Source organism: Heloderma suspectum, chromosome 3 (assembly GCF_057233095.1).
Source record: "Heloderma suspectum isolate Gila_16-S chromosome 3, 16-S_ref, whole genome shotgun sequence".
Taxonomy (NCBI): Eukaryota; Metazoa; Chordata; class Lepidosauria; order Squamata; family Helodermatidae; genus Heloderma; species Heloderma suspectum.
Genome location: NC_139460.1, coordinates 287,623,690 through 287,767,868, shown reverse-complemented (window position 1 = coordinate 287,767,868; position 144,179 = coordinate 287,623,690).

Sequence of the window (144,179 nt, the reverse complement as noted above, 5' to 3'; positions counted from 1 at the left end):
CCGGGCCGGACCCGCCGCCGCGAGGGACATTCAGCGAAGGTAAGTCCCGTCCCGGGGGGGCGCGGGGGGCAGGGGGGTTCGGAGGATTTCTCCCCGAAACTTGTTCGGGGGGCCAAACACGTTGGCGCTCGGCCCCCTGAAGTTTCGGGGAGAAATTCTCCGCCAACCCTCATTTAATAGGGGTGTACAAAACCCCGCTTACCTGGCTCCGCCGGGTTCCGCAGGTGGGGGGAGGTGATCCGTTCCTCCCCTCGGAATCCTTGACGGGGGGAGGCGATCCATTCCTCCCCCCCAGAATCCTGCCTGGCTGGCTCCGCTCCACAGCCAGGCCACAGAACCACCGGCCAGGCCAACCCACAGCGGGGCCTCCAGCTGCTGCCGGGCTGGTGCGGACGCAAATGGCATCCTGTGTAGTGGACGCCATTTGCATCCCTATGCCGGCCCGTGACAGGCTATGTAAATATTTACGCAGCCTATCACGGCTAAAGCAGGGACGCAAATGGCATCCCCTATGTCATTTGCGTTCCCCCTTTAGCCGTGATAGGCTACGTAAATATTTACATAGCCTATCACAGCAAAAAAAAAAGGGAACGCAAATGGCGGCGGCTCCGGCTCTGCCATTTGCATTCCCTATTTTAGCTGTGATAGGCTACGTAAATATGTAGCCTATCACAGCCTCCACAGGGATGCAAATGGCATCCCTGCAGTAGCCGTGATAGGCTACATAAGTATTTACGTAGCCTATCACGGCCATTCAAAAGACGCAAATGGCAGCTGCAGATGTGGCTGCCATTCGAGGAGCACCGGAACGGCTGACAAAGGTAGGCTCCATTGTGGGCCCATTTTGCGGGGGGGGGGCAGGGGGCTTCATTCTGCCATGGATTTCGGGGGGCCAAATGTGCTGGCATTCAGCCTCACCGAGATCCGTGGCAGAATTCTCCGCCATGCCTAGCATTTAAATATGAGCACATTCGGGCTAGGAAAGATTGATCTACGCAAAAGCTTGATATGCCACTAATATTGCGTACATGAAGTTTTCCAAGCCCGAATGTGCTCATATTTAAATATGCACATTTTTAATTAGCTCCATTTTTCATGAAAAAAACCTCAGCAAAATGGTGGGGGCTCGTGGACGAGTCCGGGTGAGTGCAGGGAGCATCTGGGTGGGCATGAGTGGGGGTGAGTGAGGCCAGGGGCTCAGCAGGCACAGTCCAGGGGTGCGGGCTGGGGGGGGAGCCCAATGGACTCCCAGACTCAGCAAGCATCCGCACCATCCCTAAGCTCACCCCTCTCAATGGGAAATGTAAGAATGATCACTTTGCTTTGCCTTTTCCAACTGCTCTTCAAGCTAGTGGCTCAGTCAGGTATGTGATTTTCTAGTGCTGTAAAGAAAATCAAAGTGCTTGCACAGGTTTTTTTTTTAAGAAGTCCCATCGAGTCCTAGAAATCGTCACTGTAACATAGGATGACTCCCTCAAGCACATTTATTAGTGTCTTCGGTCTAGATTTCAGAATTCATGGTGGATTGTCTTCCTTTCTTGAAATGGCATTGTTTGTCAAAAGCCCTCCAAGATCAAGTTTACATTTGATCAGGCAACTAGGTATACTTGCTAGCACCAGTTCCATTAAACTGTACACAGAAACAGAACAAGCCCTGGTGAACTTGGACTTCTTGAATGCCAGCTAATTTCCATCTGGCAGTGGCAGGAAGAGGGGAAATGCGGACACTAACATGCCAGCATTTCTTGAGTGGAGCCAGAGAATATATTAGTTTAATTCTGCAAAGTGAAGAGCCAGTTTAGTATTTATAGTAAATCTGATCCTGGCCTATATGAGCTGACATCAGAGATACCAGTTCTTCTACCCCCAATAACTTATTTTTACTTCTATGGGGAAATGAAAATTGTGCTTCCAGACTTTTCATCCAATTCTGAATTGCCCCTATGAACTGAAAAACCATGTAAAGATTAGAAAAGGGAAATATAAAAATCAAGGACCAGTTCTGAAACCAGTCAGTGCAGAACTGATAACCATAGGGAATCAGAGAATCATAGTCCTTCTTCCTTGCCCAAATGACTTAGGGCTGGCACAGCTTTACAGCCATCCTGGGTAGGAATAGGGCATGTGGCCAGTGCATTATATGGATGCATGGTCCATTCTAATTGCTGGGTGGGCTTCGTAAGCCTGTGCCATGCCTAGCCGAGTCCTCTTTGCAGAAAGAGGTCCTAGAACTCCCAGCATGCTGGGAGTTGTAGGACTTTTTGTCTGTTTAAACATGCATAGGATTGCACCCTTCGTGACCAAGTTGGATTGTTTCACCTGTAAACCAGATTGGGACAAGGTGACAGGCGCTTTTTTTGCCTGTTCTGCCCTGTTCACCTGGTGGACTTGTGGGACTTCATTCCTGATGGATGTCAAAATCTTTTAGACAAGTCATTTGGTCACAGTGGCAGTCCTATGCAGGAAAAGAGACAGATAAGAACATACATGAGCACTCTGAGGAACCTTTAAGGTGAATTCCTGAAACTAGCCATTCAGGGTTGTGGGACTTACGGGGCGGGATACATAAGCCCTGTCTCACCCACCCAGGGCTGCTGGACTTGGTGGAGGGAGTGCCTCAGGAAGGATTTCCTTAACACCCAAAGAGGTGTGGGCAGTGAAGAGGGAGAAGCTATCTATCACACAATCTTCAGCTCATGGCCAGCAACAGCTTGCCCATATTCCAGGGAGGATACTTTCTAAGTGGCTCCTGCAATACTAGTATCCTGGCCAGTGCTAAGATGGTTGCAAATTCTATTATACTGAAGTTAAATAAAACTGGCGCATGTGTTACCTCGTTATTCTAGTCACAACGAGGGATGGATGGATGGTCACAACGAGGGATGGATGGATGCACTTGCGCCTGCCAAACATGGGTGCTAGCGAGTCACCGCTGCTCCCCACCCCCACAAGCTGGGTTCCATGAGCTGTGGAGGGCTTGGTAGCAGTCCGGGACACTTCCTCTCTTGTCCCTGCTACTGCGGCTGCGGCAATGATGGGGATGGCTTGGTTGCTTTCTGTAAGTCTCTTACACTTATGTAAAATACCAGCCTGTCGCTGTAACTAGGGATGGGCAGGCACTCCCCTGTCCAGGTTCTCTGGGTGCCTGCCCAGCCCCTGCCCCCACTTAGGGATGTCAGAGAATTCCACCACGGACACCAGTGGGTCCAGAATCTGTGGCGGAACGGCCTCCACCCCCCCCCCGTGGAATCCCCCCGGGATGGAGCTTACCTGGTGGCAGATGCGGTGGTAGCTCCAGCGGCGGCAGCTCCAGCTGGTCTCCCGGCCGGCCACTGCTGGGCTGCTGCGGCCGCATGGCAGCCATTGTAGCAGCTGCCATTTGCATGCTTACAGTCAGCCGTGATAGGCTACATAAGTATTTACATAGCCTATCACGGCAAAAGGCAGGGATACACATGGCAGCCGCTATGCCATTTGCGCACCTGCTCTTTGCTGTGATAGGCTACGTAAATACTTACATGGCCTATCATGGCTGACTGCAAGCACGCAAATGGCAGCCACTATGATGGCCACCATTTGCGACCGTAGCAGCCCGGCCATGACCAGAACTCTGGCTGCGGCCGGCCCCGGCCGCTGTGGAGCGGAGCCAGTCCGGGGAGGATTCCAGGGGGAGGGAAGGAATGCCTCCCCCCTATCGTAGATTGCCTGGCATGGAGCCAGGTAAGACTTTCATACATCCCTACCACCACTCATGCACACCTGGACCCATGCTTGAGCTCCCCACCACTCTTTGAGCCACCTGCACACACCCAGGGGGCCTTATTGAGCTCTGCGATCGTCATTTTTGACAATTAAAAAAGCACTTGCAAAAATGCACATATTATGCACATATAATTGAATATGCACATGTTCACAAGTGCACATAAATGAATATGTGTGAATGTGCATATTTGTGAAAATGTGCATATTCTTGCATATGCAAATATGCGCCTTTTCATGATCGCCATTTTGTTTTTCAAAAAATGGCGATCACAGAGCTTGACGAGGCTGCTTGGGTGGATGGCTCAGTGAGCGCAGATTTCTGCTGGATTTCTGGATGGAATTGGGCACCCACACCTAGGGATGTCAGAGAATTTCTCCACGAATCTCAGGGAGGCCAAATGCCAGCACATTCGGCCCCCCGAAATTGGTTGAGAAACGGTCTGCCCCCCCGCCCCCCCCCCCCCGGGACGGGACTTACCTTGTTTGAATGTCCCTGGCGGCGGTGGCTCCGGCGGTGGTTTGGTGGTGGTTCGGCGGCGGCAGCTGCGGCGGCCGGTCTTCCGACGGCCTGCCGCCGCTGCCATTTCCAAGTAAAAAAAACAAACAAAACAAACAAACGTGATAGGCTACGTAAAGATTTACATAGCCTATCATGGCTAGATATTTAAAAAACACCGTGATAGACTACATAAATGTTTACGTAGCCTATCACGGCTGACTTTGAAAAATAAAAAAAACAGCGCGTACACAAATGAGCAGGGACACAAACGGCGGCCACTACGCCATTTGCATGGCTGTCTTTACCGTGATAGGCTATGTAAATACTTACGTAGCCTATCATGGAAAGAGCAGGGGTGCAAACGGCGTAGCGGCCACCTTTTGTGTCCCTGCTCTTTGCCATGATAGGCTACATAAATACTGACATAGCCTACCATGGCAGCGTGGCAGGACGCAAATGGCGGCCCCTACAACGGCCGCCATTTGGGGCCGAAGCAGCCGGCCGAGAGACCAGCTGCCGCCGCCGCTGCTGGAGCCACCGCCAGAGCCACTGCCACCTCCACACCTGCCCCAGGTAAGCTTCATCCCGGGGGGATTCCGCTTGGTGGCGGGGGTGGGAGGCCATTCCACCATGGGTTTCCTCACTGAAATCCATGACGGAATTCTCCACCATCCCTACCATAATTATTTTTCGGTCTGTGTATTAAGATACAAACAGAAAATACAGGGAATATGTACAGGCAACAGTTAGTATTTAGTGTGACCTCCCTTGGCTCTAAGCACATCTTGAACTCTTTAGGGGAGACTGTCCTGAAGTAGGGATGGGGGAGAATTTCTCCCCGAAACTTCGGGGGCCGAGTGCCAATGTATTCGGCCCCCCAAAGTAGTTTCGGGGAGAAATTCTCCGCCCCCCACCCCCCGCCCCCCCCGGGATGGGACTTACCTTTCCCGAATGTCCCTCCCGGCGGTGGGTCCCGGCGGCGGTTCGGCAGGTCTTCGACAGGGGCAGAGGCGGCAGCTGGTCTTTCGACCGGCTGCCGCCGCCGCCATTCCAATAAAAGTAAAATAAATAAATAACGCCCCCGTGATAGGCTACGTGATGATTAACGTAGCCTATCACAGCTAGATTTGCAAAGTCAGCCATGATAGGCTACGTAAATCGTCACGTGGCCTATCACGGGTGACTTTAAAAAAAAAAAAAAGTGCATACGGCTAATGGCGGCCCCCATAGGGAGCCGCCATTCACGTTCCTTATTTGGTCGCTGTAGTCTACGTAAAGATTTACGTAGACTACAGCGAAAATAAGGGCAACGCTATTTGCCTTGGGAAATAGCGAAAAAGGGAAGCCTCCCCCCCCGGCCTGAACTTTGGGGGGAGCAGCGAAGCGCCTCCCCCCCACCGTGAAGCAAGCTGCGAGACCAGGTAAGTGGTTTTCGTGCACCCCTATCCTGAAGTTTTCTGAAGTAATATTCTGGTATATTATACCAGGCTTCTTTCAGCTCTTCCCAGAGTTCTTCTTTAGATGTAGGTTGTCTTTTATTTCTTTCTTTGTCCAGGTGATCCCCTACTGCCTCTATAATATTCAGGTCTGGACTCTGTGGAGGCCAGTCCATGACTGTGTTTTATCAGCTGTTTTACTCACTAAATATGATTTCACTGCATTAGCAGTGTGCTTGGGATCGTTATCATGCTGAAAAATGAAACCATTCCCAATCAGGCGCTTTCCAGAAGTAATGGCATGATGAATTAAAAACCTGTCTGTACTTTTCATAGGGATGTCAGAGAATTCCACCACGGATCTCGGTGAGGCCGAATGCCAGTGCATTCAGCCCCCAAAATCCATGGCGGAACGAAGCCCCCCGACCCCCCACCCCGCGAAATGGGCCCGGAATGGAGCACCTACCTGCTGCCGTACGCGCTGCATTGCGAATGGTGGCCACGTCTGCGGCCTCCATTCGCTTCTTCCTTTATAACCGTGATAGGCTACATAAATACTTACGTAGCCTATCATAGCTAACGCAGGGATGCCATTTGCATCCCTACGGAAGCCGCGATAGGCTACGTAAGTATTTACGTAGCCTATCATGACAAAACTAAGGGAACGCAAATGGCAGTGGCTACGGTGGCCGCCATTTGCGTTCCTTTTTTTTTTGCCATAATAGGCTACATAAATATTTACGTAGCCTATCACGGCAAAAAAGAAACAAAAGGGAACGTAAATGGCAGCCGCTGTAGCTGCCACCATTTGCGTTCGCTGTTGTTGTTTTGCCATGATAGGCTATGTAAATATTTACGTAGCCTATCACAGCAAAATACAGGGACGCAAATGGCGGCAGCTATGGCAGCCGCCATTTGCATCCCTGTGCAGGCTGCCCAGCGGCCGGATGTCCGGCTGCAGGCTGCCCTGGCTGGCGGCTCCGCAGAATCTCCGTGGAGTGGAGCCGGCCAGAGATAATTTCGGGGGGGGCGGAGCACCTCCCCCTCACCATGAATGTCACCCTTCGAAAAGGTAAGTGACTTTCGTACATCCCTAACTTTTCAGCATTCATGATCCCATCAATACGGACAAGATCGCCAACACCACTGGCAAAAATGCAGCCCCAAACCAGGACAGACCCTCTCCACCATGTTTTACTGAAGACCGCAAGCAGTCATTCGCCCATCTCTCTCCAACTCTTCTTCTCACATAATGTCAACGATTGGACGCCAAAATTTCAAACTTGGATTCATCGCTCCATAATACTCTTTTCCACTGATCCTCATTCCAAACTTTGTGAGTTTTAGCATATCTTAGCCTTTTCACCCTGTTCCCCTTCAGCAAAAGTGGTTTCTTGGCTGCTACACTCCACGAAGACCATTCCTGGCCAGACACCTCTGGTGTAAGAGGAGGTCACACTAAATACTTGCCACTTTAGCCTATGGAAGCTGTTTTTTTCTGATTTTTTCTTCTTTTGTTGATTACTGCTTACAAATTTCCTGTATTTTCTGGCTGTATTCTAATGAAGAGACTGAGAAATAATTATATATGGTCATTATACCATTGCTAAAACAACAAATCTAATGGTGGCCTAAGACTTTTGCACAGTACAGTAAGTCTCTTTCACTTATGTAAAATGAGCAGCCTGTCCCCGCCGCCACTGCCACTGCTGCTGTAACAGGGGTGGGAGGAGAAGGAGAGGAGCTCCATTCTTCCCCTCACATCCGTGCTGTAGTGGCAGCAGCAACAGGGGGTTTGCTGAGGGGCTGTGCGCCCACACGCTTGCCCGACTCAGCACATGCTGAGTCAGGCAAGTGCTGGGCTCCACGGACTGGTGTCTGGGCGGCTGAGCTGGCAATTTCTCACCGGGCTTTGAGCCCCAACCAGATGTCCATGCCATTCCTAGTCACAATAGACCTGTGCTCTAATCAGATCAGGCAACTTTGAGGAGCCTCTGCTCAATGGTAGAGCTCATGATTTGCATCCAGAAGGTCCTAAGTTCAGTCTGTGCTATCTCCAACTAAAAGGATCTCAGGAGAGGGAAAGATCTCAGCCTGCAGCCTTAGAGATCTTGTGCCAATCAGAGTAGATAGCTAGGTGGACAAATGATCCAATTCCGTATAAGGCAGATTCACATGTGTGTAATAGCATTCAAACATATACACTTAACACCCAAGTTTTGGTGGCTATTCTACTTTCATCTACTACTGCTGCAAAACATGCCCTCATGATGCTACTTTGTTTTCTGTTTTATTTATAAATATGTAAGTTGCCTTTTGCCCCAAATAGAGCCCCCAAGGTGATGTAGAATTATTATTTAACAGAGCAGCAAGGAGTTTGCATACAAAACTGGCAGGTATAGTTTGGGTGAAAATTTGCAGGAACAAATATTACATTGTCACTTCTCACATCTGAAATGCTCAGGGAAGTAACATCTGAATTGGTCCTGACCTCTCACAACTTTTTTTAAAAATTAGGGATGGGAGGAGCAGAGGTCTTTGAGCTCACCAAAAGTCACTGAACTTCACGTCGACGTTCGGTTCAGCTCACTCCCATGCTCATCTGTGTCCTGCTCTTTCAGTTTGTATGTTAAAGTATGCGTACACACTTTTAAAAATGGACTCTCTAAAGTGACATTTTTAAATATGCCTTTTAAAAGTGCACGTTTTTCGAATGCCAGTGTAAGTTCAGGGATTTGTGATCATTTTTGGAGAACTTGCACTCCCGTTTGCATTCAGGGTTGTGAACAGAACATTTTCGAGTGATGTACGAACTGAGATGAAATTCTTGTACATCCCTATTAAAAATAGCAAAATTCCTGGAGGTAGGATGGCAGAAGGAAAAGCCATCCAAAACTCAATATCACTCTCCAAAATATGTTGTAACATTTCTGCTTTATTATTGCTTCTCCAGAGCCTCTTGGCAATGGCAGATTCCTTCAAGAAGAGCAGAAAGATCCCCAGCAATTTTCTAAAATATCCCATTGAACATTGATAGCTCAGAGAAAGTTCCTCCAAGCATTTTCATTTTATCATCTAATTTTTTTGCAATTCATGGAGCCTAAGTGTTCAATAGCAAATTCAATAGCAAATTCCTGTTCCGTGAACTTAATAGCACTTAGTAAGGTACTTACGGAAATTTTACAGGTAGAACCAATCTTTGTCATATTCCCCAGGGTAGAAATTACATGAAGTGGGAGAGAATATGAAGCTATGGAGTGAGAACTCCCTGGAGACACCTCCTGTCTCTCTGTGGTGTATTAGCAATCTTGTCTCTAAGAGTGTAGGTATCATTCGAGCTTTACTGACAAATGGCAAGAAAGAAAAGCAACATGCTCCAAAGATCTTACAATGTCAAGGTTATATTCTTCCAATATTCCTGCATATGGTAACATGGTAGCTGCTGATGCATCAGCAAAACAAACAAGAAAGAAATCCAAGAGGAAATGCATCACTAAAAAAAAAAAAAGAGGACAAAAGGCAACACAGATTTGCATAAAATTTGCATATACTAATATGCAAATTTTGCATATTTTTTATAATTTAAATAGAAAAACAAAACATTTCATGATTGTAAGAAAGACTCTGGCTAGGTAACTGGGATGTCTGCTACTCAGTCTGATTTCCAGGTGCTAACTGTTGATGCACAACTTCAAGGGGCCCTGATGGCTCTCCCCTCTTATGGTTCTTTGTCTTTAAACTGGACTTGAACTGGACAGCCCTTCAAATAGAACACTGTCCTCTTTAAAGTACTATTTACTTACTTATTTACTTACTTACTTACTTACTTAAACTACATAACGTGTCTGGAGCTGGTGTTTGGGGAAAAAACACACCCAGATTTACTAATGAATGTAATGGTCTTCCATTGAATACATTCTCATCATCCACATTTTTGTGTGGTGGATGTTTGGGATTGTAATGATGAAACTACAGCTCCTAAACTGGACTTTAATTGAACTGGTGTTTACTAAAATTGGTGTTTAATTGCACTGATTCAGAACTTTCAACTCCACTCATGCAATGAAACTCGACCAAAGAACACATGTGATTTAATCCCAAATCCAATCAGTTCCCATCTGACTGTGATGCTTTTCCAAGGTTGTTATTGAGCCTTCTGGCTGTGTTTTATGATGTGAATAGGGAGGCATATTTGCACACTAAGTCACCAGTTCTTATGGGTGACTAGTTGCCTGCAGCTGCTGTTGCATCAAGCCTTAAACTCTACCAGCAAGTAGGAATGGACAAATCTGCCATTTCATTTTCCCCTGAATTATCATTATTTTTTAATTTCAAGTTCTTTCTGTCCCATACATGAAGAAATGTCCTAATTTAATAAAAAGAAATGCCACAATACCAGCAGCAAATAGCAGCAGCAGCAGAGGGCAGCAGCTTTAAAGACAAGGGGAAGGGGCAAACGTGGACTATCTGCTCCTTCTTAGTTGCTGTTCTCTTTTATCACTTTTATATTCTTTTAAACTGTTGTGTATTTTATATCTTAATATTTTAATATGTGCCTGGGAGGACTATTGGGCAACTCAGGGGGTGGGGGAGGTGCCACCATAACTGTGGTCACGGGCAGGGGGAGGTATGGCGTTGGGGGATTAACAGGCCAGCTGAGGAGAAGAGGGGCTAGACACCTTACAGCTGTCCCCTCTTCTCGTTCTTCCCCCAACCTGATGGTTCCTGGCAGCCTTACCACTCTGCCCTTGGGTCTGGTGGTGCTGCTGCTGAATGCCAGGTCGGCCCAAAATAAGACCTCCCTCATCCATTATTTGATTGTGGATGAGGGGGCTGACCTGGCATGTATTACTGAGACCTGGGTGGGGGAACTGGGAGGGGTCACTCTCTCCCAGCTGTGCCCTCCTGGGTACTTGGTGCAGCACCAACACCGACTTGAGGGTCGGGGAGGGGGGGTTGCCGTGGTCTATAGGAATTCAATCTCCCTCTCCAGGCTTCCTGCTCATTCGAGTGCAGATCTTGAGTGTTTGTACCTTGTGTTGGGTACCCGGGACAGGCGGGTGGCTACTAGGAGGAGGGCTTTTTCTGTTGTGGCACCCCGGCTCTGGAATGAGCTCCCTAGTGAGGTTCGCCTGGCGCCTACATTGTACTCCTTTCGGTGCCAGGTGAAGACCTTTTTATTTTCCCAGGCATTTTAGCTTTCAAAATTTTTATCTCTGCTGTTTTAAATCTGTATTTTAAACTCCTGTACTGCTGCTAGGTTTTATTGTGGTTGTATTGTTATATTGTGGTTTTAATGTTCTATATATTTTAAATTGTTTTATTGTGTGTTGTTTGGTTTTAATTTTTGTGAACCGCCCAGAGAGCTTCGGCTATTGGACGGTATAGAAATAAATAAATAAATAAATAAATAATTCTGGCAAATACTTCTAGAACAAGAACTGAAATGAAATTGTTATCCATCTGCACAGGCCAAATTCAATAGGTACAGCTACTTCTAGCATGGGAATGGCCATGTTGTACCTGCCTGCCACATAACTATTCAAGATGAGGAGTCTGCCCTACAAAAATACAGTGCAGATCACCATAATGGGGAATACAGTGACCAGGGGACTGGTGTGCCTGCTCAGTCTGCTGGCCAGGTGCAAGCTGCTTATAGGTAACCTTTGAGGCACACCTGCTTTCCTTCTTACGGTTCTTTATCTTTAAGTCTTCAAATATTTAACTTCAAATAGAGGTCTGCAAAGTAAGATACATGGCCACCTTAGCCACAGACAAGAACGTGCCTCTCAAAGCAAGAGTCCAGGGCACCATCATTGTACATGTTTGTCCAAATATGACTCATTCTCATCCCCATATCTGCAGGAGAAATGGGTAGGTTCAGTCTGTAGCGATAACAGAACTCCTACCCATGGTTGAGGAAGCCCAACCCTGAAGTGAAATAAAACAGGGAAATACCAAACATGAAACTTAAATATTCTTAAGTAAATACTAGGCAGGCAGGCAGGCAGGCAGGCAAGGCAGGCAGGCAGATAGATCTTGGAGAGGGTTCCTGGAGGATGATTGGGTTCTGTGGATCTCCATCTCTACCAGTGGAGAGGTGATCTGCTACTGGAGGCCTTCTCCTTAGAGCAGCAGAAAGTTCCACCAGCATTGCTGCTTTGACTGTAGTAAAGGGAGTAAATAAGAATGTGTCGGGAGTGGATTGGGGCAGCCTTGGATCCACAGGATCCAAAGTCTTCCTGTTTTCCCAACAAGGCAGAAAATCTATGACAGCCCTGGAACTGGCATAGTTATTTTTCCTCTCATTGAAAGCAATGGAAGAGAAAATAAAGAAGGGTGCCCAGGTGCCAAAAAGTTGTATTTTTCAAGTTGCATTTTATGGTTTTAATTGTGAAATGGCCAGAGAGCCTCAGCTATTGGGCAACTTAAAATTTAATAAATGAAGAAAAGAAAAAAAGCTCCTTTCACCTTTTATGCTAGCCAGCTTGAGCCCAGCAGGACTTACTTAGTGGTAGTCCCTTCACCACAGACTCTCCTCCCAGCCCCATTAAACTCCATAGGATTGCTCTGCATGTGACAGTAATAACACTTCTTAACAATCTGATTGTTATTGCTTTTTACCAGCAAACCTGTGCTCTATATAAGAAAGTACAAACACCATCGGAATCCTTAGGATGCACAGAGCAGCAAAGAAACAGCCTAAATGAAAGGTTTCATATCACAAATGGCTAACAATTCTTTGACTTGATGTTCAGATTGTCCTTTGAAGAATGCAGAGTCTTATTTCTTTCACACTTGAGTCCTGCAAAGAGTTAGAAGCACACAAACCCTGTGCCCCCTTGACCATGCAGAACTAGGACCCCAGCCCACCGTCACCTCCCCCCCACACACACAAATTACATTATATCATAAACTTTCAAGCAATATTATATCACTACAGAGGCTTGAGGTTGCTGTCCATATATGAGGAGGGAGATGTACTGTAAGATTCTGAGGAAGCTTAAACACAACCATTTTGCAGATGGGTTATACAGGATACATGAAGTTTTAGGCAAGATGGTAGAGCCACAATTTCCAACACTTCAGAAAAAAACCAAGTCAGTGCTGTCAAGCCCTGGGCAGATGAACTGAAAACCAATTTTGGTGAAGGGCAGTATAGAAATACTTTAAATAAATGTAAACAATAAAATAAACACAGGGAGCATTCAGGAGGACCAAACAGACTCATTGATATACTATGGGACTCATGACTAACTTTCAATACATCGAGTGCAATTTTAGAAGAGCAGCTTCAAGTTGTTTAAAGATTAGATTCTCTGAACATTTCTGTAAACTAGGGGTGGGGAATCTTGGAGCATTTGCAGGAAGCAGAGTTACAACAGGCGCTGAACCTACAACCTCGCAGACATTTTATTCATGTAGCACAAGGTATTCCAGATCTGCGGGAAGTGATTTTGTGTTCTGTGTCATTCCCAAAGGAAATGCACAAGTGGTGCCAAAAGACCAATTAAGGGCGCAGTCCTATGGGGATACTGCCTATCCAAACCTGGGGGTGACTGCCTATCCAATGCAGGGCAGGAGAAGCACAGAGGGGATCGTTCCCTCCACACTTGTCCTGCCCTGCATTTGCACTAGACAGCCGCTTTCGGCTGTCTAGCTGCAGGAAGGCGGAAGAGGGGAGGAGGCTGCCGGACAACACATAGGATGTGTCATGCTGGCATTTCTGCCTTCCCTGCCCCAGAATGACCCCCCAGAATGCCCCATTTTGGCCACTCTGCTCTCATCTTCCAAGCACAGAGCTCAGGGATGTTCTGCACTTCCTGTGAGGCAGCACAGAAAGGGGGGAAGGTCGGTTCTCTGGGAACCGACCTCGGAACGTGGGCTCTGAGGTCAGTTCCTGGAAAACCAGATATCCTATGGCCATCTAGCCACTGACGAGTGGCCATAGGATTGCTCCCTAAATAATTTTTTTAAAAACCCACCTTCCATATGTCTGCAAGCAGAGCAGTGCATACACATATAGGATTATGCTGTCGATTCTCATTCTCTTTCTATCTTGCACTTCACAAGAAAGTTCTGGAAAGTTAAAATGTTTCAACGCACCGTAACCTTAGCTCATTGAAAGTTTCCTGACAAACGATCAAAGCAAGGGGAGCATAAAAGCTCTGTTGATAAAGCTGAAAAACTGCAGTGACAAAAGGCACGAGAACTGATGAGGCAGTTTGTAATAGGAATAACTTTGACAACTGTCGCATCCATGGAAACAGGACTCCGGGTCTAGTTGGAAGCCAGAGAGCGAATGCCTCAGCAAATGTGTTAGGTGTTCTAAATGTATTCAGAATCTGGAGTCAAGCGATCCTCCTAAATATCAATATTGCCATTGACTTTTTTTAAAGAACAGCTGCTTACTGTTGCAAGATATAGATAACGGGGGGATAGAATTTAACAAAATAGATAGTAATTTAACAAAATGTAAGGATGACACATGAAACACACTGTTCAGCAGAAGGGCTGTGTTACCCCTCTCCCAGCAATACTTGCCTAAAAACTAACTCTTAAAAATGATTGCCTTATAAACAAACATGAGGCCTGCACAGTACTGCCCTGAACAGACATCTGTCACTTAACAGATGTCACCCTAATAACTCATCCATGCAACTCCTCTCTCCAGTAAACAAGAACAATACATCTGACTTGATGGATTTACAGAGTGAAGTCTGGGAAAAGACTTGGTTGCCTAAACTCAGTCTGTTCTGTATAATCACTGTTTAGTTTACAGCATGATTTCCCCTAATAGGCTTCCCCTCTAAGGGCTTGCATATTTATCATACAAAAAAAATCCAATACTTTACCAAACTCACGGTGTTTTTTTTCCCAATTTCCCCCTCTCCCTCTTGAACATCTGCTAGATAAAATAATGTTCTTCCATTTAATTTATTCTTATCAACCACATTTGTGTGTTGTGGATGTTTCGTAATGATGAAACTACAGCTCCTAAACTGATGTTTATTTGTGTTTAATTGCACTGATTCAGAACTTTCAACTACACTCATATCGTAACACTCAAAACAAAGAATACGCATGATTTAATCCCAAATCCAAACAATTTGCATCTGAACTGTGATGCTTTTCTAATTCTTATTGAACCTTCGGGCTGTGGGGATGTATATTTGTATCCTACACCACCTATTTTTATGGATGACTAATTGTCTGCAGCTACAGTTGGATCAGGCCATAAACTCTACTAACAAGAAGTTGTCAGCACAATCCTATACACATTTACTCTGAAGTAGGCCCCACTGTATTCATGGGGTGTTACCTCCTAAGGAAGGGCATTTAGGTTTGCAGCCTTATTCTAAAAAAAGAAAAAAGAAAAGTACATACATATGTGTGTTCTAACACAAAGGATTTGGTTGTTCTGCTATAACATAGTGTTAAACGAGCCAACATACCAACTCAAATATATGGTGGGGAACCCATATAGTTAGCTGCTGCACACCATGGTTTTGTTTGGATTTGAATTGGTTACTGCCATTACAACACTGATATATACACATCACTTGACTTCCAGTAGTAAAATGCACACAGATTATTTCAAGTATCAGTGGGCAGAATCCTGCCCCAGTCTGTAGGCTATGTAGAATCACAATTGAACCTTGCATGAGTCAAGCTCATGCTCTAGTGAGGGTGTGAAGCCCATACTAGGCAGTGTTCAGCTTGTAGGGCTGTATCCCAGGGGCTCAGAGGAGACAGAAAGGAATGGATAAGCTAGCTTCATCATAGCTCTATGGCTCCAGGTACTATTCCCCCAGTTACTAGAAGATGGTATGTGTGCTCCAGGTGAAAGGCCTTACATGTGAGGGAAGATAGAAATCTAGGGATGTATAAATCCCTTGATGTCCACTCGGGGGGGGGGTGCAATGTCTGCAGTGGAAAAATCTGGGCTGCTTGGGGCCCTGCGGATTTCCCCGGAGCCTTACCATGTCTGTCAGATATCACAGGAGGGCTTTCCTCCATTCTAAACAACGCAATCGGTTAATGGTGGCCACCATTAGCCAATCATGGGAAAATACAGCCATAAATTGCATAGTTCATGGCATTTGCAGCCATAAACTTCATTCTATGTAAATTGAGTCTGTTCATGCCACAATTTGCATAGAAGGAAGTGCCTTACAGCCACATATGCCATCAACTACTCAATTTACAGTTGTATTTTTCCTGTGATTGGCTAATGACGGCTACCATTAGCCAACTGCACCATTTAGAATGGAGGAGAGCTGCCTGGTGGGAAATCCAACTAATCTGGAGCTGAGTGGGGTCAGCCTGCTGCGGACTTTGCAGGTCAGATTCTTGAGAATCTGGCTTTATTTGAGCCCACAATGGATTTCTCCACCATCCCTATAGTTGCTACCTCTCTGGAAAGCACAGGTTATCTTACTTTACCATGGCCTGTGGTGCAGAATGCAGCTTACAGATGTAGCAGAGCTTTCCACATGCATAGTACTTCTAAGGGATGGATGTGGGCATAAGTGAGAAGGACCATAGCTCAGTGGCAGAGTGCCTGCTTTGCATGAAGAAGGTCCTAGGTTCAATCCCCAGCATCTCCAGATAGAGCAGAAAAAAATGCTGTCTGAAACCCTCAGGAGCTGCTCCAGGTCAGAGTTTACAATACCGGGCTAGATGGACCAAGGATCTGACTGAGTATAAGGCCGTTTCCTATGTTCTTATATTTGTTCACACACACACACACACACTCCCGATGTGCTTGCACAGCCTTCACAACTCATTTTCCATGAGTGTGGACAGGATGGTGTCCATGATCTTCTTTGATAAGCAGTTGTGCCATGCACACATTTTTAACTGCTACAGTTATTAAGCTGCTACAGGTATTAAAGTGAAGTTCCTTTTTAAATACAGAATCAGGATTTTATAATGCAATTATTAAACAGCATTTGTAGCAATTACAAATGCTTACAGGCATAATGGAAAGGGAAAATCAAGCCTTCCTCTTTAATTTTTCAGTTCTTCTCCATTTTTTTCCATAAAAGAAGTTTCACTATCCACATTTTTTTACCTCAACAATAAGATTTGCAGATTTAATTAATCCTTTTATAATTGTTAAGCTAGTAATCCTATCATCTGTTGGCTAGTAATCCCATCAATTCAACAGAGGAAAGAAAACAAAATCAACAATTCATGTCAGAACAATTAAGGCTAGAGTTATCATGAAGCGCCAGCATTTTGCATTTGCAGAATGTGTATTCAACACACAAAAAATGTGATAAACAAATTGTTCATCTGTTCTCTACCCTTCTGTTATATTTGATGGCCACGGATAGGGTGGCCACTTCCCCATCACCAAAGAAGAGCTGCTGAAGGTGTACAAAAGGGCATTCCAAATTACCAAGAGGCCAGAGCAACTTCCTTTCCCCAGGAGGAAAAGTTACAAAGTTTGGGGGCTTTTTTAACTTAGAAGAAAACTGAGTAATGGGGAACATGATAGAGGTGTATAAAAGTATGATGATATGGAGAAAGTGGACAGGGAGAAGATTTTCTTCCTATCTCATAATACTACAATCCAGGGACATCCAATGAGGATAAACTGTGGGAGATTCAGGAAATATAAAAGGAAATATGTCTGCACATAGTACATACCTAAACAATGGAATTCGCTACCACAGCTTAGAGATATTTTTTTAAAATATATACGTATGGTAAGTGCTATATACATCTATTCAATAAAGAAAGAAATAAAAACTAATGATGGCCACCATCTTGGATGGCCACTTTAAAAGGGGTTAGACCACTTGATCTAGTTAAAGCTATCACTGGCTACTAGTCATAATAACTGTATATTACCTCCAGTATCAGAGGCCAAGTGACCTCTGTGCCTGCTCAGTCCGCAACCCATGTGCTATCTGTTTATGGGCAACTTCAAGGCACCTGCTCTCCTAATATGTATCTTCAAATGGAGGACCGTCCTATGTAAAATAGGGCACATAGTCAGCCAGCCACAGACAAAGACCTATCTCTCCAAGCAAGAGTCTAGCAGCACACAATAACTGTATACATTTAACTGTATATATTTGCCCAATGTAACCCACTCTCATCTTCATACTTGTATGAGAAATGTAGGGATGTCAGATAATTTCGCCACGAATCTCAGGGAGGCCGAATGCCAGCACATTCGGCCCCCTGAAATCGGTGACGAAACGGTCTGCCCCCCCGCGCCCCCCCCCCCCGGGACAGGACTTACCTTGGGCGAGTCTTCCTGGAGGCGGTGGCTCCAGCGGCGGTTCGGCGGTAGTTCGGCGGCGGCAGCGGCCGGTATTCCGACTGGCTGCCACCGCCACCATTTCCAGTTAAAAAAAAACACGTGATAGCCTACGTAAAGATTTACCTAGCCTATCACAGCTAGATTTTTAAAAAATACCGTGATAGGCTACGTAAATGTTTACATAGCCTATCACGGCTGATTTAAAATAAAAAAAACGCACATACGCAAATGGCAGTGCCCATGGGTGCCACCATTTGCGTTCCTTATTTTGACACGTCTTAGTCTACATAAACATTTACGTAGACTAAGATGGCGAAAATAAGGGGAACGCAAATAGCGTAGCGTCTACGCTATTTGCATTCCCCTTATTTTCGCCATCTTAGTCTACGTAAATGTTTACATAGACTAAGACATGTCAAAATAAGGAACGCAAATGGCGGTGCCCATGGGCGCTGCCATTTGCGTATGCGCATTGTTGTTTTTTTCTTTTAAATCTGACTGCAGGGAAGCAAAGGGTGGCGGCTATGGCCACCGCCATTTGCGGACCCAGCAGGCCAGGATTCGGGGGGGGAGGGACGGAGCACCTTCTCCCCCGGCCAGAATTTTTGGGGGGAAGGGACGGAGTACCTCCCCCCACCTCGAATCAATTTCATTAAAAGGTAAGTGACTTTCGTACATCCCTAGAAGTGGGTAGGGATGTAAGAGAATTCCATGATGGATCTCGGTGAGCCTATCATGGCGGGGGGGGGAACCACAGCGTACGCAAATGGTGGCGGCTACCGCCATTTGCATACGCTGGGTTTTTTTTCTCTCTGCCATGATAGGCTATGTAAGTATTTACGTAAGTATTTTTTCCCCCTGCCATGATAGGCTTCGTAAGTATTTATGTTGCGCCGAGCCAGGTAAGGGATTCATACATCCCTAGAAGTGGGTGAGTTCAGGCTGTAGCATTAAGCAGAACTCCCATCCATGGTTTTGGTAGCCCATCCCTGAATTGCAGTGATAAAGAAGAGAGCTGGTGTGGTATAGTGGACTGGGACTCTGGATACTTGGGTCCTAGTCCCCATTCAGCTATGAAGCTCACTGGGTGACTTTGGATGAGCAAGTTTTAGGAAGAGAAGGGGAGAATAATTGCCACACACAGGTAGATAAAGTCATACTAAGGATGTCAGAGAAATCCATTGGGGGGGGGAGTTCGACAAGTTTTCCCAGGCTCAGCACCCCCTCCCCAGACTTTGTTTCAATTCTTGCTGCAGCACCCGACTTGATCTGCAGTGAGTCAAACCACTTCATGGATTTTCTGGGAATTTTACACATTTTGGGGGGAGGGTCTGCAATTTGCAGAAATGTCTGAGCAATCTGCACAAATTGTGGGCAAATTTGCTTAATTTGTGTGAATTTGGCCGTAATTTGTGCAAATTTGGCCACAATTTGTGCAAATTGCTTAGAAATATCTGCAAATTTCAGAACCTTCCCCCCCTTCCCCCAAAATGGGCAGAAAGATCCAGGAGTTTAGGGAACAGCCCATAGCTTGGCTCACAGATACAAAATGAGTCATAATCACAGAACTCCATCGAGCCAAAAAAGAATCAGATTTCCCAGTGATGGACATCCCTAAGTCCTATTGGATTTTTTTTTTCAGTACTGCTACTAACACAAACAATGACAACAGCATGGGTTACACAAGTACCTATGAAAACCATAAATCTTAATCTTATCATCAGGGTTTACTGTCCTGACTGAGCTTGCTCCATTAACAGTGAAGCCTAGTTCAAATACAAGAAACAAGACAGTCTCAGGATAGGATCACAGCCAAGAGTAGAAACATGGAAAGTTCTACACAGAGCATAGGACCTATATTGTTCCAGCAGTAGATAGATCCAAAACTGAAGGTTTACGTAGCCTGGTCTTCAGAGCCCCACCCAGAACCAGTTACAAAGAGTTAACCCTGCTTCTGAGCAGTCCTCTACTTCTGAGAAGCCCTCCTTACTCCTGAGGAGAAGGGTTTCTTAGGCCCTCAATTGTGTGCCGACACTTTCCAGGGCTGGGTGGTCGCTCATCCTCCTCTTCTGACTCCATGGGCAAGGCAACTTCATCAAGAGTGTTGTGGATGCCTGAAGGGCCAGTGATGCCAAAGGTCCTGGTCTGTCCTGTTTAGGAGTGTGAGGGGTGTATGAGAATGCTGGAGTCAGGGGGGGTGGGATCTCTTGGGGTCGTCTGTCTCAGAATCTTCACAAGGAGAGATGTCTAGGTCAGGCATGACATTTCCTCAATTTAATACAGGTGCAGTTGGAAAAAGAAACGAAAGTCACACATATCTTCTTCAGCTGTAGCCATGCTCTCTTTTCCGATCCTGTCTATAGTCATGGCAAGAGGCTGATATGACAGTCCTCCTGTCAAAAACAACAACACAAAAATGAGCATGCACCTAGGATATTTTAGCTTGTGTCTTGCTTGCTGCTTTTTGTAGATTTTATTTCCTTTTGTGAAAAGCTTGTGGATAAATTGTTTGCACCAGATATCCACAAATGTCTGGACGCTTTGCACAGGCCTGTAACTTTAGCAGTGTAATTTCCTCCAAAGTGGCAGAGTAGGAGCATGTCACAATCAGGAGAATCCTGGAGTCCTTTATACGTTCTGAGCAGGTTGGTTCACAAAGGGCCAAGGAGAGAAGAGCTGAAGCAAACTGTGTGCAAAGCTACTGGTCCCAAATCAATTTGGGAAAGATATAACTGCAGGCAGAGTTGGAGCTCATCTCTATAGTAATGTACTGGATGATACTGCTCCATTCCCAAGGCCTTGCTCAAAACCATTCTCCCTTTTTCTGATTGATTGATCGATCGATCAATTCATTGATGGAGTGATGCATTTGGATTAGAGTCATGGAAAAAATGCTGTATGTGCTTTAGATCCTAAAGTTTAAGATAAAAATCCAAACAGGGCAAGATCAAATTCAGCAGCAGGTTTATTTATTTAATAGATTTAAACCTAGCATACTGTAAAACCTAGCAGCAATGCAGAGATTTAACATACAGATTTAAAACAGCAGAGCTAAAAGACTAGAGTGCTAAAATGCTGGGAAAATTTTAAAAAAGTCTTTGTCTGGCACCAAAAAGAGTACAACGTAGGTAGGGATGCCAGAGAATTCCACCACGGACTGAAATGGGATCGAATTCCCTGCAGTTCGTGTCATGGAATCCTCTGCGGAATGCCACCATGAGGTCCTGCGGAGCCAGCAGTCATGCGGCTTTTTTTTTCATCGTCCACAAAGAGTCGTGGAATTTTCGTAAATAAAAACACAGTGTAGTATATTCCGATAATAAATACGTACGTTTTTTTAAAAAATGAATTGTGCTCACTGCCATGTTTGTGGGTGTTCTTTTTAAATTGAAAACTTCCGTCTCCATTTACTTTCAGCCAAAACACTTCCTCTTCCTAGGAAGGACTGGCATGGTCATTTTAAAAGATTTTTTCTTTCTTTAAAACAGCGTTGCTTTAAACAAATAGTTTATCGCTCAGGCATACCTAAGACAGCCTTCTTTTGGAAAGCCCCTAGGAAGAGGAAGTGTTTTGGCTGAAAGTAAACAGAGACTGAGGATTTCAATTAAAAAAAATAAGTAAATATTTATGAAAAATAGCTATTCTTACGGAAGTTATGCAGACTCACGGAGACGGCTGGGCACTGGAATTACAGTTGTCGGTACAGATTTAACTTCGTAATTTTTGGAGCAGAAAAAAAAGAGGAGAATTCCAGGGGCTTGTTAATGGCAGAACAGAGCACCGGCCACAAGCTGCGGAAGTCAAGCGGCACTGAAGGTACACAATTCGTACATCCCTAAATGTAGGTGCCAGACGAACCTCTCCAGGGACCTAATTCCACAACCAGAGTGCCACAGCAGAAAAGGCCCTCTTCCTGGTAGCCACTCACCTCACTTCCTTTGGCAGGGGCTCCTGAAGAAGGACTCTTGAGGATGATCGTAGGGTCTGGGCAGATGCCTATGGGAGGAGGCGATCCTTCAGATAACGTGGCCCCAAGCCGTTTAGGGCTTTGAATATTAATGCCAGTAGGGATGTCAGAGAATTCCGCCACAGATCTCGGTGAGGCCGAATGCTAGTGCATTTGGCCCCCTGAACTCTGTGGTGGAACGGCCTGCCCCCCCCCGCCCCCGCACGGATCTCCCCCGGGACGAGTCTTACCTGGGGCGGATCTTCCGGGCGGCGGCAGCTCCGGCGGTGGCTGCAGCAGCGGCAGTAGGGATGTCAGAAAATTTCTCCACGAATCTCCAGGAGGCCGACTGCCAACGCATTCAGCCCCCCGAAATTGGTGGAGAAACAGTTCACCACCACCCCGGGATGAGACTTACCTTCGGCGAATGTCCCTGGCGGCGGCGGCTCCCGGCGGCAGTTCGGAGGAAGCGGCGGTGGCAGCCGGTCTTCTGACCAGCTGCCGCCGCCGCCATTTCCAAGTAAAAAACAACAACAACAACAAACGTGATAGGCTACATAAAGATTTATGTAGCCTATCACGGCTAGATTTTCAAAAAACACCATGATAGGCTACGTAAATCTTTACGTAGCCTATCACAGCTGACTTTGAAAAAAAAAAAAGCACGTACGCAAATGGCGGCGCCCATGGGAACCGCCATTTGTGTACGCACTTTCTTTTTCAAAGTCAGCCGTGATAGGCTACGTAAAGATTTACGTAGCCTATCATGGCTGACTGCAGGCCAGGGACGCAAACGGCGGCGGCTACAGCTGCTGCCATTTGCGTCCTGGAAGGAGAAGAACTTTCGTGGCTGAAGAGGAAGGGCGCTGACCCCCAGCCAGAATTTTGGCGGGGAGGGATGGGGCGCTTCCCCCCCACCCAGAATTTCAGGGGGAGGGATGGAGTGCCTCCCCCCCACTGCAAAGCAAGCTGCGGGATCGGGTAAGTGACTTTCATCCATCCCTAAGCGGCAGCGGCTGGTCTTCTGACTGGCTGCCATCACTGCCATTTGCAGTCTTGTAAAAAAAAAAAAATGATGTGATAGGCTACGTTAAGATTTACATAGCCTATCATGGCTGGGTTTAAAAAAAACAACCAAACCTTATTATAAATCTTTATGTAGCCTATCATGGCTGGGTTTAAAAAAAAAAAACATGTATGCAAACGGTGGCGGCTACGGTCGCTGCCATTTGCGTTCCTTATTTTTGGCTGTCTTAGTCTACGTAAATATTTACGTAGACTATGACAGCGAAAATAAAGGGGAACGCAAATAGTGTAGCAGGCACTATTTGCGTCCCTGTTTGATTCGCCGTTTTAGCCTACGTAAATATTTACATAGGCTAAAACGGTGAATCAAAAAGGGGCGCAAATAGCGCCCGCTACGCTATTTGCGTTCCCCTTTTTTTTCGCTGTCATAGTCTACGTAAATATTTACGTGGATTAAGACGGCAAAATAAGGAACGGAAATGGCGGCGGCCATAGCCGCTGACATTTGCTTACGCGGTTTCCCTCCCCCAGAGCCCTCCGTGGCCAGAAATCCGGCTGTGGACGGCTTTGGCCTGGCTGGGCCTGGCCAGCTGCTCCGCGGAGCTGCCGCGGAGCACAGCCGGCCACGGACGATTCTGGGGGGGAGGAACGGATCACCTCCCCCCCATCGAGGATTCCGGGGGGAGGGACGGAATGCCTCCCCCCACATCAACATAATCCGCAGAAAGGTAAGTGACTTTCGTACATCCCTAAATGCCAGCACTTTAAATTGGGCTTTGAATATTAATACCAGCACTTTGAATTGGGCCTGAATATAGACTGGCAGCCAGTGCAGCTGGAGAAAATTCAGAAACGATTTCTTTCCTATCAAATTGAACAAGAATTATCAGGAAAATATGGCAGAAAATTTGGGCACAGATGAAAGTAAATTCTATACTTTTCACCCAGTCTCAAAGAATAAAAAATTGGCAATGCACAAAAAGATATGTGCACAATTCATCCTACCAAGCCTAGGTTCAACAAGATACACTTTGTCCTCAATATAAATGCACACCATTGCTATGCCTGGAAGTGACCTCCACCTAGACAAGCAGGCTGTATGCCAGCCTTTTTCCAACCTGGTACCCTCCAGATGTATTGGACTGAATGCTGGCTGAGCATGATGGGAGTTGTATCCCAACATCTAGAAAGCGTCAGATTGGGGAACACTGCTGTATGCTAATGGACAACTATAAGCAAGTTGCTCTTCCTAACTCTTGCTTTCCTTTAACCCTGATGTTCATTCACCATCCCCTTCCTTTACATTTCCAGCATCTAAAATGAGTACTGAGAATGTTTTGATCAAATTATTGTTCTTGATGCTTCCTCTCTGAAGGCCAGAATCACAGACTCTCCAAATAACAATTTTCAGGTAGAGAAACCGCTCCCTGGTAAACACTCGGGTACTCTTTGGAAAGAAATGCAGAGGCTTGTTTATAAATTAAAACAATTCATTTGCAGAGCTATTGAAATTGGATTTCCACCACCACTCCCTCCATGAAAATAGACAAGGAATCCAGTCTTCCAAGAAGCAGATGTTCCCCAAGGTCCCACCATCTTGCAAAACCTTAATTTGTTAAGCTGGCTTCTGTTGGCTATTCATCTTTTGCTGGCACTTACCTTTCCCACATTTTTGCAGGCACAAAGGATAAAAGATAAAAGTAAGGATAACTAATGAATAAGACAGTATGATGGACCATTTTCCTCCTGGACACCATTATTTCCTTGCAATTACTCCTTCAGATTCTTTCACTGTCTTAACTTTAAAATGTTTGGGAAACCACTGTTGAGGAGTCTTTTAAGGAGGATTCTCTCATGGGTTTCACTGAAAGCTCACCAAAAAGTTGCCACAGTTTCCAAATGCTTCAAGTAGTAGCAGGGGAGATGCATGCACCTGACCTGACTATAAGATGAGCTACATGTTGATTGGCACACAACATTGAGATGCCACCAAAGAGAGCTTTTCTTTCCCTCCCCATCATCACATCTTGGCGTACAGTCTTAGCACACTCTGGGCAGAATCCAACCAAAGTCCAACTTAGAGTAGACCCATTGAGATGATTGGGACTTAAGTTAGTAATGACTAATTTAAGTCCCTTTCATTTCAATGGGTCTACTCTATTCTATCCCTGAGTTTACTCATCTCAAATTGATGTCATTAGCAAGATTAGAGAAAGAACCAGCTGGCTCAGTGCTTCCCAAATGAGCATTTTGATGTTCTTAATGAGCCCTGTGACTCTAAAGGAAGTACAAACAGAGGAAAAATCCTGTACCTAAAAAAAATTACATAAATATATATTTGCTGTTATAATTCCAGCTTGAAATAGCCGTCAGAAGTCCCATGAATTTGTGTGTTGTTTAATTTGCTGATTGCAGATGAGCTGTTCTTATTCATTCCTGTGAGTGGAATATAAAAATCAGTTGGCCTCATACAGATCACATACTGAAGTTTTGATCCAGTCATTCTTATCAATGTGGTTGTAGGCTCCCTTGGAGTATTTGCAGTCAAATAAGGTGAATTTGGAAGAAGAGATTTGTGTTGCCACTTATTGGCTTAAACAAAGAGCTGGAACATGCAAATACTTATTCCATTTTGATGCAAGGCTTTCCCTGAGGAGCAGGCAGGAGAGAGACTGCTGCTTTATTCAGAGGCAAACAAATGCCTGCATAAAGGTCATAACACAAAGTGGCAAAAGCAAAGCAATATCACATTAGCATTGTTCATAGTGCCTTCAAACCTATTGGAGGGGGAAGACAGACAAGGAGGGAGTGGAGAGTCAGGAACATCAGTTTATAGTTTTTGCAGCTGACCAGGGAGAACTGATTGGAAATCAAGGGAAAAGCAGATAGGACAAGATCAGAAGGGAGGTGCCAGAGCCCAGTGGCCTGCCCATGCCCACTGCAGAAGGATCCAGGTTCAACGCCTGGCATTTCCAGTTAGTATAGGGATGGGGGAGAAATAGTTCAGTTTGCATGTTAATTCAAACTCACCTAATTTCACACTCTTGAACCAATAGGTGTGTCACGTTTCCCTTGGACCCCTTCTTTCCCGATGCACTCACACGCACAAATAGAGAGGCTTCAGTCTCAGGCCTCTAATTCATTATCAACAGGTTTATTACAGATGCAAATCCTCGAAGACTCTCAGGTTACAAAGGAATGCCTCCAGGGGATTCAAATGGGAATACCAACATTGCCTACAGTTTGAAGTGAGGCTTGCAGGCTAGACTAACTTAGGGAGGGATGTCCCACCCTTCCAGTGATGCTTCCCTATGTTGCCTCTCATGCATCACTAACCGGGTCAACCATCTGAGCTCCGCCCCTGACATTTCTCTCTTAGATCTGCGCTGTAGTCTAGCATCTCTTAGGTCACAGCCCCTGCTCTCCTCCTCCTCCTCCTGGCTTCTCACCGAGGGGGGCAAGCGGGGGGGGGGGGGCTTCAGGCCTGGCCATCTGGTAGTTAGTAACCTGAGAAGCACACCTCCCCATATCTGAACTGGCTTGGGCAAATGCGTCCCCCAGTTCTGGCTGTTCCTCTTCTGAATCTGAGCTGCTAACTATCTCCTTGTGCTCAGAATCAATCCTGACAAGGTGAGGCGAAGCTCAGTTATTCTTAGAAATGTGCACTTCTCTGAATTTTGCAAAGGAGTTCTCCAGTCAAGAACTGCATACAAAAATGTGTACATTAGGAGAAAGTACACACATAAATGTGTATATCTGTGAAAATAATGCTCAAAAAATGCATTACATCCAGCAGAATTGCTTGCAAGATTGTGTACAGTAGGCAAAATTACATATAAAAATACATAGACTGGGAGAAATGCACACAAAACTGTGTATGCATTTTCATGTGAACTTAAAAAAAAAATTGTCCAAGTTGAAGGTGAACTGAGAGTAAGATTTATTTATGAGGCTTTAATATGTTCAATAAATAAATAATAAATAACTAAGCTGGAAAAATGAAAAACTGAGGGAAATGGACAGATTTATCCATCACAAATTAGTAATATAGCAGCTGATGAGAAAGTCCTCTGCCTTTGAGTAAACAATAATGCTAAAAAAAAAAAAATGGCCTAGTTAGATCAGAAATGGGAAATATGTGTCTCGAGGGTAGGGATATCAGAGAAATTCACAACAGAATCAAACGAGTTCACGTTTCTATGAATCCAGCCCACGGATTCCACAGCAGACTGGCTTTTCCCAAGTTGCATGGATTCCACAGACTTGGAGATCTTTTCTTTTTCTTTTTTAACTTTCTGGAATTTTATGCAAAATTAGTTGTAGAAAAATAGGGGGTGCACATTTTGCGGAGATTGGTTTATTTTTGCAAGTGTGAATGTTTGCAACTGTGAATTTTTGCAAATTGGGGAAATCTGTCAATGAGCAGGTGATGGAACAAAAAGCGTCTGACAATCCATAAAACACAGACTGAAAGGATTTTACAAAATCAGCACATCCTTACTTGAGGGCTACATGCAGCCCACCAAGGCTGTTTATGCGCCACCTCCAGTTGCTGCTACCATGCCACCAAAAATCATTGCTGCACTGCCAAAAATTGGCACTGCCATCATGCCAGAGAGATTCTGATGGGAAACAAGGCATGTGGGGAGCATGGGCCTTGTTTCCCAGCAGAACTGCACTCCCAACAACCCACCGAACACCAGTTTGGCAGAACTTGATTCTGCTGGGAAACGAAGGGTGTGGTCCTATGCGCCTCATTTTCTGGCAGAATCACTGGGATTCTGGTGCTGCAGCCACTTCTGGAATCAGTGCAGCTACGTCCAGTGGTGGTGGCAGGGTGCGGTCCCCCAACCCTCCAAAGTGGCCCACCCTTGGGCTAGATGGACAAATAGTTTGGCCTAGTATAAGGCAGCTTCCTATGTTACTGTAGACTAGGAATGTCAGAGAATTTCATCACGAATCTCAGGGAGGCCGAATGCCAGCGCATTCGGCCCCCCGAAATTGGTGGCAAAATGTTCTGCCACCCCCCACCCCCCCCGGGACAGGACTTACCTTGGGCGAATCCTCCTGGTGGCAGCGGTGGCTCCGGCGGTGGTTCGGCGGCGGCGGTGGCTGCAGCGGCCAGTCTTCTGACTGGCTGCCACCGACCCAATTTCCAGTAAAAAAAAAAAAAAAGTGATAGGCTACGTAAAGATTTGCGTAGCCTATCACGGCTAGATTTTAAAAAAAATACCGTGATAGGCTACGTAAATGTTTACGTAGCCTATCACGGCTGAGTAAAAAAACAAACAAACCACACGTATGCAAATGGTGGCGCCCATGGGCCCGCCATTTGCATTCCTTATTTTGGCACGTCTAGTCTATGTAAACATTTACGTAGACTACAGCGAAAATAAGGGGAACGCAAATAGCGTAGCGTCTACGCAAACCGCATTCACGGACGCGCGATTTTTTTGTTTTTTTTTTCGAACAAGTTTCGGGGAGAAATCCTCCTCCCCCCCTGCCCCCCGCCCCTCCCGGGATGGGACTTACCTTCACCAAATGTCCCTCCCGGTGGCTGGTCCGGCCGGCGGTTCGGCAGGTGTTCGAGCAAGGCGGGAGCGGCAGCCGGTCTTTCGACCGGCTGCCGCCGCCGCCATTGCAATGAAAGAAAAAAAGAAAAACGCCCCCTGATAGGCTACGTGACGATTCACGTAGCCTATCACGGCTAGATTTGCAAAGTCAGCCGTGATAGGCTACGTCAATCGTCACGTAGCGTATCACGGGTGACTTAAAAAAAAAAAAAAAGTGTGTACGGATAATGGCGGCCCCCATAGGGAGCCGCCATTCCCGTTCCTTATTTGGTCGCTGTAGTCTATGTAAAGATTTACGTAGACTACGGCGAAAATAAGGGCAACGCTATTTGCGTTGCCCTTATTTTCGCCGTAGTCTACATAAACATTTATGTAGACTACAGTGACTAAATAAGGAACGTGAATGGCGGCTCCCTATGGGGGCCGCCATTAGCGTACGTGCTTTTTTTTTTTTAAAGTCACCCATGATAGGCTACGTGACGATTGACATAGCCTATCACGGCTGACTTTGCAGATCTAGCCGTGATAGGCTACGTCAATCGTCACGTAGCCTATCAGGGGGCGTTTTTTGTTTTTTTTTAACTTTCGCGTTCGCGGCCGGGTGAGGCGAGGCGAGGCGCCTCCTCCCCGGCCTGAATTTCGGCCGGGCGAGGCGGGAAGCCTCCCCCCCCAGCCTGAACTTCGCGGGGGGACCAGCGAAGCACCTCCCCCCCACCGCGAACGTCCTTCGAGGACAGGTAAGTGACTTTCGTCCACCCCTATTTGCGGCCCGGCCGGCCAGGATTCGGGGGTGGAGGGACAGAGCGTCTCCCCCTCAGACAGAATTTCGGGGGGGAGGGACGGAGCACCTCCCCCACACCGCGAATCTAATTTCGTTCAAGGTAATTGACTTTCATACATCCCTACTGTAGACAGGTTAAAAGTCCTTTGTCTAGGGATAAACGAAATCACTTACCGTTTTGCGGATCTGCTTCACTGTGGAGAGGGAGGCGCTCTGTCCTTCCCCCCGGAATCCTTGACAGAGGGGGAGGCGCTCCATCCCTCCCCCTGGAGTTCTGCCCAGCTGGCTCTGCTCCGCAGGGATTCCGCGGAGCCGCCAGCTGGCTTTGCCCGCAGCCAGACATCTGGCCGCTGGGCAGCAGGGACGCAAATGGCAGTGGCCATAGCCACCGCCGTTTGCATCCCTGTACTTAACTGTGATAGGCTACGTAAATATTTTACATAGCCTATCATGGCAAAGTAAAAAAAAAAAAAAGTATGCAAATGGCGGCGGCTACGGTGGTCGCCATTTGCGTTGGCTATTTTTCGCCATTCTAGCCTACGTAAATATTCACGTAGGTTAGAATGGCGAAAAATAGCAAATGCAAATGGCGGCCGCCGTAGCCGCCATTTGCGTATGCTGCACCTGGCCGTGGCCGGCCAGGAGACCAGCCGCCACCACCCCACCACCGCACCCGCCGCCACCGCCAAATCCACTGCCGCCGCACCTGCTGCCGCTGCACCCGCCACCGCCGCTGAATCCGCCACCCCCACCCCAGGTGAGTGCCATCCTGGGGGATTCCGCGGGGAGGTGGGGGGGCAGGAGGCCATTCCACCACGGATTCCGGGGGGCCGGATTCTACAGAATCCGGCCTCACTGGAATCCATGGCGGAATTCTCTGCCATCCCTACCTTTGTCCCAAGCCAGCAAGAGAGATCTCACCATGGATGCAACCTTCCACAGCAGCGACTGAGGCAGCTGCAGATGTACATCTGCATGCATATTTGCATCTGTATCACAGTGCTAATTCAAGCCCTGGTGAACAAGCTGCTCATTTGCCTGTTTCTTTTCAGCCATCTACTGACACAGGTCTCCATTTCAATGTGGCGTTAATATTAGAAGCAACCCTTTAGAGGGAGACTTTAATAGTTACCCTGCTGTGTTTGTAACTTTGAGGTTCTACAAAAAGGTTCAGGTGACAGGCATTCTTCCAGTGGGGGCTGGTGGCTCCTATGTCAGTGGGGCTGTGAAGTGACTCTGGGTTGCAGTCAGAACCAGCCAGAACTCTAAAGGTCCAAGGTCCTGAACCATAACCCCAAAATAGGTTCTGCACCTTGGATAGCTCCATTAGAGTTCTGACTGGTGCTGACTGAAACCTAGAGTGGATCCATTGCCCCACTGACATAGGAACCACCAGCCTCCACTGCATTCTTCTTAGAGAGAAACTCACCCAGGACAGGCATTTCTGTCCACTTTTGGCATCAGTGCAGATGCTTCCAGCAGTGGTGGTATGGGAAGAAGAAGATGATCAGAAGTTGCCTTAGACCAGCTCAGACTATTTGTCCATCTAGCCCAGTATTGTCTACTGCAGTTGACAGGGGTCTTTCACATCACCCAATCCATCATCATCATCATCATCATCATCATCATCATCAGGAGATGCCAGAGACTGAACCTCATATCTCCTGCATGCAAAGGATGTGCTCTACCACTGAGCTATGGTCCTTGCCCTTTGAGAAAGAGTTCTATCAATGGCTTTTAGCTCCCTGCCTCTGATTTCCACATAACAAACAGTAGGGGCACTGTAGGTCATCACTTCCATGCCTTGCTTGTAGGGATGGGGGAGAATTTCTCCCCGAAACTTCGGGGGGCCGAGCACCAATGCATTTGGTCCTCCGAAGGTTGTTTGGGGAGAACTTCTCCACCCCCCTGCCCCTCGCCCCCCCAGGATGGGACTTACCTTTCACGAATGTCCCTCCCAGCGGCGGGTCCCGGCGGCGGTTCGGCAGGTCTTCGTCAGGGGCGGTGGCGGCAGCCGCCATTACAAGGACAGTAAAAAAAAAAACACGTCCCTGTGATAGGCTATGTAATGATTAACGTAGCCTATCACGGCTAGATTTGCAAAGTCAGCCATGATAGGCTACGTTAATCGTCACGTAGCCTATCACGGGTGACTTAAAAAAAAAAAAAGCACGTACGGCTAGTGGCGGCCCCCATAGGGAGCCACCATTCGTGTTCCTTATTTGGTCCCTGTAGTCTACATAAAGATTTACGTAGACTACGGCGAAAATAAGGGCAACGCAAATAGTGTTGCCCTTATTTTCGCCGTAGTCTACGTAAATCTTTACGTAGACTACAGGGACCAAATAAGGAACGCGAATGGCAGCTCACTATGGGGGCCGCCATTTGGGTACACGCTTTTTTTTTCAAAGTCACCTGTGATAGGCTACGTGACGATTAACGTAGCCTATCACGGATGACTTTGCAGATCTATCCGTGATAGGCTATGTTAATCATTACGTTAGGGGTGGACGAAAGTCACTTACCTGTCGTCGAAGCTCCTCCCGTGAAGTTCAGGCCGGGGGGGGAGGCTTCCCGCCTCGCCCCGGCCGAAATTCAGGCAGGGGAGGAGGCTTCCCGCCTCGCCCGGCTGCGAACTCGGAAGTTTGTTTTTTAAAAAAAAAACACGCCCCCGTGATACGCTACGTGACGATTAACGTAGCCTATCACGGCTAGATCTGCAAAGTCAGATACCGTTGCCCTTATTTTCGCCGTAGTCTACGTAAATCTTTACGTAGACTACAGCGACCAAATAAGGAACGTGAATGGCGGCTCCCTATGGGGGCCGCCATTATCCCTCCGCGCTTTTTTTTTTTTTTTAATGTCACCCGTGATAGGCTACGTGACGATTTACGTAGCCTATCATGGCTGACTTCGCAAATCTAGCCGTGATAGGCTACGTTAATCATCACATAGCCTATCACAGGGGTGTTTTTTTTTTCTTTTATTGGAATGGCGGCGGCGGCGGCGGCAGCTGGTCGAAAGACCGGCTGCCGCTCCCGCCCCACACGAACACCCGCCGAACCACCGGCCGGACCCGCCGCCGGGAGGGACATTCGGCAAAGGTAAGTCCCGTCCCGGGGGGGTGCGGGGGGCAGGGGGGTGCAGAAGATTTCTCCCCGAAACTTGTTCGGGGGGCCGAACATGTTGGCGCTCGGCCCCCCGAAGTTTCGGGGAGAAATTCTCCGCCATCCCTACGTTACGTAGTCTATCACAGGGGCGTTTTTTTTTTCTTTTGAAGTTCGCGGCCGGGGAGACAGGGCGCTTCTCCCCGGCCTGAATTTCAGCTGGGTGAGGCGGGAAGCCTCCCCCCCGGCCTGAATTTCAGGGGGAGCAGCGAAGCGCCTCCCCCCCACTGTGAAGCAAGCTGCGAGACCAGGTAAGTGACTTTCGTGCACCCCTACTTGCTTGTGAGGGCCCAGATGCACCTGGCTTTGTAGTGCAGAAACAGGACACAGAACTAGATGGACCTTGGTCTCAACCCTCCGAATGATTCTTATGTTCTCATGGAAAGGGACAGTGATGCAAGCTGTAAGGTCGTGTTTGTTTCTTCCTGGACATCTGGTGTATCAACCCAATGAATTCCTCATAAAACTCAATCCACCAATAGTAGTTCTATTTATAATACACTTTTCAAAAGTACAAGTTTTATGACTGAGTGTGTAGATACCTGAAAAATTGACTGTCATGGGGACAGCCTTAATAGCTGTGTAATAAAATGGAGCACTGCAACAAAACAGCAGGCATCTAAATGGATTCCAGCCATTCTGGGCAACCTGACAGGCTCTACGTTTAATGACATAATGCCATTTTAAGGAGACTATCAAAACTAGTAAGGGATAGAGCTTAACATTAACATTTATGAAGTTCCTATCCTTTTGAAGGCTACATTTCTTCTTTGCAGCCAAGTGACTGGTGATCAAACAATTCCATAGATAAATACGATCAATTCCACACTATTATTATTATTATTATGTACATTTCTATACCGCCCACTAGCCAAAGCTCTCTGGGTGGTTTACAAAGACTGAAAACATTAAAAATACAGTATATGGAGATTAAAAGCCATTTACATAAAAAGCAGACTAACAGACAATATACACCAAAGAACATATATCCAAAACAACTCCAAACAAGCCATCTGAAAGCAAACAGCCAGCACCAAAGACAGCAGTGAGGTTGTCACTTTATTTGTTCATTTCTTTTTGTAGGGGTTACTACTACCCAATGGTGGTGCAGCACCAGCACTACAGACAGCACACTCAGGGAAGACTGCTCGTAAGTATGAGACACAAATCACCCCTTTTCCCCATTGCACTAGCAAGTGCTGTTGATGCTGCCCTATCTTTGGTTTATGCCAGCACAACGTCATTAGTGCTAGTGCTGTTCCACCATTGGACACTACCCTATATATATGTACATGCTGCCTTTTTCCCAATCCCATCATAAATTCAAAGCAGCGTGCATAGGGTTCCCAAATGGCATCCTATCCAGGTATTCAGTTGCTTAAAGGACCCGCTTAGCTTCAACAAGATTGCCACATCATCAGATTGTGACCTGGCTTTGTTTAAAACTGGTTGTGACAAAAGAAAAAAAATGATAAAGGCTCGCCTGGTGCCTAGGGATGGGCGAATCCCCCAAAGCCCGGGGGGGGGGAGTCTGCTGCAGGGCAATTTGGGCTTCTTGAGGCCCCACGGATTTCTCCAGAGCCCTGCCACATCCGCTAGAGTTGGTGGAGTGGCTCTCCAGCTTTATAAAAGATGTGATAAGTGAATGGCAGCTGCCATTAGCCTATTGCAGGAAAATTACAGCCATAAATGGATATTTTATGCCATTTGTGTCTGTAAGGCACTTACTTTTTCATAAATTGCAGCTGTTTCTGGCTGTATTTATGTAAAAGTAAGTGCTTTACGGCTGAAAATGGCATACAATGCACCATTTACAGATGTGATTTTCCTGCTATAAGCTAATGGCAGTTGCCATTAGCCTATCGTGTTTTTTAGAAAGCTGGAGAGCTGCCCCACAGGAACTCTTCCAGACGTGAAGGTGAGTGAGGCCAATCTGCTGCAGACTCCGGAGGTCAGATTCCTTGGAATCCAGCCTCATCTGAGTCCATGGCAGATTTCTCCAGCATCTCTACTGGTGCCTACATTGCATTCTTTTCAGCACCAGGTGAAGACCTTCTTATTTTTGAAGCCATTTTCTTTCTTTCTTTCTTTTTATTTATTTTAGCCTTTCAGTTTCTGTTCTATGTTACCAGCCAATTTATTTATTTATTTATTTTTAGTTTTCCCATTTCTCTAGTTTTAAAGCTGTTGCAGTATTTTAAATCTTTGCATTGCTGCTAGATTTTATTTTTGTTTTATACTGTAGTTAAAACTTTTAATCTTTTATATGGTATTTTATCATGTTGTATTTTATGGTTTTAATTGTTGTGAACTGCAGTATAGAAATGTATAATTTAATAAATAAATAATCTGCCTTTAATAAAATAAACAAAGATTGGGCACAAAAAAATTTATTCCAATTTTTATTATCCCACCAGCCTTTGCTGTTTACTTTAGTATAAAATGAATTGCCTTTGTTAGAGTGGCTAACTGAAATTTCTCAAAATGAATCCATTTTGTAATGAATTCATTCTGAAGTTCAGCCTAATAGTTATTAAAAACAAGCAAACAAACACACCTCTCCTGTTTTCTTATTCACCACCACCACCACCACCATAATGAGACATTGTATTGCCATATGATTGCCTTTTGAATAACAAAATTGTCAGACTTTAAGCCAGGCAGAATATGGATTTCTAAGTCAGCTTCTTCAAGTAAGCCTGAAAATATTATATAGGAAAAGTACCTATTGTTTCTTCATGCATTACTAAAAGGAACACAGCTAGCAACAGAACTGAACATGGAGCCCAAATTTCTATTATGATATGCTGAAATATTGTCCCTCAATACCACTATGGCTTTAGGAAGGATTGTCTCAATTGCATCTCTAACGGTTTTTCTTTCAGGTCTAGAGAATGATGGTCAAGATACTACTCCATCCTAGAGTTATACATTTTCTTGCATTCATGGATACAGCAGAACATATTTCGTTCTACCATACATTTCTTTAAGTCTCTATGGGTAGAATGTGTACAAGTGACTAAAAGTTTGGAAGCCATATTGATTCTGGAAGCCATATTGATTTACGTATAACATACATTTCCAGTATTTCAGGCATGCATGGTGGGTCCCTAACTAGAGCTGAATAGAACTTAAGATAAATAATTTTATCCCAGCTTAACCAGTTCTTTGGAGGAAAAGGCAAAAAGCATCAGATTTCAGAATATTCATGTTCTCCTATGATTTCAAGTCTCTTGCATAATAAGCACAGTGATGTACTAGGGAACACATTAAAGCAGGGAGCACATCATTTTCTAAAAGTGTATGTATGTAACAAGCACATTGGTCCATCTCCCCAAATAACCACTGAGAGATTGGCAGGTGATGGGTCTATGGCAAACAGAGTCCACCAGGGACATACCAAGGTCCACCAGGACTTACTCCATGTGCTGCAGGATCCTTTCTTTCTCCTTATTAAAAAAAAAAAAATATAGCCAGTGGGTGGTTAGCTGAGCATGCACATGGATCCAGATCCTCAAATTATTATTTTTACTTAAAATATATATATTAACCTTTTCTACAACAAAATTGGTACTTATTTTCACATAAATGTGTTTAGCAGCAGAATACAACTCCTTTTTATTCCTGTAGTCATTGTAAGTGAGTTTAAAATGTGAAACTGCACATGTTCTGAGTATTTCTTCATCAGGGTTGGCAAAGAGTAGGTGGTTTTGTTTGTTTTTCGGCTTGAACATATCAAGGATGGAGACGCAGATGTAAAGCACCAAACGGTGGTGGCAGTAGAGGGGAGAAGAGAAATGATAGGTGTGTGCTTCACAAGAACTGAAGATGGTCAGGTTTAAGATAATAAGAGAGCAATCTTATGGCCATTAGTCAGTGGCTAGTTGGCCATAGGATATGTGGTTTTCTGGGAACCAAACTCAGGGACTGCACTCCGAGGTCAGTGCCTGGAGAACCGACCTTCACCCCACTTCTTGCTCTGCTCTCAGAAGAGCACAGAATGGCCAAAATGAGGTGTTCTAGGGGGCATTCCAGGGCAGGGAAGGCGGAAATGCCAGTACAACACATCCTATGTGCCATCCTGCAGCCTCCTCCTCTGCTCTGCTGTGGCTAGACAGCCAAAATCGGCTGTCTAGCTGCAAATGCAGGACAGGAGAAGTGCAGAGGGAATGATCCCCTCCGTGATTCTCCTGCCCTGTGTTGGATAGGCAGTTGCCTCTGAGTTTGGAGGCAGCCACCTATCCATATAGGATTGCACTCTAAATCCCAGGGTCTAAAATTACCTTGTTGAGCCACTGGGCATGCAATATTATGCATGTTTAGACAAAAAAAAGTCTAGGACATGCTGAGAGTTGTGGAACTTTTTTTCTGTCTAAATATACATAGGATTGGACCCTCAGTGAGAATATCTAAAATATAGACTTAACCTGGATTAACAGTCATTCTCTGCTCATAGCAAATCCTGGGTACTGTCATTCAGTAGCTAAGAATCTTTACCAGAGAATTTATATAATCCCTACCAAACCATGTTTTTGAGGGTTCTTTGAGAGATGCCATGACCAATAAACTAGTAGAAAAATGATATAACTTTGTAGTGTAGAGATAGATACCTAATAGGATCTATGTCTTCACTTTTTAGTGGGTGTTTCACAGAGGACTAGGTCTTGATGTAGAAAGGCCTCTAGCACTCTTAAGACCAAGTAATGAGAATTTAAAAGAGGAGTGGGTCTAAATGTTTGGATCACCAGCTCTATTGTTTTTAAATGAAATCAATGCTTTATATCTTCACTCTCTAAATAAAAGCAATTAGAATGGATTGTCTGATAGACAACTAGCTGAAGGCAATTTCATCCTGTCTCTGTATACTAAAAAAAAAGTCCATACTTTGAAATTTATATATATGAGTCAGCAATCTCTTCTGAAAGCAATATGTTTAAATACTAGTTAAAATAGGATGTCCCTATCCCTGAATGCATTTGGTATTTATTACTACCAATGTGGTTTAGAATGTGTAAACCCTTTATTACCAGATTTTTAAAAAATGGCTTGGCAAGGAATAATAATTTAAAAAAGATACTTCTAAGATGTTGCATAATGCTTTATCCCATTAGACTGGAAGTTTATAATATATGAACGTTATAACCTTATAATATGTAGTTTCACTATAACCACAGGACATATGGAAAGTTTCCCCTTCATGGATCAGTGACTTGTTGTGGCAAAGGGGCTTGCATAACTCAGTGAAGCCATAAGCTAGGCCATGCAGGGCCATCCAAGTCGGACAGGTCATGGCAGAGAGTTCTGACAAAATGTGGTCCACTGGAGAAGGAAATGGCAACCCACTCCAGTATTCTTGCCAAGAAAACCCCACGGAAAATATCACAAGGCTGAAAGATATGACGCCAGAAGATGAGCCCCTCAGGTCGGAAGGTGTCCAATATACTACTGGGAAAGTGCAGAGGGAATTTCCAAGTAACGCCAGAAAGAGTGAAGCAGCTGGGCCAAAGCCAAAAGGACACTCAGCTGTGGATGTGTCTGTTGGTGAGAAGAAAATCCAATGCTGTAAAGAACAATATTGTTTAGCAACCTGGAATGTCAGATCAATGAATCAAGGTAAGCTGGAGGTGGTCAAACATGAGATGAACATCGACATTTTGGGAATCGGCAAACGAAAATTAGGGGTGGACGAAAGTCACTTACCTGTCGTCGAAGGCCGTTCTCGGTGGCGGGGAGCGCTTCGCTGCTCCCCCCGCGAAGTTCAGGCTGGGGGGGAGGCTTCCCGCCTCGCCCGGCCGAAATTCAGGCCGGGGGGGGGAGGCTTCCCGCCTCGCCCGGCTGAAATTCAGGCCGGGGAGGAGGCGCCTCGCCTCGCCCGGCCGCGAACGCGAAAGTAAAAAAAAAACAAACGCCCCCTGATAGGCTACGTGACGATTCACGTAGCCTATCACGGCTAGATCTGCAAAGTCAGCCATGATAGGCTATGTGAATCGTCACGCAGCCTATCACCGGTGACTTTAAAAAAAAAAAAGCGCGTACGCAAATGGGGGCCCCCATAGGGAGCCGCCATTCGCGTTCCTTATTTAGTTGCTGTATTCTATGTAAATGTTTACGTAGACTACGGCGAAAATAAGGGCAACACAAATAGCGTTGCCCTTATTTTCGACATAAACATTTACGTAGACTACAGCGACCAAATAAGGAACGGGAATGGCGGCTCCCTATGGGGGCCGCCATTATCCGTACACTCTTTTTTTTTTTAAAGTCACCCGTGATAGGCTACGTGACGATTCACGTAGCCTATCACGGCTGACTTTGCAAATCTAGCCGCGATAGGCTACGTGAATCGTCACGTAGCCTATCAGGGGGTGTTTTTTTTTTTCTTTCATAGCAATGGCGGCGGCGGCAGCCGGTCGAAAGACCGGCTGCCGCTCCCACCTCGCTCAAACACCCGCCGAACCGCCAGCCGGACCAGCCACCGGGAGGGACATTCGGTGAAGGTAAGTCCCGTCCCGGGGGGGTGCGGGGGGCGGGGGGGTGCGGAGGATTTCTCCACGAAACTTGTTTGGGTGGCCGAACATGTTGGCGCTCGGCCCCCTGAAGTTTCGGGGAGAAATTCTCCACCATCCCTAACGAAAATGGAGAAGCTTGGGGAAATTTAATTCAGGTGACCATCATATCTACTACTGTGGGCAAGAATCCCTTAGAAGAAATGGAGTAGCACTCATAGTCAATAAAAGGGTGGGAAAAGCAGTACTGGGGTACAATCTCAAAAATGACAGAATGATCTCAGTACGAATCCATGGCAAACCATTCAACTTCACAGTAATTCAAGTCTATGCCCCAACCACTAAGGCCAAAGAAGCTGAGGTTGATCAGTTCTATGAAGACCTACAACACCTTCTAGAACTAACACCAACAAAAGATGTCCTCTTCATCATGGGGGATTGGAATGCTAAAGTAGGAAGTCAAGAAATCACCGGGATAACAGGCAAGCATGGCCTTGGTGTTAGGGATGTACAAAAGTCACTTACCTTGAACGAAATTTGATTCGCGGTGGGGGGGAGGCGCTCCGTCCCTCCCCCCAAAATTCTGGCAGGGGGGAGGCGCTCCATCCCTCCCCCAAAAAATTCTTGTCGGGGGGGAGGCGCTCCGTCCCTCCACCCCCGAATCCTCTGCCCCACAAATGTTTGCGTCCCTGCAGTCAGCCGTGATAGGCTACGTAAATGTTTACGTAGCCTATCACGACTGACTAAACAAAAAACAAAAAACCCGCATCTACACTATTTGCGTTCCCCTTATTTTCGGCGTAGTCTACGTAAATGTTTATGTAAACTAGACGTGCCAAAATAAGGAACGCAAATGGCGGCACCCATGGGCGCTGCCATTTGCGTATGCGCAGTTGTTGTTGTTTTTTTACTCAGCCGTGATAGGCTACGTAAACATTTACGTAGCCTATCATGGTATTTTTTTTAAATCTAGCTGTGATAGGCTACGTAAATCTTTAGATAGGCTAATAGAGGCTAATAGAGGTTTGCCAAGAGAACACGCTGATCATAGCAAACACTCTTTTCCAACAGCACAAAAGGCGACTCTACACATGGACATCACCAGATGGTCAATATCGAAATCAGATTGATTATGTCCTTTGCAGCCAAAGATGGAGAAGCTCCGTACAGTCAGTAAAAACCAGACCTGGAGCTGACTGTGGCTCAGATCATGAGCTGCTTCTTGCAAAATTTCGGCTTAAATTGAAGAACGTAGGAAAACCACTAAACCATTCAGGTATGACCTAAATCATATCCCTTATGAATATACAGTGGAGGTGAGGAATAGATTTCAGGGATTAGACCTGATAGACAGAGTGCCTGAGGAACTATGCACAGAGGTCCGTAACATTGTTCAGGAGGCAGCAACGAAATCCATCCCAAAGAAAAAGAAATGCAAGAAAGCAAAGTGGCTGTCTGATGAGGCCTTACAAGTAGCTGAGGAAAGAAGGGAAGCGAAAAGCAAGGGAGAAAGGGGAAGATATACCCAACTGAATGCAGAGTTCCAGAGAACAGCAAGGAGAGACAAGAAGGCCTTCTTAAATGAACAGTGCAAAGAAAACGAGGAAAACAATAGAATGGGAAAGACTAGAGATCTCTTCAAGAAATTTGGAGATCTCAAGGGAACGTTTTGTGCAAAGACAGGCATGATAAAGGACAAAGAAGGCAGGGACCTAACAGAAGCAGATGAGATTAAGAAGAGGTGGCAAGAATACACAGAAGAACTATACAGGAAAGATCTGAATGTCCCTGATAGCCATGATAGTGTGGTCACTGAACTTGAGCCAGACACCCTAAAGAGTGAAATCAGGTGGGCCTTAGGAAGCATTAGTAACAACAAAGCTAGCGGAGATGACAGTATGCCATCTGAGCTATTTAAAATCCTAAAAGATGATGCTGTTAAAGTGCTGCATTCAATATGCCAACAAATTTGGAACACTCACCAGTGGCCACAAGACTGGAAAAGGTCAGTTTACATTCCAATTCCAAAGAAGGGCAATACCAAAGAGTGTTCAAACTACTGTACAATCATGCTCATTTCACATGCCAGCAAAGTTATGCTCAAAATCCTACAAGCTAGGCTTCAGCAGCATGTGAACTGAGAACTACTGGAAGTACAAACTGGGTTTCGAAGAGGCAGAGGAACTAGAGATCAAATCGCCAACATTCGCTGCATCATGGAGAAAGCAAGAGAATTCCAGAAAAATGTCTATTTCTGCTTCATTGACTATGCTAAAGCCTTTGATTGTGTGGATCACAACAAACTGTGGCAAATTCTGAAAGAGATGGAAGTACCAGACCACCTGACCTATCTCCTGAGAAACCTGTACGAGGGACAAGAAGCAACAGTAAGAACCGGCCATTGAACAACCGATTGGTTCAAAATTGGGAAAGGAGTACAACAAGGCTGTATATTGTCACCCTGCTTATTTAATTTATATGCAGAGTACATCATGAGAAATGCCGGGCTGGATGAATCACAGGTCGGAATTAAGATTGCCGGGAGAATTATCAACAACCTCAGATATACAGACGATACCACCCTAATGGCAGAAAGTGAAGAGGATCTAAAGAGCCTTTTGTTGAGGGTGAAAGTGGAGAATGCAAAAGCTGGTTTGAAACTCAACATTAAAAAAAACGAAGATCATGGCATCTGGCCCCATCACCTCCTGGCATAGGGAAGGGGAAGAAATGGAAGCAGTGACATTTTATTTTCTTGGGCTCCAGGATCACCACAGATGGTGACTGTAGCCATGAAATTAAAAGATGCTTGCTCCTTGGGAGGAAAGCTATGGCAAACCTAGACAGCATAGTCAGAAGCAGAGACATCACCTTGCCGACAAAGATTCATATAATCAAAGCTATGGTTTTCCCAGTAGCAACATATGGCTGTGAGAGCTGGACTATAAGGAAGGTTGAGCACCGAAGAATCGATGCTTTTGAACTGTGGTGCTGGATAAGACTCTTACGAGTGCCCTGGACTGCAAGGAGGTCCAATCGGTCCATCCTAAAGGAAATCAACCCTGATTGCTCATTGGAAGGACAGATACTGAAGCTGAAGCTCAAATGTTTTGGCCACCTAATGCGAAGACAAAGCTCCCTGGAAAAGACCCTGATGCTGGGAAAAACTGAAGGCAAAAGGAGAAGGGGACGGCAGAGGATGAGATGGCTAGATAGCATCACCGATGCAATGAATATGGATTTGAGCACACTCGGGGAAAGAGCGGAGGACAGGAAGGCCTGGCGTGCTATGGTCTATGGGGTCACAAAGAGTCGGACACGACTTAACGACTGAACAACAACAACAAAATATGGAAAGTTTAGCTGAAAAGGAAGTTCTCTTAAATTTTAGTTATATTGGCTTAACAATATTAAGCTCTTTTGTTGCAGAACCCAGAGTCAGAGAGACCACGGAGTGAAGGAAAAAGAGATTCTTTATTTAACGCGCGGGCTTAAGGCTGGAATCATTTCCAAAGAGCCAGAAGCCCCGATTTAGATTAGCACATTGGTTTTATAGACATTGTGACACATATGAAACGGCTCCTCCTCTCCCTCCCGCATGGGGTTGCAATCCTCAACATTTCTTCTCTTAGCACTATTGTTTATAATACAAGAACTGGGTTATAGGGTAGCCATGATAAGGAGAGAACAGAAGAGAACAGCAGAGAACAAGATATACAATTGTATGACCTTTGACAAGATAAGGAATTCCTGTGTCTCGTCAGCTTACAACAATATATTCAAGGGAGAAAGAGCTCAGCAAGAACATGAAGCATGAGACTGCATGAGGCTACTTAGTCTGACCCCCGATATGGCTGCTACACTTTCATGAAGGCCTCCCCCCCGCTCCAGTCTGATGGAGTTGTGAGAGATTTGGGGCCTAGACTTCTTAGACACAATGTTAAAAAGCAAACAGATTACTCTTAGCTTTTTGCGTGGGGTTCTGTCTTACTTCATCTAACTGTTTGGTCTTGTCCAGAAAAAAAAATACTGTCTAGTTTCTGTTAATGTACTGGAAATGGGGAACACTTCAGTATTCTTCTTATTAACTGGTGAGTGAACCTGGCTTCCCATGAATTGGAATAGCCCTTAGTTTGATAGAACAAAAGCCGCCAAGCAAATCTACACAGCTGTCAAAGCTGGGCACAGTGTGCCTGCTCCTTCTGAGTGAAGCCATGTCTGCTGTCATTGCTAGGCACAGCCCTTGCCATGGTGCACCCCAAAAGCCCTGAGTGAGGGTTTAGCCCACTTCATTCCCTTGAGGGGGTCTGCCCCACAGCAGGGAGAGGGGACGGCCTCTGGCTTCATACTGTATGAACTACAAAGCTACAGCATATGCTGATTATGGAAGTCTGCCCCTAGTGGCTAAAGATGTCACTGCAAGCTTCAATTGCATGGGCACAGTTAGACTAATTACAATTAATGGAGGGAGCAATCCTATGCAGATAGACGGCTGCCTCTGAACTCGGAGGCAACCGCCTATCCAATGCATGGCAGGAGGAGCATGGAGGAGAACCTCTCTTCCGCACTCCAGCTGCCCTGCATTCATGGCTAAATGGTCTAGTTTGGCTGTCTATCCACGGGACATCGGAGCACGGGGTGGGGAGGCTGGATGACACATAGGAAGTGTCATACCGGCACTTACGAACCCCCCTGCACCCCCTGCCCCTGGGAATGCCCCCTTTCCCCCCGCTCTGCACTGCTCTTATGAGCACGGGAGCATGGAGACTATCTGCATTGCCAATGAGGTGGCGGGGGAGGGGGTTGGTTCTCTGGGAACTAACCTTGGAGCACGGGCTCCATGGTCGGTTCTCGGAAACCAACCAATCCTATGGCTATCTAGCTGCCATGGGATTCTGCCTTAATGCATTTTAAAAACAAAATAACCCTGAGACAGACACCCCTTGGGTGCATGCCAAATCTCAGGTGTCTAGGTTGCACAGTCTTGGCACTATGGCGCTTATGTTTGGACAAACAAACACACATCCTCTTTTCTTATCATAGATTTTATTTGTATTAGACCAAGTGGTAGGAAAGGATGTTTCTATTTCTGTAAAATCTAGGGGTGTATGGATTACATACCCCATTCCACTGGGGCCGTCCACTAGGGGGGGAGGCGATCCATCCCTCTCCCCCGGAATCCTCCCCAGCCAGCTCCGCTCTGTGGGGAGCCCACAGAGCCACCGGCTGGGGCTGCCCACAGCCAGACTTCCATCCGCTGCTGGGCTGCGGCCGCAAATTGTGTACCCAAATCAGTACTAAGCTTCATTGCACTGTAAACCCTGGGGGAAAATGAGCACTGCTAAGTCTCCTTGACAGCAATGTGGAATGTACAATATATAAAGACCTAGTAGCTTTGGTTTATTGGCAGCTAAACTGGAAGTCTCTTGCCACTGGGATGATGCAGAATTACCAATGGGTACCCAGTGGTATCAAAGATGATAGTAAGTGTTGCTTAAGGACAAATGTCCGCAGCAGCTGCATGTTCTTAATCCTCTGTCTCAGTCCAATTGTTTCCAGGCCAGCAAGATGGTTCCCATATATATTGCATGCCACCCATATTGTTTTGGTCAAATGTACTTATCACAGAATAACACTGAATATTTTATAGCATTTCCAAGTGTTCAAAGTTGTTTCACATGCATTATCTAGTCAGAATTCTTAAAATAGCGTTGCTATTTAACTTCTTGTAAGAGAAGTTGGTGTCGTTATGCCCCCCCTTGTAGATGGGGGGTGGGATGAGGCACAGAGACCGTTTCTTGCCCAAGACCACCTGATGCAGTGTTCATCCCTGCAAGACCCAAGGGCCACTGCTGGCTCTCGATCAACTCAAGTGGCGCTCTCGCTCATTTGCTCACTTCCTCTCTCTCTCTTTGCAGTTGCTGCTCACTTTCAGAAGGAGATCCCTAGCTTTGTCCTATCATTTGCTTTAGCAGTGGGCTGGTTGCTGGGGCTACCAGGGACAGCTTTGGGGGTGGTGCGTCGGGATCTGCTGCTTCTCAGCAGTAAGATAGCTGGGGTGGCAGGGGGGGGAGAACATAGGAGTAGTCAGCCAATTAGCAGTGGTGGAGGAGGAGCCCAAGAGGCAAAGAGCAACATAATTGGCTAGCTACAGTGGTGCACTGTGCAGCCACTCAAGATGAAACTGAATGCATGGGAGAGAGAGGGCAATGCCAAGAGTGACCTCAGCAGAAGTGCCTTGAACCAAAGTAGTTCCTGCTTTAAAAAACAGTGACGATCACTGACCTAATAAGCTCATGGCAGAGCCGAGAGGTCATAGAATCATAGAATAGCAGGGTTGGAAGGGGCCTACAAGACCATCAGGTCCAACCCCCTGCTCAGTGCAGGTATCCAAGTCAAAGCATCCCTGACAGATGGCTGTCCAGCTTCCTCTTGAATGCTTCCAGTGTGGGAGAGCCCACCACCTTCCTTAGGTAATTGGTTCCATTGTCGTGTTGCTCTAACAGTCAGGAAGTTTCTCCTGATGTTCAGCCAGAACCTGGCTTCCTGTAACTTGAGCCCATTATTCCATGACCTGCGCTCTGGGATGATCAGGAAGCAATCCTGACCTTCCTCTCTGTGACAATCTTTCAAGTACTTGAACAACACTATCATATCTCTAGAGATGCTGTACTAGAGATGCTGGGAAAATCTGTGGACTCCAGTGAGGCAGGATTCCCAAGAACCCAACCTCTGGATTCTGCAGTGGACTGCCCCCCCCCCCGCCCAACCTGCATGTCCTCAGAGTTTGGGCAGGCCACAATTTAAGTAGAAATAAGTGCTTTACAGCCATGAATGACGTAAAATATGCCAATTATGAAAGATAGGCTAATGGCAGCCACTATAAGCTTATCACAACTTTTAGAAAGACAGAGAGGTTCACTGCAATGTCCTGCAAAATCTTCAGGTCCCAAAGTGGCCCAGATTTCCCCACAGCAGACCCCCCACCAAAGTGGACTTTGGGTGGTTTGCCCATACCTAATGTGAACCAGGGACTTCTACTATGGTACAGCAGCTCTCATAATAGCTGTGTTTTGTTCTGAAATTAACTTAAATGTCACTATAAAAATATTCCAAACCTGGCTGCATTAACTATATTCTTTGGTTTTTGTACTAGAGTACTATAACATAGTAAAACAAACCAGAAAATCCCCCAAACGGACATCTATATATAATAAAATGTAAATTCTCTGAGTAAGACACTGATGAATCAGGAAAATGCTGTAGTAATCAGGGTTGTATTGCCTGTCTTCACACATGTCTCTGTTTCTGTCCACAGTTATTGGAAATAATTATGCCTTGTCACTGGAATAAATGCATCTTTAAATGCTTTTTTTTTCTCTTCATAATCATCATTGCCTATTAATGTGCAATTATCTTATCATTCCCTATTGTTTACTCTAGTCAAATTTTCATTACAGCAGACAAACACGTGCAAAAGAGGCCCTTAAGCACAGCCTGGCCCCTCCCTATTTTGTGCTAATTACTGGAGCTCCCCTCATTATCAGCCTGCACTTTAATGACAAAGGACGACAAGTCTAGAGCCTGTTTGGCTTGAGCTAATTACCAGCCATTCCCCATTCAATTTATGCTTGGAGGAGTTCAATAATCATGACACACTATGCAGGTGATGCCTGCTATACATACTTACGAACTGACAGGACTTAGTTTGCTCAAGAATTATATATTTTTCCTAACTTAGAGTGTGAGTTTAATCTAGGGATGGCAGAGAATTCCACCACGGATATCGGTGAGGCTGAATGCCAGTGCATTCGGCCCCCTGAAATCTGTGGCAGAACGGCCTGCCACCCCCCCGCCCCCCACGGATCCCCCCCGGGACAAGACTTACCTGGAGCGGATCTTCCGGGCGGCGGCGGATCTGGCGGCAGCTCTGGCGGCGGCAGCTGCGGCGGCTAGTCTTCCGACCGGCTGCCACCACCGCCATTTGCAGACTTATGGGGTGTTTTTTGCATTCCTTATTTTTGGTGTCTTAGTCTACGTAAATATTTACGTAGACTAAGACAGGGAAAATAAGGGGAACGCAAATAGCGTAGCAGGCGCTATTTGCGTCCCTTTTTAAAATATTTACATAGACTAAGACGGCCAAAAATAAGGAACGCAAATGGTGGCAGCCGAAGCTACCACCATTTGCGTATGCGGTTTTGGTTTTTTTGGTTTTTTACCCAGAGCCCTCCGCGGCTGGAAATCCGGCTGAGGACGGCTCTGGCTTGGCTGGGCCTGGCCAGCTGCTCCACCAAGCCGCTGCGGAGCACAGCCAGCCATCGAGGATTCCGGACGGGAGGAACGGAGCGCCTCCCCCCCCATCGAGGATTCCAGGGGGAGGGACGGAACGCCTCCCCCCCCACCATAAACAGAATCCGCGGAAAGGTAAGTACATTTCGTACATACCTAGTTTAATGTCTAAAGGTATATCTACCACTAGTATTAGCTACATCCAGCAACACCTAGTGCACCATTGCATTTCAGTCTTCCCCCTCTATTTCTGCATATGCCCCAGCTGTCCCTGTTAGACAGGGACTGTCCACATTCTTGCCACTGGGGACCTAAATGCTGGCTAAAATCAGAACCAGCCAAAACTCTAAAGGAACTATCCAAGGTGCTGAACCCCTGGGGGGGGGCAGGGTTCAGCACTTTGATTAGCTCGTTTAGAGTTCTGGCTGGTTGTGACTAAAACACAGAATGTATTCACAGCCCCACTGAAATTGGAGCAATCAGCCTCCCTGGCATCTCCAGGCGAAAGGACAAGGCAAAAGGGTGATTCCTTTCCTGGGCAGAGCCTTCTCTGCCCAAGACCCTAGACAGCTGCTGCCAGTAGGTGTAGATCATAATGGTCTTGATAGCCTGATCTGGTGTAAGTAGTGATGTCCAAGAATTCTGCCACAGACTCCAATGAGGCCAAATTCCAGGTAATTCAGCCTCCAGAGTCTGTGGCAGAACGATCCCACTCACCTCCGCCTCCCGCCAGACCATCGCGGAGCCAAATCCTCCTCACTGGCGGCTCCGTTCTGCAAGCAATACAGCCACCTTTTCCATCCATATCGCTGCTGAGTAGAAACAGGAAGTGATCCGGATGCAAATGGAGTCTGCTACACTGTTTGTGTCCCTGATTTTCCTCGCAATAGGCTACGCATCTGTATTTACATAGATATTTATGTAGCCTATCACATGAAAAAACAGGGACGCAAATGGCATAGTGGATGGATTGTCTCCCCCCCCCCCGTGGACCCCCTTGCAGACTCAAGGTAAGGGGATTCGTACATCCCTAAGTGTAAGGCAGCTTCCTATGTCCCTAATATAGCCAACAGACAGATTAATATAGCCTTTAGTATTGCATATCAGGCTGGGTCACAGTGAGTTTTTGCAGTGTATCCCTATTTTCAGCTGTGAAAAGTTGGAGGAGATGGTGGGGGGCATAATAGTTTGGGAGTGATGAGGATGTAGACAAGATGTTTACAGCGACTTGGCTGACCATGTGACTTCTTGACCCTTGCCTATCTTGGCTAGTTTGAGCAAGCTCCCCCACCCCTACTCCACGCTTGATTGAGTGGGTCCAGGGTGTGGTAAATGCTTCTTCGTGTGATGGAGAAGTGCCTTAAGGAGGTGGTAGTGTGTCCTCTCCTGAAGAATCCCACCCTGCACCCAGGGGTCCGGTAGCAAACACCCCATTTTGGGGTAAGATGCTTGAGAGGGCGCTGGCAGCTCAGCTCCAGGCACTCTTGAAGGAAATAGATTATTGAGACCTATTCCAATCTGGTTTCAGGCCTGGTTTCACAGAATCAGCCTTTGGTCACTCTGATGGATTACATTTATCAAGAGAGGGGAGTACAACTCTTTTGATTCTCCTTGATCTCTTTTGATGCCGTTGACCATGGCATCCTCCTGCACTGGCTCTGTGGGTTGTGGATGGGTGGCACTGTATTGCAGTGGTTATACTTCTACCTGCAGGGCTGGTTTCAGATAGTTGCATTTGGTGGCTCTGTGTTGCCCCCCTTGCATTCGTACTGTGGGGTTCTGCAGGGTACTGTCTTGTCCTCACTGCTGTTCAACATCTATATGAAGCTATTGGAAGCACTCATTAGGAGATTTGGGTCATGATGTCATCAGTATGCTGATGACACCCACCTCTATTTCTATGTGACATCTGATTCAGGTGTGGTTATGCAAGTCCTAAATCAATGTCTGGAAGCAGTGGTGGGCTGGATGAGGGCCAATAAGATGAGGCCAAATCCTGATAAGACAGAGATTTTGTGGGTGGCTGGCTCCCATGTCTGGGAGTTAGCCAGTTTACCTGTTCTGGACAGGTTTGCATTATCCTTGAAGGATCAGATTCATAGTTTGGGGGTGCTACTCAAACCATCTTTGTTGCTGGAGACTCAGGTGAACCTGGTGGACTAGGAGTGTGCCTTTTACCATCTTCAGTTGATATGCTAGCTATGGCCATTCCTGGATAGGGATTGTCTGGCCATAGTGATTCATGCATTGGTAACCTCAAGACTGGATTATTGCTATGCACATTATGTGGGGCTGGTTCCCTTGAGACTAGTCTGCAAACTGTAGCTAGCACGTAATTCGGTGGGTAGGTTGCTACATGGGACCACCCATCACAAGCATGTTACACCCCTGCTCAAAGAACTACACTGGCTGGCAAAATGTTGGCCCTACTGGCTGGAATGATGGTAGCTGCAGTCAAACACATCTAGAGGACACCAGGTTAGAGAAGGCTGCTGATAGATACAAGGCACAAGGGATGAAGGCCAGAAAATGGGTTGAAACTAAGGATGGACGAAAGTCCCTTACCTGGTCCCGCAGCTGTTTTCGGGAGAGGAGGCACTCCAGTTCTCCCCCTGAAATTCTTGGTGGGTGGGGAGGCGCCCCGCCCCTCCCAGCTGAAATTCTAGCCGGGGGAGAGGCGCCCCATCCCTCCCCGCCAAAATTCTGGCCGGAGGGGAGCGCCCCGTCTCCCCGGCCATGAAAGAAAAAAGTAAAGTGTAAAAAAAAAAGAAAAAACGTGATAGGCTATGTAAAGATTTACGTAGCCTATCATGGCTGACTGGAAAAAAAAAAGCGTGTAAGCAAATGGCGGCTCCCATAGGCGCCGCCATTCGCGTTCCTTATTTGGGCATGGGTAGTCTACATAAAGATTTTCGCCGTAGTCTACGTAAATCTTTACGTAGACTACCCATGCCCAAATAAGGAACGCAAATGGCGGCACCCATGGGCACTGCCATTTGCGCATGCGCTTTTTTTTTTTAGTCAGCCGTGATAGGCTACGTAAAGATTTACGTAGCCTATCATGGCTGACTTTGAAAATCTAGCCATGATAGGCTATGTAAATCTTTACGTAGCCTATCACGTTGTTTTGGGGTTTTTTACACTTTACTTGGAAATGGCGGCTGCGGCAGCCGGTCGGAAGACCGGCTGCTGCCACCGCCACCGCTGAAACACCGCCGGGACCCGCCGCCGCAAGGGACATTCGCGCGAGGTAAGTCCCATCCCGGGGGGCCGGGGGGGGTGTCGGAGAATTTCCCCACCAATTTCGGGGGGCCAAATGCGTTGGCATTCGGTCTCCTGGAGATTCGTGGAGAAATTCTCAGACATCCCTAGGAAACCTATGACAGGCCATGAGACTGAACTCCAATGAAAAAGTGATGTGTGAATATTGTTTACAAGAGAATTCCTCACCAGCCATGGGAGTCCTACTTTCACTTCATATGTGAGTTGTCATTCAAACAGCCATTCACCATTCCAGGAAGAAAATTACCATATAGGAGCCTCACCATTGTAAATCTTCCTTTCAATCTTCCTTTCAATCTTTCTTTCAAATCTTCTGTCATGCATTCCTCCATCAATGATGTGACATCTGAAAACCCTTTTCACAGGGTATGTCAAAAACAACTAGGGCTGTGCACCGCTTCAGTCTGAAACCTGAATAACGAGTCAAAGCGGGCTGCTTCGGAGATGCCTCTGTGTTATACAAGGCAGAGCAGAATAGCAACAAGGAACCCCAAACGAAGCAGCTTCTATATGGACTGCCTCGTTTGACTCAGTGATTTGTTCTGAGCAACCCAGACAGCCTGGTTCCAAATGTTTCAACTTGAGAAAGTTCAGTGATGGGTTGAAGAGGAGGGAGAGGGGAGAGGAGGAGGAGGAGGAGGGAGGTTTGGTGAATGGAAACTCTAGTTGCCAAATCAGGGCTGAACGTAACCCAGCAATCTCTGATCAGTGACAGTGGTGGAGGAGGGGGGAAGACTGAATAACTGGAAAAAATTGGCTGCATTTCAGAGACAGAGATCATTCTTGTGGTGTTACCCCAGTCCGGGTTCTCCAGATGCCCACCTCCCCAGCCACTGCTCCTCTCGCCAGTCCCTCCACCTCTGCCATGATTGCCATGTTTCTAACAAACATAACAATTGGAAGTCTATGTGCACATAGACTGATAGGCAAAAAGTGCTGTGAATCTTGAGTATATGGGCGATTCACAGCACTGTTTGTGTATAAGTCTATGTGTGCACATAGACTTATACACAAAAAGCACTGTGCATCACCCCGGCAGGAGGAGAAGGCGCAGTGCATGCCCCTGCCTGTTGCTAGCTGTCCCCTCCTTGTGAGCAGGAGATGGCTAGCAGTCCTTGACAGCCGAGCAGGCAGGAAAAGGAGGCAGCACAGGGCTGAGAGGTATAACTATTTGCTTTGAGATTTTTCATGGAAAAAATCAAATTTCAGCTGCACCTAGTACAAAAAGTATTGGGCCAAACTGTCTGAAATTTGGCAGGTTGGATTCCCCCCCCCCTCTACATTGGCAGAGAGGTCCCCAGGTTTTATGTATTTATCATGAAAACTGAAAAAGTTATGGCCATTTGTGTTTTCCCATGCAAGTCAATGGAAAAATGCCCAAACTGAGTGATCCAGATATCCAAATATCACTTCAGAACCTGAACTGAGTTGAAGCAGAAGGTGTCTGAATCAGTCCAAGACAAAGTGGGGCTGATCTGGAGGGTGTGAAGCACCATCCAAAGCAAAGCGGGGTGTCTGTGCACAGCCCTAAAAACAACCACACAAATTCCCTTGATCAATTACTGAAGAGAGGTTAACTGTAGGGATGTTGGAGAAATCTGCAAAAGAACCAGATGAGTTTGGATTTTGATGAATCCAACCCACGGATTCCACATTGGACTGGCTCCCACCCTATTGGGTGGATTCCGCAGACTTGTGGACCAGTTTTCTAACTTACCAAATTTTGTGCAAATTTTATCACAGAAAAATGTGTCAAAAACATTTAAATGGCCAAAAATGCACATTTCTCCATAGTGTAAAGTGTGAAAATGCACATTTGGGGGGATTTTGCGCTGTTTGGGGAAATTTCCGCATTTTCACTAGGGATGGCGGAGAATTTCTCCCCGAAACTTCGGTGGGCCGAGCGCCAACGTGTTTGGCCCCCCCGAACAAGTTTCAGGGAGAAATCCTCCTCACCCCCCCGCACCCCGCACCCCCCCCCGGGACAGGACTTACCTTCACCGAATGTCCCTCCCGGTGGCTGGTCCGGCCAGCGGTTTGGCAGGTGTTCGAGCGAGGCGGGAATTGCAATGAAAGAAAAAAAAAACGCCCCCTGATAGGCTACGTGACGATTCACATAGCCTCTCACGGCTAGATTTGCAAAGTCAGCCGTGATAGACTATGTAAATCGTCACGTAGCCTATCACAGCTTACTTAAAAAAAAAAAAAAGAGTGTACGGATAATGGCAGCCCCCATAGGGAGCCGCCATTCCCGTTCCTTATTTGGTCACTGTAGTCTACGTAAATGTTTACGTAGGCTACGGCGAAAATAAGGGCAACGCTATTTGTGTTGCCCTTATTTTCGCCGTAGTCTACGTAAACGTTTACGTAGACTACAGCGACTAAATAAGGAACGCAAATGGCGGCTCCCTATGGGGGCCGCCATTCGTGTACGCGCTTTTTTTTTTTTTTAAGTCAGCCGTGATAGGCTACGTGACGATTCACGTAGCCTATCACGGCTGACTTTGCAGATCTAGCCATGATAGGCTACGTGAATCGTCACGTAGCCTATCAGGGGGCGTTTGTTTGTTTGTTTTTTACTTTCGCGTTCGCGGCCGTGTGAGGTGAGGTGCCTCCTCCCCGGCCTGAATTTCGGCCGGGCAAGGCGGGAAGCCTGCCCCCTGGCCTGAATTTTGGCCGGGCGAGGCAGGAAGCCTCCCCCCCCATCCTGAACTTCGCGGGGGGAGCAGCGAAGCGCCTCCCCCCCACCGCGAACGGCCTTCGATGACAGGTAAGTGACTTTCGTCCACCCCTAATTTTCACATGCGTGAATTTCCATAAACATGCATTTCCGCAAATTTGGAAATGGAAAATATCCGATTCTGTCAATAGGCAGATGATGGAACAAAAGGCAGCTGACAATCCATGAGACATAAACGGAATGGATTTTATACAATCCGTACATCCCTAGTTAACTGTAAGCATGGAGGGAGCCAGGGACGTGCACTCTGGCCCCACCCCCTCCACTCCCAACCTCCTTATGTTGATGGGGAAGGTCTGTAACAGATGCTGTAACCATATTCATCTCAACAAGGTTACAGAGCCTCATGTGATAGGAACCATGATAAGCCAGGCTTCCTGCTCATGTTCGACTGAACTTGCTTACAGTGCCCTTGCACATTTTCCCTGTCATGAGTAAGCCATGAATGGAGGGGTCAGGGGAAGAGCATACATTCCTAGCTCCCTCCCTCCTTACCAACTACCACTGTACCTCCATGAGTCTGGCACTGATGTGGATCATAAACACATGATCTGGGTGACCTATACATGCATTGTCTATAGTATTTTTTCTTAATTGTCCCAGATCCCAACAAGACTTCATAGAGCCCTCAGGGGGGGTTCACCAAAATTTTACCACTGTGGCACGGATCCCAATCACATGGAAGAGGTTGTCCAGTGGCTACCTACCATTGGGTATGGGGAATTGTATCTGAACCAACAATAAGGTGTTTCCTTATGTTTATACTAGTCTTACTCTATCCATCTGTTATACAGAACAAAGTGAATTGAATCCATATCAACAGGTCCACATAATAAGATTGTGGAACTTCTATTCATAGCCCCACAACCATGTTATTATTAGGAGCACAGGACATGTGTTTGTGAGGAAGCTTCAGAAACAGTGTTTTATCTGGAAAGTGTTAGAATGGTAATCTGTCCTTTCTTATGGAGGAGTTTAGCAAACCAGAAATTTTCCACCCCATTGGCAATGCAAGTGACAGAGCTCGGAGCTGCTTGGAGTTTACCAGTGATTTTTAATTAACATTTCAGCTGTACTTGAATTTAAAGGGGGGAGAAATGACCTACAACTGAAGAGCTGATTAGCGTTACACAAAATGGATTCACTCATCTGGAAGGAAAGCTTTGTAGTGCTGTTCCTCTTCCACCCCTCTCCTTTTGAATTGATATGCTAAAAGAAAAACTCATTGTCTAGCAAGTTGCAATACAGTACAATTGAAAATTACAGTACCAGCTCCAATAAATTTATATGCTTTGCTTTGGGCATATTAACCAATGTGGATTTTTTTTTCACAATGCCCTTGAATGCCATGGAAGAATTTCAATTAAATTCAGTGCATTTGGACCATATTGTTCAAGATCCTAATAGGTAAGTGTTTGACAGTTACAATGACTTCTTAGCATGAAAAACACAGTGGAGTATATTTCAGGCCAATGATCTATTCATACATTACACTTTCATTTGGGGGGAAAAAAATGAAAGACCGAATTCTATAGGTAAAGAATAGCAAGTTGAGTCACAATTAGGTATGTGTGTACAAGCACAACTCAAGTTCACTGAAGTTCTCCAAAATTCCACCTCAAAGATCATTCCATCTTGTGTCCATATCAGATTGCAGTCCTCTCTCTTTTTTTTGCATGAAAATTCATGTGTATTTTCCACATGTATGTATTAATTGTGCAAATTGAAGGGTACGCATTCTTCTCCCATTTATTAAATCATGTTTGTGCACATTTTTCAAATGTAAACATGCTGTCAAATTCATTTTGGGAGTCCGTGAATCAGATTGCAAGCTGGGAAATGTATGGATTTCAACTGTAAATTGCGTAGGGATGGTGGAGAATTCCGCCACAGATTTCAGTGAGGCGGAATGCACTGGCATTCGGCCCCCTGAAACCCATGGCGGAACGGCCTCCCACCCCCCGCCACCTCACGGAATAGCACCGGAACGAAATGTACCTGGGGCTCCACCGGCGGTGGCTCTGGCAGCGGCTCCGGCGGTGGCTCCGGCGGCGGCAGCCACCATTTGCATCCTGCTCCTTGCCGTGATAGGCTACATAAGTATTTACATAGCCTATCACGGCAAGATAAAAAAAAGGAAGAAACAGCATATGCAAATGGCGGCAGCTTAGGGATGGCAGAGAATTCCGCCACGGATCTCAGTGAGGCTGAATGCCAGTGCATTCAGCCCACCGAACTCTGTGTCAGAATGGCCTGCCACCCCCCCCGCCCCCCCACAGACCCCCCCCTGGGATGAGACTTACCTGGGGCAGATCTTCCAGGCGGCAGCCACCATTTCCAGTGTCAAAAAAAAAAAAAAAGACGTGATAGGCTACGTAAAGATTTACGTAGCCTATCATGGCTAGGTTAAAAAAAACAACAACAATGTGATAGGCTACGTAAATCTTTACGTAGCCTATCACATCTGACTTTTAAAAAAAAGCAACATGCGTACGCAAATGGCGGCGGCTACGGCCACTGCCATTTGCATTCCTTATTTTGGCCCATCTTAGTCTATGTAAATATTTACGTAGACTAAGACGGCCAAAATAAGGGGGAACGCAAATAGCGTCCGCTGCGCTACTTGCGTTCCCCTTATTTTCACCGTCTTAGTCTACATAAATATTTACGTAGACTAAGATGGGCCAAAATAAGGAACGCAAATGACGGCGGCCGTAGCCGCCGCCATTTGCGTAAGCGCATTGGTTTTTTTAAAGTCAGGTGTAGGGATGGCAGAGAATTTCTCCCCAAATCTTCGGGGGGCCGAGTGCCAACGCATTCGGCCCCCCGAAATTGGCGATGAAATTCTCCACACACCCCCGGGATGGGACTTACCTTTGGCGAATGTCCCTCCCGGCAACGGGTCCCGGCGGTGGTTCATCGGCTTTTCGTTGGGGGCGGGGTCGGCAGCCGGTCTTCCGACCGGCTGCCGCCACCACCATTACAAAGTAAAGTTAAAAAAAAACAACTCGTGATAGGCTACGTAACGATTAACATAGCCTATCACGGCTAGATTTCCAAAGTCAGCCATGATAGGCTACATAAATCGTTACCTAGCCTATCACGGGTGACTTTGAAAAAAAAAAGTGCATACGCAAATGGCGGCACCCTATGGGCACCGCCATTTGCATTCCTTATTTGGTCCCGGTAGTCTACGTAAAGATTTACGTAGACTACGGCGAAAATAAGGGCAACGCTATTTGCGTTGCCCTTATTTTTGCTGTAGTCTACGTAAATTTTTATGTAGACTACCGGAACCAAATAAGGAATGCAAATGACGGTGCCCATAGGGCGCCGCCATTTGAGTATGCGCTTTTTTTTTTCAAAGTCACCTGTGATAGGCTACGTAACGATTTACGTACCTATCACAGCTGACTTTTGAAATCTAGCCGTGATAGGCTACGTTAATCGTTACGTAGCCTATCACGGGTTTGGGGTTTTTTTCAACTTTTTCTTTCGTGGCCGGGGAGACGGGGCGCTTCTCCCCGGCCTGAATTTCGGCCAGGCAAGGTGGGGCACCTCCCCCCCGGCCTGAATTTCGGCCGGGTGAGGCAGGGTGCCTCTCCCCCCAGCCTGAATTTCGGGGGGAGAAGCGAAGCGCCTCCCCCCCACCGCAAAGCAAGCTGCGGGACAAGGTATTTATTTATTTATTTATTTATTTATTTATTTCTATACCGCCCAATAGCCGAAGCTCTGTGGGCGGTTCACAAAAACTAAAACCAAACAACACACAATAAAACAATTTAAAATATATAGAACATTAAAACCACAATATAACAATACAACCACAATAAAACCTAGCAGCAGTACAGGAGTTTAAAATACAGATTTAAAACAGCAAAGATAAAAATTTAGAAAGCTAAAATGCCTGGGAAAATAAAAAGGTCTTCACCTGGCGCCGAAAAGAGTACAATGTAGGCGCCAGGCGAACCTCACTAGGGAGCTCATTCCAGAGCCGGGGTAAGTCCCTTTTGTACATCCCTAGTCAGATGTGATAGGCTACGTAAAGATTTGTGTAGCCTATCATGGCTGACTACAGGGATGCAAATGGCGGCGGCTACGGCCACTGCCATTTGTGTCCCTGCTAGCCAGCGGCCGGATGTCCAGCTGCTGGTGGAGCCGGCCGGCAGCTTTGCGGAATCCCCGCGGAGCGGAGCCGGCCGGCCAGGATTCCGGGGGGGAGGCGCAGAGTGCCTCCCCCCCCGGCGAGGATTCCAGGGGGAGGGACAGAGTGCCTCCCCCCCCAGCGGAACCCGGCAGAGACAGGTAAGGGCAATTTCATACATCCCTACAGTGGCTATGGCAGCCGCCATTTGCGTTCCCTTTTTTTCACTGTTTTAGCCTACGTAAATATTTATGTAAGCTATTACAGTGAAAAAAAGGGGAACGCAAATAGCATAGTGGGCGCTATTTGCATTCCTTTTTTTTCGCCGTATTACCTTACGTAAATATTTACGTAGGCTAAAATGGCTAAAAATAGGGAATGCAAATGGCAGCCACAGTAGCCACTGCCATTTATGTATGCTGGGGTTTTTTGGGGGGGCCTGCCGTGATAGGTTACGTAAATGCTTATGTAGCCTATCACGGCAGCTTTGCTGGATGCAAATGGCGGCTGGTAGGGCAGCCACCATTTGCGTCCACAGCAGCCCGTCCACGGCCGGAACTCCAGCTGTGGATGGCCCTGGCCGGCGGCTCCATGGAGCTGCCGTGGAGCGGAGCCAGCCAGGCAGGATTCTGGGGGGAGGGACGGAGTGCCTCCCCCACTGTCGAGGATTTCAAGAAATCCAAAGAATCCAGCCTCCAGAGTCTGTGGCAGAATGGGGCACAATTTTTTTTTAAGTCACCCGTGATAGGCTACGTGATGATTTACGTAGCCTATCACGGCTGACTTTGCAGATCTAGCCATGATAGGCTACGTTAATCGTCACGTAGCCTATCACGGGGGCGTTTTTTTTTTTACTTTTTATTTCGCGGCCGGGCAAGGCAAGGTGCCTCTTCCCCTGCCTAAATTTCGGCCGGGCAAGGCGGGACGCCTCCCCCCCGGCCTGAATTTCAGCCGGGCGAGGCGGGAAGCCTCCCCCCCGGCCTGAACTTCGGGGGGAGAGCAGCGAAGCGCCTCCCCCCCACCGCGAAAAGCTGCATGACCAGGTAAGTGGGTTTCGTGCACCCCTATCCACTGCACACCTTGTACTGATACATTATAACACATTTGCAAAATCAGGTAGTATCAGCAATAGACTAGTTGACGTTTGGGATGGACAAAAAATCTGTCAGTTTCATTTCTGCTTGGTTTCTCATTTTTTCCAACATTTTTTTTTCTGTCCTGTTTCTGTACCAGTCTGCAAAGATAATTAAGTCCACAGACAATCATACCTATTTTCATGCACTTTTCTCCTACTATACACCTTCTTGTATGCACTTTTTAACACACTTTTTCCAATATATTTTCCTTATTATAATGTGGTTTCATGCTCACATTTCCCTAACGTACACAGTTTTGTGTGCATTTTCCCCTATTATAGACATTTTTGTGGCCATGTTTTTATTTGCAAAATTCATCCCAAAAGTGCAAATATCACCATATAACTGTGTTCCAGCTGGTGTGTAGATTTGGGAAGTGCAAATTCAGTAAGTTTGCATTAAAATGTGGACTGAAAGAATTTTGCACCCATGCAAAATTGTTGGAGAGATGTGATGGGATAATTGTCTACCATACCCTATAGCCACCAGATTCTTCACAATGTTGCCAGACCCTACGTGGGATAATGTTAGCATGGGAGGTAACTATGTTGCTACTCCCTCCCAACTATGGATGCTTGAGGAATTTGATCTTTATTATTTCTAAACCTGGGATGATATTTTTGGGTCAAGCTGTTTCCTACCATTTGGTGGAGTGGGAGGGGGGAAGGGACAACAAAAAGAAAACATCCTCCAAAACTGGAGTAAGGCACAGGGAAACGTTGGTGACATTTTCAGAAGGGAGTTTGTGGGGGGTTGGCTTATTTAGCGCTTATGTTAATAAGTAACATTACTAGGTAGCCAAGGGGTATTCTTTCTTTTAGCTTCTTCTTTTTTAAAAGTCCTTGTGTTGCTCTCCATTGTCTCCCGAACTGCCCTACTTCCAGTATGAGAGACAATGAGACTATGTACACCAGTTGCTGGGGAACACGGGCAGAAGGATGCTGTTGCACTCGTGTCCTGTTTGTGGGTCCCTGGTTGACAGCTGGTTGGCCACTGTGTGAACAGAATGCTGGACTAGATGGACCCTTAGTCTGATCCAGCAGGGCTCTTCTTATGTTCTTACTTCCTGGAACCCATGAGAGGACATTACTTCAGGATGTCTTCTAATGGGCCTACTACTCGAAGTGTGGTTGGCTGACGATGCTGCCTGCAGAGACATCAGAGAGGGGTGTGAGGCTTTGCTTTTTAAAGTTAGCTTTAAAATAAAGATTTTATTCCACTCTCCTCTGTCTTCAGAGCCTTTGCTGTCTGATTGTGCCAGTTTTCAAAGTGCTCTGTATGTTCAGGTGGGGAGGGGCAGCTCCCTCCCAGCCTGAGAAGGGAGAGTGCTTGATATCTGGCAAAATGATCCATGCTTTCCTAGTGCTGCCCCCCATAACCCCAAGCAATAGGGGTGCTTGTCCACCATAACTCATGCTTGCTCCAGGCAGCACACAAGGCTTTAAACCAATTTAAAATCAGAATAAAACTCCTGCCACCTCATTTAAGTAAGAGACATCAAACCCTCCCTCCACAACAAAAAGTTTGTGGAATTTCTCCCTCCCCACCCCAAAGGAACAGAAATCCCCCCCGCTTTCATGGAGAATTCCCTCTAAATTGGAGGGGGAAATTTGGTTCAGCACTAATTCTGATCTGACCTGACCTTATCCTTACCTCCTGGATAGATATGCAGATTGGCACTTAGTTTTCCAAGAGAGTTCACACTCTTTGAATGTTCTGATGCAGTTCTTGGCTCAAAAATGTATCAGTGTGCTTTTTAAAATCTGCATTTTGGGGAAACAGAGTTTTAAAATCCATAGTTATGTGTGTATTTAAAAATACAGATTTCCATGCAGATACTTTAAAATGGCAGATTTATGCAGAAACGGGACAGAATGGGCTTATCCGTGCACACACACGAAAGTGACATGGACTGGTAATGCACTGTTTGTCCATTCTTACCTCCAACCACATGACCTCCATTCTTCTGCAAATGTTTCTGTGGGCATTGTAGCTGCTGTGGCCCATGCACTGTTGTTGGTAGCGAATGAACTGGCTCTAAGTCACACATCTCTAAGTCTCACTAGCCGGTGAAAGCCAAACATTGACAGTTTGTTCCAGATGTTGGGTTCAAGTTCAACACCTTGAAAATCCAGTGACAAATGCTTTTTGAAAGTACTGACAAGTAGACAGGAAGAGCTACGCCATTTACCTGTCTATTGCATCTGATGATACCCGTGGGTCTCCTGACTGTTATCACACAATTGACATATCTATTCATGCTGTCGTCAGCTATTCTATAAACTGGAGCTCTTCACTCAAGTTTTTAGTACAGTAAGAGAATCTGGTACTCCATACAAAAGAGGGGAAAGAAATCTTTATTTTCTTCCCTCCTGTTTGTTTTATTTTCTTTGTGGTGCATGAGTGTTATTTGGGGTTGTCCATATATCTGTCCTGAAGATGACAAATCTTCAGGACAAACTTCAATGTTCATTCAGTATTAAGGCACTGACCATTCAATATTGCTCTTTTTATCATGTTCTCTAAAGATTTACGTAGCCTATCACAAAAAGAGCAGGGACACAAATGGTGTCCGCTATGCCAGACGCTGTTTGCATCCACAGACCGGCAGCGGATGGCTGCAGACTCAGCGGACAGACCCGGACCCGGCCGGCAGCAGGTAGGGTCCGTCCGGGTGATCTTTGTGGGGTGGTGGATGTGGGTTGGTCCATTCCTCCATGGACTCTGGGGGGCTGGATTCTAAAGAAGTGCCCCATCCACCCTTCACCAAGTTTTGACTGTGTGTTTCTGCAGTTAGGGCAGAACAGGATAGGGATTCTCTAGGTGTACTGTCTGCCCTGTTGTCCAACCATTTCCCTACATGAACTGGCCATGGTTGTCTTGGGGGTGATGTTGGAATCCTCAGGCCAGTTTTCTGGGGGGAATTAAATATCACTTCTAAGGTCTCCCTGTGAGGAGTTTATGGCCACCATGGCAACCATGGACCTATTGCAGGTACTTCTTGCCCAACACATTAAGCTGAATAGATGCATTCTCTAGCCCTGATTTTTTCTACTAGACAGTATGAGTGTGATCTGGTGGTAGCAGAGATATAATGTAGATCCATTTTCAAAGACAGATGACTACCTGGTCAGGTTTAGGCTCAGTGGCAGGAAGGATAATGACAAGTATGATTGAACACAGGCTAGAGCTCATATGAAAACCTACTCTTTATTCTTCCCCCATGAGAACATAAGAAGAGCCATGCTGGATCAGACCATCTAGTCCAGCATTCTGTTCACACAGTAGCCAACCAGCTTCCCATGGGAAGCCCACACATGTGCAACAGCATTCTCCTGCCGCTTTCCCTGGCAACTGGTGTACATAGGCCTACTGCCTCTGATACTAGAGGTAACATAGAGCCATCAGGACTAGTAGCCATTGGTAGCCTTCTCCTCCGGGTATTTGTGTAACTTCCTTTTAAAGCCATCCAAATTGGTGGCCATCACTACATCTTGTGGAAGTGAATTCCATAGTGAAATTATGTGCTCATTTAAATTATGTAAATGAGTTCACTATCAGTATGTAGCAGGGGTGGGGAACCTTGACCTACTTTGTGATCTCTGCCCACTGTGGCCTTGTATTTTTCCATCTTGGCTCTGACACCACCCACCTTGTGGCAAGGGGAATGTCCTCTATTTGAAGGACTGCCCGGTCGAAGTCTGGTTTCAGGATAAAGAACCATAACCAGGGAGAGGAAGGGCCTTGAAGTTGCCCATCAATAGCACCTGGACAGCAGACATGAGCAAGGCACACCTGGTCACAGTCTTCCCCACTATGGTGAGATGTAATGTATTTCTATTTAAATAATAATAATATTTTAAATTAGCCTCTACACTTAGCATATGCAATAACAATTTATGCAAGTTGGTATCCTTTTTTGTGATGCAATTCCTCTTTCTTGGAGATTCATAAGTAGCCCACCCTATGCCCAGCTGGGTGGGCAAGGCTGGTCCAGAGCCTGGGAGTACTTTACTGCCCAGGCAGATGCTCCAACTTGCATATCTGTGGCTCACCCTGTTGGACAGCCACGCACAGATCTGAAGGTGAGGAACATAAGAACAGTCATCATGCTGGAGCAGACCAAGGGTCCATCTATTCCAGCATTCTGTTCACACAGTGGCCAGCCAGCTGTCGACCGGGAACCCACAAGCAGGACATGCAACAGCATCCTCCCACCTATGTTCACCAGCAACTGGTGTACATACTGCCTCTGATACTGGAGGAAGCATATAGCCATCAGGACTAGTAGCCATCAATAGCCTTTGCCTCCAGGAACTAGGGATGTACGAATGTCACTTACCTTTCTGCGGATTATGTTGATGGTGGGGGAGAGGCGTTCTGTCCCTCCCCCCAGAATCCTCGACGGGGGGAGGCGCTCCATTCCTCCCCCCCGGAATCCTGGCTGGCTGGCTCCGCTCGGCAGGGATTCTGCGGAGCCGCCGGCCAGCTCCACCAGCAGCCGGACATCCGGCCACTGGCTAGCAGTTTACGTAGCCTATCACGGCTGATTAAAAACAAAAAACGTGCGTATGCAAATGGTGCCCATGGGTGCCGCCATTTGCATTCCTTATTTTGGCACGTCTTAGTCTACGTAAACATTTATGTAGACTAAGACGGCGAAAATAAGGGGAACGCAAATAGCATAGATGCTACTCTATTTGCGTTCCCCTTATTTTTGCCGTCTTAGTCTACGTAAATGTTTACGTAGACTAAGACATGCCAAAATAAGGAACGCAAATGGCGGCGCCCATGGGCGCCGCCATTTGTGTACGCACGTTTTTGTTTTAATCAGCTGTGATAAGCTACGTAAATCTTTACGTAGCCTATCACGTTTTTTTGTTTTGTTTTGTTTTTACCGGGAAATGGCGGCGGCGGCAGCCGGTCAGAAGACCGGCCGCTGCCGCCACTGCCGCCGCTGCTGCCGCTGAACCACCGCCGAACCGCCGCCGCCTGGAAGATCCGCCTAAGGTAAGTCCTGTCCCGGGGGGGGCGGGGGGCCGTTCCGCCACTGATTTCAGGGGGCCGAATGCACTGGCATTCGGCCTCCCTGAGATTTGTGGCAGAACTTTCGTACATCCCTACCAGGAACCCCTTCACTTAGAAAAAAAAAACTTGGAACTTGGCTGCTCTCCACTTTGAAAATATACCCAGAATGCCTATGGGAACTATGTGATGACACACATAGCTTTTTCCCAGAGGCTTTCTTGGCACATTTTCAAAACAGATGCCTCTGTGCCAAGCCACAACTTGGAGTGGTGGCTTGGCTTTGTTTTTATGTGAAGGGGGCTGGGGGAGAGACCTTTCACCATCTTTCAGAAACGTAAGTACCATTTTAAAAAAAATCCAAATCCGCCAAATTCCCTCCCACCTCCACTGGCGAAAGTCCGCCAAATTCCCTCCCACCTCCACAGGGGATGAAGGTCCTGCAAAAATAGGGAAGGACTTTCAGCACAGCAGTCAGCACAGACCCAGATTGTTACGTAAAGAGGCCTGCAGCTATTTGAACTGAGTGTCTGTATGCTGAGTAAAGGGTTTCCATAAATAATCTTTCTTAAAGAGCAATGTGATAAATTCCTTAGAAGTAAGTCTTACTGAATTCATTGGGCCTTGCTCCCATGTTAGCATTTATAGGATTGTAGCCTTACAGCGCAATCCTATACTCTTGTAGAAAAGCAGGGCATAAACTGAAATGAACTGAAACTGATTGCCTGTTGGACAGAACGTAAGCACATGTACTAATTTATTAGCTCATTTAGCTGGCTTCTCAACAACAAGCTATTGCAAGGTTTTTCCTAGGCCAAGTCAAGAGAGAAAGAGAGGGAGCAGTCTGGAGACTAGGTTGTCTTTAAGAGGACAATGCACAGTTGTTAAGAAATTAATGGCTGCCACCAAAATTTTGTGGACTTTGCTGTTATCTGTTTATCTAGGTCTGCAAAGAGGAAGGATGCATATAAATGAGTACCCTGAGAGAGATACTAATAGCAGGGTAATTTAACTCTTTGCACAAATAAAAACAGAAAAGCAACAGTACACAAATGAGTGTTTCAGTGTCTCATGGACATACATGATTTTCCACAAATCCTCTTAAAACAACCATCATGTAAGGCTGAGGGCAGTACATTCAGTCGTGCACTTTAAATATAGCTGTGTGCAAAGAGCCACTCAAAATTATCTTGCCAATTTTTGGGCAAAGAAATTGGGGGGGGGGGATTTCACCAAATTTCTCCTAGGGGAGGAGAAATTCTCCAACAGTTTCTCACAGATAGGGCTCACTATTGGCTAGGGATGTGCAAAACCCCCTTACCTGGCATCCGTGGGGGTCCGTGGGGGGAGGATCCAGCCAGCGAGGATTTCTCCAGGAGGCGGAGGTAAGTCTTGTGATCCTCCATGGACACCAGGGGATTCTTCTTCAAAAGAATCTGGCCTTACTGGAGTCCATGGAGGATTTCTCCCCCATCCCTACAGTATTGGCAGGGATTGTTGCACAGGTTCTTTCTCTTTTTCCTCAGGGTTTTTGGTTTATTGCACTGCTTCTGTAAGTAGCAAGAACATCAACTGTGTCGAGGCTTCTACTTTTCTGAGGCAGAATTTTTGAATTTCTTTTGGTAGTATTTTTGAGCTTACTAGGGGTGGACGAAAGTCCCTTACCTGTCCTCGAAGGATGTTCGCAGTGGGGGGGAGGTGCTTCGCTGCTCCCCCCACGAAGTTCAGGCCAGGGGGGGAGGCTTCCCACCTCGCCCCGGCCGAAATTCAGGCCGGGGAGGAGGCTTCCCGCCTCACCCGGCCGCGAACGCAAAAGTTAAACAAAAAACAAAAAACGCCCCCTGATAGGCTACGTGACTATTAACGTAGCCTATCACGGCTAGATCTGCAAAGTCAGCCGTGATAGGCTACGTCAATCGTCACGTAGCCTATCAGGGGTGACTTAAAAAAAAAAAAAGCGCGTACGCTAATGGCGGCCCCCATAGGGAGCCGCCATTCGCGTTCCTTATTTGGTCGCTGTCGTCTACGTAAATCTTTATGTAGATTACAGCGACCAAATAAGGAATGGGAATGGCGGCTCCCTATGGGGGCCGCCATTATCCGTACGCGCTTTTTTTTTTTTTTTAAGTCACCCGTGATAGGCTACGTGACGATTGACGTAGCCTATCACGGCTGACTTTGCAAATCTAGCCGTGATAGGCTCTGTTAATCGTCACGTAGCCTATCAGGGGGCGTTTTTTTTTTCTTTTATTGCAATGCCGGCGGCGGCCGGTCAAAAGACCGGCTGCCGCTCCCACCCCGCTCGAACACCCACCGAACCGCCGGCCGGACCCGCCGCCGGGAGGGACATTCAGCGAAGGTAAGTCCCGTCCCGGGGGGGGTGCGGGGGCGGGGGGGGTGCAGAGGATTTCTCCCTGAAACTTGTTCGGGGGGCCAAACACGTTGGCGCTCGGCCCCCCGAAGTTTTGGGGAGAAATTCTCCGCCATCCCTAGAGCTTACCTAATCACTGCAAGGTGGTCGAGGATGCTGTGTGTGTTTTCTCTCTGTATTACGCACCTTTCCATTGCTCTGCAGCCTCCCAGGCCACCTGTACTTCCTGTACTGAAAAAGCCCCTTGGGAGAAATTGCCTCATGATGTCTTCCTCATGTTGGCTTGAAGTGCTGGTGGAAGCAGAGGAGGCTACAGGCTGCCACAGAGGTTATTGTCCAATGACAGACAGGACATTCACACACACTCCTCAGCCACATCCTAAGTAAGGTAAGCACGAGAACCCAAACGCAACCTGTGAGAATTTCCCTGAAATTTCCCTTCCTTTGAATTTCTTTTAGAAAGCAATTTATTTTCTATCTAACTGAATGAGAATGGTTGAAAAAAATGTGGGGGAAATTTTTGGCACTGCACAACTTTAATTCACTGAGTACCTGAATCTAAAATGAGAAAGATCAAACAAGCATCTGTAAATGCAACATTCCTAATCATGGCTTATGCTCCCAACTTCAATATAGTTTGCTTATTATTCCTTAGAACAATTCACTGTGAACTGGACTCTTCCTTAGCAGATGACCTATCTCCACTCATTTGTGGGCATCATTGGCATGTTCATTAATTTGTAACATAACTGCTAAGGCAAAAGAAAGCCCTAACTGCTAGAGATTTTTGATGTGCCAGGTATGTCAAACAGCTGCCATTTCCATACAGTCTACAACATGCTGTGGCTACAGCTTAATACATTAAATATAATGCTTGCTTCTTGGATGTTGCACAGTCTCATTGTTTCAGATGAGGGAGAGCACAACAGGAGAGGGGTCTGTGAACAAATGAGTCATTGCAGCTCTTTGGAGCACTGAGATTTCCAGGTCTCTAATTTACATTTCGAAGGCAAATATGCCCAACCATGTGTGTACATAGAGATATCTGTTACCTGGATGTCTCTCTGTGTGTGTATTGGTGTGTGTGTGTGTGTGTGTGTGTGTGTGTGTATTTGACACTGGTAGATTACAGCTTCTAACAGGCAAGAAACTCAGTGACATTCTGGGTGGAGAGGGGAAAGATCACATCAGTGGATGGATGCTGGTGGCTCTGATGTCAGTGCAGCCATGAATCCACTCTAGGTTTCAATCAGAACCAGTCAGAACTCTGAAGGAGCTATCCAAGGTGCTGAACCCATTTTGGACATTGGCTTCAGCATCGTGGATAGCCCCTCTAGAGTTCTAGCTAGTTCTGACTGAAACCCCATGAGGATGCACAGCCCCACTGACATCAGAGCCACCAGCCCCCACTGGATCTAACTGTATTATTTTCCTGTTCCAAAGCAATGCAAATTTCTAGTTTTATGGAAACAGCGCAACACTTGGGGAGGGATGTTAGCTCATGCCTTGAATGCAGAAAGTCCCCAGGTCAGTCCCTCACATCTCCAGTAAAAGGACCAGCTAGTAGGCAATGTGAAAGACCTCTGCCTGGGCCCTGGAGAGCCACTCTCATTTGGAGCAGGTAATACTAGGCTAGATGGACAAGTGGTCTCTATCTCGCATAAGGCAGTCTCTAAAACCTCAAATTTGTTTGTAAACCTATTTTCTAACGTAATGTGGTATGGCTGTTTGGAGGCTGCAGTAGATAAAGTCAACTCTGTTCATTGATCTCACCGCTCTTTGCTCTCTGCCCTTACTATTTACATCTCTCTCACACACACACACACGCACACACACACACACGCACTTGTATATATATATCCCTGCCAACTTTGGATAACACTTCATGTATCTGGAGAAGTGGACTGCAGTCCATGAAAGTTTACACCATGATAAATGTGTTGGTCTTTGCCACAGGTCTCTTTGTTATTTCTGCTTGAGAATGGCCATCTTCAGCTCAAAGCACTCTGCCCACTGAGTGTCCACATAGAATTGGATGATGTCACTATGGATGCTTCTTGTCTACACCCAATTAAGGGCACAATCCCATGCATGTTTACACAGAAAAGGGCCCTACAGCTCCCAGCATTCCCCAGTCAGCACGGTTGGCTGGGGAAAGATGGCAGTTGTAGGACTTTTTCTGTCTAAACATGCATAGGATTGCACGCTAAGAGCACTAGAGACCATTTCAGGGCATGATGCAGTAGCAGAGCAGCAATGGTCACCACCACATATGGCTGGGAGATGTGGGGCAGTAACCAATGGTGATTGCCCGCGAGAGGCCAGCCCCATCATTCCATTGTGCAAGCAGCACCCATCACTTGCACAATGCAGAATTAGCACTTCTGGGGGCAACCCCAATGGGAAAAAACTCTAGTTTCTGAAATGGGGCAGGTCAGCAGAACTCATGTGAGGGATCTCCACCGACTTGCCATGTTCCAGAAATGAGTTTTCCACTCATTTGGGGGCTTGCCCCTGGAAGTGCTAAAACTCCATAGTGCAAGTCGTGGGCGTCACTTGCATAGTGGAATCAGCAGGGCTAGCCGCTTGTGGCATGGAAGTGGCAAAGGGCCCCACTCGCAGACAGGCAGCATAGGATACTGCCGGAAGTCATTCCCAGATCAACGGTATGCGGATCTCATTGGCTTCATGCATTCATTCCATCTTTAAATGTACTCTAAACATTTTACATGCTGTTGGGGGGGGGGGTTAAAGAAAGGAATGAATCTGATGGAACACCAATTTGCACCCTCTCTGTATCTTTCCTGAGGGCTACTGAGCCAACAGCTTTGTTTCTGCGTAAATCACTTGTATAGTGATCAGAATGAGAGGACAAAGGAGCACAAACAGGAGTTTGGCAGGAGAGCTGCAGTGGAAGAGGACACAAAGGCAAAGCAGTGAGTGGGCTGGAGTAAGCCCAGGGACTTTCCATTCCGAGTCGCCATGTGCTCACCATGTGCTCCTGAGAGCTCCAATTGAATTGAGAGGTTGTGGCCTGATTACTCTCAGCAGCTGTGTGGGCAGGGAGTTTCAGTCTGTTTCCTGTCTCCTAGCTGAGCAGAGCAGAGGAAGCTGCTCCAGCTGGTCTAGGAGCTATACAAGGAAGCAAGCTCCCAGAGAGCGAGCAATCCGAGTGAGCGAACAGGGACAGCAAACAGGAGTCCGGCAGGGGAGATCAAGGGGGAGGTCCCTAACCATTTTTATTTTATTTTAATTTTTTTAAAATTCTTTTTCCTGTAACACACACTTCCATACCAGTGGGACTCTGTTTTTAACTGATGAAGGGAAGAAAAATGAAGTAAAGGATACTCCTTGGAAAAGGGTGACAGGAGCAGAAAAACTAGAAACCACTGTGCACCAGTGGAAGCAGTGGAACTATGGAACCATTTCCAGGTACTTGAGGATGAAACTGGAGGACAGCCTGAAGAGGAAGAATTACAGCCCCCCCCCCCATGACAGGGAGCAAGATGCTGAAGGTCAGTCAAGCAGAGGCAATACAACCAAGAAGAGCAGAGTAGTAGTAGTGGGAGACTCCTTGCTGCATGGGATTGAAACCCAAGTATGTTGCAAAGGCCCATGGACTCGGCAGGTATGCTGTCTCCCAGGAGGAGGATGGATTAGAGATGTGACTGAAGGGTTGCCTACATTCACAAAGCCCACTGACAGGTATCGCTTTCTTCTCATCCATGTGGGAACAAATGATACTGCCAAGTGGGGCTACAAAGAAATCACATCAGACTTTGAAGCTTTGGGAAGGAAACTCAAGAACTTTGGGGCCCAGATAGTTTTCTCACCCATCCTTCCAGTAGTTAGAAGAGGGATAGAAAGGGAAAGGGAAATACTCTGGGTGAATGACTGGCTACAAAGTTGGTGCTGAGGTGAAAGATTTGGATTCTGGGACCATGGGCTATACTTCCTGGAAGATGGACTGTTGGCAAGGGATGGGTTGCATCTCAGAAGGTCTGAGAAGAAGGTGTTTGGCCACAGCATGAAGAACTGTGGCTTTAGGAGGACTTTAAACTGAATCCTACAGGGAAGGGAGAAGTAAAGTTGAGGGTTACAATGGATGAAGGCTCGTGCACCACAATGGAGAGAACAGCTCTAAAAGCACCCAATAATCATCTTCAGAAACAAGTAGGAAGAAAGCCAGACTATAAAGCACATGGTCATCCCAGAGTAATAAAGGAATTGGCAGAAGAACTCTCAGAACCACTGTCTATTCTCTTTGAGAAATCATGGAGGTCAGGTGAAGTGCCAGATGACTGGAGGAGGACTAATGTTGTCCCTATCTTCAAAAAGGGTAAACAGGAAGAACCTGGGAACTACAGACCAGTCAATCTAACATCAATCTGTGGGAAAATTCTGGAGCAGATGATAAAGCAATCCGTCTGGAAGCACCTTGAAAACAATGCAGTGATTACTTGAAGCCAACATGGATTTGTCAAGAACAAATCCTGCCAGACCAATCTGATCTCATTTTCTGATCAGGTCACCTCCCTTGTGGACTGTGGGAATACTGTGGACATAATATACCTCAACTTCAGCAAAGCTTTCAACAAAGTGCCCCTGCCCCATGATATCCTGATGAGCAAACTAGCTCAAAGTGGGCTAGATGAAACAACGATCTGGTGGATCCACAGTTGGCTACAGAATCGTACTCAAAGAGTGCTTATCAATGGGACCTTCTCAAACTGGGGAGAGGTAACGAGTGGGGTACCGCAGGGCTCAGTCCTGGGCCCAGTGCTCTTCAACATTTTTATTAATGACTTGGAGGAGGAGGGGCAGGGAATGCTGATCAAATTTGCAGATGACACAAAATTGGGCGGGGTAGCTAATACTTTGGAAGACAGAAACAAAATTCAAAGTGATCTGGATAGACTGGAGTGCTGGGCAGAAAACAACAGAATGACATTTAATAGGGATAAATGCCAAGTTCTGCACCTAGGAAAAAGAAACCAAATGCACAGTTACAAGATGGGGGATACTTGGTTCAACAACACCACAAGCGAGAAGGATCTTGGAATTGTTGTAGATCACAAGCTGAATATGAGCCAACAATGTGATGTGGCTGCAAAAAAAGGGAAATGCTATTTGGGGCTGCATTAATAGAAGCATAGTTTCCAAATCCCAGGAAGTACTAGTTCCCCTCTACTCACCACTGGTTAGACCTCATCTGGAGTACTGTGTCCAGTTCTGGGCACCACACTTTAAGAAGGATACAGACAAACTCGAGAGGGTCCAGAGGAGGACAACAAAGATGATCAGGGAACTGGAAACAAAGCCCTATGAAGAGAGACTGCAAGAACTGGGCATGTTTAGCCTTGAGAAGAGAAGACTGAGGGAAGATATGATAGTGCTCTTGAAGTACTTGAAAGGTTGTCACAGAGAGGAAGGCCAGGATCTCTTCTCCATCATCCCAGAGTGCAGGACACAGAATAATGAGCTCAAGTTACAGGAAGCCAGATTCTGGCTGAACATCAGGGAAAACTTCCTGACAGTTAGAGCAATATGACAATGGAACCAATAACCTAGGGAGGTGGTGGGCTCTCCCACACTGGAGGCATTCAAGACAAGGCTGGACAGCCATCTGTTGGGGATGCTCTGATTTGGATTCCTGCATTGAGCAGCGGGTTGGACTTGATGGTCTTGTAGACCCTTCCAACCCTACTATTTTATGATTCTGTGGTCTTGAATGTATAAATACTAATACGCAGAGTCTGGGAAACAAACAGAACAAACTTGAACTATTAATACTGGAGGGAAATTATGACTTGACAGGTGTAACAGAGACTTGGTGGGATGACTCTCATGACTGGGATACAGCAATTGAAGGATATAACTTGTTCAAAAAGAACAGGAGGAACAGAAAGGGAGGTGGAGTTGCACTATATGTTAAAAATACATATCTCTGCACAGAAATACAGGAGGATGAGCTTGCTAGCCCCATCGAGAGCATCTAGGTTAAAATAAATGGAGCAAAGAATAAAAGGAACATGGTGGTTGGAGTCTACTACTGGCCACCCAATCAAGGAGAAGACAAGGATGAACCGTATGAAGAGCAAATTGCCAATGTTTCAAGGAAGCATGATGTAGTAGTAATGTGGGACTTCAATTTCCCCGATATTTGTTGGGAAACAAATTTTGCAAAAAATGTCCTCTCCAAGAAATTCCTGACTTGTGTTTCTGATAGGGATGGACGAAAAGAACTTACCTCATCCCACAGCTTGCTTCGCGGTGGGGGGGAGGCGCTTCGGTTCTCCCCCCGAAGTTCAGGCAAGTGGGGGGAGGCGCTCCGCCTCGCCCGGCCGAAATTCAGGCTGGGGGGGAGGCGCCCCATCCCTCACTGGCGAAATTCAGGCCGGGTAGGAGCGCCCCGTCTACCCAGCCGTGAAAAAAAAAGTAAACACACACACACATCCGTGATAGGCTACGTGACGATTTACGTAGCCTATCATGGCTGACTCTGGAAATCTAGCCATGATAGGCTACGTAAATCGTCACATAGCCTATCACGGGTGTGTGGGGGTTTTTTACTTTACTTTTTATTTTTGCAATGGCGGCGGCAGCAGCCGGTTGGGAGACCGGCCGCCGCCCCCACCCCCAACAAAACGTCGCCGAACCGCCACCGGGACCCGCCGCCGAGACGGACATTCGGCCATGGTAAGCCCCATCCCGGGGGGGCCGGGGGGCCGGCGGAGAATTTCCCCAACACTTTCAGGGGCCAAATGCGTCGGCACTCAGCCTCCCGAGGATTTGTGGAGAAATTCTCTGCCAACCCTAGTTGCTGATAACTTCCTCCTACAGAAAGTGAAGGAAGGAACTAGAGGACCAGCTATCCTTGACTTGATCCTAACCAACAGAGATGATTTAGCAGATTTAGCAGTTACGGGAACTCTGGGGGAAAGTCACCGTGTTATACTTGAGTTCTTGGTTCTAAAGGAAGCAAAAGCTGAATGTAGCCAAACGCATACCCTGGACAGGGATGGCGGAGAATTTCTCCACGAATCTTCGGGAGGCCGAGTGCTGACGCATTTGGCCCCCTGAAAGTGTTGGGGAAATTCTCCGCCAGAATTTCCAGAATTTTTATTCATGACTTGGATGAGGAGGTGCAGGGAATGCTTATCAAATTTGCAGATGACACAAAATTGGGCGGGATCGCTAATACCTTGGAAAACAGAAACAAAATTCGAAGTGATCTTGATAGACTGGAGCGCTGGGCAGAAAACAAGAGAATGACATTTAATAGGTATGAATGCCAAGTTCTGCACCTAGGAAAAAGAAACCAAATGCACAGTTACAAGATGGGCGATACTTGGTTCAACAATACTACAAGCGAGAAGGATCTTGGAATTGTTGTATATCACAAGCTGAATATGAGCCAACAATGTGATGTGGCTGCACAAAAGGCCAATGCTCTTTTGGGCTGCATTAATAGAAGTACAGCTTCCAAATCACACGAATAACTAGTTCCCCTCTACTCAGCACTTCTAAGGCCTCTTCTCGAGTGCTGTGTTCAGTTCTGGGCACCACACTTTAAGAAGGATGCATACAAACTGGAGAAGGTTCAGAGAAGGGCAATGAAGATGATCAAGGGACTGGTTGGAAACAAAGCCCTATGAGGAGAGACTGAAGGACCTGGGCATGTTTAGCCTTGAGAAGAGAAGACTGAGGGGAGATATGATAGCGCTCTTCAATAGGGGTGTACAAAACCTACTTACCCGTCCACTGAAGGGGTCCATGGGGGGGGGAGGCGATCCGTCCCTCCCCCTGGAATCCTCCCCAGACAGCTTCACTCCGTGGCAAGTCTGCGGAGCTGCCAGCCGGACCCTTTCTCCACCTGACTTCCAGCCGCTGCCACGCAAATGGTGTCCAGCATAGCAGACGCCATTTGCATCCCTGCCCTTGGCCGTGATAGGCTACGTGAATATTTACATAGCCTATTACAGCCAAGGGCAGGGACGCAAATGGTGTCTGCTACATCAGACACCATTTGCGTCCACAGCCCAGCAGCGGATGGCTGCAGACCGAAGATGATGGACTCGGACCAGCTGCCACCAGATAAGGTCCATCCCGACCAGGCTTCGCGGGGGGGAGGGGGGGAGCAGTCCGTTCCGCCGCGGACTCCGGGGGAGCAGATTGTTTAGAATCCAACCTCATTGGAGTCCGTGGTGGATTTCTCCACCATCCCTAGTCTTCAAGTTCTTGAAAGGTTGTCACAGAGAGGAAGGTCAGGATCTCTTCTCGATTATCTCAGGCTGCAGGTCATGGAATAATGGCCTCAAGCTACAGGAAGCCAGATTCCAGCTGAACATCAGGAAAAATGTCCTGACTGTTAGAGCAATACAACAATGGAACCAATTACCTATGGAGGTGGTGCGCTCTCCCACACTGGAAGCATTCAAGACAAGGCTGGACAACCATCCATCAGGGATGCTTTGACTTGGATTCCTGCATTGAGCAGGGGGTTGGACTTGATGGTCTTGTAGGCCCCTTCCAACCCTCCTATTACTTCACCAGGATGGAGTAAAGAGCTTTAATATCCAGGAGGAACTTTGTCAATACAGGTTTATAACCAGAATCTCAAAGAAGTACTCCTATTTCCATTATTTATTATTATATTTATTTCTATCCCATCATTCCTCAAGGAACTTAGAGTGGCATGCTTCCTCCTCCCCCTTTATCCACACAACAATCCTGTGAAGTAGGTGAGTCTGAGACTTGAAGATAGTGACTGGACCAAGGTCAAGCTTTGTGTGGGGACTTGAACACAGGTCTCCCTGGTCTAGGTCTAACACTCTCACTGCTACACCAGAACATTGTGTGTGTGTGTGTGTGTGTGTGTGTGTGTATACACACACACACGTATCCTGCTCCGTCTCTCCAAGGAGAAGAGGATAATTGCTGAGTTTATTTCATTTTCACCATCACAGCAACCCTATGACGTAGATAATGCTAAGAGAGAGAGGGAGTTAGTGGCCCAGCAACATGCTTCCAATATGCTTCATGGATAAACAGGATTCAAACTCTAGTCTCCCAAAGCCAGCTTCCCCTAACCTAGTGCCTCCCTAACGTTTTGGATATTTCCCATCAGCCTCAGCTAACATGGCCAATGGTCAGGAACGCTGGGAGTTGTAGTCCAAAACACCTGGAGGCCATCAAGGTGGGGAAGGCTGCCCTAAGCCAAGACCAACATTCTATCCATTTCACCACAAATAAATGACACTGGCTCTTTTGTTTTATATTACCTGAGCTGGTTGGAGAGCAAGCATGATGAAGACGTGTTCTCGGCTGCTCCAAAGAGGAGGAATAGATCTAGTCAGGTTCAGTTACAGGAGGGTAGATTTTGGTTGAGCATTATGAGAAGACAAATCTGGCCACAGTGATCCACACCTTGATCGCCTCCCGTTTAAGTTATTGCAACATGGGGCGGCCCTTGAAGAGTGTTCAGGTACTGCAGCCAGTGCCAAATGCAGCAGCCAGATTGCTTTCTAGCCTGCAATTTGTTTACCATATTATACCAGTCTTGTATCAACTGCACCTAGAGATGCACCAGGGGTCTTTAAACAGAGGCTGGACAGCCATCTGTTGGATATGCTCTAGTTTTGGATTTCCTGCATCAAGCAGGGGGGTTGGACCAGTTAGCCTGATATCCCCCTCCAACTCTATGGTTCTGTTATTCGCTTCCATAAATTTCAGGGCAAGACCGTTTGGAACTGTATTGTCTCAAGACATCACTTCTCACAATAGTCTTACTACACTTCTACTTAAGATGCTGTAAGCATCTTGTATGTCAGATGTTAAGCCCTTTTCATTCAGCCTTTTAAAATATTCCATATTTGGAGTAGTCATAGACATCACCTCCGTTTCAATGTGATGCTATATTAATACTTATTTTTCCCTATCACTGAAACACCAGTGAGGAGAAACAGGAGCTGCAGAGCAATTCCATTATATGGCATTCATTATGGTACCTCATTTTCATAACACAGTCTGTAATGAGAAGAGGGAACAGCAAAACATGAATTCATTCCCATGATAATGATGATGATGATGATGATGATGATGACGACGACGACGACGACGACGACAGGGATACAAAAGTGGAAGTGGTGAAACTTTAAACTAGTGTCACTTCCTCTTTAGTTAAGAAAATAGCAGCTTCAACCCCACACCCCACCCCAGAATCCAAATATCAAATGTATAATTGTATCTATTTACTTACTAAGCTTAGAGGCAGGCTAAGCCAAAACTATCCAAGCAGTTTCAGGCTCATTATTACAAAAGACATACGCACACACACACACACATTTAAAAAAATCATATTTTCAACAGCTTCTTTGAAATGTTTGCTATTTTCCTTTGCTATTTAGGTCTGCAAAGCACAATTCGCAGAGTGCTGTGCAATCTTACAGAGAGCCCCCCAGGGTAGTTTGTAAAAACTGCAAGAAACTTTGCAGTGCCTGAGCTAGGGAATAGAAAGCAAACCTAGGGAAGTTCCCCAACCCTGCTGATCAAGAAGATAGCTATCCTCTCATCATTTGTATACCTTGTTTAAGCCTACCTGCAAGCCATGTGACTGGTAAAAGATCTACCCCTGATGACATGGCACGGCAAATTTGGACATTAATATTGAAACACGCAAACATTCAGTTCACTCAAATGATTCTTCTGTCCCACTGTTCCTTGAAAAACCTCAGAGCATTACACAGGGCTCTAATCTAGCATCCAGATATAGGAAAGATGGAATTCGCTACCATAGAAAGTAGTGATGGCCACTAATGTGGATGGCTTTAAAAGGGGGTTAGACTAATTCCTGGAGGAAAAGGCTATCAATGGCTACTAGTCCTGATGGCTATGTGCTACCTCCAGTACCAGAGGCAGTGAGCCTATGTACAGCAGTTGCTGGAGAACATGGGTAGGAGGGTTTTGCTGCGCTCATGCCCTGCTTCGGGGTTCTCAGTCAACAGCTGGTTGGCCACTGTGTGAACAGAATGCTGGAGTAGATGGACCCTTGGTCTGATCCAGCATGGCTCTTCTTATGTTCTTATGGAAGGCATCTCTTTTAAAATGAAAGCCAAGGGGCTCAGAGAACAACTTATCACAGCAGATTTTCTAATAGACAGCTATATTCTGTGTGGCATGCTACAACGGCAGAAAGCTCCAATTCTGAACGACCTAATATCAGTCCATATGCTCTTTTCAGTCAAATTGCATACCAAGTCCATTCCTCCCTAGTTACCTAGTGCATGCAACAGCGTGTAATTACCTCACAAATACACACTTACCAATAATGAAGCAATTATATACATCACTTACTCACTGTAATTGAAGTAGCCGAGTAATGCAAAGATTAATTACCATGTAATTTGCAGGTTTTAGATCTCAGTGTCCTCAGAGCTCCAGATATGTAGCATGTGACCATATGCTGTTTGGATGATAAAACCACCATTAAAGCAAAACCAATATTATGTGTGTGTGTGTACATACATGCAATATTTCGTAATGGTAGAAAAAATCTATTCTATATCAGGAGGTCATTTAAACCTTACTTTAAAATAGTGTATAGTATTTCATGGCTCTTAAATCAACTAAGGGTGCCATCCTATGGGATGTGTAGTATCTGTCCCCTGCTCCGGGCCTGTCCAGAGCCAAAGGATGGCTGGGGGAGGCGTGACCCCATCTTCTGGCCTTCGTTTGCTGCTCTGCAATGCCAGGTCTGTTACCCAGAAAACCTCCCTCATCCATGACATGATCCTGGATGAGGGTGCAGACCTGGCATGTATTACGGAGACCTGGCTGGCCGAGGCTGCTGCTCCAACCCTTGCAGCCATGTGTCCAGCTGGATTTTCGTATGCACAGCAGTCGAGGGCTGGGGATCGGGGAGGGGGAGTGGCTGTTATCTACCGAGAGTCCTTGGTCTTCACCAGACCCCCTCTCTGGGAGACCAAGGTTGCTGAGTGCATGTACTGGAGGTTGGGCCCAAAGGGCAGTCTGGGGATTCTGCTCGTGTACCATCCATCCCGCTGCACGACTGACTCCCTGGCCGAGGTGCTTGAGGTGGTCTCTGATGTGCGTGTACAGTCCCCTAACTTACTGGTGTTGGGGGACTTCAATGTACATTTGGAGGCCATCCTCACAGGAGCACCTCGGAACTTCATGGAGACCATGGCCTCCTGGGAGCTGCACCATATTCTAACTGGGCCCACCCATGTAGCCGGTCATGCACTAGACCTTGTGTTTGTTTCTGGAGAAGCGGGGAGTGATCTGGAAGTCGGGGGTATATCCACCACCCCCTTGTCATGGTCAGATCACTATCTGGTGACGTTGGACTTCTCGGTTCCACAACCCCTCTGCAGGGGTGGAGGACCCATTAAAATGGTCCGCCCCAGGCGTCTTATGGATCCAAATGGATTCCTGAACGTGCTTGGGGATTCTCTGGAGCACGCCAACGGCCACTCGGTTGAGACCCTGGTGGGTGGCTGGAATGCCGCAATCGCTGGGGCATTAGATCAGGTGGCTCCAAAATGCCCTCTTCCCCTGAACAGGGCTCGGACTGCACCATGGTTCAATCCACGGTTACGAGCTCTGAAACAGGAGGTGAGATGGCTAGAGCGCCGGTGGCGGAAGTCTCGCTCCAAAGACGATCAGACACGGGCTAGAGCTGTATCTTCAGCCAATCACGTGGCGGTGAAGGCAGCAAAAAAGGAATATTATGCTGCCTCCATCGCGTCTGCAGAGTGCTGTCCCAGGAGGCTGTTCCAAGTGGTCCAGAGCCTGGTCGGTCCTGTGGCTCCGGAACCACTGGAGCATTCTAAGGCCTCCTGTGAGGCCTTGGCAAGGCACTTTGCAGATAAAATTGATCAGATTAGGTGTGTTACTCTGCACGCTGTGGATACAGTTAGTGAGCAAGAGGCGGCCTGTGGCAAACCGGTTTTGTGGGATCGGTTCCAGCTTCTTCCTCCTGATGAAGTGGACAAGGTGCTTTCATCGGTACGGCCGACCACCTGCTTACTTGATCCTTGCCCATCTTGGCACATTATGAGCTGCAGAGAGAGACTGGGTGAGGGGATCAAGGCGGTGGTGAATGCCTCCCTTGAGGAGGGAGTGATGCCATCAGCCCTCAAGGAGGCAGTGATAAGACCGCTCTTAAAGAAGCCCTCCTTGGATCCTCAAGTTTTGAACAACTTTCGCCCAGTCTCAAATCTGCCATTTTGGGGCAAGGTGATTGAGCGGGTGGTGGTGGTGCAGTTGAAGGCACACTTGGAAGAAACTGATTATCTAGACCCATTTCAGTCAGGCTTCAGGCCTGGGCATGGGACAGAAATGGCCTTGGTCGCCTTGGTAGGTGATATGAGGAGGGCTCTGGATAGGGGTGAATGCTCCTTCCTTGTTCTCCTCAACCTCTCAGCAGCGTTCGATACCGTTGACCATGGTATCCTCATGGACTGCCTGGAGGGGTTGGGCATTGGAGACACCGTATTGCGGTGGTTCCGGTCCTTCCTCTCCGGCAGGTACCAGAGGGTAGTACTGGGAGAGGAGATTTCGGACCTGTGGCCACTTACTTGTGGGGTGCCACAGGGTTCCATCCTCTCCCCGATGCTATTTAACATCTATGTGAAGCCGCTGGGGGCTATCATCAGGAGGTTTGGGGTGCAGTGTCATCAATATGCGGATGACACGCAGCTCTACCTCTCGTTTAAATCTTCACCAAGGTTGGCCGTAGAATCCCTGTCCAAATGTCTGGAGACGGTGAGTGGCTGGATGGGGAGGAATAGGCTGAAGCTGAACCCTGACAAGACCCAGGTACTTTTGGTGGGAGACAAGAGGAGGCTGGGGGATGTTGACCTGGTGTTGAATGGGGTACGGCTACCCTTGAAAGACCAGGTCCGCAGACTGGGGGTCATTTTGGACTCCCAGCTGTCCATGGAGGTTCAGGTGTCAGCTGTGAGCCGGACAGCGCTGTATCAACTCCATCTGATACGGCGGCTGCGCCCCTTCCTTTCCGACCATCTGCTCCCATCGGTAGTACATGCCCTGGTCTCCTCTCATTTAGACTACTGTAATGCACTCTACGTGGGGTTACCCTTGAAGACGGTTCGGAAACTGCAGCTGGTACAGAACGTGGCGACTTGCCTGATTAAAGGCAGCCGCCGGCGAGATCACATCACTCCAGTGCTGAAGGAGTTGCACTGGTTACCAGTTGTTTTCCGGGCCAAATTCAAGGTGTTGGTTTTGACCTTTAACACCCTATATGGTTCCGGCCCAGCCTATCTTAAGGAGCACCTCCAGCAGCACCAGACAGGCCGCTTAACAAGATCAGCCTTGGATGGCCTTCTCTCTGTCCCATCAGCCAGGACAGCTAGACTGGTGGGGACGAGGGAGAGGGCCTTTTCTGTGGTGGCCCCCACTCTATGGAACTCCCTCCCTAGGGAACTCCGTCATGCCCCCTCTTTAATGAGCTTCCGTCATGCATTAAAAATGTTGTTGTTCAGGCAGGCATTTGGGGTGGGTTAGGGTATTTTAGAAAATGTTTTTATTGTAGAATGTTATTGTTTTAAACTGTTTTTATTGTATGTTGTACATCGCCCAGAGTGGCTGGGTGACCAGCCAGATGGGCGATTAATAAATTTAATAATAAATAAATAAATAAAAATGGCTGTAAGCCTCTGAACTCAGTGGCTTATGGCTATCCAATGCAGAGAGGGAGCACTCCTCCCTCTCTGCATTTCAGCTAGACAGGCTTTTTTGCCCATCTAGCTGAGGCAGGAGGGGGAGGCTGGAGGATTCCCTGTAAGCCAGCCTCCCCGTTCCCCTCCCCTGGGAATGCCCATTTTTACCTTCCCTCCAAAATTGCTTTTGCAACCTGAAACAGGCAGCTGGGGGGGGAGAGGTCTTTCATGCCAGCTGCGAGAGGGAGTGGCAGGGAGCTCATACCCCTGATTCCAAGGCTGGAATGCTAACTCTGACATTGGATCCAGGAATCTAAACTATCCATGTCCCCCTGCCCTATTGGACCATAAGATTGCTCTCTAATACCCCATGTACAGCTATGGTAGCCGAGTGTCATTCTTTATAGAGGATAGTCCTCTGAAGAGATGTCAGAGGCCAGTGTTTTATTTGAAGGTGTCTTCTATTTAATGGGCTGCCCAGGCCAAGCCTGGTTTAAAGCTGAAGAACCATAAGTGCAGGGGAGACCAGGGGCTTTGAATTTGCCCACTGGAAGACTTGGCAGGCACATGGGTAATTCCGGTCAATCATTCTCACTATGGTGATGTGTATTATATTACTATTTAAATTGTAGTGATTATTAGCACTGTGCACAAATGACCTCTCAAAATTCTACACTCTATTTGTAGGGGTGTACAAACCCCACTCACCCATCTGGTTTGGGGCGTCCATGGGGCGGGAGGCAATCCGTTCCTCCCCCTGGAATCCTCCCTGGCTGGCTCCACTCCACAGCGAGTCCGCAGAGCCACCGTCCGGGCCCGTCCGAAGCCAGACTTCCGTCCACTGCTGGGCTGCAGACGCATATGGCGTCTGGCATAGTGGACGCCATTTGCGTCCCTGCTTTAGCCATGATAGGCTACATAAATGTTTACGTAGCCTATCATGGCTAAAGCAGGGATGCAAATGGCATCCGTTATCCCGGACGCCATTTGTGTCCGCAGACTGGGGCAGCAGACGTCAGCGGACGGACCCAGACTGGCCAGCGGCAGGTAGGGTCGGTCCAGGGATAATTTCACGGGGTGGCAGGGGGGAGTAGTCCGTTTCACCATGGACTCCAGGGGGCTGGAATCTTTGGAGTCTGTGGCAGAGTTCTCTGCCATCCCTACCCATTTGTGGGCAGAGAAACTGGGAGGACAATTTCATTGAATTTCTCCAGCAGGGGGAGATATTCTCCAACAATTTCTCACAAGTAGGGCTCACCCTTGGCAGGGGTTGTAGCCAACTTCTTGGTTTTTCTCCTAAGGGGTTTTTTGTTTTTTGTGTGTGCTGCCCCTGCAAGTTACAGTGTTGGCAGCCTGGACTCCATTTTGCATCTCCACAATACAGGTGTGAGGTGGGGCAGTGCTGTGTCTAGCTTCAGGGAAAAGGTGGAGCTAGTGGTATATGAAAATCTCTCCTCCAATTTCCTGAAATCTTTCTTCCCCCATGAAAGAAGCTTCCATTTTCCTGTTTCATTCTCAAGCTATTTACCATTTATTTTTGTGATGTTTTTGAGTTTACCTGATCACTGTAAGGTGGCCAAGGTTGCTGTGTGAGTTTTTTTCTCTCTATTACACATCTCCCCATTGTTCTGCAGCTTCCCAGGCTGCCTGTACTTCCAGATCTGAAAAGGCCTATGGGAGGAATTACCTCATGATGTCTTCTCCTGGGCTTTAATTGACCTGCAGGAAGCTGAGGAGCCTACAGGCTGCTGGAGAGATAATTGTACAACAAAGACAGGGTACTTGTGCACACTTCTCGGCCACCTCCTAAGTAAGGTAAGCACAAGAAACCCAAACCCAACCCATAAGAATTTCTCCTAAATTTCTTCAGCATTGAATTTCTTTTCGAAAGCAATTTATCTTCTATCAAATTGAATGAAAATGGTCAAAAGAAATGTGGAAGAAATTTTTTGGCACAGCACTAGCTATTATCTCTAAATTTGCATTTATGCTAATAAATTAGCATATACAAATGTACTGTAAATTGACATCATTTGGGGGGTGATGTGTAAGTGGCCACCCTACATAAACATTTGCTACTGGCTCAGTAATGCATACCTGCCCAACACACCTATGGAACCTCCGCACAATGAATGAAGGACTGCAGTAAGCAGGCCTGCTGGGAACCATTTGTGCAAGACCGTTGCTTGTCCACTCAGAGACATAGGAGTGTCAGGGCAGGGCCAGTATCAAGGGACAGAAACACTGAGCACTTGCCATGGCCCACACTGCTACTGGAGGCTCACTGCCAACCCCTTGGAGCCTCCTGACCCTGCTCCTCCTCCTGCATGCTGTCATTGCCTGTTCACCTGCCCTCTCCAAGCAGGCAAGCAGTGACAAGTGTGAGCAGATGAAGCTGAACCTCCATGGGCTTGTACTCTACCTCTGAGCAGTTGTGTAGGAAGGTTTGTTGCTCAGTGGTAGAGCACATACTTTGCATCTAAAAGGTCCCAGCTTCAAGTGCTGGCATCTCAAGGTGCATCTGAGAAAGACTCTTGTCTCAAATCCCAGAGAGTTGCTGCTAGGGATGCACGGATTCCTCACCGTCCGTTCTGGTGGGAAATCTGGGGGGGGGGGAGGTGACCGTTCTCTCCCCCCCAAAATCCTCCAGAGCAGCTCTGCTCCACGAGGATTCTGGGGTGGGGAGCACGGCTTGGGGGCCGCTTACCTTGCCACCTGCTGGCCAGAGCCATTCACCTCCTCCCTGCCGATCACCATTTCTTAAAAAAAAAAATGGTGATTGGCAGGATGTGCCCATAGACTCATACGCAAAATAGAGCCGTGAATCTTGCATATAAGCCTATGGACACATACTTATATGCAAGATTCATGGCTCTATTTGCATATAAGGCTATGGGCACATCCATCACCATTTTGTTTTTTAAGAAATGGCAATTGGCAGAGAGGAGGTGAACAGCTCTGGCCAGTAAGAAGCAATCAAGTGCCATTCCACCTCCAATCTTCCTGAAGCAGAGGTAAATGGTGCCAATCCGCCATGGATTCCTGAGGCCAGATTCAAAAGAATCCAGCCTCGTTTGAATCCACGGTGGATTTCTCCTATATCCCTAGTCGCTGCCTGTCAGCATAGGCAGTTCTGAATGAAATGGACCAATGGTCTGTAGGGTGGCCAGTTGTCCTACCTTATAGAAGAGAGTCCTTTATTTTGGCAAGCTGGCAGAGGATAGTCTTATATTTGAAGTGTCTTCTATTTGAAAAGGTATCCAGTCCAAGTTTAGTTTAAAGACAAAGAAACATAAGAAGAGAGAGCAGGGGCCTTGAATTTGCTAATTAACCATTAGCACAGTTAATTAGCAGCAGACTATGCAGGCACAAAGGTCACCTGTTCACTCTTGTCCACTATGATGACATATATTGTATTTGTATTTAAAGTGTAATTATTATTGTGACATTTGTACCTATACATATAACTGTGTATATGCTTATGTGATGCAAATTGCTGTCCTCTCTTTTCTCCTTTTTGGTGACGTGTTTCCTCTTTTTTTGGCAATGCATAAGTGGCCACCCTAAAGTATAAGGTAGCTCCCTACTTTCTCTGGATTGGGTCCAGAGTGAAAGGACAAGCTTATGGGCAGCAGCGACCATGAAAATAAAGTGGACCTACTGGGGGGGAGGGGGCACTGAAGACATCTTGCCCAAGGGCCTTACCCCGAAACCTGGAGACAGTGCAGGGTCATCATCAAGAGGACCTTCTGGGAGCTAGGATAGAGTTTGCTCCTGGGGCCATTGCACTTCTTTAAAAATCCATAGGCTGACTTGGGCCCAATAGTGTTACTGGCTCTTTGCCTTGCTCTACCAGTTCCCACTATTATTAATAATGTCCTTTTCCTATGGGCAGGCTTTGCACAACAAAGCATCTCCATGTTTGTTTGCTTGTTTGTTTGTGGCATTTCTATATTACTCAAGGAACCACGTTCTGTGGCTGATCCACAAAGCATATTTCCCTATGCTTAGGTACCCCAAATCTTTCTTAGGCCAGTCACCTTTCATCCCGTTGAGTCCACACACTACATCTGGTTGCAATTGTTGATTAGCACTGGCCATGTGACTGAACACTTTGTGCTAATGAGTGCAGGAAGCAAGCCAAGTGTTCAAATCAAAAGTAAATGTAGCGAGTGTCTGGACTTGTTGTAAAACTAGCTGTGTGAGAGACTTTAATGGAATTGAAACCAGGATCTTTGGCAAGAGGGTAATCAGACCTACATGTCAAACATAGCACTATGCACACCTAGGGAAACACTTGGAATGACATTGGAGCTGTAAGTTCACAGCATATGAAGGAACAACAATTTGGGAAATGTGGCACTGCAGTCCAAGACAGGCCACAACGAGCCATTCATTTGCAACTTTGGGCATCTGTCTGCAACAGTTCAAAGACAATTTGCAGGTGGAAGCCAGAAGCTCAAGTAGAAGTAGTTAGGATTTACAGCTTCATTGCACATGGATTTCTGACAGTGACAGCATGGACACTCTTTTATTCTTCCTTTTGCAAGGGCAACTTTAGCACTAGCAACTGAAGTTAGTTTCATCCAGATGTACAGCATGGTAGTGTCTTTACAGAAACCAGATGCAAGATGACATTTTACTGGTCAGAACATCTCTGGTACTGAAACAATTGAGGATTTGTTCATTATTTTATTATTTGAACATTTTTGAAAACCTAGGCTGGAGGACAAAAGACACAATAACTGATAAAAAAATCATGAACAAAACTGTTCCAGCTTCTAGGCATACCTAATCAACAACCCCTATTTTTATGTTATGTCTTTAATTTTTACCTCTTCCTATCACATAAAGCCACAAGGCAGTTTACAATACAAGATTAAAACAAAACATAAATAGGATAAATTTATCCTTCTCAATCGATGTGCGTGCATGTGTTTGTATGTGTGTGTATACATACACATACATACATATGCCTGGCTTCTTTAGTGCAGCTTATTTCAACAGGGTAACCATTTCTACATTGGGGAAAACACCTTCAAATTTCCACCAGCTCATTTACCACTTCACATGGCTGTGCATTTCAGAAAATCATTACACCAAGTCATGCATACCTGCAGCAGATGAGTATATATTTTACAGTTTTAGTTTAAGGTTTCAGTACTGATGCACAAAGCCCTAAACAACTTGGGACCAGGATACCTGAGAGAGCACCTTCCCCCTTACCAACCTGCCCAGTCACTGAGGTCATCAGAGGGTGTGTTGCTGATGGTTCCACATGGATCTATGGCTCGATTGGAGTCCACCAGGAGAAGAGCCTTCAGTGTGGCAGCCCCCTTTCTTCAGAATTCCCTGCCCCTGGAGATCAGACAGGCACCAACACTGAGTTGTTTCCTGCTCCTCCTGAAAACAGCACTGTTCCAGGAGGCTTTCCTTAATTGCCCAGTTAGTGTTTTTATTGGCATTGTGCTTTTAAACAAGTATAATTTTAATGTGGTGTTTTAATCTTTTTATTCTCTTACTGTTTTATTTTTTGTGTTCACCGCTCCAAAATCTGTTCTAGATATGGACATTATTTCTGTGACCAATGTGGTAGGAGATCCAAAGACCTAAGACAATGTAGACAGTGTAACTCTTGCAGGTAGTGGGCTTTTCAATGTAGACCCTGCCCAGCTAGAAATAAAGACCCACAATGATGGAGAAATATCAGCTTGCCCTCTGATCCATTCCATCCTGGGGCAGATGGAAAAGACATCTCAAACCAATTATACTATAAATGTTGAAAATTCAGTCATGCCCCATTTAATGCTGTACCATAACCTGTTTATGATAGGAAAGAAACCTGCAAAAAACTAACACACTGCAGTTGCTTGCCGCAGTAGCAGAAGCTGGTTATGTAACATGAGTTGTTTGTCTGTCTCCAGCCAAAGCTGTCACAGTCTCTATCATGGACCAGTAAAACCCTGAAATCTGAATGGAAACACACACACACAAACACACAAATATGAGCAATAAAACAGCTAGGGATAAACACCTCGAGCTAACTTCACTAGATTGTGTCTCAATTTTATCTAGGTCCCTTGATCTAGCAATATCTTACTGTCATAAGCAGGGATGTATGGATGGTGTAAATCTGCACCTGCGTTTTGCGGGCTGTCAGCCACTTTTTGTTCCATTGTCCACTCAAAAATGGATTCATTTTTTTTCTGTTGTGCAGAAAAACACACAAATAATTCCATAAGAGCGTTCTCAACAATTTACATAACTTACCTTCATACGTAATGTTGAGTGTATTGTCCCCCATTCCATTCAACTTTTCCCGAAGTATATTTACTAGGGATGTACGAAAGGTACTTAGCTTTACCATGCTGATGCTGGGGGGGAGGCATTCTGTCCCTCCCCCCAGAATCCTGGCCGGGGGGGGAGGCAGTCCGTTCCTCCCCCCCGGAATCCTGGCCGGCCGGCTCCGCTCCGCAGCGATTCTGCGGAGCCGCCGGCCGGCTCCGCCAGCAGCCGGACATCCGGCCACTGGCTAGCAGGGACACAAATGGCGGCGGCCGTAGCCACCGCTGTTTGCATCCCTGCAGTCAGCCGTGATAGGCTACGTAAATGTTTACATAGCCTATCACGGCTGATTAAAAAAACACAAAAAAAACCTGCACGTACGCAAATGGCGGCACCCATGGGCGCCACCATTTGCGTTCCTTATTTTGGCACGTCTTAGTCTACGTAAACATTTACATAGACTAAGATGGCAAAAATAAGCTGAACGCAAATAGCGTAGCGTCATTTGCGTACGCGTGTTTTGTTTTGTTTTTTTAATCAGCCGTGATAGGCTACGTAAACATTTACGTAGCCTATCACAGTGTTTTTTTAAAATCTAGCCGTGATAGGCTACGTAAATCTTTACGTAGCCTATCACATTTTTTTGTTTTTTGTGTTTTTTTACATGGAAATGGCAGCAGCAGCAGCCAGTCGGAAGACCAGCTGCTGGCGCCACTGCCGAACCACCGCCGAACCGCCGCCAGAGCCGCCACCACCAGGAAGATCTGCCACTGCCAGGAAGATCTGCCTAAGGTAAGTCCCATCCCAGGGGGGGCGGGGGGCCATTCCACCACCGATTTTGGGGGGCTGAATGCGCTGGCATTTGGCCTCCCCAAGATCCATGGCGGAACTTTCGTACATCCCTAATATTTACCAGTCTCAGCAGAAACGTGTGTGAATAAATTTGCATACATTTTGGGAAAGTTAAAAAAAAATCCAGAAGTAGGGATGTATGAAACACCTACCTAGCTCCGCACCGGGCAATCCTTGGGGGGGGAGGCGCTCTATCCCTCCCCCCAGAATCCTCGACGGGGGGGAAGGGATCCGATCCTCCCCCCCAGAATCCTGCCTGGCTGGCTCCGCTCCGCGGCCAAGCTGCGGAGCCACCGGCCGGCTCCAGCTGCACGCAGCCAGACATCTGGCCACTGGGCAGTCCTGCAGGGACGCAAATGGCAGCTGTCGTAGCCGCCGCCATTTGCATCCCTGTATTGAGCCATGATAGGCTATGTAAATATTTACATAGCCTATCACTGCAGGGGGGAAAACCCCAATGTATGCAAATGGTGGTAGCCACCGCCATTTGCATATGCTGGGTTTTTTTTCCCCCTGCCATGATAGGCTACTTAAATACTTACGTAGCCTATCACGGCCTCCACAGGGACACAAATGGCATTCCTGCATTAGCCATGATAGGTTACGTAAGTATTTACGTAGCTTATCATGGCTATGAAGAGGAGGAAGCGAATGGCAGCCGCAGGACGGCCACCATTCACAAAGCAGCACGGACGGGAGCAGGTAAGTGCTCCCTTTCGCGCGCCTTCGTCCCACACGCCTTTCGTGGGTTGGGGGGGTGAGGGCTTTGTTCCACGATGGATTTCAGGGGGCTGAATGCACTGGCATTCAGCCTCACCGAGATCTGTCACGGAATTCTCTGACATCCCTATCCAGAAGTCCACAGACTCCACATGGCCTGAGGTCAGTCTGCAGCATATTCCACAGGCTGGATTCTTAGAAATCTGGGCTCATTTTAGTCCATCTCGAATTTCTCCAGCATCCCTAGTAATAAGTCCAGCTCTCTCTCAACCACTTCTCTAGTTCCAGCAGCTTTGACTCTTTCTTTCCTCTAGGACTCTTTGGATTTAGTTCCTTCCCTCTTCTTCTTTCTCTGTTTCTCTGCTTTTCTGCTCTTTGTCTAAGGCTTTAATCATAAAATTAGTTATTTTCCCTCCCTAACTCCAACCTTTCACCTTTGCCCTAAAATCCTTTTCCTAAACTCTTCCCGTGACCTTCAGTTGAGCCTCCTGGAGACCTTTTTTTTCCTTCTTCCTTTGCAGATTTTTTACTTGAGCTGCCTGCAACCTTTGGGTTCCTGAGTAGACATCCTGTCTCCTATAATGTAACTAAACTTTTGACCTTTTGACAGTCACCTGACTACACGAGGACTTAAAGTGGGTAGAGGGGTAAGTAGGGATGTCAGAGAATTCCGCCACAGATCTCAATGAGACCAAATGCCAGTGCGTTTGGGCCCCCAAAATCCATGGTGGAACAAAGCCCCCTGCCCCACCACCTCACGAAAGGCATGCAAAACGGAGCACTTACCTGGTGCCATTTGTGCTGCTTTGTGAATGGCAGCCATGTCTGTGGCTGCCATTTGCTTCCCCATTTTTGCCGTGATAGGCTACATAAATACTTACATATTTGCGTCCTGGCGGAGGCTGTGATAGGCTACGTAAATATTTACATAGCCTATCATGGCAAAAAACAGGAACGCAAATGGCGGCTGCCGTAGCTGCTGCCATTTGCATCCGCAGGCTCCGCACACCTGCAAATGCACCTGACCAGCAGCTCCGTGGAGTTGCCATGGAGCAGAGCTGGCCAGGTTAGGATTTCAGGGGGAGGTGCAGAACACCTCCCCCCCACCATGAATCACCCCCTTCAAAAAGGTAAGTGACATTCGCACATCCCTAGGGGTAAGGCCATACACATTGGCCCCACCCCCTGCATATCTGGTCATGCTGACTCCCCCCCCCCCAATTCAGACCTTGCCATGTTGAATAAGCAAGGTCTGAAAGGGAGTTCTACTCATGTTTGCTTGAACATGAGTAAAACTCTCCATGTGATCAGGAACCCTGATAAGGCAAGGTCCACAGTCCAACACCATGCAAGCTTTTAAGACTGTTGTGTTGTGTCAAGCAGGGGAGCTGGAACAAAGGGATATCAATGGCACAGGCAGAAGAATGCATATTTCTAAATTACAGGTAGAAAAGGACAAAATAGGACATGGAGCTATGCATCTGTATATAGATTTTTATAAACCTGTACAAAATTACAATGAAGCAAGATAGCCTGCTCTATTTCAGTAAACATTGTTGTTGTTTATCCAGAGGCAACATCTTACCAAATGCCCCCTAGATTAATCCATTTGTAAGGGAGCAACAAAAAAATAGGAAGACTCAAATCGAGTAAGAATTGCTAATTAAACTTCTTGTGTGGAAACTGAGCATGTCAGGTCAATCTCCATGGGAGCCATCCAAGACCTATTACAGAAATCTTACCCCATCTCTCTGTCTTTTCTGCTTCCCAGAGCCAAATTGCATGATGTTGTGCTCACACTACACTTCCAAAATATCCTACCCTGAAATGTCAGCCTATGGTTGTGACAAGCAATGTAACATCAAACATTCACTTAAAAAAAAAAAAAAAAACCACCACCCTCATACTTTGACAAAGATCAAAATGTGCAATAAATGTCAGAATGAAAAAGTGGGGTGGTGGGGAGAAATCCCTCAAGTAAACTCATCAAAAGAAAATTCCTCCTCAGATCTATCAGAATTGTTTTTATCATGCCATTCATCTAAAGAGTTCACCCTGATACACATGGTTCTTCTCCTCCCTATTTTATCATCACAACAACCTTCTGAGGTAGGTTCGGTGTACTGGCCCAAGACCACCTGGTAACCTTTTTGGCTGATCCAGGATTTGAACACAAGTTTCCCTGATCTAAGACCATGCTCTAAACACTATACTACACTAGGTCTCTAAATGAGCAGCAACTAGCAAAAGCCCACTAAGGGTAATAGGGAGTAGAGGACCACTTAACAACACAAAGAGAAGGAGATGCGAATCAGGACTTTGTAATTCCTGGGCATAGCCTAGCTTTCCCCATGGCCCTATTTATTTTGTTATTACATTTATATCCTGCCTTTTTAAATCTTGCAAGGAATACGGCAGCTTACATAGGCCTCCTCCTTTCCATTTTATTCTCACAACAACCCTGTGAGGTAGGTGAGGCGGAGAGTCAGTGACTAGCCCAGAGTCTCCTACTCAGTTTCATGGCTGAGTGGGGATTAGAATCTGGATCTGCCCAATCCCAGTCCAACACTCTAACCACTACACTACACTGGCTCTGCTATTGGCTATGGAGGGTGACACAGGTGCCCCCAGCACTTTGTCTTCCCTCTGGCCAATGAAGTTCCAGAAAACACCCCTGCCACCTCTGGATCTACAACAGAGCAGTAGCAGAAAGCAGACATGTCCTTGTTCAAAAGAGCTCTGGTCATATCTATGGAAATTGACCAAGCAATTAATATCAGTGTAAGTAATCAGCATGATAAAGTCTATACAGTTTTCTTAATAGGAATGGTCTGCTCACATGAACGCACAGTCAGGAACTTTCAGAATTTGGAAGGTATACTTTTGCTGTTTTAGAGACTGCATAATTGACTATGGCTGAGATCTATGAATTCACATGTTACTCTGGTTGAATGCATCATAATCTAATATGTGTATCAACCGCCGGTATGTTTCTAACCCAAAGCCAAATTCTTATGAACCACCCCCTGTGGAAGGCTAAATATCTGCCTACTGTGCATTTCCAACAAATGATACTGTCAGTGAAATATAATTGTCCCTCTTTGTGATCATGTCCAGGATTCTGTTGTGTTATAGTGCTCAAATCATGCTGAGATACTTCCCATACTTTTCCTAATGCAACCCTGGTAAAATCAAAGGTAATGTTCTCAAAAGCATGCAATTAGGCAGCGTATCACATAAAATCCATCTCATTTAGAACTGAGAAGACATATGACAGCCTTCTTACCTTTTCTGTGCTGTTTTTCTCTCTACAATCTACAAAGGAGAATTTGGGGACTGAATAAGATGGAAGCAAACAACCCATTTTGCTTTTTGTTTGGCATTGCTTGCCTCTTCCATAAGACAGCAGTAGATGAATAAATTAATCCACAGATGAGGGTACAGATCACAGTGTGCTCTCTAGTTTAAGCCCACGTAACACTCCCAAGGGAAATGATGGTTCTAATGAATAATGTCAATTCAATTTCAAGTTGCAATGGACTGAAATGTATTGTTAATGGAATTTTGCAGTTTGCCTTTGTTTTGCATTGCTTAAGTCCACAAAGAGAAGTATTTTAGGCCATGAGCCTAGGGATTTTGCCTGTCTGGCTGAAAATCTAATTAAAAGGGTGGGTTGCCCCCTTTCCACTTAGATGCTCTGGAAATCTAACACACAAAGCTGCTACAATTACTTAGGACTATTATAATTTAGAGAACCCTAGAAAAAGGTGTCAATTGCTTACTGATAAACTGGTTCTCTAGCTACTGGTTTAAGAAAGAAGAAGAAGAAGAAGAAGAAGAAGAAGAAGAAGAAGAAGAAGAAGAAGAAGAAGAAGAGAAACCCTAAACAAAGAGAAAAATAATTTGCTATTGTCGATAATTTTGCCTACTCATTCTCCAAAGTTAGTCCCAAAAAATTCTGGTTAACTTCCGCCCTCTTCAGAAGTGTGTCCATAGTTTTATGCAGGCATTCAGCTTGCTCATGTGAGGGCTAAAAGTGAGAAGGGGATGTGGGTGCACAGGTAAGCCCAGCCTCCAACATTCCCATCCACTCAGTCTTCGCCCTTCCTGTGTTGAGTGGGAAGGTGGGGGGAGGGGGTCCTGAGGGCAGCTTCTACTTGTGTTTGCTTGAATGTGAATACCCCCCCCCCAATACAGTCATGAACCTTGATGAAACAGGGTTCCTCATTGTGTGGAGACATTCACTCGTGTTGAAGCAAATGCAAGAAGACCTTCCCCCTCAGCATGAAAAGGTCAAGGACTGTGGGACAAGGATGTTGGGGGTGTAGCTTGCATGCACATCTCCAATGTCTGTTCCCAGAGTTTAGCCCTCACATGAGTCACTGAACATCTGCATAGGACATGCGTTTAGGCTAGGGAATGCATGAAGGCAGGAGTGGGGCTGTGCCCACTGGCACACGTATAATACGTATAATACACGTATTATGCCCCAACTTCAGTGTGTCCCCTGACCCTTCTGTGTTCAGTGGGAGGTCCGAAGGGACAGCCTACATGCCTACAGCTAGGGATGGCAGAGAAATCCACTGTGGATTCAAATCAGGCCGGACTCTCAAGAATCCTACCTCTGGAGTCTGCAGCACACTGGCCCCACTTTCCTCTGCCGGATTTCCTGTGGAGTGGCTCTCAGGGCTGTTAAGGGCTTCCTTAACAGCTGAAGCAGAGAACATGGGCTTCAGGGCAGCCAGCCCCCAGCACTGTCTCCCCAGGGAGAGAGTGCTGGGGAGCCGCACCAAGGCCCTTGTCCTCTGTGCCAGTTGTTAAGCACTTCCTTAACAGCCAATGCAGAGAACAAGGGCCTCGGCGCAGCCAGGGGCAGAGCCACCCATGAAATCCAATGGATGTGGCAAGGCTCCTGGGGAATCTGTGGGGCCCCAAGCAGCCCAGATTTCCCCGCCATGGACCCCTCCCCCCAGACTGGAAGTTGCAGGGTTGTAAACCCCTGCCTACAGCTGTACACATGTGCGTTCCTCTACACACAGCAGGCCTTTAAAAGAACAAAAGCCATGAATAGTGTTTCATCTCTGCCTATAGCCATGATAGAGTTCCTTTCAGCAGTTGCTCCCCACCACACACACACATACACACACACACGGGTAGCATCATTACAGGGCATTTTGAGGGTGGGGGGAATATGGCCACTAGCCAGAGGTAGGGATGGATGAGAATTTTGTTGCAGTTCGGTTTTGATAAGAATTTATTAAAATTTGCAAAGTTCTCCATATTGGGGGGGGGGGGACTTGAAAGTTGTGTGTTTTTTTAAGTTGAATGTGGGAGAAACCAAAACTGACAGGTTTGTCCATCCAGGCCTAGGACTTGGAGTCCTTTGCTCTAAAAAGTCCAGGTTTGAATCCCTATGTATTCAGCCATGTTTGTGGTGCTGCATTAAGTTCGCCACCTCTTTTTTCTGGCAGGCTTCTCATCTTTAACAGCTACCATGGCAGGCAGGTACGGCATGGCCCTCTCCATGCAAGGAATGGCTGTATCAATTGACTGTGGCTGGTGCAGATGGGGGAGAATTTTGTTTCACTTCAGTTTTTATAAGAATTTGCCCAAATTCCCAAGCTTCATATCTGGGAAACAAAGAACTTGAGATTTAAAACATCTGAATGCTGGAGAAAGAGAAACTGATGGGTTTGCCGATCCATACCACTAATAAAAGCTCCCTTGCTGCCACAGCTGCACTAGCAGTTTAGCTGCACTAAAATACAGTTTAAAGAATGGACTTCCATAGGCTGCTGCCACTGCTGGGCTATTCAAGGAATTTCAAATGTGTCCCCCCTACCCTAAAGAAATGAAATGATCCACATTAGCTGCCTGTGAATGGACTGATAAATTTGGGAAGGGTGGTTTTGGCTTATTCTTCAGAAAATTAGGTTGAATCAGCACCTATTAAGGCACAGTCTGAACATGCAGTGAACTCATTCACAAGATGGATCAAAGGCAACAGGGATTGCACAGGAACCTTCCAGGAACCTACTGACTTTTAGAAAATAGTGTACAAATATTACTTGTTACCCAGGCCTTTACTGGCTATTTGAATCTTTAGAGAAGGCATGTTTTTTGGTAAGCATACATATTTCATTGATATAGCCTGTTTTAACTGTCATAGGGCACAATCGTATGCATGTTTAGACAGAAAAAAAAATCCTACACGTTGTTGAATTGTCATCATCTCTACATACAGGTATGGCCAAACATGAGGAGGAAAAACTGGCTCATTATGCAACAATTCACTCATCCTTAGATCAAGTTTTTAGACATATATCCACCATTTAGAGAGGATTAGATCGATGATAGATTAGATAGACAGACAGACAGACAGACAGACGATAGATAGATGATAGATAGATAGATAGATAGATAGATAATGTTGTGAATATAGCATATCTGAGAAGGTGAGCACAACTTGATGATTCGTTTCCAGTCTAACAATGCTAAGTTGTTTGTGATTTTGCAAAATTGCAAAGTATAAATAAAAGAGGAAATTAGCAAAGCTTGAACAATTGTTTTCTGAGGCAGAACCACAACACACTGCATTGTGGTAATGACACTTTTATGCTAATCACCCAAGACAGAGAGAAAATAATTGAGCCTGCATAATTTCTAATTTCTAAATCTGTTAGCCAGCTGTTAATGATCCTTCAGAGATCAGAACTGACATGCAGATCCTCACAGCGCTCCTGGAGCACAGGACCCATTAGAGCATGTTGGCTTGAGTGCTGCACCAAGTCCTTTGAAGATTATTTGGTACTAGCCAAGGACTCCCGAAATAGCGCTCATAAAAATAGTGACTTCTCAGCACCTCTTCCCCATGAGGAACAAATATTCCATGGTTATTAAAAGTGTGATTAACACAAGAGACCTTTTCCTGTGTTTTACTGCTACAAAGCAACTATGTCAGCCTCTTTACTATCAATAAAAGCAGAGTTAGCGAAACTCCCTGTGGTGTTTCGGAGACACATTCCATTTATCTGTTGTAGAACCCATTTATTTATGGTGTGAGATAATTGTTCATGAGTGCAAGGTAATGTACACTGGAAAAATAATCTCAAAATGTATATATACCCTGATGAGTTCTTAGCTGACTGGGATGGTGGTGGAGGGAACTATACCTCATCCTATAGATGTGAATGGAATAGGGAAATGACAAGAGGTTTTTAGTCAATTTTATCCACTACCACCCTTAAAAAAAGAGTTATAGAATGTCCTCAGAGGGAAGTTCACATTCTTCAAAGAATGACTGTGGGGGGGGGGGGATGGCACTAATTATGTCACAGACACTAGCCAATAGGTCCCTGTGACAATATGCACACATCTAGTGGAGCACTGTTCGCTGTGTGCTATTGGGATCTAGTTTTGGCTGTCCCAGGCACTGGCTGAAGTTCAAGGATGCTGGACCAGCAATCTGGAAAACCATTTTGCCCTTGTCCAGTGACATGGTTATGGAACAGTGCTCAGCTGCTGCCCTGGAGAAGGATGCATCCATACCAGAGGGACATACAAAGTGGCAAGCTGAGGCAGGGGAGGCTTTGTCCGCACTGTGCCAGTGCATGGCTGGCCCATGGCCAAAGGCACCCTGCATAGATGCAAGACACTGCCATCAATCATCTGCCGACAGCTGTTATGTTTTATCTCCTCCAGTACAGGCGTGTCCTCCTCCTTGCTCTTGCATGCTAAGGACTGCCACCTGCCCCATGCCTCGGCAACCTCTTTGCCAGAGCTAAGGGCAAAATGATTCTCTCGGTTGCCAGTCCAAAAAACCCAATTGAAGTGCTGCATCAAATTGTACAACTGGTTTGACCAGAAAAGATGAGATTTTGTTAACCCTGTCAACCCACATCATGGCTGTGGAATACCTGGGAGTCATGGAACTTACGTAAAGTTTGGGGGGGTTACATTTTTTCAGGTATATTTGAACCCCGTGGAGAGATAGTGTACACTATGGGCAATGTCAGCTCTACAGTACAACTTCCATGCCAATGAAAAGTTGCCACGCATACACAGCCTAAAACGTTTCAGAAGAAGGATCGTCTTCCTTTTTGTATTTAATTCAAACCTTTTTATACCAGTCTTCATTCTGTTTAGAATTCCAGGGCAGTGTACAATCCATTAAATCACAACATAAAATAGAACAATACAACAATTAAAAACCTTAATTCTTAAAAGCATGCCCAAATTAAAGTGCAACGGTGATCAGTGAACAAATGAGTTTTTGGCTGATGCTGGAAAGATCCCAATTTTGTCACCAGGCAAGACACTATACAGAGGGTGTCCTTTATCAAAGCAAATCAGAGGTTTTCAAACTACCTATTTTCAAAGGACCTTTCCCTCTTTGATTTATCATCTAAAGAACCCTGATGAACCTGTCACAGAATGCCTTCATGTTGCAGAGCAGCCTTCCTGGCCATTCACCATCAGATGGAGCTGATGGGAGTTGAAGACAACTGAACGCATGAGATTGGGGAAGGCTGCTATAATTGAAATACAATACATCTCACCATAGTGACCAGGTGACTTATGTGCCAGCTTGGTCTGCTGACTACGTGCTCACTGCTGAAGGGCAACTTCAAGGACCATTCTCTCCCTTCATATATATATATATATATATATATATATATATATATATACTCTTTAAATTGCACTTTGTCTGGACAGCCCTTCAGACAGAGGATGCCTTCAAATGGAGGACTGACCTCTGTAAAGTAGGACAAATGGCCTACTTTGGAGCACAAACTCCATGTGTGCATCAGAGCCTCATAGAAATGTGCCAAGGGTTGTGTCTCCTGGGTTTATTGCCCTTCTATTCCATTTCTGGGACTCACTAACAGCCCAATCCTAGCCACATATACTCATATAAAAATCAAATGGTTCACCATTTTGCAATAGAAATTGTAGGCGATGGGTGGTGGTGGTGATCCAGATGGGCATATAGTATGTGTGGGAGGAGAGTTTTAAAACCCTACCCCACCCCCCACAATAAGGTCTCAACCTAGATCATTCACTTGCACCTACTCCAAACTAAATATTCATTAAATTACACTTGGTCTGGATGGCCCTTCAGAGAGAGGATGCCTTGCCTTCAAATGGAGGATTGACCTCTGTAAAGTAGGACAAATGGCCACACTACTTGTGGTGGCATAGATATCCTTCATCCTCTTGCAGCTAATCTTGTACTTTTCCTTATGAATCCTTGAGAGGTATTCCTAAAGTTGTCCCGCAGTGAATGATGAAAAAATGGATGCTCTCTTTGAACATTTTGTACTTAAATATGAAAAAGAAGTAGGTTGTATAGGCAGGCACAATGGATGAGGAGTGGGAATATAGTTATTCCTTTTTCAAGGAAGCTTGTGTGCCCCTACTGATATTCTCATTGAAGAACCAGGGTGAGGCCGTAACTCAGTGACAGAGCATGTGCTTTGCATGAAGAAGGTCTCATGTTCAATCCCCAGCATGTCCAGGTTGGGCTGGGAAAGGTCCTGTTTCAAATCCTGGTGAGCCACTGCCAGTCAGTGTAGACAATACTGGGCTAGATGGACATTGGTCGGACTCATTATAAAGCAGCTTCCTGTGTCCCTAACCCAGTGGAGGCTGGTGGCTCCAATGTCAGTGGGGCAGTGAATCCATTCTGGGATTCAATCCGAACCAGTCAGGTCTGGTTCTGACTTGCACCTTGGATAGCTCCTTTAGTGTTCTGACTGGCACTGACTGAAACCTGGAGCGGGTGCACTGCCCCACTGATACTGGAGTTACCAGCATCCACTGCCCTAACCCCTGATAGGTAGTTTGAAAACCATGGATAGCAAAGTTCTTAGCTTAAAGTCACTGGTTTTATGGAGGGTGTTTATGGGGGGAAAATATTTATTCCTGTAGGGATTCAAATATGATGGTATTAAAAATAAGCATATGGCTTCTAACAGGATATAGCTAATGGATTTTATCTTTCTTCCAATCTAATTACCTGCAAACACTATTGAAGGTGTTTCTGACTGAAGGTTTCTCACCGTATAATTTATGTAACCATAAATAGACCTGCAGATGGTTACAAATGTTCAGTGTTCACACCTTGACAGGCGTTGGCTCTTTTTAATTATGTCAAAGACAACTTCCTTGTCAGAGAAGGCTTTAGACAATCCACTGCCATGGGGAGGGGTGGGAGGTAATGTAGACTACCCTCAAAATCTATGCTGGAGATGTATGCTGTCACCATGTGTCACCTAATCTACACTTCACACCATGACTACTGAGAGGCAGATGGGCAGAGAAAGCACACAGAGTAGAGGTTCAGGGGAAGAAATAATAGTCAGTTAGCACAAAAGAGAAGAAAAGCACAGAAGTATGATTCAGTTTACTGTGATCTAACATTCCCTCTCCACAGCTGGTGAAAGAAAGAAAGAGAGAGAGAGAGAGAGAGAGAGAGAGAGAGAGAGAGAGAAAGAAAGATGCAATAGATATGCATTTGACCTACCAAAGCATACGCCACGGTATGTAACCTTAGATCCACCTGGTAGTACTAGTTTACTAGCCGATTTGACATTTAGATCAGGGGTGGGGAGAAGGTAGATCAGGATCCCCTGGCAGATCTCAGGGTGATTTGCAGTGGATCATCAAGGGTTTCTGATTCCCAAATATTTCACAATAGCAATGACAATTGCCTTTCTCTCTTAATTTAACTTTAAGTTGCCGAGAAAGGACAAGGGGTGGGGGAGAGGAGGATTGGTTTTTGTGTGTGTGTGTGAAAGGACTTGTGAGCTTGGTTCTAGTACTGAACACAAATTCTGAGATGAGCATGTCTCAGAAGCAGCCTGTTCCTTAATTTTTAGTATATGTCCATCAATCTAAGCCACTATTTTGCATCTGGCTCTGGTTGGTGGACCTCAAGTATCAAGTAAAAAAAAACGCCAAGTAAATACTGAAAGCCTAATGTCTTTCACTGATTTCAGTTATCTAGAGACAACACCAGAAACTGCCTTATGCCTTATGCCATAGCAAATATGCTATTTGTCCTTCATGCCTAGTATTGTGTACTCCAGTTGGCAGTGATTCTCTAGGGTGTCTGGTAGAGATCTTTCCTTTCACCTTATCCCTTAAACTGGAAATATAAGAGATTGAATTTATGAGCTCCTGCATGCAAAACAGCAACCCCTGTTGTGGACAACTAACCAAGACTGAGCCAGTGAAGTCCTGTTTACATGGCTTAAAAATAGAAACTCTGAGGCTACAAAAGAAGAATTAGCCACTTTAGCCACCTTGCTCTGTTGGTGCTTTTGGCTACACTCCTAGAGGAAGACGCCATGCCTAGATGAAAAGCCAGATATCCTAGATTGAAAAGTTTTATAGCATTTTTGAATTGCCAATTTTGGGGCAGAATTACATGTTACAAAAACTATAGGCTGCCACTATAGTCAGATATCAGATATCAGAAAATATCAGATATATGGTCAACAGAGCAGAGGGTCACTGCTGTGCCCTATGGTGAGCTTCACCAGATTTGGTAGGGTGGCCATGTGTCCTCTTTTATAAAGCAGTCCTCTATTTGAAGGGCTGCCAGTGAACCACTTCCTTTTCTACTGGAAGGTGTCCTCTATTTAAGGGTGGTCCTGTCCAGTTCTGATTTAAAGATAAAGAACCAAAACAACGGTTCCCTATCTAAAGTTAGCACCTAGGTAGCAGACTGAACAGACAGGAGCACATGTCACCTGGCCACAGTCTTCTATACTAAGATGTAATGTAATGCATTTCTATTTGAATTATAAGAATCATTTCTGGATTTGCATTAATACATATACAAATTTTATTCAAATCACTATCCTCTCTTGTTCTCTTTTTTGGTGATGTGTCTCCTCTTTTTTGGCAATTCATAAGTGGTCACCCTAAGAGTTGGTGAAAGGCAAAGTAAGAACAAAATTATCAGCACCCAATGGCATCACAACAGGACAGACCACAATCATTTCTGACAGATCTACAAAGCAGGAGATGTGTCCCATTTTTGTACCTATTGAATAAAATTCAGCTAATATCATCATAGAAGCTCAGCAAAAAGAATACCCTGCCTCTAAGAAAAAGAAAAAAAAAACTAGCCAACACCTTCACTTCCCATATGGAACTTCAGAAAATGGTGTGATTAAGAATTAAAAACAGCAGCATAAAAGATTATTTGGCTTGCAATCCAGACAATGTAAAATGTATTGGCTTTGCTGTGGAATATTTCATTAAAAGCAGCTTGATAATTAGTTTTACAGCAGACCAAAAAGTGTAATTGCTTTAACATAATTAGTCTGTCTTTTTATAATGCAGTGATGCAGAGTTCTGTCAAACCATAATAAGATCAAAATAGATTTTAGCTCTTCCCTTGCCTGCAGTAGTGATTTTTTACTACAAAACACCATCCTTTTGTTTGTGTTTCCTCATTCCTGCTGCTTTCCTACCTATTACGGTTGCCATCGAATTTCTCCTAAAGTGAAATATTTATAGGGATGTCAGAGGATTCCACCACGGATCTCGGTGAGGCAGAATGCCAGTGCATTCGGCCCCCCAAAATCCGTGGCGGAAGGAAGCCCCCGCCCACTCCACCCCATGAAAGGCGCACGAAACGGAGCACTTACCTGCTGTCGTCCATGCTGGCTTGCGAATGGGGCCGCCATTCACTTCCTCATCATAGCTGTGATAGGCTACGTAAATAATTACGTAGCCTATCATGGCTAACACAGGGACGTCATTTGTGTCCCTGCAGAGGCTGTGATAGGCTATGTAAGTATTTACGTAGCCTATCACAGCAAGCTAAAAAAAAAAAAACCGTATGCAAATGGTGGCCGCTACGGCGGCCGCCATTTGCGTTCCCTTTTTTTTGCCGTTTTAGCCTACGTAAATATTTACGTAAGCTATTACGGCGAAAAAAAGGGGAACACAAATAGCATAGTGGGCACTATTTGCGTTCCTTTTTTTTCATCGTTAATAGCTTACGTAAATATTTATGTACGCTAAAATGGTGGAAAAAAAAGGGAATGCAAATGGCAGCCGCCATAGCCGCCGCCATTTGTGTACGCAGTTTTTTTTCCCCCGGAAGGCTGCCCAGTGGCCGGATGTCCGGCTGTGGGTGGTCCCAGCTGGTGGCTCTGCAGAATCTCCGTGGAGAGGAGCTGGATGGATTAGGATTTCAGGGGGAGGTGCAGAGCGCCTCCCCCCACCGCGAATCACCCTGTTGAAAAGGTAAGTGACTTTCATACATCCCTAAATATTTAGGCAAAGCATCAGAGGAATTTAAGGGATGCACACAAAACTTCAATAACACAGGGGCTCAAAGGTGAAGATGGAGTTCCAAGAACCCTTCTTTACTGAATTTCAGGGAAGGCTTCCTTCTCCCCAAAAAAGTCTGATTTCTCACAGTGCAGTGGAGGATCCTCTGATCACAAGTGAGCAGTCCTTGGATGCACTAAGCTCCATGTGGGCACTGGAGTCCTGTGGAGCTTTGGACCACAACCAGGAGCACAAGCAATTCATAGAACCATTGTGGTCCATTAATTTAATAAAATTATTTAGTGATGAGAGGCTATATTGAGCAAAGGGCTGGATGTGCCTGATCTCGGAAGCTAAGCAGGGTCAGCTCTGGTTAGTACATGGATGGGAGACCACCTGGGAATTAGGCTTCCTGCAACGACCAGGGGGCTGGACTCGATGGTCTTGTAGGCCCCTTCCAACCCTATGATTCTATATATTCATATGGTGAACAGCAAGTGGTATCTAACCACATGCCAATAAGCTACTGGGCCAGGTTTAAGGTTCTGTCGTTAACATATAAAGCCCTAAACAACTTAGGACCAGGTTATCTTAGGGATTGTCTCACCTCTTATGTCCCTGCCTGGTCCTTGAGGTCTTCAGGAGAAGCATTTCAGTTGGTGCTGCCTGTTCCTGAGGTTCATTTGAGGAATACCTGTAACAGAGTGTTGAGAGTTGCAGCACCTGCTCTCTGGAATATGTTCCCCATGGACATTAGGCAGGTGTCTTCAGCTTTTATCTTCAGATGTCTGCTCAAGACCCATCTCTTCCTATCCCTGAAGGGTGACCTTCAGTATGGTTATAGCAGAGCAGTGATGATTTCACTGTGGTTTTATTGTTATTTTTTATTACTTCTGTAAACCACTTTGATTGTTGTTCAGTCATTAAGTCGTGTCTGACTTTCGTGACCCCATGGACCATAGCATGCCAGGCCTTCCTGTCCTCCGCTCTCTCCTGGAGTGTGCTCAAGTTCATATTCATTGCATCAGTGATGCTATCTAGGCATCTCATCCTCTGCCATCCCCTTCTCCTTTTGCCTTCAATCTTTACCAGCATCAGGGTCTTTTCCAGGGAGTTTTCTCTTCGCATTAGGTGGCCAAAATATTTGAGCTTCAGCTTCAGTACCTGTCCTTCCAGTGAGCACTCAGGGTTGATTTCCTTTAGGATGGACTGATTTGACCTCCTTGCAGTCCAGTGGACTCGTAAGAGTCTTCTCCAGCACCACAGTTCAAAAGCATCGATTCTTCAGTGCTCAGCCTTCCTTATAGCCCAGCTCTTACAGCCATACGTTACTACTAGGAAAACCATTTCTTCCCCTTCTATATGCCAGGAAGTGATGGGGCCAGATGCCATGATCTTCGTTTTTTTAACGTTGAGTTTCAAACCAGCTTTTGCACTCTCCACTTTCACCCTCAACAAGAGGCTCTTTAGATCTTCTTCACTTTCTGCCATTAGGGTGGTATCATCTGTGTATCTAAGGTTGTTGATAATTCTCCCGGCAATCTTAATTCCAACCTGTACTGCTTTTCCCACCCTTTTACTGACTATGAGACCTTATTGTAGGGGGGTGTGGGTAGGGTTTTAAAACTCTCCCCCTACACATACTATATTTCCAATCTGGATCACCACCACCACCACCCATCACCTACAATTTCTATTGCAAAATGGTGAGCTATTTGATTTTACTGTATATGAGTAGGATTCCTATGTGGCTAGGATTGGGCTGTTAGTGAGTCCCAGAAATGGAATGGAAGGGCAATAAACCCAGGAGACACAACCCTTGGCACATTTCTATGAGGCTGTGATGCACAAATGGAGTTTGGAATAAATCAGGGCTTGACCACTTACATCACCACTTCCCCCAAAAGTCAGTGTGAGTGGAGCATTCGATTTATGCATAAACATATAACACTGCCTTCCACTGACTCATCAGTTCCGATTGCTTCAGGGACCATTAGCATCCCATTGTAGTAGCGGTAGGCAGCACTGGATATTGCCCTATATCGTTTGCAACATTTGGGGGATAATCTGGCCCCTTGTAGTTTTCTTTTCAGTGATGCTATTTGATTTTTGAAAGCACGGATGCTGCTGAATTCTGTGTAAAGTTCTGGTTCATTTCACTATCAAAGCTGATAAAAATGTTACATCAGTAGATAAATTAATTGCTCTTGTGCTACCGCTTATCAAGCTGTAGGTTTCCCAGTCAAGCTTGCCACTTCCCTATTTATTCTTACAAATGGGTAGGGCATTGACTTGTGAAGATAAGCAGATTTATCTATTTATTTATTTATTTGTAGAAAAGGGCACGCAAGTGTACCAGAAAATACTGTGACCTAATTATTGCAACTATTACTTGAAGAGAAACAACAACAGCCTAAGATGCATAGCCAGATTAACCACATGGCTAAGAGGGCTGCAGCCCTTGGCCCACCATCTGAAGGAGTCCACAACTAACCCAGATTCCCAGTTTTCAAATAAGAAAAAGAGCAAGTCTCTAGGCCTTGTAGAACCCGAAATATGAGACAAAATTGTTCAGGCACTAGGGATGTATGAAAGTCACTTACCTTTTTGACGGGGCGATTCGCGGTGGAGGGGAGGCGCTCCGCACCTCCACCCAAAATCCTTCTCCAGCCGGCTCCGCTCCACAGAGATTCTGCGGAGCTGCTGGCTGGGGCCGTCCGCAGCTGGAAATCCGGCCGCTGGGCAACTTCCTTCTGGAAGGGGGGCGGGGAAACGGCGTACGCAAATAGCAGCGGCTACGGCGGCTGCCATTTGTGTTCCCTATTTTTCACCAATTTATCTTATGTAGATATTTATGTAAGATAAAACGGCAAAAAAAGGGGAACGCAAATAGCGTAGTGGGCGCTATTTGCGTTCCTTTATTTTTCACCATTCTAGTCTGATTGGCTTGCCGTGATTGGTTTGCTGTGATTTGGTTGGCTTGCCATGATAGGCTATGTAAAGACTTACATAGCCTATCACTGCAAAGACCAGAATGCAAATGGCGGCCGTGGCTGGCAGCCAGTCGAAAGACCAGCTGCCGCCGCCGAAGCCGCCCAAAGCCGCCACCGGAGCTGCCGCCATCCGGAACATCCGCCCCAGGTAAGTCTTGTCCTGGGGGAATCTACGGCGGGGCGGTGGGGAGGCCATTCCGCCACAGATTTCGGGGGGCCGAATACCAGTGCATTCGGCCTCACTGAAATCCATGGCAGAATTCTCCGCCATCCTTATCAGGCACATTCCAAAACATTCAGGCACATTCCATCTTTCACTGTCTTTAGCTAATGAGTGAAGTCACCGCTATGATACAGATTTGGCCATAGAGATAACAGCAGAGTGGCCATACTGTATGTCTGCAGAAGGGACTTCCTGGTTTGTTTTGAATCCCTCACTTTTTTATTTTCTTGTCCCTGGAAGCTGTGTGTGAGTGCACACAGGGCATTTGTAATGGTGGTGTTTCTAAGGTTTTTTGCTGGCTCAGCTGTTAGAACATAAGAACATAAGAAGAACTATACTAGATGTCCCCATCTTTGTCTTCACAACAATCCTGTAAGGTAGGTTAGGCTGATTGGAAGTGACTGGCCCAAAGTAATCCAGTGACATATTGGAGGCATCTGTTGGTCCTCCTCAGGCAGCAAAATGGTGTGTGGGTGTGGGTGTGCGCACACGCGCATAGATCTGTCCTGCTTAGCTGTTGTGCGTGAATGAGGCAGTGAGACAGTCTCTCTCTCTCTCTCTCTCTCTCTCTCTCTGTGTGTGTCTCTCTCGCTCTTGCTCTATGTGTGTGTGTGTGTGTGTGTGTGAGAGAGAGAGAGAGAGAGAGAGAGAAAGAGATTTGATGTGATCATGTTTTCTGTGTGCTGTGAAAGGGGAAGTTTGTATATGCATTTGAGTTCTGGAAGAGATATTAGTGTGTACTTTCAGGAAAGCATGGAAGATTTCCACTAAAATATCTACTAAAAATGTTTTTCTTACATTATTGTTGTATATTGTTGACTGTGTGCATCCATGCACAAATATTGTGTGTGAGTAAAATATTACAGGCAGAGTTAGGGGCCCACTACAGATGCCTAGCCGCAGGGCCCATCACGACTTTGATTTGGTCCTGCTCCTGCTAAAATGGAGCTTAAGGGTTTATTTTAGAAGCTCATCTGTCTGTCCTCCTTTTCATGGATTTTCAAAAAGAATAGATTACTGTGGACCATTATGTGTAAGATTTCTTGTAAGATAGCAAGGGTCAGCTCTGAGGCAGTGCTACGTATGTTGCCCCAATTTTTTTTCCTATTTAGTTGCAACAAAGAAGAAATTATGTTGTGAAATAAAAATCAATCTTTTGCTTCATGAGAGGAGGACTTTTTGCCCTGCAAACTCACCAGGTGGTCTATAGATTATAAAACTGCCTTGATGGAACTTGATTCTGTGACTACCCCATAAAGCTTCCTTTAAGAAGCAAATCAAAGATGCAATCCTCTGGGGCAGATGTTTTGGACTACAACTCCCAACTCCCTGAATATTGGCTATGATGGCTAAGGCTTATAGGAATTGTAGTCTTAAACATCCGGAGGGTGCCAGGTTGCCTATCCTTTCTGTAGGAAGTTCTCCTGCACAAGTTCCATAGAAATTAATGAGAGCGCCAGTTCTGTGCTCTTGTTCAGTTCCCATTCATTGTAATGTGTCTTGTCCAAAACAATTTTTCCAGGGGATTGTGGCGAGAGAGAGAAAGCATCCATTATTATAATTTCAGATTCAGTCAGCAGCTTCTGGAAAACTGTCCACCTTGAGGTTTATAACTTTGGCAGAGTTGCTAGGTAAGTACATATATTTAGTGGGCAGTGTTGTTGTTGTTTTAAATGTTAGGAATACATTTTTTTTTCAAAGATCCTATTTTATTTTTTTGAGGATGCCCCGTTCATGATTCTCACAGGCCAGAAAAGCTCCATATCGTTTCTGTATTATATTTCCTCTACTACAGTGGAAAGTTGATTCAGTGGTGGAACTGGCCATGTTTAGTAACCACAGAAAACCTAAATAGTAGCACTGCAGGATGCTCAGTACTCTAAAGCCAAGCCAAATCCATGCAATACTTCTAGCTCCAGTGGTTTTCTCAGGGTTTGTATGCCAGAAGCAGGAGGAGGAGGAGGAGAAAGCTTTGTTTGTGCCTCTTGAGCACAGAAGCTGTTTGAGACACTTTGAGGCCTGGGTCCCACAGGCATGTTTATCACTTGATGAATGTGACATGAAGTGCTGACCTGCAAATGTGAATGGTCGATAACAGAACATAAGATTTTGGGTAAAACCAAAAGTCCATCTAGTCCAGCATCTGGTTTCAACACTGCCAACCAGATGTCTCTGGTAAATCTACCAACACAGCCCTGAGGCAGTACCTCCCCACCCACTACACTGTCTTCCCCCCGCAAGCAGTATCCAAAGATTGAGTGGCAGACCACTTCTGAACCTGGAAGATCCCTAGCCATAGATAGACCTATCCTCCATGAATGTCCTGTCCCCACTTTCAGGCCATCAAAGGTACTGGGTTGTAGTACCACATCCTGTGGCCATGATTTCCCAAAGTTACTTAGCCATGAAATGTTCCTATCAATGTGACCTTCTGTATGTTCCATTCCGTATCTGAGGCCTGCTCCCTGTCCGCCTGCCAACTGAGGTGTAGCAGATGGAGATGAGGAACAGAGAGGTGGTGTTGTTTTTCCATGGTGGTGCCAACATTCTGGATTTCTCTCCCCACTGACACCTGCCCTGCCTTGCCATTATAGGTCTTTCAGCATTTGACAAAGATCCATCTCTCCGAAGAGGACTTTTGGTGAGTTGAGCCTGTGGGGATTGATGACTGAATGATTTATTTATAATATTTCTATACTGTCGTTCCACAAATGTCACTGAGGCAGTATACAACAATTCAAATAAAGGCATAAAAACATTAAGGCAATAACAAATCTCAGGAAAACAACATGGAAACAACACAGAAATCACTATTCACAATTTAAAAGGCTAAATTAAATGGATGTGACTTACTGTGCAATCCAATGCACATTTAAACCAAAACAAAGTCCTACAACTCCCAGCATGCTCCAGGCAGCCATGGTGGCTGGGGCATGCTGGGAGTTTTAGGACTTTTTTCTGTCTAAAAATGTGCAGGATTGCACCCTTAGTTCCTCCAAGCTCAGAGAGCGGGGACAATTTGGGAACCATATAAGACAAAGCCCTTTCACATATGCCCAAAAAACAGGCCTCTGGGAGTATAGGGTGTCCTCAAAAGGGCCTCTCCTGCAGACCTTAACAGCCCAACAGGTTCATAATGGGACAGGTGGCCCCTCAGACTCCTAATGAGATGAACAGATAGTGTTTGGTGCTACTGAGATGAGAAAGGATTTCTTTGATTGCTGATTATTCTAGGGATGGACGAAAGTCCCTTACCTGGTCCCGCAGCTTGCTTCGCAGTGGGGAGGAGGCGCTCTGTTTCTCCCTCTGAAATTCTTGGCAGGTGGGGAGGCGCCCCGTCCCTCCCAGCTGAAATTCTGGCCAGGGGGGAGGTGCCCCATCCCTCCCTGCCAAAATTCTGGCCGGGGAGGAGCGCCCCGCCTCTCCGGCTGTGAAAGTTCTTCTGCCGGGAAGGTAAAAAAAAAAAAAAAAAAACATGATAGGCTACATAAAGATTTACGTAGCCTATCACGGCTAGATTTTCAAAAAACACCATGATAGGCTACGTAAATCTTTACGTAGCCTATCACGGCTGACTTTGGGGAAAAAAAAAAAGTGCGTACGCAAAATGCATTTTTGCGTTCCTTATTTTGGCATGGGTAGTCTACGTAAAGATTTACGTAGACTACGGCAAAAATAAGGGCAACGCTATTTGCGTTGCCCTTATTTTCGCCATAGTCGACGTAAATCTTTACGTAGACTACCCATGCCCAAAAATAAAAATAAAGATTTACGTAGACTAAGACGGCAAAAATAAGGGGAACGCAAATAGCGTAGCATCTACGCTATTTGCGTTCCTCTTATTTTCGCCGTCTTAGTCTACATAAATGTTTACGTAGACTAAGACGTGCCAAAATAAGGAACACAAATGGCAGCGCCCATGGGCGCTGCCATTTGCATACGCGCATTTTTGCTTTTTGCTTTTAAATCAGCCGTGATAGGCTACGTAAACATTTACGTAGCTTATCACGGTGTTTTTTTAAAATCTAGCCGTGATAGGCTACGTAAACCTTTACGTAGCCTATCACTTTTTTGTTTTGTTTTGAACTGGAAATGGCGGTGGCAGCAGCCAGTTGGAAGACCGGCTGCCTCAGCCGTCGCTGCCAAACCGCCACCGAACTGCCGCCGAACTGCCGCCACAGCCGCCACCGCCAGGAAGATCCGCCCAAAGTAAATCCCATCCTGGGGGGGGGGCTGGGGGGGCAGACCATTCCGCCACTGATTTCGGGGGGCCAAATATGCTGGCATTCGGCCTCCCTGAGTTTCGTGGCGGAATTCTCTGACATCCCTAGCGATATGGCATGGCAGCATGGCACCCGTATCGCTGGAAATCTGGAGCCAGAGGATCCAGCCGAAGAGGATTCCGCAGGGAGGTGGAGGTAAGTGTTCCGTTCTGCCATGGACTCCGGGGGGGGGGGATTCTTTAGAATCCAGCCTCATTGGAGTCCGTGGCGGAATTCTCCGCCATCCCTACTTGGAGCCTTCAGCATGAGAGAGTGGAGTATGGGAGAGATCAGCTCCTGCAGGCTGTAAGAAATCCAGTTGCTATTTTCTGCACTTCGTATTCCTTGGGTAGCTGTTTGCAGTTTGTATTGTTTATTAATGCCTCAGAGTTTAGTGTATTTGGCTCTGGCTTACACATTACTGATAAATAATAATTGATGTTGTGTTATAATGGTTGATTTTGCTTCTTTTGTAATTAATCTTTTGATACCATTGACCACGGTATCCTCCTGGACCGCATGGAGGGGTTGGGCATTGGAGACCGCTCCGCTCACCTGTGGGGTGCCACAGGGTTCCATCCTCTCCCCCATGCTATTTAACATCTTTGTGAAGCCTCTGGGGGCTATCATCAGGAGGTTTGGGGTGCAGTGTCATCAGCATATGAGGATGACACGCAGCTCTACCTCTCGTTCAAATCTTCACCAAGGTTGGCCGTAGAATCCCTGTCCAAATGTCTGGAGATGGTGAGTGGCTGGATGGGGAGGAATAAGCTGAAGCTGAACCCTGACAAGACTGAGGTACTTGGTGGGAAACAAGAGGAAGTTGGGGGATGCTGATCTGATGTTGAATGGGGTACGGCTACCCTTGAAAGACCAGGTCCGCAGCCTGGGGGTCATCTTAGACTCCCAGCTGTCCATGGAGGCTCAGGTGTCTGCTGTGAGCCAGACAGCGCTGTATCAACTCCACCTGATACAGCAGCTGTGCCCCTACCTTCCTGACCATCTGCTCCCATCGGTAGTACATGCCCTGGTCTCCTCTCATTTAGACTACTGTAATATGCTCTACGTGGGGTTACCCTTGAAGACGGTTCAGAAGCTGCAGCTGGTACAGAACGCGGCGGGTCGCCTGATTAAAGGCAGCTGCCCGCGAGATCACATCACTCCAGCGCTGAAGGAGCTGCACTGGCTACCAGTTGTTTTCCGGGCCAAATTCAAGGTGTTGGTTTTGACCTTTAAAACCCTATATGGGTCCAGCCCAGCCTATCTCAAGGAGCGCATCCAGCAACACCAGATAGGCTGCTCAACAAGATCAGCCTCAGATGGCCTTCTCTCTGTCCCATCAGCCAGGACAGCTGGGCTGGTGGGGATGAGGGAGAGGGCCTTCTCTGTGGTGGCCCCCACTCTGTGGAACTCGCTCCCTAGGGAACTCCACCATGCCCCCTCTTTAATGAGCTTCTGTCATGCATTAAAAACACAGTTGTTCAGGCAGGCATTTGGGGTGGGCTAGGATAATTTTAGAAATGTGATGTTTTTAATGTTGAATTTTATTGTGTAAACTGTTTTTATTTTTGTACATTGCCCAGAGTGGCTTGGTGACTGGGCAGATGGGCGATTAATAAATAAATTAAATAAATAAATAAAATAATCTGAAATCTTATAATGTTACAGTTAGTGAAATGAACTGTTTGGGTTGTTTATTGTTCTAATGATGTACTATTGTAGTTGATGTATTCATCCTCTTTTGTTTTTTTATTGCTGTTGTGTTCTTAGCCGCTTTGGGCACTTTTTTGTGGAAAAGCACCATCATAATTTAATGTATATGCCAAACTCTGGAGAAGTTTTCTGCAGCCTTGGCCTGACTCCCATTGGGGCTTTCTGCATCCCACTTTTACCACTTACAGGTGGAGATCTTGGGATGTGGGAATGAGCCCAGCCCTTCAGTGCCTGGGTGGAAATGACAGCTCTGTGTAGCCTTGACAAGGGCCCATTGGAGCCTTGCTGTGTTTGCACAAAACTGAAATCCATTTCCTTGTGGGGGCTTGTATACTGGGGATGGAGACGGGTTGTGTGTGTTCTTAATATTCGCAAAGAAATTGTGCAACATCCAGTTGGTTTTTGAGGAGAACAAGGGATTGTTCACCCATTCCTAATTTTTATGCTTAGCTGCTTTGAGTTCCTCGTGGGAAGAAGAGTGGGACAAATGTGAATGAATGAATGGCCTCACCTCAGTCCCAAATGCTTCTTGATGGAATCAGTTCACATATTCCATTGAGAATGATATACATACTTAAAAGAAAGGATCCTGCTAAAAATCCCTAAAGTACATCCCATATGATACTCCACTGAAAACCACAAGCATAAGCATAAGGAAACTCTAATGGGGTGTGTGTGTGTGTGTGTGTGTGTGTGTTAGGGGTAATGTGAGTTGAATAGCTAATGTGCACCTCTCATGCATATTATCTGTTCATGAAGAGGGAATTATGCATAATCTCCAACAACCCTTATGGAATCTCATATCTCGATTGCATTTTGCACATTTTCTGGGCAATATGTGACAGTCTCTAACAGGCTTTGGGGAATGTGCATATCTCACCTGCATTTTGTGCATTCTCCAGGCAATATGGATGTTCTCTGGGCAGTATGTACAATCTCCAACAATCTTGTGCATATCTCAACCTATGCATATAACAATAGTATTTTGTAGATTCTCAGGGCAATATTCATGGTCTTCAAGAAACACTGGAAAATGAGCATATTTCAGCATAATCTGACCATGTCGTAATTTGTCCAGGCAATAACCATGGTTTCCAAGGAACCTCAGAGAATGTGCAGGTTGCTTGTGATCTTGACTACTCCGCTGCTTCCTGATCCTTGTTGCCTGCCTGACTGCTGGTGTTCTGACCTCTGTCTGGACCTTGACCACTCCTGCCTTAGCTTAAAACTCCTTGGACTGAAAGCCAAGACTGCTTGACTGCTTGACCATTTGCTTGCCAACTTGACTACTCTATTGCCTCACTCCCTGTACATGCTTGCAAATAGCTATGACTTGCCCTAGAGCAGGACATTCCGTAGGGGAAGTGATTCCATTCTGGGTTTAGTTACCAGAACTCTGAAGGTGCTACCCAAGGTGCTGAACTGTATCTCCAAAATGGGTTCAGCATGTTGGATAGCACCTTTAGGGTTTCAGCTGGTTGTGACTAAAACCCTGAATGGAACCACCACCCCTATGGAACTGGAGTCACTAGCTGCCACATGCAAGTAGAAAACTATCATAACAAGGAATGACCACCACCACCACCCCATGTGCTAGTTATTTACTTGCAGGTTGTTCTGTTTTTTTTTACATGGGGGAGAATTCTAAAGTAGTATTCCCATTTCTTAATCAGCATTCTCTCACTGCATGCCTTGGCAGGTGGAGATCAGACATTGGTCTCCAGCCACTGCAAAAGGTTCCGGAACAGGAGGTCGACCATGTGGCCATAGAGAAATAAGACTGGCTGGGGAAAACCATAGAGAAACTATGAAACATAGAAAACATAGAAAACCATAGAGAAACACAGACTGTGGAAGGAGGGAAGCTCCTGCACAAATGCAGCACAGCCTGGGCTCTAAGAGAAATGATGATCACTGAATGGATGGGGGTTGAGGGGTGTGTGTGGCAAAGGTGGATGGATGAATTCATGAACTGGGATGAGGGGTGCATATGAATGAATGGGCAGATGTGTGTGTGAGAGAGAGTATGGGTTAGTGATGACCTTAACTCTTTCTCTCTCACAGAGTAGTGCTGTGCTGAAAATTTCAATTTTTCCACATTCCACATTTCGCAAAATGGAAACTCTGGCAAAAGAGGCTGGGAGAGGTGAAGATTTTGGAGATTCTTCTCCTTGGGGGCAGGGGACAGGGTTTTCCCACATACCATTTTTAAGTGTAGGTGATTCTTGAGAGGTCTTCTTTTTTTTCCTTTTTCTTTTTTCTTAAAAAACACTCACCAGCCTCTGCACTTGCAGGAGGCAGGCATCCGCTCTCTCGATAAGCACCATTTGCCACTCAAATGGCTAGGGCTTTAAAAGGGCAATGTCTGCAACACTTCAGGCATTTATAAAACAAAAACAAAAAACAATGCCCCTTTTGCAAGGAGAGAAAAAGTTCCCGAAAATAGCGGGCAGGATTCAGCACAGTGCTACTTAAGAGCATCACAAATGTACATGTTTTCTCTCTCTCTCTCTCTCTCTCTTAACACTCTTGAGAGGGGGGGAGGGAGGGGGGGAGGAGAAACAGTGTAGGATAGTGATCTTAAGAAAGGGAGAATGGGAGGTACCTCTGGCCCTACTCACCACTGGCCTGAAGCCCTGGAGCTGGTGTACGAAACTTATTTCCTGTTGCTCACTATGGGAAAGAATGAAAGAAAACACATTCCACCAGGGGAAAATAACAACCCACCTTCTACCTGGATGGTACAAGCTGGCAGATCTCTGGATGAGGTGGTCGATGATCACCTCACCACACCCTCCTGGCCTCAGCCATGATTGCTTGTAAAAGTGTATCTAACATTATGAATGGTATAAAAATCAAATTCAGTTTTACTTTTAACTGGGGTGTGGTGTGTGTGGGGAAGATGATACACATCTTGACACAACACAGCCCAATGATTTGCAACACATCTTGACTTAATGCAGCCACAATGTAGCCCATGTACCACTGGTAATACACATGTTAGTTCCTTTGAATTTTAATCCCTAAATAAGGACTATAAAAGAATGAAGTTCTAAACATAGTTTACAGCCTCTCACTGTGACTTTCCTAATGTGATGTGTGTGTATTTTGTGTGTGTGCCTGCTTGTGAGCGTACAGACACACTTAAATATATTTCTGAATACTCTGTTAGTCTTTCTATCTTTCATACACACACACACACACACACACACACATATATATGGTGTATTTTTATCACTTACTGGTTTTCTTCTTCTTCTTTTGTATTGGGTTAACAACACAGTCATAATATCCCTTTGATGTATAATTGATACACAAAGGCACACTTTGAGGTTTCTTGGTTTAAATGTACTTAGGCAAGCTACCAAAACTGTTTTTCCTATAATATTCTTTATAATGCTTGCACCAGGGTTGAAATCCACAGCCTATAAAAGGCGAGCAAAACAATCTTACAGACTTTTCAAACTAATTTGCAAACTTCATCAAAGAGCTGCCCTCAGGAGCTAATGATTTTTTTTCTGAGTCACAGAGTGAGCAATAATGAATATGTTTACAAAAGGAGTCATTTGAGAATTAAAGCCCATTCTTCTCTGCAGCACAAAGTGAAATTGAATGACCACCACCACAACAACTATTATGCAGTTTTCTCTTTCATCTCAGTGTGTTCACTCACGCATATGTATACAAAGTTGGACACCACCAGATACAGAGAAAGAATAATGGGGAAGGAAAGAAGCTTAAGGGACTAGTGCTCAAATTGTAAGGGGGTGGGGGAGGTAAGGAGAGCTTAATGAAGTCTACAGGCTCCAACCCCTGACTTCCCAATTTTAGTGAAATCATGGCCCCCTCAAAATAGTACTTAAGGCCAAAGGAGACACCATAAAGGGTTAGAAGGCCTAGCGCCCTCTGTATTTCAAACACTGTAAAGGAGTACAAACGATTTGGGAGAGGAACCTTCCTACACCTAGGGATGTCAGAGAATTTCTCCACGAATCTCGGGGAGGCCGAATGCCAACGCATTCGGCCCCCTGAAATTGGTGGAGAAATGGTCCGCCACCCCCTGCCACCCCCGCATATTCGTCATAGACAAATATGCAAAAAAAAAAATTAAAAACAGCCAGAAATGTGCAGTTTCCACATAGGCTAAAGCATGAATGTGCACATGGGGGGGGAGTGGCGCATTTTGTGGAAATTTGCACATTTCTGCAAGTGCAAATTTGTGTAAGTTCGGAAATGAAAAAAATCTGATTCCGTTGATGGGCAGAGGCTGGAATGAAAGCCACCTGGCAACCCACGAAAAACAGAGGGAGTGGATTTTACACAATCCATATATCCCTACATACAGGCCAAGTTGGTGGAACACAAGGAGGCTCTCAGGATAAGGCCTTTTCAGTCATGACGTTTGTTTGTTTGTTTGTTTGTTTGTTTATTTATTAATTATTAAATTTATTAATCACCCATCTGGCTGGTCACCCAGCCACTCTGGGCGATGTACAACATACAATAAAACAGTTTAAAACAATAAAATTCTACAATAAAAACATTTTCTAAAATACCCTAACCCACCCCAAATGCCTGCCTGAACAACCACATTTGTAATGCACGACGGAAGCTCATTAAAAAGGGGCATGACGGAGTTCCCTAGGGAGGGAGTTCCACAGAGTGGGGGCCACCACAGAAAAGGCCTTCTCCCTCGTCCCCACCAGTCTAGCTGTCCTGGCGGATGGGACAGAGAGAAGGCCATCCGAGGCTGATCTTGTTAAGCGGCCTGTCTGGTGCTGCTGGAGGCGCTCCGTAAGATAGGCTGGGCCAGAACCATATAGGGTGTTAAAGGTCAAAACCAACACCTTGAATTTGGCCTGGAATACAACTGGTAATGTTGAGACTTTGGAGTGTCCATCTCATAGTGGTAGGGCAGGAACCCTCCCTTCACACATTTAGGTGGATCTGCTATTACCTCTTTTATTGTTTCAATTATAGTTTGATATTGTGCTTTTATTGTTTATTGCTTTGTTCTATATATTTTTTCATTTATGTAAGCTGTTTTGGGCAAAGATCCTTGTAGAAAAGTGAGGTATAATTTTAAATACCAAACATTAATAGAAAAATGGAAATGTAGTGTACAAAGACAGCTTTACATTTTACTGTGGCCATAATGGAAATGTCCCAGTCTTTTGTCTGACAAGTGATATAAAGACAAAGGAGATCAAAAATTATCCCAGCTTTTCCCTTTAATTGTAACTGTAAGCAATTCCACAATAGGGCTGCGTGGGGGGAACACATAATTACTTCCCCGTTTCATTCACAAAGCAGCCAAGATGTGAAATGAGCTTCACGGATGATAACTGCGGCAATGGCTGATACGTTTTACACTTTATAAACAAGAACTTCCCTGCTATTGATACACTGAATTAAACAATGAAATTGTACCAAGGAGACTCTATCTGAATCATCACATATTCAGCATGACAGAGGGTTGCTATTGTGGGCTGATGGTAAAGAGTCTATAAAAGATCATTCACAAGCATGATCTGTTCTTCTCCTTGTTGCCAGACCAGGAATATATAACTAGCCAATCATATCCCACTCTAAGAAATAATAAGAAAGCGGGGGGGGGGGAGGAGACAAATTCAGGAATCAGGTGTCTGTCCTTAGGAACAACAGTTCCATACTTTAGAAGTATGATTTACAAAACAATTCTCATTCATCCTTGCTACAGCACAAGTTCTCAAGCTCAAGGGCAGATATTTGTGGCTAGGTGGGAATTCAAACTTGGGTTGCCCATTCTTAAAAATGTTATTCTTTATTTTAACATTTTCATCCCATGTTTCCTCCAGGGAATTCATAGTGACATATATAGGATCTGTCCCACTTTACCTTCTGTGGACCAGTCACAGAATTACAGATATTCTGTACAAATAATGGGAAGTATCCAGTGCTGGTCATGTGCTAGCGCAAGCTACCACAAACACAACGGGAAACTAACAGTTCATGAAGGAACCAGAAATGAGCAGGAATGCTAATTTCTAGAACAAGGCAGGTCAACGGATCTCACAGAAAGGTGTTCTGCTGACCAGCCCTATTCAAGAAATGACTTTTTATGTTCATTTCCTGGGTTACATGAAGGAGCGGTGGTTGCTTCTGCAGGTCAACAGAATGAGCAAAGGCTTAACGGCAGTATTAGATATTGCCCATTCTCTGGACAATACTATTTGATGGCAGTTACATAAGAACTAACAATATAAGGGGCGAGGGGGGTAAAGACAAGACAAACACTGAAATCGCTTTTAGCAAAATATATGCTTTAAGGTTTTCTTTTTTAATTAAAGGAAAGAAATGAGAAAAAAGTTGTGTGGAGGCTAGAAGTCTCCTTGGCAAAAGTAAAGATATTTCTTCTTAAGAAGCTGTCAGTGAGGATTAGCATTTAGCAGCTATCTGGAATGCCAGCCAATTTCTAATGATGAGTAAGAGGTGTGAAATGTGGCCTCTTCTAAGATAAAAGAGCTATATTCCACCCATATTGCATGCACATCACTGGGAAGTAGGCCAGTCATTAGCACAGAGGGGAAAAATGTGCAGCATACGATATAAACAGTACATTCGGCAGGCTTCGTGGTTGATTATAAAAAGCAGCAAAATATCAAAGTCTGTTCTTTTTACAAGTTTTGATTGAAGTACCCTCCAGTCTGAACCTGGGCTCTCTTAAATAGAGTGGGGAAGAAGAATCAGGTTAGGCAATTTATAGATGCCATTGTTGTTACAAGAGTCAGAGATCAGGGGGTTGGTAACTGCTTTTAACACTGTTTTATACAAAGTTTCTCTCCCCCATCCCCACCAGTTCAATGTAACAAATGCAAAGAAAAGAGTTCCATCTATTTTATGTTTTCCTTTTGTTTGAACTTTAGTTTTTTCCCTGTGATTTAAAGGAAACATATTTCTTAGATGCGTTGGCTGGCTGGCTGTTGATTTATGCTATGCTGAATCTCCCATTTAAAGCACAAACATTTATCTGGAGGATGCATTTTCAAGGCAAGCACGGCAGATTAACCAGTGGATGCAATGCCTTGGACACCACTTTCTGAATAAGTACAAAACTCCCTCAGGTCTCATATAGAGGTGATCGTATTAGCTTCTTTTTAGAACTTTTCTCCTTATTTCATTTCGTTCATTTCATTTCATATATTATATTTCTAGCTGCCTCATAGCCGAAGCTCTCTGGCCAGTTCACAGAAATTAAAAACCATTAAAATACATTATAAAAATTATAAAACAATTCATGTAAGGACATAAAACTGATAGCACACACAACAACAACATATATCTAAAACAATTTAATACAATCAGTCAGAGACCATCCAGAACCTGATCAAAAGATTTGCTATATGCAGCCAAATGCCTGAGAGAAGAGGGCAGTTTTTTATGTTCATCAGGGCGATCATTCCATAAATGTGGGGCTACTACCAAGAAGTCCCTCTCCTTTGTTGCTGTTCTCTGAACCTCCCTTGGATGCAGAGCATAATAGATTGAAACCAGCACCTTGAATTGGGCTCAGAAATGTACCGGCAGCCAGTGCAAATGGGCCAGAATCAGTGCCATATGGTCGGACTGTCTTGTCCCTGTTATCGGCCTGGCCGCCACATTTGCACAAGTCTCTGTCCTTCCTTTTTCCCAGGAACAGTTTTGTCCTATAAGCATAGAGTGGCCATGTGTCCTCATTTACAGAGGACAGTCCTCTATTTAAAGGGGTGCTAGAGGACCACCCTCTGTTTGAAGATGTTCTCTATTTGAAGGACTGTCCTGTCCAATCCTGGTTTAAAGATAAAGATAACCAGTTAGCACTTGAGCAGCAGACTGGGCAGGCAGGCACACAGCTTACCTGGTCACACTCTTTTCCACTATAATGAAATGTACTGTATTTCTATGTAAATTATAATAATAATTTCTAAATTTACATTCATATATATATAAGTCAGCATATGCAAATTTCATGCAAATCAGTGTCCTCTTTTGGGGGGTGATGCATTTCCTCTTTTTTGGCAGTTCATAAATGCCCATGCTATACAAGGATAAGTATCTGGTTAAAAGCCATTATGTGTATTATCATTATCCTGTCTTTCCTCAACAGAACTTAATAGGACCACACATGGTGTCCCTCCCTCATTTTATCTTTACAACAACCCTGTGAAGTAAAGTGAACTTTGTAGAGTAGTCCCTTGTAGAGAACCCTGCACTACTACAGTTCCCAGCAGTCTTTGTAAGAGATACAAGAAGCAAGTAGAGCAGGAGTTCAGAGGAACTGTTTCAGGAACAAAGAAGTGGAAACAACTGTCTAGCAGCCTTCCCCAACTTTGCACCCTCCAGATGTGTTGGACTGGAACTCCCATAATTAAGGGAGGGTGCTGGGTTGGAGAAGGTTGATCTAAAGAGATTTCTTTTCTGACAGTCTTCAAAAGAGACACAACAAACTTCATGACAACTCAAGGGAACTGAAACCAGGTCTCCCAGGCATAAGGGCCAAAGCAAATGTGAAGTTGAATACATGACAGAGTGTGTATGTTTTATTTTGTTATGTAAATAACAGCTCCTGGAAATCCTGAGCAGCCTCAGGAACATGGTGGTAGGGAAGGGAGGTTTAACTCTTTCTCTCCCTGCCATGGTCCTGGTAAAAATGGACTCCCCAAAGCCTCTGTTTGTATTTCAAGGGAAGCCTCCTCCATTGGTGTCAATGGGCTGGTTCACATGATCACCACAGCGCACCACATGGCATGTGACAGCTGCCATTTTGAATATTCAGTTCCTAGTAGGAGTTGCCATGGTTTGCCATGTCATCCAAACCCAGGCAGCAAGGGTTGTTGGCAGGGGAAACAACCCTCAAATAACCCATGGTCTGTTGTAGGGTTATTTGATGGTTGTTTCCCTCTCCAACAACCCCTGTTGCCCAGGTTCAGATGACATGGCAAACCATGGCAATCCCCACCCCCACCCCTGCTAGGGGTTGAATATTCAAAATGGTTGCTAGCATGCATCACAACCCACCATGACTTAAATAAGCCATAGTGAGCTGTGGTGATTGTGCGAACCTGGTGTATAAGAGCTTCACTTGAAATGCAAACAGCACCTTCAGAGATGTGATTTCTGTCAGGACCATGGAAGAGAAAGAAAGTTTAACCCCATTCCCTACACAATGCCATGAGCCAAGATTGATTGGGCTTTCCTGTAGCTCAATTGCTACACAAAACATAAAATGTATATGTTAATTGTATCACACAATTAATGTTGCATCTAGTTCGGCCATAAGTCCAATACATTACAATAGCCCTCTAATATATGGACCAACATTGTATGTGTGTTTTCAAATTAAGATTTGAAATACCATGAAATAAAGTCAAATAAAATAATCTAAAGCTGACTTGAAACATAATTCCAGTGTGATGGAATGAAATATATGTGTGCATTCACTTTACTATTTAAATTATTTCAATTCAGCAGTTAGCAGGAGGGGAAGGTTATCTCTGTTCTAATCTTCTTTTTCCCCTTCGTTATGCAATACTGATCCTTAGTTCAGAGCCACATCTCGTCTGAAGAAATCATTGCTCAAGGTGGAGACAGAAGCAACACTGGAAAAAATGGCATTGAACAGCTTGAATAAATAATTTTCCAACGGCTTCACCCTTTCCCCCCAAAACATACAGAGTGTGCATGTACACACACAGGGCCACTGCTCATTAGTGAAGTACATGTATTGCTTTCAGAAGGCCCCACATCTAATCCTTGACATCTTCAGGTAATATGATCAGGTAGCAGGTAATGGCAAAGATGCTTTTCCTGAGACCTAGTCAGAATAGGCCAGTCTTCTTCCCCAATGTGGTGCTCTGCAGATGTGTCAGATGGCCCTGGTGGCTAAGGATGATGGGAGTTGTATCCCCATCAGTTGGAAGGCACTACATTGGAGAAGGCTGGAGTAGACAATACTGGGCTTCACGGACAAATCACCTGACCTGGTATAAGGCTGCTAATATTGTTGCTTATATTATATTGCTAATGCAGAGTAGACAGTGCCCATTACGAACGTATAATGAAACAAAAACGGCAAGCTGTGTTTTTCCAATAGAAATAATCAACTAACACAAGAATCACCCTCTCTCTTCTCCCCAGATCGGGTTTTCAAATTTAAAAGTATGTGTGCATCTGTGTGTCTGTGCGCTTATGACTTAAAACACATAATTGTACATCCAGAACATATTTGATCACAGAAACATCAATTTAACATTGCAATTCTATTTCTGATTACTCAGAAGAAAGCCCCCTTGTGTTCATTGGGATTTACTCCCATTTAAGCTTGCATAGGATTTCAGCCTCAACAAAGAAATGCAGACATCCACCTGAAGCATAAAAAGGGTAGGATGGCCAGATGAAAGGTGGACAGGGCTTCTGCAGCTTTAACAGTTGTGGAGAAGAGGGGTTTTCAACAGGTATGGCTTGTCATGGAATTAAAGGTGCAATAGCACATCCCACCATTTTCCCTGGCCACCCAAATGGAGAGAGGGGCACAGCAGTGGAAAGAAAAATTCAGCATTTTGACAAAGGCAGTTATGTGTATCACACAACGAGTGAAAGCAAAAGTAGCAAGGGTCATCCTCACAAAGGCAACAAAAAATGTTCTAGCTATTGTTTTATGTCTTTCTGTACATACCTAAGAACATAAGAAGAGTCCTGCTAGATCAGACCAAAGATCCATCTAGTCCAACATTCTGTTCACACAGTGGCCAGCCAACCAGCTGCCTGTGGGAAACCCATAAGCCAGACATGAGTGCAAGAGCACAGTCCTGCTGATGTTGCCCAGCAACTGGTATACAGAGGCATACCACTTGTGTGAGTGAGGATGGTGTGGGTGCCCAACTTAGTCCAGAAGTCTGACGGACTCCCACACACACACCTCCGGTGTGTGCCCTCTGCACTCACTGTGTGTGCCCTCTGCACTCACTGTGTGTGCCCTCGTGCCCTCTGCACTCACTGACCCACCCTCATCTACCCTGAGCTTTCCTTGAGCTCCTGTTGTTCCCATGCTTGCCATTTTGTGAAAAAAAAAATGGTGCCTCAGGAACATCCATGAATCTGACACTACTCACATAGTGGCTGTAAAGGCCCCATCTATGCAATATTACAGGCGTAAATGGCCCAATCTGTATTATTGCATAGATGGGATCTTTATGGCTGCTATGTGCACAATATTAGGTTTACGGAACTTCCCAAGATGCTTTTTTTTTTTTTTTGCAAAATGGTTACCACGGGAACTACGAGCACTCAAGGATGGCTCAGGGTAGGTGAGGGCAGCTCAGTGAGGGGGGGCATGAGCGGGTCTGGGGGAGCACGAGCAGGGCAGCAGCTTGGTGGGCTCCCAGAGGACCCAGACAGGGGGGCATCCCTACTTGTGATACTGTAGGTAGTATCCTGACTAGTAGCTACTGATAGTCTTCTCCTCCATGAATTTGTCTAATCCCCTTTTAAAGCCATCCCAAGTGGTGGACATCTTGTGGTAGAAAATTCCATAGTCTAACTATGTGCTATATGAGTGACTAGAAGGATAGTTAGCATGTATGTGACAATTCTGGGAAAAGGGGGAAATTTCCCTTTGTCTCTCTTGTTTTCTTTTTTCCTTGTGAGAATTTACAAGGGGTATTGTGTTTATGACTAGATCTCCTCCTCCCCCTCTCCCTCCCCTCTCCTCCCCTCCCCTCCCCTCCTCTCTCTCTCTCTCTCTCTCTTTCTCTCTCCAAACTAGAAAATTGTACAACAGCAGGGAGGGGTCCCTAGCTGAAGTAAATCTATGCTAGTGTCCTAATCCAGAGAGGATGTTTTTCCAGATAATTAAATTTCTTTGCCTTTCATTCCTCTGCCTCTCGAGTTGATGCATATTTCATTAATATGATTCACTGCTAACCTTCACAATAATTAAGAAAACAGCAACAACCTAGACCTATAAGAAACAACATACTTGTTTCTCCTGTAGTATTCGAGAAGATTAGAATTCCCAATATAGTAATTTGCTACAAATATGCTCTTAAACTGCTATTTCGCTGGGTTTATGTCTGTGCGCTACTAATAAAATTAACTGTGATGTCTGCAGTAAGCTGTTTATAGAGATGGCAAACCTATCCACAGAAGTTTCTGTTACAGCTTACAGAGTTGAATAATGTTAATCACATAAACACTCCATGTGCATAAAATGTGTGACTTATGCTTTGAGCTTTTGCTGACTAGAATGAGGATGGGGATGTATGGCTGGCTACCTTCAGGGTGGAGGGTTTTTTCCAAAATCCCTCCATGAGTCAATTTATTTCATCAAAAAAACAAGTGCCACAACCTGTGGCTATAAGAACTGCAGGGAATGGACTATCCAAGTACCAGTTTTTTCCTGTATATATAACAGAGTTTGAAAATAAGCAGGCTTTTTAAAAATAAGATCCTTAATCACAGAACTGCTGTAGTGACTTCTTTGTGGGTCTTTTGGTAGGGTTTCATTTTCTTCTGCATTAAATTATTTTAAAATCTTAAGTTCATTCCATCTCTAATATGAAGAAATTTGTGAATTTTGGTAAATTCTTATAAAAAATGAACTGAAATGAAATGGTCACCATCTGTTTTGGCCAAATCCTATAGTTACATGGAAAGGACCATAGTGTACCTCACTGCCATGTAGCTGTTAAAAATGAGCCTGTCAGGAAAAAAAAAAAAAAAGAGGTGTCAGCCTTAATTTAGTAGTGCCACAAATATGGTTGAATACACAGGGATTCAAACACAGACTTTAAAGGGCTAAGTACTCGAAGCCCTGGTCTTAGATCTGATGAATATGTCAGCTTCAGATTCTCCCACATTGGATTAAAAAAAATTCAAGTTCTTTCCATCCTAAATATGAAGTAATGTGTGACGTTTGATAAATACATATATCAAAAATGGACTGCGAGAAAATTTTCACCCATCCCTTTATTTTGGCTATAATATAAACATGGCACAAAATGTGATTTATTACTTATACTGCATGTTTAAACTTCTTTCTACAAATCTAAAATGAAACTACTGCTGCTAGTCAGCTTTTGGACATGCCTATGATGTGATCCAATATCTCAGTTGAAACTATAATCTAGTGCTGTCTCGAACCCTTCCCTACTATTTAAACTTTTTTTTTTTCTCTACCAGCAAAAGAGGCATTGTTTTTTCCACCTCTTTTGCAGGGAGGGAGAGAATTTTGAATAATTTTCTCATTGGTGGAGGGAGGGAGGGAGGGGTTCTGTTTATCTTTTTATGTGTAGGAAGTGACGGAGGGGTCTTCTTTCTATTTTATTTTTACTTTAAAAATGCCCTGTGCACTTTTACAGCCCAGTAGCTTTCAGCCTGGCAGCTCTTCCTGAAGCCCCATGAGACCATGTGACATCGCATGTTCTCATAAACATTTAGGAAGAGCTCATTATTATCATCGTTTAATTTATATGCCGCTTTTCCACCAAAAGTGCCCGAAGTGGCTAACAAAATAGCAATACAACAACAACAACAAAAGAGCTCCCGAGCTGGAGAAGCTTCTCTGCAAAGAGACCTGTGACTTTGTGACAGAACATGCTGCATTTTTAAAATAGATAGATAGATAGATAGATAGATAGATAGATAGATAGATAGATGGATGGATGGATGGATGGATGGATGGATGGACGGACGACCCCTTAGGCAGCTCCTACACTTAAAAAGGTAAAGAGAACCCCTCCCCAATGAGAACGTTACTTGAAATTCTTACCCTCTCCAGCCTTTTGCCAGAGTTTTCATTTTACTCCCCCACCCCACCCCCAGGAATTGCTGAAAATGGAAGGATCAAAATATTCGACGCAGTACTGCTATAATCATAATATCAAAAACACCTTCCAATCTTTTAAATTCATTTACTAACATAATAATCATGTTCACAGCAGATTCTGTTCTTACAAGGAAATTGGGGCAGAATGACAACTTGATCCTAAGCATGTTTACCCATAAGTAAGCCCTATACAGTTCAGTTGTACTTACGTTCAAATAAGTGTGCATTGTCTGCAGCTTAAAGGCTATGTTCAGAGGAAATGGATCTTTCTACCAGTGCTAAATTTGTAAATTTAGCCCAGTCTTTTTGCTGAAGGGTTAATAGCAGGGCATTTTTATTAGTCATGTGTCTTTGGAGTCAAACGTATTGCCCTACTGAAAAATCCAAATATAACTGAGTACCTAGATTTGCAATTTTCTCAAGTAGTAATTTTGTTATTAAATTAGCAAAGTTATAGACTTTGTCTTTTGTTTAATAAGAAATGCTTCAAGCTCATTCCCTGGGTGGCTGGGTCTAATTATACTATTGAGATTCAGTAGGTTTTTCTCTGGTTAAAGATCATTAAGCCGATTTAAAATGGCTGAACTCCTATGTAAATTTATATGGGGTAAGTCCCACTGAACTCAGAGAGGCTTACCTCTGACAAAACACATAGGATATAAGAGGAGGGACCCCAGTTCAGTGTTACATGATTTGCGTGCAAATGGTTCAATCCCTGTAATCTCTAATTTAAAAGGATCAGGTAGTGATGGGAAAGAGTTCCTGCCACTTAGAGTAGACAGTAGTGGGCTAGACTGACAAATAATCTGACCTGCTATAAGACAGCTTCTTATGGATCAGGTTCTAATTCATGTGCTCCATAGCAGTGTGATTAATCAATTTGTCTCCAAGCTAGTTTGCACCTCCAGAAACCAGCATGCTAATTTTATTTTGGGAAGGCCCACACAATGAAAGGACACACTTAGATTCATGGTGGAACTCCATTCATGGACAATATGATCTAACATTTTATTTTCTTTCACATGGTAAAAAAAAGAAAAGAAAGAAAGAGGAGATTTCATGTGTGTGAAGGTGATTTCAGACAAGAACAACCTTAAATGAAAATGAGCGAGCAAAGTCCTCACTTATCGACATTACATACTGCCAGTTTACCAGGACTAGGGATGTAGGAGAAATTTGTTTGCTTGTTTTTGATCAAGATTCACCCAGTTTGCAGCTTCCAGACTGAACATGGACTCGGATGCGATCCGCAGTCAAACACCATACATTTCTGAGCTTGCAATGTGATTCGCAGACCAAAAAAACTTACATTCAACAGCATGCATACATTTTTTATGTGGATTAAAAAAATGCATACTTCTGAAAAATGCAGAGAAATATGCTTTAACAACTGAGAAAAGAGTGCATACATTTCAAAGATATGCACAACTGATTCGTACATTTGGAAAAATATGCACAAAAATACATACAGATTTTCATGTGGAAAGAAAAAAGCCAAAGCTTGCAATCCAATATGGACTTGACTTGGGATGAGCTTTGAGATGGAATTTGGAGAACTTTGGCAAGCTCCAATTTTGCTGATCTCTACATCCGTTCTCAGGATATTAAAAAACAAAGGGCCCAGCCTAGCCTGTTTCTGTTCCTTTAGCAGCAGTTTGTTCTGAGAAGGCCAGCAGGATGTACGAAATACTTACCTCCAAGTTCCAAGGGGCGTCTGCGGTGGGGGGGGAGGCGATCCGTCCCTCCCCCCGGAATCCTCCCCGGCCGGCTCCACTCCACAGCAAGTCCACGGAGTTGCCGGCCGGGCCCATCCACAGCCGGACTTCCGTCTGCTGCCGGGCTGCCGCCACAAATGGCATCCAGCATAGGGGTTGCCATTTGTGTCCCTGCTTTAGCTGTGATAGGCCACGTAAAGATTTACATAGCCTATCACAGCAAACAGCAGGAATGCAAATGGCGTCCGCTACGCCATTTGCGTCCCTGCTTTAGCTGTGATAGGCTACGTAAACATTTAAGCAGCCTATCACGAAAAGAGTAGTGACGCAAATGGTGTAGCGAACGCCATTTGCATCCCTACTCTTTGCCATGATAGGCTAAGTAAATCTTTATGTAGCCTATCACAGCTAAAGCAGGGACACAAATGGCGTCCGCTATGCTGGACGCCATTTGCGGCCACATAGTGGAGCAGCAGATAGCAGTGGACGGAACGGACCGGCTGGTGGCAGATAGGTCTGTCCGGGGGGGATTTGGGGGGTGAGTGGGGGGGTAGTCCGTTCTGCCACAGACTCCATGGTGGATTTCTCTGCCATCCCTACCAGCAGGTGAAGCTTTAGTGCTTTCACCTGCTAATATCTGGAAATCTGCCATTGAAATGCACAGGAGCTGGGGCTGGCAAACGAACATAGGAAGCTGCCTTATTCTCTGTCAGACCATTGGTCCACCTAGTCCAGTATTATTGACACTGACTGGCAGTAGCTCTCCAGGATTTCAGGCAGACATTTTTCTTGTCTTACCTAGAGATGTCAGGAAGTGAACTTCAGATGCTCCACATGCAAAACAGGTGCTCTACTAGGGTTGGAGGAGAATTTCTCCCCGAAACTTTGAGGGGCCGAGCGCCAACGTGTTCAGCCCCCCAAACAAGTTTCGGGGAGAAATTCTCCGCACCCCCCCGCACCCTGCACCCCCCCCCCAAGACGGGACTTACCTTTCCCGAATGTCCCTCCCGGCGGCGGGTCCCGGCGGCGGTTCGTCAGGTCTTTGTCAGGGGCGGGGGCAGCAGCCGATCTTCCGACCGGCTGCCGCCGCCGCCATTCCAATAAAACTTAAAAAAAAAACCACCCCCGTGATAGGCTACGTGACGATTAACGTAGCCTATCACAGCTAGATTTGCAAAGTCAGCCGTGATAGGCTACGTAAATCGTCACGTAGCCTATCACGGGTGACTTAAAAAAAAAAAGCACGTACGGCTAATGGTGGCCCCCATAGGGAGCCGCCATTCGCGTTCCTTATTTGGTCGCTGTAGTCTACGTAAAGATTACGTAGACTACGGCAAAAATAAGAGCAACGCTATTTGCGTTGCCCTTATTTTCGCCGTAGTCTATGTAAAGATTTACATTTTTAATATGTAAATATTAAATATTTACATATTTATGTAAATAGTGAAGATTTCATACAGAAATTCATTATAATAGGGAAAAGAGATTGGGGGGAAAATGCATACATAAGCAAACTGAGTACAAAAATGCATACACTTGGAAAAACTGCACACAATAATGCATATATTTGGAGAAGTGCACACAAAAATGAATACAAATTGTCATTTGGACTTTAAAAAAAATCATACACTGATGTAGAATTGGAGATGAAATGAAGGTCAGAAAAAAAGAGAAGCTGCGCAAAACTGAAATTGACAGATTCACCCCTCCTAAGTACACATAAGGCACAATCCTATGCCTCTTTAGACAGAAAAAGGGCCTACAACTCCCAGCATGCCCCAGTCAGCCATGATCTAACCATTGGTGAAAGCTTGTATGTGAATCTGATTAAAAAGTAATATTTGGATCATCCCTGGCTTCTATATTTATTGTACCTTCTGTGAGTAATGTCATTAGCATCAGCTGGAGCTCTGTGTTATTAAATCATCTTTAACTTCTTTCAGTTTTAGTCTTGGGAGTACTGAAATAGCACTATATAATATTCACTGCACCAAACCCTCACTGGATATAAATCAGCATCACTCCAGTGATTTCAGCAGGGTTCTCCTAGCTCATCTAAAGATCCTGAAAAAGCATGAGTGCTAATACAGCAAATAGTGACTACATAGCATGACAAAAAAATGAGGAATAGTGGGTTGGAAGGTGAGATTTTCTAGGAATAAACAGCTGGCATAATATCAAACTACTGATTTGTTTTTTGCAGTGAGTAAATGTTGTCTGATCTGTGCAAATACCTTAGAGAATTTCCTTCATTATAAAGCTGCTACGAATCCATGTCCAATATAATATCCCAGAACAATTTTCATCATGACACCTCTCAGTTTTCTGATGTTCTGTGTGAGTGCCATCACTTATATAGCCAAATGGCATGAGCTCCATCTATGCCAGGGGTAGGCAACCTTTTAGGGCTTGTGGGCATTTCTGGCAATTTGAGGAACTATCCTGGGCACCACCACCACCAAATGCTGCCATGGGAGGCACTGATGCAGGACAAAAAAGAGTTGGGGAATGATATGGTTTTATGTCAGCTTCACATGAGAAGAAACAGCTTGGGCAACCAGCCGGGAGATACAGGATGAGACATCCCAGGACATGCATGTCATCAATCTCTTGTCCAAGTCAAGAAATCAATTTAACACACCACTTGCAAAGCATTTATTGTAGCATCATTTTGTGTGATGTGATGCTGTTATAAAGTTTCCTTTCATAAAAAGAACCCAGGTTTTATAAAGGCGGTTGTCATCGTTAATGACAATGTCGCACCCAAGGCAATGAACTAGAACAGGAATTTCATCATTTTCTGTCCTGGAACTTCAAACACAACCTTGGCTAAACAGACTGTTTGATCTTCTTGCTACCAGTGCAGCGTCTGAGCTACTTGCATAATCCAGAGCTCCTTCCAATGGTTGCCCACCCATTCCCCATCATCAGTGCAGACAGAGATTTATTAAATATTCCCTCATCTTATCACAGCTCTCAGTGCAGCAAGGATTGATAAGGCCTGGCCCTAAGCAGGGAACATGAAAGGGAAGGATATCTGGGAGTCTCATTCTACTGTTGTCATTTTAAAAACAAGGCACAGTGGCTTAGGGGCATGTCCCCAATTCTGTTTAGTAGGTTTAGACACAGACACACACCCAATTTGCATTTGGAGAATAGCATTTTTGGGGTTCTATTTGTAAAGTATGTTTCTGAGGGCTGGTCTTCACATTACTTTTTTTTGCATTTGAGTTTGGGAAAGTGTTTAGAAGAAATACATGAGTTGCTACTCCAGAATAGATGAGGCCAGAAGTTACACACACCACTGGATCCTTGGCAGACCCTTGCACTCCAAGCTGGATTCTGGAGTCTTAGCAAGTCACGCTGGAAAAAAGTTGTGTATGGTCATATAAGACATTTCTGAAGGCACTGTTGGATGCTCAGCAGAATCATTCTGGATCATTCTGGATCTCAAGAATGAAGAACCAAACAGAAGGGGTTAGATCCAGGATCACCTGCCATGAAAGGAAGTGCTCTTCTCATATAAGATCCCTCCACCTGAATTTTGGTGACCCCCCCAAAACACACACCACATCTCGCCCCATTCAGCAGGGTCTCCTGACAGTCTATGTAGCATTTTCAGTGGGCTGGAGGGGCTGCCATGGGAAGGAGGAGGTCCACTTCTGCCAGCACAGTTGATCCAGCATTAAACTGGATCCAACCCAGCAGGCTTCATATCACCTCTTGTGGGGCCTGAGAGGACACAACAATGTATCTGCAGATTGGGGGGTTCTGAGCCTGTGAGCCTAGCCTGGGTAAGTTGGGTGGGAGGTGCCATTGCGCCCATTCATGGGAAGGGCTGGAGTCAGGACCCATGCAGATGGACACCTATAGGGTGTCTGTGGGGGCAGAGCATCAAGCTTTATAAGCCTGCCCTGCCTAGTGCTGCTCACTGCTCAGCACCCACCATCTAGGATTCTGTTTAGGCAATGACTTCATTGCCTAAATGACAATGAATTTTTTACGTGCAGACTGATTGGCTTTGGAATGCAGGTTTGTTCTCCTACTCCACACTATTCAAGTGAGGGAAGAAGGAGGCCGGGTGCTGCTGCTTATAAATAGGGGATCAGCAGGGCATTCAGTGGTGGGCACTTTGAGGCACTTGTATGGGGCTTCCCGAGATGTGTCCTGAAGGCTGTGTGGCCCAGGGATGGGGAAAGGAACCCTTTTGGGGTACCCAGAGCCCTCACAAAAAGTGATGAGACTTCAGGGGATGGTGAGTCAGAGGGTCTCACTCAAGCTGAAGGTGTCTGGCTGTATGTAAGTGGATGATACACCACTTATGCCTAGGGCAGGGTTTGGCTTGCCCATAATACCTGATGGGGAAGCGCTTGCAAAGCAACCCCTGCCTCATTTCATTCCCGCACAGTTAATTTGTTCCCTGAAGATCGTGTTATATATATATATATATATATATATATACACACACACACACACACACACACACACACACTCACACATAATAGACTGTGCAGCCCCAGTTCACCCAATCTTGTCTTGCCTCTTTCTTGGGGGGGGGGGTGCACACATTTCTAGACATAGCATAGTGACCCCTTCCTATCTTGGTCCTTCTTTGGACCTCTGCAGAAAACTCACCTCTGTAAAGCCATAACAAAGCCTTCCCCAGTCTGGCACCCTCCAGAAGTTTTGGACTACAACCCCCATCACTCTTGACAATTGACCCTGCTGGCTTGGGCTGATGGGAGTTGTAGCCCAAAACATCCAGACAGCACCAGGTTGGGGAAGGTAGCCTTAACACCTTTTGTTGTTGTTGTTCAGTCGTTAAGTTGTGTCCGACTGTTCGTGACCCCACGGACCATAGCACGCCAGGCCTTCCTGTCCTCCGCTCTCTCCCAGAGCGTGCTCAAGTCCATATTCATTGCATCAGTAATGCTATCTAGCCATCTCATCCTCTGCCGTCCCCTTCTCCTTTTGCCTTCAGTCTTTCCCAGCATCAGGGTCTTTTCCAGAGTTTCCTCTTTGCGTTAGGTGGCCAAAATATTTGAGCTTCAGCTTCAGTATCTGTCCTTCCAATGAGCAGTCAGGGTTGATTTCCTTTAGGAGGGACTGATTTGACCTCCTTGCAGTCCAGGGGACTCATAAGAGTCTTCTCCAGCACCACAGTTCGAAAGCATCAATTATTCAGCGCTCATCCTTCCTTATAGTCCAGCTCTCACAGCCATACATTACTACTGGGAAAACTATAGCTTTGATTAGACGGACCTTTGTCGGCAAGGTGATGTCTCTGCTTCTTACTATGCTGTCTAGGTTGGCCATAGCTTTCCTCCCAAGGAGCAAGTGTCTTTTAATTTCATGGCTACAGTCACCGTCTGCGGTGATCTTGGAGCCCAAGAAAGTAAAATCTGTCACTGCTTCCATTTCTTCCCCTTCTATATGCCAGGAAGTGATGGGGCCAGATGCCATGATCTTCGTTTTTTTAATGTTGAGTTTCAAACCAGCTTTTGCACTCTCCACTTTCACCCTCAACAAGAGGTTCTTTAGATCCTCTTCACTTTCTGCCATTAGGGTGGTATCATCTGTGTATCTGAGGTTGTTGATAATTCTCCCAGCAATCTTAATTCTGACCTGTAATTCATCCAACCCGGCGTTTCTCATGATGTACTCTGCATATAAGTTAAATAAGCAGGGCGACAATATGCAACCTTAACACCTTAATCCTAATTATTTGCTCATATTCACTCCTTCTTCCCTTGGCTCCACTCCTTGTCTTCCTCTGTTCTTTTCCTACAGATCATTGAGGCTTAGAAAAGTCAGTAAAGAGCTATGTACAACTGATGGTGCTAGATGTACAAAAATAGAAATATAGTCAGGCAGATATAAAAGTAAAGTACTGTCGCCTGAGTTTCTTGAGCAGCATGCTTGGCCCAGCATGGTAGTTTCTTCTGATAGCAGAGAAAGACCTTCTGACTTCTAGCAGAAAGACTAGCAAAGCAGTCAGCCTGCACTCACTGTGGTTCTGAGTGTGTTTGTTCCACTCAGTGGTGCCAGGCATTATCACAAAGAGCTTTACCAAGATAGAGGCTGCTGGGGAAGAAAAGCTTGCAGCCTGATGTGGATACAAGTCAGGATGAGCTGAGGTGGAAACTAGGGATGGACAAAAGTCCCTTACCTGGTCCTGCAGCTTGCTCTGCGGTGGGGGGGAGGCACTCTGTCACTCCCCCTGAAATTCTGGGCAGGGTGGGAGGCGCCCCATCCCTCCCTGCTGAAATTCTGGCCAGGGGGGAGGTGCCCCATCCCTCCGGCTGAAATTCTGGCCAGGGGGGAGGCGCCCCATCCCTCCGGCCACGAATCTCGTCTCCTGCCAGGATGCAAATGGTGGCGGCCGTAGCCGCCGCTGTTTGCGTCCCTGCCGTCAGCCGTGATAGGCTACGTAAATGTTTACATAGCCTATCACGGCTGACTTTGGGGGAGGGAAGCACGTACGCAAATGGCGGCGCCCATGGGCGCTGCCATTTGCGTTCCTTATTTGGGCACGTGTAGTGCACAACGCTATTTGTGTTGCCCTTATTTTCGCCGTAGTCTACGTAAATGTTTATGTAGACTACACGTGCCCAAATAAGGAACGCAAATGGGCGCCGCCATTTGCGTACGCGCTTTTTTTCCCCCCCAAAGTCAGCCATGACAGGCTACGTAAACATTTACATAGCCTATCATGGTGTTTTTTGAAAATCTAGCCATGATAGGCTACATAAATCTTTACGTAACCTATCACGTTTGTTGTTTTGTTTTGTTTTTTACTTGGAAATGGCAGCGGTGGCAGCCGGTTGGAAGGCCGGCCACCGCTGCCACCACTGCCCCGCTGCCAGGAGCCGCCGCCACCAGGGACATTCGACAAAGGTAAGTCCCATCCTGGGGGGGGCGGGGGGCGGACCGTTTCTCCACCAATTTCGGGGGGCCGAATGCGTTGGCATTCAACCTCCCAGAGATTCGTGGAGAAATTCTCTGCCATCCCTAGTGGAAACTGGACAACTTTGTTCAGGTTGAGCTTTCCAGATTTTGGCATCCCTAAGGGGGATTCCTCATCTAAGTCCCCCTGAAACCTGGTCCTTCTCCACTCCTCCTGTGACAATGATGGATCTATGAGCATCTCCCAAACTGGGTATCTGATCCTTCTGAAAGGCATATCTTGATCAGACTGGATATAGCCCAGGGTGGCGGGGGGGGGGGGGCAGCAGCAGAGAAAAACTTGCATCCTGTTTTCTCGATGATCACCCAGCTTGCTGAATCTAAGCAGAGTTTGGGTTGGGGAGGGGGTTATAAGCCCAAACAAACATCAACATTCTCAGGTATATTTCCATGGTAGCACTAGAATGAATCTGGTTGCTGTTAGAAGCAAAGGAAAAAATGGGGAAGAGGAGGAGGAGGAGGAGGAGGAGGAGGAGGTAAGCCTTATGAATTATATTAAGTAAAAGCAGACCAGAAATAGAACACTACATTGTATTAATAGAGTGCAAATATTTGGCTGAGTTATTGCATTCTGTCTATAGAAATTATCTTGGCAAACATTTATATAATTAGCTTATTTGCATTGCACACAAATGTTAAAAATATAAAGCACTAAGGAATTCAACAGAATGAGAACTGCTGCCAGACAAGCACGAGCCTAGAGAAGGATCATTCATTCTCATGCAAACTTAACTATGCACCTGTACACAAAGGTCCCACACAAGAATGAAACACGTTGGCACCATAGGTGAAGTTTTTAAAAACTCCCCCCACCCGCGCCCTCTCTCTCAGTAAAATTTGAGTCGAGTGAACATGTGAAGAGGTGGTCGCCCCACCCCTCTCTGGCACTGCTCTCACCACAGAGATCCCTGGAGGGTGACTTTGTGAAGAGGAGAGCCTCCTCTATCTATGAGGACCTCTCTACGTGATCCAGAATGTTGGAAAACCGGTGTCCCAAATCGTGTGGAGAGTTGACATGGATAAAGAAGGCTCTCCCAGTGGAGGCTGGTGGCTCCGATTTTGGTGGGGCTGTCAATCCATTCTGGCTTTCAGTCAGAAGCAGCCAGAACTCTAAAGTAGCTATCCAAGGTGCTGAACCTATTGGGGGGCAGGGTTCAGTACCTTGGATAGCTCTTTTAGAGATCTGACTGGTTCTGACTGAAACCCAGAATGGATTCACAGCCCCACTGAAATATATTCTTGGGAATGGGGTTCAGTACCTTGGATAGCTCCGTTAGAGTTCTGACTGAAACCCAGAATGGATTCATAGCCCCACCAAAATCAGAGCCACCAGCCTCCACTGGGATCTCTTCACAAAGTTTTCTCCACATGTAGAGGGCGACAAGAGCAACACTGGAGGGGACAGGCCTAGCGTGCTCCCCATCCTCGTATGGTTATTGGACTCAAATTAAGAATGCCCAAATAGGGCTATAGTCTATTTTGATTCTAGGATCCCTTGCCTCAGTTATCACAGCTTTAAAGTCCTCTTCTCACAGAACATCTGATCTCATCTCACAGTGAGATGATCACATATACCTTCTGACAGCACTCAACATTGTGAGCAGAGGTGAGTGCTATACTCTCCAGCAAGCATGACAAAACATAAAGTAAGCCATGGTAAGTCTTGGGTCATCATATGGATGGCCAGAGCAGAGAGTTGTCTATTTCCCATGAGGTTACAGCAGCAATCACACGACCAGTCATCATCCATTTCAGCTGTGAAACTCTCTCCTTCCTCTAACACTTTCTGCCTCCAATAAGTTGTTTCTGCTATATCAACAACCTCCTGGGCTACACTCCCAAACTCATTCTGGTCTAAGACAACCAGGTACACATCACCCCAAAAAGAGGACAAAAGAGGACTCGGACTGCATGAAAATGGAATATAGTAATTATTTACATCTCACCACAGTGGAGATGACTATGACCAAGTGACTGGGATGTAGGGGTGTACGAAACCCCGCTTACCTGGCTCTGCCGGGTTCCGCTGGGGGGGAGGTGCTCCGTCCCTCCCCCCAGAATCCTCTCCAGGGGGGGAGGCGATCCGGTCCTCCCCCCCCGGAATCCTCGAAAGCCAGCTGTGCTCTGCGGCGGCTCCGCGGAGCAACCGTTCAGGCCAAGGCCAGGGCTGTCCACAGCCGGATTTCCAGCCACGGAGGGCTCTGGGTAAGGGGTGGGGAAAAACGCATATGCAAGTGGCGGCGGCTACGGCTACGGCCACCGCCATTTGCATTCCTTATTTTTCTTCATCTTAGTCTATGTAAATATTTACGTAGACTAAGATGAAGAACAATAAGGAATGCAAATGGCGGCAGCCGTAGCCATCGCCATTTGTGTACGCCTTTTTTTTTTTTAACCCAGATGTTTTAGGCTATGTAAAAACTTATGCAGCCTATCACGTATGGGTAAAAAACAAAAACACGTACGCAAATGGCGGTGGCTACAGCCGCCGCCATTTGCATTCCTTATTTTTCTTTGGGTTTTTTTTTTTTACAGAGACGTGATAGGCTACGTAAAAACTTACATAGCCTATCACGTCTCTGTTAAAAAAAAAAAAAAAGACAAGACTGCAAATGGCGGTGGCGGCAGCCGGTCAGAAGACCAGCTGCCGCTGCCGCCGAAGCCGCTGCCGGAGCCGCTGCTGCCTGGAACATCCGCCCCAGGTAAGTCTCATCCCAGGTGGGATCCGCAGGGGGGGGCAGGCCATTCCACCATGGAGTTCGGGGGCCCGAATGTACTGGCATTCGGCCTTACCAAGATCCATGGCGGAATTCTCTGACATCCCTACTGGGATGCCTGCTCAGTCTGCTGTCCAGCTGTTCACTGTTGACAAGCAGCTTCAGGCCCCCTGCTCTCTCTTCTCATGGTTCCATATCATTAAATTAGACTTGGACTGGACAGCCCTTCAAATACAGGATGCCTTCAAACAGAGAACTGCCCTTTGTAAAGTAGGATACATGGGCAGCTATTTTTAGGGATGTACGAAAGTCACTTACCTTTTACAAAATTTGATTCACAGTGGGGGGGAGGTGCTCCATCCCTCCCCCTGAAATTCTGGCTGGGGGGGAGGTGCCCCATCCCTCCCCCCCAAAATTCTGGCCAGGGTGGAGGAGCCCCGTCCCTCCCACTGTGAATCCTGGCCGGCCGGGTCTGCAAATGGTGGCGGCCGTAGCCGCCACCGTTTGCGTCCCTGCAATCAGCAGTGATAGGCTATGTAAATGTTTACGTAGCCCATCACGGCTGAGTTAAAAAAACAACAACGCGCGTACACAAATGGCGGCGCCCATGGGCGCCGCCATTTCCGTTCCTTATTTTGGCACATGTAGTCTACATAAACATTTACGAAGACTACGGCGAAAATAAGGGGAACGCAAATAGCATAGATGCTACGCTATTTGCGTTCCCCTTATTTTCGCCGTAGTCTACGTAAATGTTTACGTAGACTAGACGTGCCAAAATAAGAACCGTCATTTGCATATGCGTGGGTTTTTTTGTTTTTAACTCAGCCGTGATAGGCTACGTAAACATTTACGTAGCCTATCATGGTATTTTTTAGAAATCTAGCCATGATAGGCTACGTAAATCTTTACGTAGCCTATCACTTCTTCTTTTTTTTTTTAACTTGGAAATGGCGGCGGCAGCAGCCGCCACCGAGCCGCCGCCGAACCGCTGCCGGAGCCTCCGCCGCCAGGGAGATTCGCCCAAGGTAAGTCCCGTCCCGGGGGGGGTGGCAGACCATTTCACCACCGATTTTGGGGGGCCGAATGCGCTGGCATTCGGCCTCCCCGAGATTCGTGGCAAAATTCTCTGACATCCCTATATTAGTATTCTCCTAGCTCCTTTGGCTAATTCTTGCAACTCCACACTGAACCACACATTCCAGACTCCATGTCAGAGCTGTGTGCAAATGGCCTCTCAAAATTCTCCAACTTGTGGGCAGATAAATTTGGGAGAAAATTTTACCAAATTTCTCCAGGGGGAGGAGAATTTCTCAAAACTTTCTCCCATGTAGGGCTCGTCATGAGCAGGGCTTGTAGCACAGCTTCTTTCTTTTTTTTTCATAAGGGAGTTTGGGCTTTTTGTACTGCAACAGCATCAACTGTCTTCGCAGGCCGGCCCCCAGTTTGCATCAACCGCAGTGCAGGTGGGGGCAGTGTGGTGTCTAGCTCCAGGGATGAGGTGGAGTTAGTGCTCCACCAAAGTCTGTCTTCCAATTTCCTGAAAGTTTTCTCCCCCTATGAAACAGGCTTCCATTCTTCTGCCTCATTCAGGGTGCTTTATAATTTCTTTTGTGCTGTTTTTGAGCTGACCGAATCACAGCTAGCATCCCAGGCTGCCTGCACGACCAGATCTGAAAAAGCCCTATTGGAGGAATTACCTCATGGTACTTTAAACTGGCTTTAGAATCATAAAATCATAGAACACTAGGGTAGGAAGGGGCCTACAAGGCCACTGAGTCCAACCCCCTGCTCAATGCAGGAATCCAAGTCAGAACATCCCCGACAGCTGGCTGTCCAGCCTCATCTGAATGCCTCCAGTGTGGGAGAGCCCACCACCACCCTAGGTCATTGGTTCCATTGTCGTCTTGGTCTAACAGTCAGGAAGTTTTTTCTGATGATCAGCTGGAATCTGGCTTCCTGTAACTTGAGCCCATTATTCCATGTCCCCCACTCTGGGATGATGGAGAAGAGATCCTGGCCTTCCTCTCTGTGACAACCTTTCAAGTATCTGTGACAACCTTTCAAGTACTTGAAGAGCACTATCATATCTTCCCTCAGTCTTCTCTTCTCAAGGCTAAACATGCCCACTTCTTTCAGTCTCTCTTCATAGGGCTTTGTTTCCAGTCCCCTGATCATCTTTGTTGCCCTCCTCTGAACCCTCTCCAGCTTGTCTGCATCCCTCTTAAAATGTGGTGCCCAGAACTGGACATATTACTCCAGATGAGGTCTAACCAGTGCTGAGTAGAGGGGAACTAGTACTTCCCAGGACTTGGAAGCTATGCTTCTATTAATGCAGCCCAAAATAGCATTGGCCTTTTCTGCAGCCACATCACATTGTTGGCTCATAGTCAGCTTGTGGTCTACAACAATTCCAAGATCCTTCTTGCTTGTAGTGTTGTTGAGCCACGTATCCCCCATCTTGTAACTGTGCATTTGGTTTCTTTTTCCTAGGTGCAGAACTTGGCATTTATCCCTATTAAATGTCATTCTGTGGTTTTCTGCCCAGTGCTCCAGTCTATCAAGATCACTTTGAATTTTGTTTCTGTCTTCCAAAGTATTAGCTATCCCTCCCAATTTTGTGTCATCTGCAGATTTGATCAGCATTCCCTGCACCTCCTCCTCCAAGTCATTAATAAAAATGTTGAAGAGCACTGGGCCCAGGACTGAGCCCTGTGGTACCTCATTCATTACCTCTCCCCAGTTTGAGAAGATCCCATTGATAAGCACTCTTTGAGTCCAGTTCTGTAGCCAACTGTGGATCCACCGGATCGTTGTTTCATCTAGCCCACTTTGAGCTAGTTTGCTCATCAGGATATCATGGGGCACTTTGTCGAAAGCTTTGCTGAAGTCGACGTATATTATGTCCACAGCATTCCCACAGTCCACAAAGGAGGTTACTTGATTAGAAAATGAGATCAGATTCATCTGGCAGGATTTGTTCTTGACAAATCCATGTTGGCTTCAAGTAATCACTGTGTTGTTTTCAAGGTGCTTACAGACGGATTGCTTTATCATCTGCTCCAGAATTTTCCCAGAGATTGATGTCAGACTGACTGGTCTGTAGTTCCCAGGTTCCTCCTTTTTACCCTTTTTGAAGATAGGGACAACATTAGCCCTCCTCCAGTCATCTGGCACTTCCCCTGTCCTCCATGATTTCTCAAAGAGAATAGACAGTGGTTCCAAGAGTTCTTCTGCCAGTTCCTTGATTACTCTAGAATGCAGTTCAACTGGCCCTGGAGATTTGAACTCATTCCAAGTAATTAGGTGTTCCTTGACCATATGCCTATCCATCTCAAGCTGCAATCCTGCCCCTTCAGCCTGTACTTCGCCTTTGCCAGGGGGTCATAGACCCTCTTTTGGGAGAAGACTGAGCCAAAGTAGGAATTGAGCACCTCTGCCTTTCCTTTGTCATCTGTTATCATTTTGCCATCCTTATTTAATAGCGGAACCACCATTAGCTGAAGTGTAAGAAGCTGAGGAGGCTACAGGCTGCCAGAGAGATGATTGTACAATGAAAAACAGGACACTTGTGCTCATTCCTTGGCCACTTCCCAAGTCAGGTATGCCCAAGAAACCCAAACCCAGCCCATGAGAATTTCTCCTAAATTTCTTCACCATTGAATTTCTTTTTGGAAGCAATTTCTCTTCTATCAACTGAATGAGAATGGTCAAAAAAATGTGGGAGAAATTTTCGGCACAGCACTACTCCATGTTGTATCATCACACCTACACAGCCTCAGATTGATCTTGCTTTCCTGCACACTTTCTAATGTTCAGTTTTGATGCACAGGAAAGCTTAGGGGATGCTGTTCCTCAGCATGAGGACAGTTTACAGATTATTTCTGTTCTAAAGAAAGAACAGAAGCAGTTAATCTGACTTTAGCAACCACCAGCATTGTCTCTTTAATACTCAGTTTCCATGACCTTCACATGGCCCATGACCTTCACGTGCCTGCAAGTGTTTAAATGTAAAAGGATATTGTAGCCAGCAAAGCTAAAACCACACAAAACATGATCGCTCTCATGATTTTGAAGTTACCAAACATGATCCTTCTGAAACATTCTCAGCCTTCTCTTAAATGCAGTTTCAAAGGGCAGGAGGAATCAATGGGGGAAAATGCCATAAGGAGATGATTTGGAAAGGATGTGGCTTCTCCACATGAAAGGCATCTTGCTTTGGTTAGATCTACACTAGTGTTTTTTATCGGTATTGACATGCACTGATAACCACTGGGGCACATTGCACATTCCATATAGCGCTTGTGGGCATGAAGGTGGAAAATAAAGAGACGAGACACAAGAAATTGGTATCAACTTGAGCCACAGTTATTGATGAATCTGCAAAGGGGGAGACCTGGACAGGCAACTAATCTGTGCCAACAGCTAGCTAGGCACTGTATTGGGTGAGATATTCAAAGCTTGCTGATAGACATCTAAGAGATCACCACCCCCAGGATTACCCCTTTTAGGGGAGGTAGGCCTTCCCCTGTCACCCCCTCCCAAGCCGCAAAGAACTGGATGGGTGAGGTGAGTTGGCCTCACAGGTAACCCGTATCCCCCCCAGAGGCTGGGGCTGCAAAACCCAGAGCAGGAGGCCTCAGGCATCATCAGTCACCAAAACAGTGCCTCTGAACACTCACCATTCCTGTTCTCATCCTTATTGCCCATCCCTAACAGTCACAAGAGGTTGACAAGCCTAATGCTTAGTTGAACCGCCCACCCACCTATGCTGAATTAATTTCCCGCAGGCCCCTTTGCAGATGAGACAAGAACAAGTCATTACCTAGGCCAGACAGGTGAACCCCAAATTGTCTGTAAAGCTCCCTCCTTGTCCATAAAATCGCAGGATGAGGGATACTCACATCCCATGCAGAGATACCCCCATGGCTATTTCCCGGTTAACCTTCCTGTGGGCCTGCTCCAATGCCCACTGGACCCAGCTGTTCTTCCACTCCACCCTAGGAAGCAAACTGGACCAGACAATAACAACTCCTGGCCAACATCACTGGATAACTTGAAAATTGGCCAAAGCCTGCAGAAAGAGAGCTTTGCCTTTCAAAAATCTAAGCCATTCCCCCCTAGGTGCAGCACCAAAATCTGCAGTGGAATCGACACCAAACCTTGATGGAATAACGTGGGCAAGAGGCTCTCCCACTGCATGCCATGTCTGCCCAACCACTGGAAACAGGCACACCAGGAGAGTCCAAGCTGGGATCCGCAGCCTGACCTGGAAGCCCTCCGACCAGCCCAGAACACCATGCTGTGTCTATATATCAACACAAACACAGGTTCCTGTCCATTCCAATGATCTAAAAGGGAAAATAAAATAGTAAGAACAAGAACAGGCAAAAACTTGACAGAATTACTGTCCAGGGAGAGGTCGTACATAAGTAGGGATGTACGAATCCCACTCACGCATCCATTCTGGGGCATCGGTGGTGGTGGGGCGGCACTCTGTTCCTCCCCCTGGAATCCTCCCCAGCCAGCTACACTCCAAGGCAACTCCACGGAGCTGCCAGCCGGGGCCAACCGCAGACAGAATTCCGGCCATGGCCAGGCTGCTGTGGCCGCAAATGGCTGTCACTACGCCAGCTGCCATTTGCATGTCTGTCAAGCCATGATAGGCTATGTAAGTATTTACGTAGCCTATCATGGCAAAGAGCAGGGGTGCAAATGGCGTAGTGGCCTATTTATGTAGGCCTATTGATGCTTTCGAACTGTGGTGCTGGAGAAGACTCTTATGAGTCCCCTGGACTGCAAGGAGGTCAAATCAGTCCATCCTAAAGAAAATCAACCCTGAGTGCTCATTGGAAGGACAGATACTGAAGCTGAAGCTCAAATATTTTGGCCACCTAATGCGAAGAGAAAACTCTCTGGAAAAGACCCTGATGCTGGGAAAGACTGAAGGCAAAAGGAGAAGGGGACGACAGACGATGAGGTGGCTAGATAGCATCACGGATGCAATGAATATGAACTTGAGCACACTCCGGGAGAGAGTGCAGGACAGGAAGGCCTGGCGTGCTATGGTCCATGGGGTCACGAAGAGTCGGACACGACTGAACGACTGAACAACAACAACAACAATTTACGTAGGCCTATTTACGTAGCCTATCACAGCAAAAGGAAGCCATGCAAATGGCGGCCGCTATGATGGCTGCCAATGGGGCCACAGTGGCTTAGTGGTTAAGACGCTGAACTGCAGACTGGAAGGTCGGCAGGTCAGCAGTTCGAGACTCGAGTGCTGCATGACGGAGTGAACTCCTGTCTTCAGTCCCAGCTCCTGCCAACCTAGCAGTTCGAAAGCAAGAAATTGCAAGTAGATTAATAGGTACCGCCTCAGCGGGAAAGGTAACAGCGTTCCGTGCACCTCAGTGTTTAGTCATGCCAGCCACATGACCATGGAAGCATCTTCGGACAGCGCTGGCTCTTCGGCTTAAAAACGGGGATGAGCACCGCACCCTAGAGTCGGACACGACTGGTTGGGGACACCTTTACCTTTTACCTTTTACGATGGCTGCCATTTGTGGCCGCAGCGGCAATCCGGCAGAGCCACCGCCGCCGCATCCACTGCCACCGCATCCGCCACCACTGCTGCCACATCCGCCTCCAGGTAAGCTCCATCCCAGGGGGATTTCTCAAGGTGGGGAGGGAGGCCGTTCCACCATGGATTCTGGAGGGCCGGATTCTTTAGAAGAATCTCTAAAGAATCCGGCCTCACTGGAGTCCATGGCAGAATTCTCTGACATCCCTACAAATAAGCCTGGAAAGCCTTAGAGCACCCCCTGCCCACCGCCTTTACCTTATCAGGTGGGAAACCCAGCACCATGGCTGTTGAAGCAGCACCAATTCAAAAGGAATGTGTACCAAAACAGAAGTTGCCTAAACCTAGAGCCTTCAAGGCCAGCTGAGTAGTTGTCCAGAACTGATATTTGGTCAACGGGGAACCGTCTAAGTGATGGAACAAAGGGCTGTCCTCAGACTCCCTAATGTCCCGAAAAGCCACTAAAGCCCTAACATGGCATAGCTCCTCAATCAAAGTGGGGAACAAGAACACTGTCATACCCATACCCCTCTGATCCATCTTGGACCATTGGAGCTGCAAATGGATAACCTGCAGGGGAAATAGAACATCCTGAAATCATAAAGCCCTCCCAGAGACATCACTCTTGGATGCCTGCACCAGTTCAGAAATCCTAAAAACCTCAAAGAAGGCCGTCAATACAGTGGCATGAAACAAGGTAACCTTGTAAGGAGAGTTACATATAGATGGCTACAATCCATGGAGCCCTAGCAAAATGTCAGGAAACAGGGGGCGCCTTCAGCTGACCACTACAGGTGACTCCCTAGCCCAGCCCCTGATGGTACACCATGAAATGCATGGTGTTATCATGGAAAACCCTGATATTTGGACCAGAAGGCCAATGCCACCAGCTTAACTCTGATGGTTTTAGCCAAAAGAACCTTTTCCTGGGAATGGACAGAGAACTGCAAAAGGTGATCCACCAGGATAGGCCACACTTGAGGTAAGTGCAGTTCTGACCAAAAAGCAAAGAACTCCCTACCTGCTTTGTCGTAGGAGGCCCCGGTACTGGGAGCGATGGAGTGCATCATAGCTTGCTGTGCCTCAGTCTCCCAGAACACTGCCAGCACAGGTTCTAGAAACGCATGTGCCCAAGGGGCCAGCTCCCAGAAGTTTTCCACCTGGTTATGCAACAAAGCATCAGCAATCGGATTGTCAAGACCAGGTATGTGCCTGGCGCAGAACCATATATTGTGTTGCAAGCATTGCAAAGTGAAAGCTCTCACCAGAGACATAATTCTAGGACTTTGAGAGGATAAGGTGTTGATAACCTGGACAGTGGCCTGATTGTCATACCAAAA